At 39.4% G+C, this 142,247-nt stretch overlaps 1 protein-coding gene, 1 long non-coding RNA gene and 1 pseudogene across 7 annotated transcripts; 2 read left to right on the forward strand and 1 right to left on the reverse strand.

Annotated features, from left to right (window-relative positions):
- Positions 1 to 1,664: 1,664 nt before the first annotated feature.
- FERMT2 (FERM domain containing kindlin 2) lies at positions 1,665 to 92,214 on the reverse strand. Of its 6 annotated transcripts, XM_059182117.1 has the most exons (18): positions 91,892 to 92,214; positions 91,312 to 91,477; positions 57,659 to 57,892; positions 29,586 to 29,720; positions 23,401 to 23,433; positions 22,844 to 23,069; positions 22,403 to 22,505; positions 20,852 to 20,959; positions 17,521 to 17,655; positions 16,757 to 16,806; positions 15,426 to 15,550; positions 8,653 to 8,759; positions 8,295 to 8,516; positions 6,293 to 6,316; positions 5,750 to 5,770; positions 4,823 to 4,947; positions 4,376 to 4,517; positions 1,665 to 2,940 (listed from the first exon to the last, which is right to left on the reverse strand). In XM_059182117.1, the coding sequence occupies exons 2-18, from the start codon at positions 91,466 to 91,468 to the stop codon at positions 2,767 to 2,769; spliced, it is 2,121 nt and encodes a 706-aa protein (XP_059038100.1). In that variant the 5' UTR covers positions 91,469 to 91,477; positions 91,892 to 92,214; the 3' UTR covers positions 1,665 to 2,766. The 6 variants fall into 6 exon arrangements, with proteins under 6 accessions (XP_059038100.1, XP_059038101.1, XP_059038102.1 ...); XM_059182118.1 differs by lacking the exon at positions 6,293 to 6,316; XM_059182119.1 differs by lacking the exon at positions 23,401 to 23,433 and having other exon boundaries at positions 91,892 to 92,212.
- Positions 92,215 to 92,251: 37 nt separating this feature from the next.
- Positions 92,252 to 115,365, forward strand: LOC131836576 (uncharacterized). The gene is made up of 3 exons (XR_009355678.1): positions 92,252 to 92,479; positions 95,205 to 95,357; positions 115,161 to 115,365. It is a non-coding gene; the product is annotated as an uncharacterized LOC131836576 (long non-coding RNA).
- A 12,956-nt stretch (positions 115,366 to 128,321) lies between these two features.
- LOC131837239 (60S ribosomal protein L37a-like) lies at positions 128,322 to 128,722 on the forward strand (annotated as a pseudogene).
- The last annotated feature ends 13,525 nt before the right edge of the window (positions 128,723 to 142,247 follow it).

Here is a 142,247-nt window from a genome sequence, read left to right on the forward strand (position 1 = left end):
TGTTTAGTTTGAACAGGTCACTTGGTCTGAGTCTAAAAAATGAGGATGGATTGATTGTATGAATTTTTAGAAGAGGTCACGTATATGAAAGCACCCAGCACACCTCTCAGTGCATAGCTGGTGTGCAAAAACCATGTCTGTTTCCTCCCTATTAAACTATGCTTTGATTGTAAAAATTCTAATTTGTAATTAATTCCTTGATTTCTAAAATAGCCATGTTCAATGAACAAATATGTGTTAAGTGATCCCAGGTAGAGACCATGAGGCTCAGATCTTGTCCTCAAGGGAATAATAAATTATTTCAGACAATAACCGTTAAGGATGATTGTTCTTAAGTTCCCAAAAGACTAAATTTAGTAGCTGTTCACTGGAATAGAAATTTGGGGGCTATGAGGAAGCTTGGAAGTATTCATAAAAGAAAGAACCCTTGAGCTCTTTGTAAAATTTCTAAAACGCCAGAAAGCTGGGATTTGGGACAGGTGGGAGATTGGAAGAAAGTCTACAGAATATCATGGTGGTAGGCGAGGTGCAAACCGCATCTGGAGAATGTGGACCGCCCAGTTTGAGAAGTAAGGAGAATGCAGGCTGGCATCCGGACCAGAGACCTCTTAGCTCCTGCCTGGGGACTTTGGCTGTTCTGTTGTAGTCAACCAGGGTCACCAGAGCTGACATAAAGCCAGTGATATGCTGGGGCTGAATTAATTACCAAAATCGCCAGTACAGCAAGTGGGGCAAAACACCAAGAAATCAGCAGAGTGGCTATGAGACTCTACAGGACTTGAGTATGCCTTCATCTAAATATATTTTAGAGCTGAGGTGCCTGGATGGATCAGTTGGTTAGGTGTCTGCCCTTGGCTCAGTTCATGATCTGGGGATCCTGGAATGGAACCCCACATTGGGCTCCCTGCTCAGCAGAGTCTGCTTCTCCTTCTGCTCCTTCCCCCACTCATGCTCTCTCTCAAATACATAAAATCTTAAACATAAATAAATATGTTTTCGGGCTCTGTGTAAGTGGGTAACCTGTATTTAAAGTGAGGAAAGGGAATATATTGTTTAGTTTTTATTTATTTATTAGTGGGAAGAAGCCCTTATATTTTGGAGTGAGGTTTGTTAGGACTTGACCTTAGAGTACAAAGATAAGCCATGGAGAATGTGATCTGCTTTGTGTTCAGAGGCTGTGGCATCATGGCAGGCACAGGACAAGAACCTGAATTCAGGTATCAGTGACAGCAATGACAAAAGTTTGCCTGAGGGAAAAATCAAGAAGACCTGGCTTGATTAAATGCCAGAGCTAAAGGGGGAAATGTCCAGGACTGAAGTTTGGCAACAGAATGAGGATGTAATAGTACTAACAGGGAGTAAATTCATACATGTGAGTTGTGTCTTTTTAGACCAGGAGTCAGTTTGCAGTTTTAAACAAATTCGGTCCAAGGCAATAGTGTCTGTTCAATGTCCTATTTCTGCTTATATTTCTAATATTTAAATATGAAAAGTGAGGGGGAGGGTGGAAAAATCGATCCTAGAGATTAAGTGTCACTCTCTGGTGATACTCTGGAATACCAGCAAGCTGTCTTCCAACAAAAGGTACAGGCAAAATGTATCCAAAAGGCCAAAGTTCATCAGTTAATTCTATGTAAACAGTAAAGACAAGAAGTACAAAAAGAAACTTAAATAAAAGATTTTGCTTTTATTTAAAATAAAATGCATTTATACAGTCTTTAAACCATGGATTATTGGACAATACTGGTAATCCACCCCTCCTGGCACCCTTTTGGGTTGTGTGAGCTAGGAATTTTCTGACTAGCACCAATGGGGACTGTAACAGCGCGGCGGACGAGAACATGGCCAGTCCAGGCATCAGAGTTAAGGACACTGTGGCAAATCATGACTATAACGAAGTCATTCTTAATTTAGCAGGTATGAAAACTGCACATTATACTTTTAAAAGCATTTAATTAATGCAAAGATGCTACATCTAAGCCATTTGCTAGTTGTGAGTTTTTTTAAAAAACTGTACAATTTTATAAAATTTGTGTTTGTACATTAGTTACACAAAATGCATACTTCATAGACCTTTTCTTCATATTGTAATGCAAAAGTTGCATATTTTAGGCAGACGTGAATATGCTGGTGAATACAGGTGTTGTAATACAATAGGGTGTAAAAATAAAATCACAAGACATTATACATACATGCTTATTCAAGGACAAAAATGAACCAAGCCTAACGCACTGATAGCATTTTCCTTCAAAGTCGAACAATGACATCATTATTAAGTATCAGGCATCTTTTGTAGGCCTGATTTATTTGGGGATGAGTGGGAGATGGAGCATCAAAGGCTACCAGAAGTTGGTATTTTTAAAACACAAGATCAAATTAAACATACATTAAAACACATGCATTAAACATGATAAATAGACTTCATGTAGTTTAAGCCCTGGATAGCTTTAAAGTATATGGCTTGAGTTTCTTGGTTTGGCTAGCTTAAATTAAATCAGTGATGTTTTATTCCTGACTTGTCCACTACTTTAGTTTTCAATTCCTGGCCCTAAGGAATGTGTGCCACATTCAAGTCCACATATTGTATCATGATAGCAGATTAATAGTCGTGCTTGTTAGTGCACTTATTAACTGGTCTGGTAAGGCAAAAAAGTTTTCATGATAAAATGATAAATTTCAAGCTTACTTTATTAAGCAGCATATAACAACAGCTTTCAAAGTTAAATATTGTTACGGCCATGGAGTTTCATTACACAGTAGCTCTATTCACACCCAACCACTAGTGAGTTTGTAGAACATCTCTTCATCTAAACTCTCATTTTGGTCTTTTGCACGTGTTGAGAGAAATATGTAGCCACCGATGAATTCATGAACCACTTTGCAATCTACTTCAGTACAAATGAAGGACAATCGTACTTCATCTGCAAACTCTACCGTGACCTGGAAACAAAGACCAAGAACTGTCAGTCCCAGGAAAACTGTATATGGTTGGGTACAAGCGAAGCTAATGTGCTATTAATGTGCTATTAATGTCTGCCCTCTCACAAAGTACTTGCTGATCCTCAAATTTTTAAAAAAATCCTAAATCGTGCCTTCGATTCCAGAAGATTAAGTTTATTAGCCCCTCCACCACTCCTTTTTAGTTTTTCATTCTGAAAAGACTGAATGCAAGGGGTTTAAGTCATTATGTTCTCAATGGTCTCTGGTGATTCAGTTAGTGAGAAGGTCTCTCTTCAAGGCCTGGGAGAAAACCCACTTCCTGCATTTAAGTTACATTTAAGTTCATACTTGCTCAAGACATTTAACCTTTAGGTATTATGTTTGAATACAGGAGCCCCCAGCCCCATATCCATGGGAAATCTCTGGAACCCCAGTGGATGCCTGAAACCATGGGTAGTACTGAACTTTGTATGTGCTCTGCTTTTTTCCCTTTACATACATACAGATGATAAGCTTTACCAATTAGAAACTGGAAGAGATTAACAATAGAATTATAACAGTATATTATAATCAAAGTTATGTGAATATGGTCTCTCTCAACATATCTTATTGTACTGCACTCACCCCTGTGATAATGGGAAATAAAATGCCAGCAAGACAGGATGAAGGTAAAGGACACAGCAGGCACTGTGACATAGCGTTAGGCCACTATGGACCTTCTAACAACAGGTCAGGAGGAGAATGCATCTTCTGCTTCTAGACTGTGGTTAACCACAGATAAGGAGGGACACTACTGTATTTCAGAAAAATGAGATTCTACGCAGTAATAGGAACCGAAACAACAAACCTGAAGATCCTAAAACACATGGCTTATCAGTAAAAGACTGTTTATTTTAAATGATATTCACTGTACTTCAAGGCTAGGGACAGCATGATATATAGTAGGAGCTGTGCCAGCTTTTACAGCCCTGAGCATCGGAGTTTGAATCCTGATCCCATTACCAAGTGTGTGGTCATGGTAATCATGGCCATCAGGTCTCTAAATGTGAGTGTCCTCATTTGTAAAGCAGGGACAATCCAACCACCCACAAGGCTGTGGTGAGATTAGAAGCACGGTACGAATATAGAAACATCTAGCCATCATGACAGGCACAGAGTAGGCATTCAATAAACAGTAGCTGCTACAGTGACAGACAGGGATGTACCAGTTCCAGAAAACCACCTTCTAAGCAGATTGTGTGCTTAGAGTTCAATAACTGGGTTAGTCATGAAATAGGAAAGTTTAAGTGTGAAATGAATAACCAACCAGGTTTTATACTGTAAGAGGTGATGGTACAAATAATCTAAGACATTTATCTCCCTTTTTATTCTTAATTTACTGATTCTTAGCAGAAATTAGTGCTCTACACGCACTCAAAGTTAACACTGAGCTTACCATTTTTATTTCCCAGTTCACGTTCCACTGTTTCATGTTACTGAAACGCCATGTTTTAATTGCGTCTCCTGTGCTGGCATCCATCCGAATCAGTCTGTTGTATGCAATTCCAATAAGTTCTTCTTTTTTTCCTCCCTGGAACCTAGAGTATTAAAAACATAAAAAATGTTTAAAAACATGTTGGGGATAGGAGGACATGTTGCTCTGGTTTTAAGACGTGCTCTTTAACTCATGAGAGTAATATTTTCACATAAGTAAAAATAGAAATCATTTTTAATTTTTAATGTAAAAATTACGAGTATAGAAAATACATTAAAATATTCTTTACATGTTACTGTAAAATTGCTTGAAGCATCTCAGCAGGTATTTTAAATATTTAATTGAAGTAGATTAAGTAAAAAAGCACAGATTAATATTTATACACAGGTATTTAGGAGAACCACTGACCTTGCAATAAAGTGTGTGATGCCAAATTCTGGTAAGGACTGCCAAGCTTGAATAAATCTCATCTTGGCTTCAATTAGACTCATCTGAGCTACATTTTGATGGGCCTCCAAGATTCTTGCTGTTATCTAAACATGATTAAACAATACCTTTACCATCAAACAACAGTCTTTCATGGGAGGATCAAGACAAAAAGGAAAAAATTAAACTATGTGCCCCACCCCACAATCATATGTCATAAGAGTTGGAATTGGGAAATTTCTGCAGCTACATTTGGGTATTTTAGTGAAATGATGACTCTTCAAAATAACCCTTGGTAGGGGCGCCTGGGTGGCTCAGTGGGCTCGGGTCATGATCCTAGGGTCCTGGGACTGAGCCCCGCATCAGGCTCTCTGCTCAGCGGGGAGCCTACTCCCCCACCCCCACCTGCCTCTCTGTCTACTTGTGATCTCAGTCAAATAAATAAATAAATAAATAAATAAATAAATAAATAAAATCTTTTAAAAAATAAATAAATAACCCTTAGTGTATTTCTTCTTCATTTCAGTTTCCATATATCCAGAAACAACAAGTACTATTAGGAGCACATAACTGCCACTCTTGAGATATATTCCAAGTATACACATATATGTCACTGCTTTTTATACAAGGGCACGTTCTAATCCTATACATGAGTTTTTAAATTAGCACCAAGACACAATATCAGAATGAGCACCTGGAATATAAATTTCTAGCAGGAGTATTTATCACCTTTAAAGTACTTGAAACAACCATAATAATTTAATAATTTTTTCTAAAGGAATCATAGAAAAGTTAACTTTTAAATTATACTCCCACTAAGAGTGGAAGGAAATTAATCTGTAAGAGGGGACTGTGTCCAAAGCTTTAAATATTTTTCTTTTCTTTTTTTGGTTAATATGGAGAACTTACCAAATCTCTTATATAGCCTGGCTGTAGATGGCAATGCGAAGAAAGAAAAAGGAAGCAGAAAGAAAAAAAAAGGCAATCAGAAAAAATGGCAATGAAGCAAAGAAAAAGTTGCGGTAACCTGCAAACCAAAATTCCAGCCAAAAACCATGCAAAAAAAATTACTTTAGGTGGAAACCAAGCAAAGTAATGCAAGCATGAAAATGAAAACAAGGAAGCAGCGATTACTTTCCATTTAGAATACTGAGAAACACTTCATTATTTTAGACTGTTACGTGTTACTAAAATTATGATAGAAATTTGTAGGGGAAAACAAAGAGCAAATAATGTTTCCCTGCTCATTTACCAGTTCTTACTGGTTAGGGTAGGCCTAATGATTTTAGTAGCAAAATCAGAATTAATGTTCAAAAAAAACTTTAATATTTTGAGATCGAGTCCAATAATATGACCCATGCACCACTTTTCAGAAATAAGTTGAACGTATAAGGTAAGTGCAGTGACCATACTGTTTCTTTATTTACACAAGAAAAGCAAATCCTCAATTACCATCTGTTTTTTGCATCCTTTTTCCTGGAAGGGAAAATGAAGAGATGCTATACACTACACTAGGAATGGCAGCTGTACACATTAGTCTATCTCAATTTGTATTCACATGGATAAAGCAGAGAACAACTCTTTTCTCTAAAATGTAAAAAACTAGTTTGGGAGTTACAGTCATGTTAAGATATATATATAGTAAGTTTGAATAACATATGGCTTTGGGGATTTAAAGTAGATTAAATGTAACAAAATGTGTATTGATGGGTCCTGATAGGAATGAAAGAGCCCATGGCCCACCTCTGTTCCTAGTGGACTCCTGAATGCCACTATATTAGATAGTTTAACAATTACTGAGCACTACATCCAATGACCAGTACAGCACCTGACACACAATAGCAACTATACTTCTGCCTATCAGCACTTCCTAGGTGTCAGGGCAATCTGCGGTCTCTATGTCCTGGGAACAACTCATAAATCTAGTCAGGGAAGGCAAGATTAAGAAAGAATATGCTTTTGATAAGATGTCAACATGGAGGACAAGGCTGGAAGAATCCTTAGATTCTGTTATCCTGCCAGTCAAATATTCACTGTTTCTGTCCGCAAGAGAATTTTCACTTGACAATCTAGCTGAGAAATGAGGGATAGAAAACTCTTTTTTAAAAGTGAAAACTACCATTTGAAAGGCTTCTGAGAAAACAACTCAGGACCTCTGACAACTAAACCAACATTTGGCAATCTTCAGTTAGATTTTAAGATCTTTTTTTCCTGATACCTGAAAGTGAAATGATAGCTTGCTAATGTTTGAAATTGTTCCTTGCCTTTGAAGGCAAATGAATCCACTTTTGGAAACAAGTTTTTTCCTTTAACAATTTCTAAATGAAATAACTAAGAATTAAAAAAAATTTAAATTAGTACTTGATTCACTTTCCCTTTTTAACTTACAATCTACATTCCATAAAGCTCCCCAGGGCAGCATTTCCTCCATTCCTTACCACTCCCACATCATAGGACTGTGGATAAACAGTTTCTACGTAGAGAAATTGTGTAGCGCTTACACAATCTCTGAAACTTAAAGACAAATACTTGGCAATTAAAACTTCTGAACATCTATTTCTAGCTAAGTGATTTCAGACCCATATGATAAACATTATATTTAAAGTTAAGAATTAATAAGCATTCTAGGTATTTCACTGGGCCCTTTCAGTAATGCTTCAAAATTATTCTTTAACAGAGATAAAAATGAAACTAGATAGAAATAAAATATTTATTTGAAAAGTCTTCTTCATCCCCCACCTCAGACTGAAGCCTTTGCCTTTTATGGCATGTTTGGTGTAGCAAATACTGGGGGCTATCCCAAGTGAAATTCCCCTGCAAAGAACCTTTCATGTTGTACCGAAGAACCATTTTCCTAAATAGCAATCCTTTTATGGTATTAATTTCCAGGAAAGGAATTCTAAACAGAGTGAAGAAAAGCAGTGAGTGTCAATGAAAATTTACCAAACTCTGTCACATCATGCAAAATTTTGGTTTAGGTTTTTTACTGTTAAGAAAAAAACAATGCTGAACTGTAGACTATTTCTACCCTCATAAAGTTTATTTCCAAAGCTGGAAAAGTCAATTTCAGCAGCAGGGAGAGCTGTTAGAGATTTTGTTGGGAAATGCTGGCTGTGCTTTATACCACAATTATAAAAGAAATGAAACCCAAAGCATCCACACCATATTCAATTCCCTGAAAGAACACCTCATTCATAGGGTGATTTCCTTACGTTGTTGTGAGTAAATGCTCCCAACTATTTCACCTCATTATCTGTCCTATTAAAATGAGAAACATTTTTTTAAATGACCTATTTTCAAATGGACTAAAGGCTATCTGCAGCTTATTTTATACTCTGACCACCAGATAAGAATTTATGACTAAAAGTTTTATTTAAGAGGGGAAACTAAATTTAAAGTATGTACAAAATCATAAAACCAGGGGAAAACAGATGAAGTAAAATGAATCAAATACCTGCTTGTTCTTGTACTTTTTTAGATAGCGAGGGGATACCAAACATTCAGGATTTATATCCGTTGTGATCTGCTCTGGTATTAACTGAGGATCTGGGTTTAAATGCTGCATCTTCAGAAAGGAAAGAATATTTTGAACTTCTAAGTTATACGAACTGTCTGCCATGGTCTTGCCTTTGGAGGCTAATCTGCAGGCTGCCATCCAGTGCGCATACTGTTTTTCCTGTTGAAAAAAAATACTGAAATATGAAATGTATCACATGATGGGTCCTAGGAGTATAAAATGTAAGGATGGCTGGTCTACTCACTAAGGAATCAAAGAAAAAATTGAGGTTTATATTTTTAAATGGAAAACTTACATTGTCACAACGAAGCCAGATTTCATTCATGCCTTCTGCAACTGGAATCAGGAGTTTAATATTGAATTTCTGCCCTGAAATGTTTACATCTGGGGTAACTTCACATCCTAGAATAAAAAAAATATTATAACGGTCAAATTTACTTTTAAGAAATCCCAAGCCAATACAGACAGCCCTCATTTTATGTTAACATGCTGAATTTTGCTGTTTTGTAATCGATTAATTGGGAAGAAATTTTTCTGCCCAATAACTCTGAGGCACAGCAAAGAGTCACATCTAATACAATTTGGGGCCTTCATAAAACTTAATTGAAAAGAGAAGGAAAGGGTCCTATTAAAAAGGATATTACCCCAAAACACCATCCCACAAATTTGATATTGTGGGTTTCTGGTTTTGTTTTTTAAAGATTTATTTGAGAGAGAGAGAGAAAGAAAGAGCCTGCACCACAACCCTGAGATCATGACCCAACCTGAAACTGAGTTGGATGCTCAACTGACTGAGCTGGGCAGGTGCCCTGATATTCTTGAAATATCATTCAGTTCCTTGAACCTTAAATTATCTGGGGTTTTTAAGTTTTTAGATGTATAGGGATATTAAAGTGTCTTTCTGTAATTCATGTTTTGATAAGAATAAGTGACTTTTTTTTTTTTTTTTTTTTTTTTAAAGTAATCCCTCCACCCAACATGGGGCTTGAACTCATGACCCCATCAGAGTCACATGCTCTACTGGCCAGATATCCTAAGAATAAATGACTTATAATGCCTTTAAAAAAAAAGAAAGAAAGAAAGAAAAGGCATTGTGTCCATGGGATTCCTATTTGAGCTGGAGTCCTATACAGGATTCTCCTCAAGGCCCTCCTATCCTCCATGGCAGGAAGAAACCTAATGGCAGGGAGAAGAAAAACAGAGGCTCTCAGGATCCAACTAAACACTACTGGGCATGTGCCTCTTTCCAAAATTCCAGAGTGCTGAAACACTTAAATATTCACACTTATAATAACTTCAATTCAGAGGGTAAGCATCTGCACAAAAATGGTTTCTTTAAAACTACAGTTTCTTCATAGATTTGACTCAATTCACAAGTTAACTTTACGTGCAGTACTTTAGAAGCACATCTACTATAGAAGGTAATCTACACTTACATACTGGGGAAGTCAGTATGAAAATAACTGGTATTAGAATTTCACTCCCCTGGTTTTCAGCAACACACAGATATGGGCTACAAAAAGCCACATTATCAACTCAGTTAAGCATTAGCTCGTAGCTTCACAGTAGAGAACACAGTTGGACTGAACATGGCGGGAGAACGGCTGTCATAAACAAGCAGTAACCAGAGTAATGCAGTGCAGTGCAGCTCTGCCATCTGATTTAGGCTTCACACCTTTCTCTGTCACTTCATAATTACTGCCAATTTATTTAACATCTCCCCCCAAAATTTCCTGACCATAAACTCTACCTCACTGGAATGCTGTAAGGACAAATAAGATAATGTACCATGTCAGGCTCTTTAAAGGGTATTCCAATTGTCACCCTCAATAGGTCTTAAGACCATCAAGTAGGCTTGTAAACTGTTAGGGTCTGTGGTTGTTTTGCTCTTTGTACTGGAGCAACTTCTCTCTGCACAGAGAGTATAAGGACAAGATAATAAATGTCTATATATCCACCATATAATAAGGACAGATGTTAAAATTGAAGTATTATATTAAGAGAAAAAGAACATTTTAGATAAATGGGAGGTCCTCTTCTCTCTAGAAGCAACTCCTATCATGAATTCGGTAGACTTTCTCCCCTTTGCTTTCTTTAAAAAATATTAGCTACAGGGGCGCCTGGGTGGCTCAGTTGGTTAAGCAGCTGCCTTTGGCTTAGGTCATGATCTCAGGGTCCTGGATGGAGTCCAGAGTCCTGGATCAGGCTCCCTCCTCAGCGGGGAGCCTGCTTCTCCTTCTCAGCCTGTACTCTCTCACTCTCTGTTAAATAAATAAATAAAATCTTAAAAAAAAAAAATTAGCTACAGCATTTAACTCTTTCTGTGCAAGGGTTACAAACTATCAGGAAGTTGTGTGGCAATGCATTTAATCTGCAAAGTTAAAATGAGATGTTTGAAGATATATGATCTTTTATGGACTTCATTAATCATTCAAATGGATTTAATGTGTACAATCCATAATAATTAGGCCTCTTTAAAAAAAAAAAAAATACTGGGGCACCTGACTGACTCAACTGCAGGAATGTGTGACTCTTGATCTCAGGATCATGAGTTTGAGCTCAATGTTGGGTGAGAAGATTGTTTAAATAAACTTAAAAAAAAAAAAAAAGTAAAGTAAAACCAAAAAAACCCTAAAAAGCTCAGAGAGGCAAAGTGAGTGGGTAACTCAGGTGCTAGTGTAGGTGGCAGAGGCACTTACTAGTCCACATCTCAGGCCATATTCACTCCATGCCACCTGGGCTGCCTACTTCAATGGCAATATGCCATACTTCACTGTAACCCAATTACAGTTCCTTTGAAATGTTCAATGTAAACAGCCCATTCTAATCACAACCTTCAGTCCTCTCTTCAAACCATCTGAGGGACCCTTTTTGCAGCCCCACAACTTTCTCCCCATCAGCAATATGTTCTCACCTCTTTCTTTTCCTGAGTTCAGCCTGCACACCATTAACCAGGTATCAACCTCCAATTCCCTAGATTAACTGTCTTTCCACTATACTCATTTACCAAAACCTTAACCAGGGATCAATCCAATCATCTATCTTTTACTTGCCTATATTAGGCTGCTGAGCCTTCCCTAGGAGAGGGAAGAAAAAAAGATATCACAAAACCAAGCAGATAGATCTCACTAGAAATTCACAGATTCCCAACTTCAACTGAGCCCATGACACTTGCAGTCTCTCTGTGTTTTCAGACATTCTCAACAACGTTTATTTCAATCTTCTCAGGCTTCTGATGCCATCCCCTCTCAGTGGACAACTTCATCTCTTTTTTCCAAAAAAGCCATGAGTCACAGAGCTTCCTGCTACCATAACTGATAAAGCTAGCTCCCCTCGACTTCTACAGTGGGAGAGGGATCTCTCCTCTTAAGGCTCTCCTATCCAGGCGAGCTGAGTTTTCTGCCATCCCAGGAGCCTTGCTCCATTAAAAAGATCTTCCTTCCTCTCCTGGATACTAGATTTCTTTCTTCCTTTCTATTTCTATTGTGATGTTTCCATCAGCATTTAACTTCCTTGAGTTTCTTCCATCTTAAACCACAAAGTGCCTTTCTCCTCCACCTTATAGCTCTCTCTGCTATTACTGCCCTCTTTCCTCCTTCCTTGTCACAGTAAGGTTAACAAAAAGCTATCTTTGTTTCCTATTTACTTCTCAGTGACGGTACTTTGGCTCCCATATTCAAAAGGCCACTGGTATCTGCTGAATCTGTTCTTCATCAAGGCCACTAAACACCTCCAATGGGGCTAAATGCTATGGAGGCTTAACACTCTTTATTTTTCTATAGTACCTGACGCTGTTGACTACTGTCTTTTTAGAAACAACTTTTACCTTGGCTCCCACCATACCTCACTTCCATGGTCTTCATAAGCATTTGCTGTTTCCCTTGCAAGCTCCTCTTCCTCTCATCTGCCCTGTACCTCAAACATGGGTGTCCTACAGGGTTCTATTCTTAGCCTTTTCATATTACAGACAACTGTTCTTAGGCTGCATTTACTATTAATCCTGAAACAGCTACCATCATTATCAGCAGTGCGGATCTCCCATGATCCAATGGCCTATAGAGTATCTTCCACAGAAATCCCACAGGTACCTCACCTTTAAAATAACCCAAAATTAAACTCATCATCTTTCTCCCTAAACTCAGCTCTTCTACATTCTCAACCCTATTCACCCAACTGCACAAGCCAGAAATAAGTCCCTCCCCATTATCCTCTCCCAAGTTAATCACCCAGGCTGCTGACTGTGCTTCCTCAGGGCCCTCTGAATAGGTACCCTTTTCCCTACCTATATTGACCTCCTTAATCTGGATCACAGTTTAGAGTCATCTAAATTACTCCTCTATACCATAGCCAATATAAATAGGATAGATCCTGTCATTTTCATGTTAATAATCTTAGTGGCACTTCATTGCTGCCAGTGGAAAAAACAATCTCCTTATTATTTTTATCCTCTTACTTCCTGCCAATTTCTTCTGCTATTATCATTCATCTTAGTAAGAATCAGATTCAACACCCACTACAGAAGTATTCATCCTCCCCCTTGAACTCTACATTCCAGCAGCACAAACCCCGTTTGCTCATGCTTTTCTTCAGGCTTTTCTCCACAACAGTCTCTGCCTGGACTCACCTTCCTTCCATGGACCTCGAGTTAGAGCTTGGATCTAACTCTGGCATTACTTCCCTCACAAAGTCTATCCTAATTCTCTCCATAGTCACTGAACACTGACAGAGCAAGCACCCTTACCCACTTTGCTCTTCCTTAGACATATCATTTACTTTTTAAAGTACTATTGTCCAAATTGTAACTCTCTATCTCCCCCAACATACTCTAAACCCCTTGAGGGGTGGGACTGTCATCTGTTCTTGCTCAAGTCTCTAGTATCCAGCACAGTTCACAGCACAGGAATTCACTCAGTATTTGCTGAACTGAATTTTTTACAACTTTGCATTTTAGATGTCCAAAGGCCATAGAGAACATCTAGTCCGACACTCTCATTTTTTAGGGGAAGTTACTGAGGTCCAACAGCTTAGAAATCATAGGGCTTATTTAATAGCAGAGCAAAAGTGCTCTTTTGGGAGGACGTGAAAGAGGCGGCACATCACAAGCCATTCTCCATACCAGGACTTGACTTCTCAGTCACAAGAGAGAAGGTTAAGGATGTAATAGGGACAGACAGGAAAGACAGGGCCCAGAAGACAGATCTAGTCTATAGATCAAGAGTAGATAACCTGGGCTGGTCCTGGACAACTTAAAAGAGAAGCAAGAACAAAGCTGCAATGGATTCTAACAGTAACCGATAATGAGAGAGCTCCAAAATTAAACCCATGGGTCTTATGAAAGAAAGGCAGTGAACCCAATTGAAATTTTTAGGAAAATTACAGAATTCTAACACATGGGCATATTAATCTTCTACCCAGGACAGAGATTTCCCATTTTTTAAAACAACAATTCAGAGGACTACTGGGCAGAATACAGATTTGGACATTTTGTTGAAATACACTAAAAATATCCTAATGTACTATGTAGAAAGGAGAATTAAATAGATCAAGGAAAGCATCCCTGTATTTTAAGCAAGAAATTAAATTATTTTGGGAATCATTTTTGTGAATGAATCAGGGGTCCCCTTTTTGGGTACTTTTGTTTAAATAGGGATATTTTTAGTTAGAAAGACATATTGCTTTACATATAATCATAAATGTACATGCAAAATGTAACCCAAAGGAGAAAAGGGCTGGGCCGATAGGAATTAACTCCCTGAACACCACCCTCATGCCTGGCCTGCCAAAGGAAGTGCAAACCTCGCTACCACGGAGAGGCTGGGAAACCCAGAGGCTGCCGCTGCAGCTCCAGAGCCCAGAAGCGCCTTGTTCCTTTCTCAATTCTGTCTCTCCAGCCCCTTAACTTAATCAGGATTCAAGTCTCAACATGAACGTTTATCTGATTGGAATCAAAATCTCACTGGAAATCAGTCCAGAAAATGTATTTTCGTTTCTGGTCTTTGCTGTAAAGAGTGTGAACAGTGAGATGCCAATCTACTGCATCCTCCATCTAGCATGCTGGTGCCAAGAGTGTAGGGAGTGTACTTCTCACTGCAAGTGAGCCATGTGCTTCTAGTGAATATGCCCACAAGTGAAGGGCTCATCAACACTCTGCAAGACCCTGTAGAAAAACTGCGGCAGGAAGCAGCAAGATGTCCTTTAGCTGAAGAACCAGACCAACCTGGACAGAAAATTCTCCCTCTGCCTGAACCACTCCATCAATCAGATAAAGGACGTGAAGGAGCAGTGTGAAGAACCAATGAAGTCACCCAAATGGCAAATGAAATGGGGAAACAATAAAAGACCAGAGCCAGTAGCTCTGAGGCCCTTGCCACAGCCCAGGCCACAGGGAGCAAGTTTGCCATAAGGGAGTGGAAATGTGCCCCTAGTGACAGCTCTAGATTTGAAGAGACAAGAGGAAACCAATGACATTCAGGTTGTCAGCTAGGAGGAGCCTCCGAGGGGCATCCTGGGGCTACCGCAGAGGCCAGACCAAGAGCTGAATGTTGAACAATAACGTGCAGGGAAGAGTTATTGCGGGAGAGGAAGAACTTAGCCAAACCCCACAGGTACCTGCTACCCTAGTGTTGAACCAAAAAAGAGGCTGGGGAACATGAGAGGGACCAGTTTGTCATCAGGGAAAGTCAGAAAGTCAGAAAGAGTAGGATGCTGATGAGGAAGGGAGAAGCCAGGAAAAACAGAGGAAAGGATACAACACGGGTGAGATTGAAGAAAACATGAATGTCCCAATGCTGAAGATGAGAAAAGAGAACCATAAATTTACCTGAAAGAAAAGTGGTATCACTTCAAATGAGGATGCCACAAAGACATTACAACAAAATATTCATGTGAAATTAATATTCAAATTTATGACAAAAAAGAGAAAAGTGAAGAATCTAGACTGAAAATAGTAACTGAAGAAGTAATGACTCTGCTGAAAAACTACCCCCCCGCCCAGCAAAATGAAGTTTATTGACTATTAGCCAAGAGAAATTTCTCCATCAACACTAGTAATTCCAAGGCTTTCCTTACCTCTTAGGTTCATCTGATGAGCTGGTGTGCCACTGGATTCTTCTTTGCTTTTATAGCAAGAAATAGATGTATCTTTAAAGGTGCACCAATATTGCTTGTAGCCTTTTAGAGTCAGCTTTTTTGGTCTACGTGTCAAACAGAATTAACAGAAAAAACTTTTGAAATAGCTTTATCAATAGTATCAGCAGCGAAGTTTCACATCATTAAGTCTATGGCCAAGTTGTACGTATGCTGAACTCAGTTCCCTGGGGCCACCATATTACACTCAACATTGCTGTTACTGGATTTGCCTCTTCGTGATCAATCTACTCAGGAATCTCTCACAAAGAATGAGTGGGCCGAGGACAAAGACAGGAGGGCCAAGCCAGCATTCTAGTATTTCTGTCAGTGGCAGCCATCTCTATCACTAGCAGGTCAAAAGGAAAGGACAAGAAAGGTGAAGTAAATATCACCTAGGAAAGCTCCTAGGTCCTATAATCACCAGCAGGTTTTTGGGTGTGTGCAGGGCTGTCTTTGGGGCCTCTCTGGACAGGCAGGTGCACCTAGCATAACTAAAGTGTGCAAAGTGCTTTTTTGTCTCGGGTATATCTGAATGGTGCTTCATCTTGCCACCCCGATGCCAAACAAAGAAAACAGGGCAGTCATAATGGAGAGCAGGTAAGGAAACGTATGTAATGGGAGGAGAAAGTGGTAGGGAGCTGCATCTGAAATCTTGCCCCTATCTCAGAAATGGTCTGTATGGGGAGCTGTTCTAGGTTTAGCTACCGTGTATGGTTTATTCCATAATGGCTTTTCATCTTATACTCCAAGTCACCTCCTCTCCTTTTTGCCCTCTCTGCTTTAATGCCTAGTTCTCGACTGGATTATGCCTAGATTGATAAAAGTCAAGATAAGATACACTGGAACCTTATTATAATATGTCCCATGAACAAATGAATAAAATGCAACAGAATCTGGGGCTCTGAACAAGGAAATAACCAATGGCAATAACAGTTCATTATGTCCTGCTTTCATTCACCCAGAGGGGATGAAAGCCCCTGAAATGCCACTGTACAACTCAATGTACACAATGCAATCTAGGCTACACAGTCTTTGTTTTACCCTTTAAGAAAACTGTTTATCAGATAAAAATAAGTTCGTGAATACTGCAGTTTTAATTTGGTAAAGATCGTTGTTTTCTCTTACAATTTAGTGTTTCTCTAACTGGTAAATGCTTTTACAGATGCATTTCCTAAATTTACAATAAATTTCAATAATGTGAATAAGATTATAAAATTGATATTTATCATTCATTAATATTTGGAATCCCTCCCTCCGCATTTTGTACTTACTTAAAAACTTTAATATAGTCAGCAAGTTCAGGAATAGAAGTGATGTCACCCTAGGGAAAGAATTAAATCAGTTTTTCCTGATTTTTCTTGAAATTCGAAACTCTAATGTTTAATATCTAATACCAAGTATCAGCTTATTCAATAAGCAAAATTATATAAAACAGATTATGAAGGTTTTAAAGTTATAATCATATGGTCATAAATTGCAAAGCATTTTCAAATGGCTAAAAAAACTAATAAAAGATGTGATCAAAATGGCAGTTCATATAACCTTTAAGAACATATTGATTCTAATTCAGCTAAAACTGTTTATATCTGCTTATGGAAACTCTGCAAAATCCTAACAGCCCTGAGGTGTTTCCTCTGTAATAACTAATTCCTAAGCTTTAAAACCAAACTTAGTAATCAAAATTTTTCCTGAGATCTATTTTTCTTTTCTTTCTATAATATTTCAAATATGCAGCTCACTAAATCAATTTTACTATGACTTGAAACTACCTTTCCCTCTGCAGAAATGTTTTCCCACTGCACACTGAGAGAATGGGTACATATCACAAGCTCTAACTTTACTATATTGGAAGCACTGGAGACTAGAACAGTACTAATTTTACAATTCTCCCTGAAAAGTTTCTGAAAAGTCAATACCTGTATTCCCTAAAGCATGAAATATTTCTCCATATCCACACAAAATTTATGAGAACCTAAATCCACAAAAAGATAAGCATCAATTCCAACTAAATTAGTAGGAATTAGATTTACCCTACCAAAATTGTTGATGTTTTCCCCCCTTCCAAAGTGATCTCCAGGTCTGAAAGGGCAGCATCAACTTCGTCCACTTCTTTGTCACTGTTGTTCAAATGATTCTCTGATGTCATGATTGACAGCTTATTGATGTGATACTGAAAACAGAAATGGTATTTTATTTAAATGACTGTTCTAACTTTAGTAAACCTATAAAATGAGATTACTACCTACATCTATACTGAATGCTTTCCATCACCTAACTTGAGAAGATGAAAGAACTAGAAATGATAGGAAAGAACTAAAATGATAGGAAAATAAATGGCATCTGAAATCAGTGTCCTAAATATCCTAATAAATATTTCTACAAAGAAGTAGGTCTTTGGACGTATAAAACTGAATTTAGTTTGGGAAGCCCTAGAACTTAAGAGTTAACATGTCCTCCACCAAGCTCCACACAAGCAGAGACTCTTTTTATTGGTCCCTTCCTGGCCCCATACAGCATTCCCTGTGTCTAAAGCAAGTCCTAAAAGCAATGAATACTGACTGAATTAACAGAATATGCATAAGGTCTTTTGTAAAAATGGATTAACACTGATTACCTTATATTAATTACTACTACTACCCAGGAGAGGAAAATTAGTTTTTAGTGTTAGGCTAAAGCTCCCCTCTCCACCACCCCCCGTCCCCACCTCAATTCAATGCTGAAAACATAACCAGAGGAAGATATTTATATTCTCAGTTACATAAGAATAAAACTGATTACATTTATATGTGAATATATACACTTATATATTTACATGTCTATGTATACATGATGAGTAATGATAAACACTCCTACATGCAGATAGAAAAAATCTTTGCATATAGAATAATGATTTTAAATATACTTAGTTTAAAGTCACTTAGAACAAATACTAATAATTAGAGTTTGATGCTAAACCTTACAGAGGTTTCATACAAAGGTAAGCAGAACTTTTAAAATCACTTAATCAGTTACCTTTCAAAGCATTAAACAGCATTCCAAGTTTCTGAAGTATTCATTCACTGAATACAGTCTATTCATGGGGAACACTGAATCAACTAATCTGGGGCCAACTGTCAGCGTTCCTCTGTACTTTAAGACTTAGTGAACTGGTAATGAATAGTCTCTAGCTAAACCTTCAGTTGTGTTAAAGTAAGTGACAGAAACTTCCATGTTCACAAATCATGGAGAATGAGGTAGGCTGAGACCCTTAGTGGCCTCACATGTCAGAGTAATAACATTAAGAATCATGAAGAGAGGGACGCCTCAGTGGCTCAGTGGGTTAAAGTCTCTGCTTTTGGCTTGGGTCATGATCTCAGGGTCCCAGAGAGCCTGCCTCTCTGCCTGCTTGTGATCTTTGTCAAGTAAATAAATAAAATCTTTAAAAAAAGAAAAGAAAAGAATCATGAAGAGAGTTGTTTAAAATACAGATTCTTGGGACGCCTGGGTGGCTCAGTTGGTTGGACAACTGCCTTTGGCTCAGGTCATGATCCCGGAGTCCTGGGATCGAGTCCCGCATAGGGCTCCCAGCTCCACAGGGAGTCTGCTTCTCTCTCTGACCTTCTCCTCACTCATGTTCTCTCCCACTATCTCTCTCTCAAATAAATAAATAAAATCTTTAAAAATAAACTAAAATAAAATACAGGTTCTTAGGTTCATCTCCCGAGATTTTGATTCAGTACATCTGAGGTCTAGCCCACAGTCTGCATTTTTATTAAGTGACTCAGGTGATTGTGATGCAAAGTCCTTAGAAGTTATCCAGGAAAAACCTGTCTATGAATGGGACTGGTCTTAAAATCCAGCTCTGCTTTCAGAGGTGCATGGGACATCTATGAAATGTTACAATACAGACTTAGACGTAACTGCTTTAAAAAGTGTTCTTAACCTATTTTTTTATCCATACCTTCTTACTTTTAATTATTTGTTTCTTTTTACTATTGTAGATTTATGTCACACAAGGAAACAGAAGCCCCAAGGAGAAAATAATTCAGTGTAGGTTATGCCAGAGATAAAAATACCAGGCTTTTCCATGCCATCTTTTCAAACTCCCCCACCCCCCACCCCTTATGGTACTAGATGGATTTCTAGAGCCTTCAGGTCAGTCTCTCGGAAGGCTTCTAAGAACTCAGGGGATTAGTTCAGAATTCTCTCACTAAATCTAGATTCTAAAATGGTTCGGTAAAAAGTTATGTTTTGGGACATTCAGTTTCCACAGATTAAAATACATGGTTTCTGAGGCATTTTCTACTGTCCTAAAATGGAATACCTACAATACACTGGGTGGGGGAAAGCTACAAAATAATCCATTTCTGTAAAAATACAATGATGTGTATATTTGACCCTTGGACAAGATGGGGGTTAGGGGCGCTGACTCTCCTAAAACTTTACTAATTGCCTGCTCTTGACTAGAAACCTATGTTATTTTACTAGAGGGGACAGCAGTAATGAAGTGGACAATTTTTTTTTAAGATTTTATTTATTCATTTGAGCCAAAGGCAGCCCCTTAACCGGCTGGGCCACCCAGGATCCCCAACAGTAAAAGCCTTTCATAACTGGCAACTCTGCTTTCTGTACTTAACACCAATTTTGTTAGGACTTTAGGCAAAACTAGAATTCTACCATAATCTGAGAACATTCACTAAAGTCTCACTAAACAAGAATGACTGTTGTAGTGGTCAGCTGCATGCATCACAGTGTCTCTAAAAATGCAGACTTGTGGGCGCCACCCTATGTTATTTTACTAAAGGGGACAGCAATAATGAAATGACAGTCTTTTAATAACCACTACTGTTATTCTGGAAAAGCTGATATGCAAGAATCACTTCTGGGATAACACTGGTTTACTGTAAGGAAAACATTAGCTACCAACTTCTTAAGGATTATTCTAAAAATCTGTTTAGTTTCAGTAAACTTAAAATTTTATCACCTTTAAAATGTATTATTTTTGTTATAGCCATTTAAAAAATATTATCATCCACAGCTACTTAGGAAATTATGCAATTAAAAGCTTCATTTTAGAAATCTGACTTGCAATAAAGATCTTTATTTCAAAGGGAAAACTGGGTAGTTTTAAGCTAATACATATCTGGGGATGGGAGGATTTTTTCTGCTATAGGATACAGAAAAATAACTATCAAGTATACCACTAAACTCTTAGATTAAAAAAAAAATTCATGTACTTATTTTGTCTTCTAAATGTATTCAATTTCTACAAAGCAAAAAAGTAAACACTATCAAAATGCTCCTGAAATTACAGTGCTACTTTACTATTTAGAAATAATCCCCTACCCTTTCCCTTGAAAAGTCCCATTTACCAATACTCTTACTACCTGCAAGGCTGCAAACATCATCATTTCTTCTTCTGTGCACTCAATTTCTTCTAGGAGAATAGCCCATTTGGCCTGTTCATAAAGCTGATTGATTCTGATTGCATCATACTGCAGCAAAAGAGACACAATCCTTTTGTAATACATAACCTTTAACATAAGGTTTGAAAACTGAATACTCACTTTCAAAGCCTGACAAAGTTCTAATATACATTTTTTCTGGGATTTTTATTCAGTATCAAATACTCAATAATAAAGATACCTACAGGGTTAGGTATATGTATATATACCCACATCTAATTTTCCATTAATAATGACAGTTAAAACTGAATTATTATTATTCAGTATTAGAAAGAAGATTCTGTATGTTATTTTACAGGAAAATAATCATTAGATATTACAGAGCTTGTAACAAAATGAAACATGAAAGACATTTAAAATAAGGAAAGAGTGACTGCTTTTCAGTTTCTTATTGCAACCTGTCACACTAAAATGTTATGATCAGAGAGTTAATTATTTCAGGGAACATCTTGCCCCCCCATGGAAAAACATACTACCAAGAGTTAGATCCCTGGAAACAGTAATTATTTTAAGAATCTGAAATACGAAGTACATATATATGTACTTGTGGTAAAGATTTATTTATATGTTACTGAATTATCCATTTAGTTATTAATAAAAATTAATAGTAATGTCTTAACAATACTATTTTAGACTGTTAACAAAACATACAGCATCTCCCTTCCCCAGCAAATGTAACTATGTTCCCAAACCAGCACTGGTTTTACTAAAATGAGACATGATATGGCCTGAAAGGTATTAAGATTATTTTCTGTAGTTCTAAATTACACATTTTACTGTTACAAAAAGAATAACCTAAGTACGTAATAAAAATGTTAAGTATATACATCAAAATCTAGACTATAATCTAGACATGAAAAGGGTAAGAATCAGTTGAGAGGTTTACCCCCCAAGGATGATAAATATGGAAGCAAAAGATCGAAATCTCTGTGCCATGTGTTTTCTAGGGAATATACTCTATTTCATAGCAAATTTAATTCTTCTCAGAAAAGCACAGATGATGCAGTCATTTGATAAAAACATAATGTTTGCCTATTAAATATGAAGAAACGTAGACTTAGAAGAATTTTTCTTTGAAGCCACATCTGATTTATAATTAGAAATGTGAAAGTCATCGAAAAGGTACTATTTCATAGAACTCTTCTTTTACCAAAAACACAGCTAAAGAGAGGTTTTAAGAAATTGCTAAAACTAACTTTACCAATTCTATAGTACCAAGCTAGTGCATTTAAAATACAAATCAACCAAAAATTCAATTATTTTAACACAAAAGAAGATGGTTTAATTATGCTTTCAACCTATTAACACAATAGACTTATTTCAAATACAGATGCCTTTGTCTAAAGCTTGGGGTTTTAATATTATTCAGACTTGCTATGTACAAATGATTCCTTATCCCAACTCCAGATAACAACATCCAAATGAACAAAACAAAAAGGAAAAAAAGAAGAGATCCCTCTAAACCCTCGGTACCTTTGGATTCAAATCAAAAAAGCTGTAATACTTGAATCGGAGAAGGAGGGCCTCATTTTCCTTCACATCTTGTTCCATAAGAGATCTTGAGGAATCAAGCCACCTAGACAAATTAACAAGAGCAGTGGAACAACGCAAGAAAAAAATTAATAAAATATTTCGACCTCTAGTTGGGGAAAGAAATTCTTCAATGCATCTGTATTTTATCTTTTTAAGATTTATTTATTTATTGAGAGACAGAGCACATACACAAGCAGGGGGAGGGGCAGAGGACCAGGGGGAGAGCATCTCAAGCAGACTCGGCACTGAGCACAGTGTCCAACCAGGGGCTTGATCCCACAACTGAAGAGATCCTGACCCAAGCCAAACTCAAAACTCAGACACTTAACCAACTGAACCACACCCAGGTACCCCTCAATGTATCTCTATTTTAAAACTTACCCCTGGTTGATTTTCGCTTTGTCAAGAAGTGCCTGAGGCTTGAACATTTTCGCCAAAATTTCCGGTGATGTGATTGGCTGACTGACAGCAAGTATACCAGGGTTGCCTTCTGACAAAGCACTGTCACCGAACCAAGCAGAAGTTGGTGACAAGGGGCTTCCATCATGAGCATCGTAAGTGGGGGTCATTGTTTTACTATAAAGTCCTGGGCTTGAATATATACTTCCTAATAAATAATATAAAAAATGGGTAGTAAGTATGAATAAAGTACAGAATCTTGGTTTTCAAAAATACATGCTATATAAAGCAAATTGTGAAACAAAAGCTTCATTCTGGAAGGAAAGCTTTAGTACATTATTTTACCTCTCTTGAAAACATGTAAAATTAACTTTAACTCTATTTGTATAACATTAGAACATATAATAACAAGGTCAAAAGAATATAAGTTGGCAGAAATTCTGGGGGGGGAAATCAGTTCAAGGGAATTAGAAGATAAGTTAAGGATATAGCTGAAGCAGACAGACCAAGTTTTTGGTTTTAATTGTGGCAAGGCTCACCTTTCAGAGGGCCAATGTAAAGAACATCAGTGCCTATAGGAAAGGAGAGAAAGGAATTCAGAAGGTAAAGGAAAGGTAACAATAGAAGATAGAAACAAAAGAATGAAAAGGAAAAGGAAATGGAAAAAGAAAAAAAAAAGGACTTTTCCTAATGTGCATCATAAACTTAAGTAAATATTTCAAGTGAACTTGAGTAAAGAATCTTAGAAACCGTAAACTAAACTTTTTTTGTTCAATTCAAAAGAAAAAAGTTGTGCTCTAGTCAAATGTCCAGTGAAAGATACATCCACATTTATCACCCTTTGAAATCCATACCGTTTTAAGACAGCTCAATGTAACTGAATAAATGCACATAAGTTGAGAACAATTTTACATTGTTTTCTCAGTGAATAGCTAAACTGGTTCCAACAGATTTACAAATAAAGTATTAAAGCAAATGGGTAGATAAAATTTTGCTAACAAAGATATATCTTATAATTAAGCCCCTGAAGGGAGGGATATCTTCTCTTCCAATTCCCCAGTGTTCAACAGAGCTAGACATATAATAGAGGCACATAAATAAACACTTGTTGACTTAGTCAACTGAAAATACATCCCCCATCATTTAAACTACAAAAAATTGGTTTAAATTAAGACTTAGAAGTTCAGAATAATGTTAAGTAAAAGCACCTCCCCTAGAAGTCCTAACTCTGTTAATTGTATTTTGTCTTCAGTCATAATTTTTTTCTTTTCTTTTTTTTTTTTTAAAGATTTTATTTATTTATTTGACAGAGAGAGATCACAAGTAGGCAGAGAGGCAGGCAGAGAGAGAGGAAGGGAAGCAGGCTCCCTGCTGAGCAAAGAGCCCGATGTGGGACTTGATCCCAGGACCCTGAGATCATGACCCGAGCCAAAGGCAGCGGCTTAACCCACTGAGCCACCCAGGCACCCCTTCAGTCACAATTTTTAAAAAGAAAATGAGTAAATGGGCATCACACTGTTAACGGATGATGGGAAAAGAATGGCTGTTTCCCTTACCTAATTAAGGAATATGCTTAGGAATTTCCTTTTCACTCTAACAACCCCTTCCCCACCACCTCACTCAATGCAATGACAGAATATTAACCTATGAGAAAGTGGTGATAGTACTAGAGATTTTTGTAGTTGTCATGATCTAGTCTAGGAAGAAAACACAAAGTAAAAAACAACAAAACTTGCTAGCCACAGGGTATCTGATTTGATGTTCTTAGTATGTATCTTCCAGTGTTAGTAACTAAAGCAATACGCAGTATCTAACGTTGTTAAATAAGCAACAAAGAAAGCTGTTAGTTCAAAGAAAGGAAAATTAAGGAGTTGATCCCATTTATAATTGCACCCCAAACCACAAGATACCTAGGAATAAATCTAACCAAAGATGCAAAGAATCTATACTCAGAGAATACTCATGAAAGAAATCGAGGAAGACACAAAGAAATGGGAAAATGTTCCATGCTCATGGACTGGAAGAACAAATACTGTGGAAAATCTCTATGCTATTTAGAGCAATCCCTATCAAAATAATGCAATCCCTATCAAAATACCATCAACTTTTTTCACAGAAATGGAACAAATAATCCTAAATTTATATAGAACCAGGAAAGACTCCGAATAACCAGAAGAATGTTGAAAAAGAACAACAAAGCTGGTGGCATCACAATTGCGGACTGCAAGCTCTATTACAAAGCTGTAATCATCAAGACATTATGGTACTGGTACAAAAACAGACACCTAGATCAAATGGAACAGAATAGAGAGCCCAGAAATGGACCATCAAAACTCTGTGGTCAACTAATCTTTGACAAAGCAGGAAAGAATGTCCAATGGAAAAAAGTCTTTTCAACAAATGGTGTTGGAAAACTGGACAGCCAACATGCAGAAGAATGAAACTGGATCATTTCTTTACACTATGCACAAAAATAGACTCAAAATGGATGAAAGACCTCAATGTGAGACAGAAATCCATCAAAATCCTTGAGAAGAAAACAGGCAGCAATCTCTTCCTCGCAACAATGCCAAATCAAGAGAAGCAAGGGCAAAAATAAACTATAGGGACTTCATCAAAAAAGCTTTTGCGTAGCAAAGGGAACAGTAAACAAAACTACAAGACAGAATGGGAGAAGGTATTAGCAAATGATTTATCAGATAAAGGGCTACTATCCAAAATCTATAGAGAACTTACCAAATTCAATACCCAAAGAACAAACAGTCCAATCAAGAAATGGGCAGAAGACATGAACAGACCTTTCTGCAAAGATGACATCCACATAGTCAAAGACACAGTGCTCGCTATCACTCAGCATCAGGGAAATATATATCAAAGCCTCAATGAGATACCACCTCACATCAGTCAGAATGGCTGAAATTAACAAGTCAGAAATGACATATGTTGACAAGGAAACAGAGAAAGAGGAATCCTCCTGCATTGTTTGTGGAAATGCAAGCTGGTGTAGCCACTCTGGAAAACAGTATGGAGGTTCCTCAAAAAGTTGAAAAGAGAGCTACCCTACAACAATCCAGCAACTGCACTACTGGGTATTTACCCTAAAGATACAAAGGTAGTGATCTGAAGGGATACCTGCACCCCAATGTTTATAGCAGCAGTGTCCACAATAGCCAAACTATGGAAAGAGTCTAGATGTCCATCAACAGATGAATGGATAAAGAAGATATGGTATACATATACAATGGAATATTATGCAGCCATCAAAAAATTGAAATTTTGCTATTTGCAAGGACGTGGATGGAACTAGAGGGTATTCTGCTAAGTGAAATAAGTCAATTAGAGAAAGACAACTATCATACGATCTCACTAATATGAGGGATTTGAGAAACAAGATCATAGGGAAGCGAAGGGAAAAATGAAACGGGGCGAAACCAGAGAGGGAGACAAACTGTAAGAGACTCTTGATCTCAGAAGACAAACTGAGGGTTGCTGGAGTGGAGAGTGGGTGAGAGAGATGGGGTGGCTGGGGGGTGGACACTGGGGAGGGTATGCGCTATGGTGAGCACTGTGGAGTGTGTTAAGATTGATGAATCACAGACCTGTACCCCTGAAACTATAATACATTATACGTTAAATAAATAAATAAATAGCTGTCAGTTCTCCTTTTTTAGCTTTAAAGGGTATTGTGATAGTCAGTGATATCCTTAAAAGCTAGAACTTTAAAATTACAAAGGCATTTTTGTGAAAGGGTTACTTGGGCACCCTGTAGTAATTAAAAGGGCTGAAAACATTACTCCAGCTCAGGTGGGCAAAGAAGAATCCTGCTATAGAGAATACATATGTAAATGAGGGACAGAAAAACATTATCTTCTGGGCAAAATCTTCTCATTGTGTATTTCAAAGATCTAGCAAACAAGTCTTTTACTAGGAACGTCAGAATATTGAAATTTTGTTCCTAGTATGATGGACTATAATTACTACTCAGAATTAAATGCAGTTAGAACTGACAATTTTCTTTATGAAGTTTCTAAAACATATTCCCCTAAATTACACAACATTTAATAGAATCAGCTACCCGATCACTTCTCTGCCCTCTCAATTTCCTCTAATCTGTATATTCTACACTTCATTGTTTCTATTCTTATTTTGTTAGGTGCTCCACAGTAGTAACTTAGTGTTTCCAACAATCCTATTATTCTCATTTTAGAGAAGAAAACCAAGGGGTCTAAGTAAGTTGTCCAGTGCCAAAAGCTATTACATTTCAGAGCCAAGCTATAGATCAGCCATTCTGACTGAAGCTACTACACACACCACCTTCTGGGTACCATAACTTATTTAAGCCATTCCCGATTCGTGTGCATTCATTTGTTTAGAATTTTGTGGACTTCACTGCTGCTGCAAATACGCCTTCCACCAGGTATGTTTGTATGTATTTCCTAACGTACGTACTTCCACCGTATGCTGCAGCAAATGCCTTCCACCAGGTATGTTTGTATGTATTTCCTAATTCCAGCAGCACTGCCGGAACGGAGGGTGTGTACATTTTACATTCCTTCCAAGTCTCAGTTCAGTGACAATCCCAACTACCTTGTATTCCTGGTTGCCAAATTTACAACATATTTAAAGTAGAAAGTAGGTACGATGAAGTAACATACAGGAGCTCGCTCAACTATACAGAACAATAACAAAAACTGTTAAGGAGGAGAAAGAGAATTCAACAAGTACTACAGTCTTGAACCACCTACTACAAATATTAAAAACCTCATGTAACTTTACAATCTGCCTGATAACCTGGATACTATAGTCTCATACATTCTTTTTTTAAAAGAGCGCTCAAGGGGCGCCTGGGTGGCTCAGAGGGCTAAAGCCTCTACCTTCGGCTCAGGTCATGATCCCAGGGTCCTGGGATCGAGCCCCGCATCAGGCTCTCTGCTCAGCAGGGAGCCTGCTTCCCTTCCTCTCTCTCTGCCTGCCTCTCGGCCTACTTGTGATCTCTGTCTGTAAAATAAATAAATAAACTCTTTTAAAAAATAAATAAATAAAAAATAAAAGAGTGCTCAAGTATTTAATACATTTCAGAAAATTTCCCACCAAAATATCACCTCATACCATACTTAATAAACAAATTTCAGGTGAATTAAAAATAATAAATGTTAATATTACAGATGAGTTAAAGTATGTAAATATGAAATAATTATAGAAAAGTGTAAAAAGGAAATATAGAATAATTTTACTAATATTTGTGAAGATTTTCTTAACCAAGGATGAAGGCCCAAAACTATAAATAATGGATTTGACTACATAAAAACATAAAATTTTCATACAGTAAAAAAGACCACAAAATTAAAAACAAAATGCCAGTACAGGGAAAGTATCCAACTTATCAGAAGAGGAGTTTATTGCTAAAACATTGGAACTTTTTGAATGCTTAATTCACAAACTCAACTCCCCAAACTATAAAATAAATATACCCTGTTTGGAATTGTTTTGTCTTCCGAATTCCTGGAACATTACTTTCTATAATTTTCATTTAGCATTTATATAGTATAAACATACTTTATAAATAAAGTAACTGTTTTTCAATTAGCCTAAAAACTTCTTATGAGCTAGGATTGTCTTATTTTTTGGTATTTCCCAAGTCCAATCAGTACATGAGTAAGGGTATAAAAGTTACAAGGTATGAGCCGTTAGATGTTCCTAACCTTACTGTGCCATTTCAAACTTAAAAGGAGTATAATAACATAATCTGCAATGGGCTGTAGTGAGAATTAAGTGATTTCCACAAGTAAAATATGCTAAAGTGAATTTCCATGAGTATAATGTGTAAAATGGGTATACAGTAAGCACTAAACTGTTTCCATTATCATCATTACCCCAGAATGTAAAAAACCAAGAACAAACTGAATTAGTTAAATTAGTTTACTTACTGACTGAGGAACCTATTTCCTAAGAAATGGATTTATAAATGTGTGGCTGAGACACATGGAAACTGTAACGTCCAGTCCCTGTGTATGCCCAGGACAAAATAACCATGTCATCTAATTAATCATCTAGCTACCCAAAAGACACTGCCTATGCTCCTGCTGGATGCCACATGCTAAGTCAGGTTCTGGTTAACAAAAATGTAAGAGACAGTTTCATCACTCCAGGACCTCACAATTTATTAGGTAAGAACATGCAATATAATGTAACACAGAGAAGTCTGGTGACTTAAGATAGAAGGATACCCAATTCAGGTTGGGGAGGTATTGGAAGGAAATGTGAGGAAGCTTCTTTAAGGGGCAAAACCTTGAAGGAAAAAGGTGAAAAGGGACCAGTATACACAAAGCAGAGATTTTAAGTAACCCACAGAAGTAATCATGTCTTAACTAAGTAATTGTGGTTTTCACAGAATACAGAAAAAAGGAACTAAATACTAAGAAAACTGCCCAATTTTTGCAATGCAAAAAACGGAGCCCAGTTAAAGTATTGATTGCCCCTTTCTGACTCTTCCTGAGCAGAGAACCAGCCTTCCTTTTTTACTGATGCAGCTATTAACACCTGACACAATGCTTTGTACATGACAGACCATAGTGGTGATTTCATGATGACTGAGGGGAAAAAGTGCTGAAAGAGAGTTTTTTAAAGTTGATCACTCTCTGGACCTATGTATACCATTTGTCAAAAAAACACAAACACAGAGACACATCCACGGTTAGGACACTATGCCTCTGCAAAGTCTTACCTGATCCAGGAGTGATAAGAGGCCCCTCTAATTCAAGGGCCTCATCTTCAGACTGGTCATCTAGCTTTTTCTTTTTTTTCTTAGTTGGATCTCTGGGTTTTTTCAAGAGAGAAAGTTCTTCAGGGTGTCTGATATCTGTTAAAATAAGAAGAAAGATTATTTTAGTAGCATAATGGAAAATTTAAGCACTTAACATCTGGAAAATTCATCTATTAATCCATTCCAATGCAAGAATTCATAGTTTTCTTCTATATATGTATGTGTATGTGTTTGTTTTGCCAGACGTTAATGCCATGCAAAAGAATGAAGTATGGCACTTCTACAAATAATCTCCTGAAGTATTCAATACCATCTAATGAATGTAGTAGCCTTGAAGTAGAGAGAGAACAATCTGCTAGGGTACAGAGAGAAAATATTAGAACTCATTTATATATTTGTTTAACTAAAACCATAAAAAAGTTAAGATTTATATCTTAGCCACAGCAACTAAGCAAGAAAAAGAAATAAAAACATACCAATTAGAAAGGAAGAAGTAAAACCGTCACTATTTGCAGATGACATGATACGATATATAGAAACTTAACTACTCCCTTCAAATACCACTGGAACTAATAAACCAGTAAAACTCAGTGAAGTTGGAAGGTAAAAACAAATCACTATACAAAACCTGTTGTGTTCTTTTTGGGGCATGTGGGTGGCTCAGTCAGTTAAGCATCTGCCTTCGGCTCAGGTCATGATATCCCTATCCCCCACTCATGTTCTCTCTCGCTCTCTCTCAAAAAAATAAAATCTTAAAAAAAAAACCCACCTGTTATGTTTTTATACATAATAAACTATGCAAAACAGAAGTTGAGAAAACCAACCCCATTTACAGCTACATCAAAAAAGTAAAATACCCAGGAATACATTTTTTTTAAACTTTTTTATTTAAGATTTTTCAAATTTATTTGACAGGGAGAGACGGCCAAAGAGGGAACACAAGCAGGGGGAGTGGGAAAGGGAGAAGCAGACTCTCCACCAAGCAGGGAGCCTGATGCAGGGCTCGATCCCAGGACCCCAGAATCATGACCTGAGCCAAAGGTAGATGCTTAACGACTGAGCCACCCAAGGGCCCCTGTTTTTTTTTAAACTGTTTTAAAAAGACTTATTTATTTATAAGAGAGAGAGAGCGAGAGAGAGCGCGCGTGTATGCATGTGTGGGAGCATGAGCATGGGGAAGGGCAGAGGGAGGAGGAAGAAGGACAAGCAGACTCTGCGATGAGCACAGAGCCCATTGTGGGGCTGGATCTCAAGACCCTGAGATCATGACCTAAGCCAAAACCAAGAGTCAGATGTTCTACTGAGCTACCAAGGAACCCTTCTAAGAATAAATTTAACCGAGGAAGTAAAAGACCTGTACTGTACACTGAACACTATATGGAGTTGATGGAAAAAAAAAAGACAGAAATAAATGAAAGATATTCTGTGTTTCCGGTTTGAAAGAACAAATATTAATAAAATGACCATATTACCCAAAGCAATCTACAAATTTAATGCAATCCCTATTGAAATTCTAATAATTCGGGCACCTGGGTGGCTCAGTGGGTTAAGCCGCTGCCTTCGGCTCAGGTCATGATCTCAGGGTCCTGGGATTGAGTCCCGCATCGGGCTCTCTGCTCAGCAGGGAGCCTGTTTCCTCCTCTCTCTGCCTGCCTCTCTGCCTACTTGTGATCTCTCTCTCTGTCAAATAAATAAATAAATAAACTTTTTAAAAAAAAGAAGAAATTCTAATAATTCTAATGATATTTTTCACAGAACTAGAACAAATAATTCTAAAATTTGTATGGAACCAAAGAAGACCCTGAGCAGCCAAAACAATCCTGATAAAGAACAAAGTTGAAGGTATACACCGCTTGATTTTAAACTAAACTACAAAGCTGTAGTAATCAAAACTGTACAGTATTTGCAAAAAAACACATACAAATCAATGGAAGAGAATAAAGAGCCTGAGAGTTCACATATACCTATGTGGTCAATTTATGACAAAGGAGCTAAAAATATACAATGGGAAAAGGATGGTCTCCTCAGTAAATGATGCTGAGAAAACTGGAGAGATGTATTCAAAAGAATGAATCTGGACCATATACAAACTGACTCAAAATGAATTAAAGACTTGAATCTAAGACCTGAAAGCATAAAACCCCTAGAAGAAAACATGTGGTAAGTTCTTTGACATCAGTTTTAGACAAAAAAAATTTTTTTTGGATCTGATTCCAATGACAAGGGAAACAAAATAAACAAATAAGACCACATCAAACTAAAAAGCTTCTACACAGCAAAGAAAACCAACAGAATCAAAAGGCAACCCACTGAATAGAAGGTATGTGCAAATCATATAACCAGTAACAGGTTAATATCCAAAATAAGTAAACAATTCATAGAACTCAGTAACAGGAAAGTAAACAATCCAATTAGAGGATCTGAAGACATTTTCCCAAAGAAGACACAAAGAAGGCCAACAAACACATGAAGACGGTTCCAAATCACTAATCACCAGGGAAATGCAAATCAAAACCACAATGAAATTATCATCTTACACCTGTCAGAATGACTATTATAAAAAAAAAATAGTGTTAGAATATGGAGAAAAGGGATATCTTTTTTTTTTTTTAAGGTTTTATTTAAACCTTTAAATAAAGGTTTAAATAACCTCAGAGAAAGAGAGAGAGAGAGCGTGAGCAAGCAAGTGCACAATTAGGCAGAGCAGAAGGCAAAGGAAGAAGGAGAAGCAGGCTTTCCGCTGAGCAGGGAGCCCGATGTGGGGCTTGATCCCAGAACCCTGGGATCACGACCTGAGCTGAAGGTAGACACTTAACAACTGAGCCACCCAGGCTCCCCAGAAAAGGGAAATTATGTGCACTGTTTAGCAATGTAAACTGGTGCATCCACTATGGAAAACAGTATGGAGATCGCTCAAAAACTTAAAACTAGAACTAAGATTATGATCTAACAGTTCCATTACTGGACATCTATCCAAAGGTAACAAAAACACTAATCCAAAAAGGCATATGTTTGTTGAAGCATTATTTGCAATAGCCAAGATACGGAAGCAACCTCAGGATGCCCTGATAGATGAATGGATAAAGAAGATGGAGTGTGCGCCTGGGTGACTCAGTGGGTTAAGCCTTGGCCTTCGGCTCAGGTCATGATCCCAGGGTGCTGGGATCGACCCCGCATCGGGCTCTCTGCTCAGCAGGGAGCCTGCTTCCTCTCTCTGCCTGCCTCTCTGCCTGCTTATGATTTCTCTGTCCAATAAATAAATAAAATCTTAAAAAAAAAAAAGAGATGTAGTGTGTATACACACACACACACACTATTCAGCCACAAAAAAAGAATGAATTCTTGCCATCCGCAGCAACATGGATGGACCCAGAGAATATAATGCTAAGTGAAATGAGTCAGAGAAAGACAAGTACCACAATTTTATTTGTGGAATGTTTAAAAAAAACAAAAACAAAAACAAAAACAAAAACATGAGGCATAGATACACAGAACAAACTGGTGTTCGCAAGCAGAGAAGGGAGTTGTGAGGAGGCAGGTGCAATGGTTAGAGGGGGATCAAGAAGTACAAGTTCCGGGGCACCTGGGTGGCTCAGTGAGTTAAAGCCTCTGCCTTTGGCTCAGGTCACGATCCCAGGATCCTGGGATCAAGCCCCACATTGGGCTCTCTGCTCAGTGGGGAGCCTGCTTCCTCCTCTCTCTGCCTGCCTCTCTGCCTACTTGTAATCTCTGTCTGTCCCCCCCAAAAAAATCTGTTAAAAAAAAAAGAAACCAGCAAATGTTTAAAAAAAGAAAAGAAGAAGAAGAAGAAGAAGAAGAAGAAGAAGAAGAAGTACAAGTTCCGCATGCCTGGGTGGCTCTGCCTTTGGCTAAGGTCATGATTCCAGGGACCTGGGATGGAGTTCCACACAGGGCTTCCTTGCTTTTCCCTCTGCCTGTGGCTCCCCCTACTTGTGCGCATGCACACTTTTTCTGTGTCTGACAAAAACCTTACAAAAAAATTTTTTTTAAGTAAAAGTTCCCAGTTACAAAATAGATAAGCCACAGGGATGTGATATGCAACCATGGGGAATATAGTCAATAATACTGTATTAATTCTGTATGGTGACAGACAGTAAGCAGAATGAATATGGTGGTCATTTTGCAATGTATATTAAGTATTGATTCACTATGCTATACACTTTATACTATTATATGTCATTTATACCTCAATTTTTTAAAAAAAGCTTTAGACTATTCGGTATCCCTCATTCAACCTGTATGTTGTAAGTTACACATGATACATGAAGTAAATGTAAGTACTTTCATAACATTATCAAATCTCCAAGTTTTAATTGATTCAATCTCTTCTGTTTTATATAAAACGACAAGTTTCTGTGTTTATCTTAATCATTTACATATGGAGAATCTGGTAAGAGGCAAAAATGTTAAGTAAAAGTAACAAAAAGAATGAACAATGACCTATATGAATAGCTATATAACATATTTAAATTACATACCATGTCCATGAATTGCAATAATTGTTAAGAAGTCAGTTTTTCCCTAAATTGAGCTAAAGATTCAATAGAATCCAAGTTAAAATTCCAGCTTGCTCTTTTATACAAGATGACAAGCTGATTGTAAAATTCATGTGGAATGAAAACAAACCTAGAATAGTCCAAGCAATTTTTTAAAAGACGGCTGAAGTTGGAGGACTTAGACTACTTGACATCACGTATATAGCTATAGCAATCGAGACAGTGCAATTAGGGGTGCCTGAGTGGCTCAGGTCATGATCTCAGGGTCCTGGGATCGAGCCCCACCTCGGGCTCTCTGCTCAGCAAGGAGCCTGGTTCCCCTCTCTCTGTCTGCCTCCCTACTTGTGATCTCTGTCTGACAAATAAATAAATAAAATCTTAAGAAAAAAGTGCAATTATTAGCTAAATGGTAAGACATATATATATGACAGAGGACCTAGAAGCAGACCCAAATATAGGTGGTCAATTATTCTGGACAAAGGTGCCATGGCAATTCAAGAGGAAAGGAAAATCTTACCAATAAATGGTGCTAAATGAGAGATTCATAGATTTTTTAAAAACACATTAGCTCTTATGTAACATAATATACAAAAAATAATTCTAAATGGATCATAGACCTAAAAGAAAGTATAAGTAGACAAAGATTTTTTACATAAAACACACTCCACAAAAAAACTATCCTTTATTAAAAAACAAATTAACAGGGACGCCTGGCTTAGTGGGTTAAGCATCAGGGAAATGCAAGTTAAAACTATGAGAAAGTATTACGTACTCAGAGTAGCCAACATCAGTAGGACTGATAACAGCTGATGTTGGTGAGGACGTGGAGGAGGAAATGGAACTCTCATACCCAGCCAGTGGAAATGGGAAATGAGACAGTTTTTGAAAAGTTTGGCAGTTTCTTATAAAGTTAAACATACAACTTCACCATTGTACTTCTACTTAATTTACTCAAGAAAATGAACAGCACCTAAGTAAAGAGCGTTACTCACAGAAGCCAAAACTAGAAATAACCCAAACTGATAAACCAAATGTGGTATTTTCATATCAGTGGAATACTAATCACGATGGAACACAAGTCATCAGTAAATAGAAACTGATACATACAATAATGTGAATTTATCACAAAATCATTACGTTAAGTGGAATTAGAAAAGCATATTAAAAAAATAAAATAGAAAAAGAAAAGCGTATACACTATATAATTCTGTTCAAAAATTCCAGAAAATGACAAATCTGTAGTGTTCTGTAATGACAGAACAAATAAATATGGTTGTCTGACTAAAGTTTGAGGGCTGAAAATTACTAGATCAGAGGGAGTTTTACAAGGAGCAGTTTGTGTCTTCAGAAGCTCACAGTTTCCCCTAGATTCAATCTAGTATTACAAACGCAGGAAACTTTTTGTTTGTAGAGGACCTGAAAGCAGGACGGAGCAGACTGCTGTAGAGCTGCTGAGACCCGTTCTGAGGCTGAAGCACACAGTCAAACCAGCTGCAATTCAGATCACACAGCTCCACTACTTAGTAACTGGGAGTCTGGACAAGCTACTCTGCATGCCAGCGTCTGAGTTTTCTCATCTGTAAAATGAGAATAATAGTACCTCAGGAGTTTGTTGTGAGAATTAAATGATTAATATGGGTACTGTTCTCTAAACAAGGCCTGGCATGTAATAAGTACTCCATTAAGTACTAGGTATTAATGTTTTTCTCTAATTAAAAAAATATGTGATTATGGTATAAATTTAGAAACTACAAAAGTATAAATAGTTAAGTCATTTAAAACCCATTCTTGAAAAATGGAATACGGCTATGTAAATAAGGGATTATGTTAATAGATGTACAAATAGATGTACTGGGGGGGCAACTAAGTGGCTCAGTGGCTCACTGGGTTAAGCCTCTGCCTTTGGCTCAGGTCATGGTCTCAGGGTTCTGGGATGGAGCCCTGCATCGGGCTCTCTGCTCAGCAGGGAGCCGGCTTCCCCCTCTACCTCTGCCTGCCTCTCTGCCTACTTGTGATCTCTGTCAAATAAATAAATAAAATCTTTAAAAAATAAATAAAATTCTGTGTAAATATAGCATAATTTAACCATTCTTCTAATACTGAACCCATTATAATGATTTTACAAACATCCATCCATGCACATATTTTTCCACATTTCATTTCTTCAAGAATTCACTGGAGTGGAATTACTAGATCAAAGGTCATAATAATTTTTAGACAAAAGTGGAGCAAGTTGGGCACATGTGTTTTTTAAAGCTTCACTTACTTGAAAAACAGTATGTTTATTTTCTTTAATTTACATTTCTTTATTTACTAGTGATGTACATCTCAAAAGTTTTTAGACATTCATATTTCCTTCACTAATTTTTCTATTGGGTTTCTTCTTTTTTTTTTTCTTATTAGGTTTCAAGTCAAAGTTAATTTTCACGCAGAGTGCATGGTAGCAATCACTGCAAACCACACTTGAGTTTCTTTAAAAAAAAAAAAAAATTATCTTAGGGGCAGCTGGGTGGCTAGTCTGTTAAGCATCTTCCTTGGGTTCAGGTCGTGATCCCAGGGTCCTGGGATGGAAGCCCTGTGCCTGTCTCCCCACTCAGCAAGCAGTCTGCTTCTCCCTCCCCCTCTGCCCTTACCCCTACTCATGCTCTTCCTCTCTTGCATCTGTCTCTTGAATACAATCTTCTTTTAAAAACCTATTTTATGTACACCTCAGCCCACGTTTAAAAAATAAGTCCAAAAAACCTTTTAATAACCGTATTTTTTTTCTGTTTTTCTGTTGGTTATTTGAATTTTACTACTATGAACACTCCGGTACAAGTCAGTTTTTTATTTTGTCCCGTATTCTACAGGCTATTTTCTGGGGAATGTTTTTCTGAAATGCAAAAATGGAATTACCAGAAAAACTGTCCTGAAGAGACATGTTAACAGAGGACAGGTGATATAACTGCTCTTTAATTATTAATAAATTTGAGGTATGTATATTTTAAGTACTAAGCAGCAGAAATCGCGTTAGAAATAAAATTCTTGCTCCTTAAATGGTCACTTTCTTAAAAAGCTTCCAGGGATGTCTGATATTTTTAAAAAAAAATTTTTAAAGATTTATATATTTATCTGAGAGAGAGAGAGAAAACGAGCAGGGGGAGGGGTGCAGCAGAGGGAGACCAGGAGAAAATCCTAGGCAGACTCCACGGTAAACCCAGAGCCCAATGCAGGGCTCAATCCCAGAACCCTGAGATCATGACCTGAGCCAAAATCAATAGCTGGACACTTAACCAACTAAGACACCCAGGCACCCCTTGATTTCTTTTTAAAGTTAAAAATAGTATAGCCTATTCTTTAACTAAAGTTCCCTAATTAAATCAAAGATTCTCTTCATTCTTGTATATTCTAGGTAAAAAGAAGTTAATCAACTTATCCTCAAATGTAATTTTTGAAGTTTAATTCATTAGGATTAACTGCTTTATGTAGATTAACGAAGTGTATTTTTTTGACCCATATTTAATTAGTAGAAGTGAGCCATTATTTCCCAGTGTACTTTTTTTTTTTTTTAAAGAAATTATTTATTTATTTGACAGAGAGATGGGGGGAAGCAGGCTCCTTGCTGAACAGAGAGCCCAATGCGGGGTCGATCCCAGGACCCTGAGATCATGACCTGAGCCGAAAGCAGAGGCTTAACCACTCAGCTACCCAGGCACCCCTTTCCCAGTGTACTTTAAAAATAAACAAGATTTAACATTCTAAGAGACCTAATCACTTATGAGTTAAACTTTCAATGCTCAGTATACCCTGGCCTTTAAATGCCAATTACTACCAGGTTGGGAGATCCAAAAGGCATTATAAAATCCCAAGCTTTTGAATAATCACTACTTCAGTATCAAGTGTCAGGTAGGGTGGTGGTAGTAGTCTATCTCTCCTCTGTTCAAACTATAGCATGTACTGGTACAGGGTGAAAAATCTAAACAAGTATAAAAGGACATATAATGAATCACGCCTGAGATATAGGACATGCTTCTATCACAGTTCATCATAGGCAGGTTTAGTGGGAGAGGGGAAAGAAAGCATGTTTAATTTGAAAATCCATCCCAAATGTTTCTGGCATGTCCCTTCTGCTTGAGAATCACTATACTACATGATTCATCCTTTTGAGATTTTTGTTCCTCGGTCATTTCCTGTCCAGCTCACAAACCAGCTATTAATGTTATTACAAGAATGGATATTGCTATGTGTAACTAGCTTTTGGGTCAGTCATAAGCATATAAAAAAGTTCTTAACCATAAGTGTCCAAGAGAATTGCTTGTGAAGTTAAAAATACTACTAAAAATATATACTTCAGTCATACCCCCATATACTCTGACTCAGGGCTTCCAGCAGCTTGTTTTTATAAAAGCTCTAGTGATGGACGTTAACTAGATTTACTGTAGTGAACATTTCATAATGTATACATATATAAAATCATTATTTTATATACCTGAAACTAATATGTCAATTATATCTCAAAAAAAAAAAAAAGCTTCATAGGTAATTCTGATTCCAACTTCTTATTGATAACTAGTAGCTTAAGGAAAGGGTAAGGGGCGTGGGGCGAGGGGAAGAATGACATCTTATTTCTCAAATGATAGGCAGTTCTACATTGGAACAGGGTAGCCACTGACTATACATGAAGCCCGTGAATAAGTTTTCATTTTATTACAACCAAAAAGTAAAGTAAACCTACACCTCCACAAAAGACACTGATTATTTCATTCATACAGGAATTTAGGACTTATTTACTTATTGTGTTTTGTATCAAGAAAGAATTACACGGTGAATTTAGAAATCTGAATCAAATATAAAAGTGGGCCTGGTGAAGAGCAAAAATAATTAAAATTTATACTTAACTAAAATACACCTGGGCAACTATTTTTAAATGGATTTACCAAAATGCAGTGCTGTCTTTCATTCATACTAAATTTTATACTTCCTCTCTGTCAAATAAATAAAATATATTTTTTTAAAGATTTTATTTATTTATTTGACACAGAGAGAGAGAGCAAAAGTAGGCAGAGAGGCAGGCAGAGAGAGAGAGGAGGAAGCAGGCTCTCTGCTGAGCAGAGAGCCCGATGCGGGACTCAATCCCAGGACCCTGAGCCAAAGGCAGAGGCTTAACCCACTGAGCCATCCAGGCGCCCCTAAATAAAATATTTTTAAAAATAAATAAATTCTGTCTAGAGAATTTCTTATTAAACATGTACACTGAACTTGTGCATTTATTTTCAATCCTCCCCAGAATGATACTAAATAAAGAAAAGAAAAAAAAATAGGAGAAAATATCACATTAAAAAAAGGCAGAAAAATTTTGGGAGACAGAAGCCAGATTGGGAGAGTAGTAAATGACTTAACAAGAGAAAAATAAAATCAAGGTGTTTGCAAAAGGAAATACCAATGGGAAACACACTGACTCATAGTGCCAAACATCAAGCATGACCAAGCACTGAAAATTGACAAAACAAAACAAAACAAAAACAAATCCTGTCCCATACTGGATTAAACCCATCCCTTAGATGCATGCCCTTTAGGATCTCTTAGAGGACAATCTGAACAGGCCTAGGGAACAATCTTTTAGATACAGACATTTGATAAAGCTCACTTAATGTCTAAATACCCCAGAGAAGGATGACAAGTTAATATCATTTAATGTAGGACTTCCTATTGGTATTTGTAATGCCCCATTATTAAATATATGAACAGACAGACAGTGACTGACAGACATTTGAGAAAGGACTCTATGGCAGGGCTATAGTTCCAGAGGTAACACCTTAAAATTTCTGTCCCTGATTATACAATTATACACTAATCTAGGGACTGCTGTGAAAAGACTTTGCAAATGGAATTAAAGCTACTAATGATGTGATTTAAGGGAGATCTCTCTCCCCTGACTCTCTCCATGGGTCCAATGTAATCATATGAGGCCTGCCAAACAGAAGACAGGAGAGGTCAGTATAGGAAAGATGAGACAGAAGGAGAGGTTAGACAGATGTGAAGAGTAGGAAGGACTAGACTTGCTACTGCTGTTTTTGAAGATGGAGGAAGGAATTTAGGAGGCCTCTAGAAACTAAGAATGACCTCTGGTAGACAAGCTAGGAGAAACCCTGGTCCTACAGCCATATGCAATCAAATTCTACCATGAAGAATTCTTTCTCAGAGCCTTCAGAAGGAATACAGCCTTGCTGACACCTTACTTTCAGCTTTGTAAGACTAACTAGAACACCCATCTGAGCCACACTGTGCCCACTTTTAAACTACATGAACAGTGACATAACAAATTTGTGTTGTTTTAAGCTGCTAAATTTATGGTAAAATCTGCTATGGCAGCAATGGAATGAACGCACAGAGTTTCTAACATGAAAAAGAAAAACGACGTGGGGAGCCAGCAATACTACAAGAAACAGAAGAACAAAAAACAAAACCATCTTAAATACAATTCTCAGAAAGATGATGACATCTATGACAGATGAATAGGATGTTATAAAGAATAACCAGAGATTAACAAAGAGATCTTTGGAGATACAGTGGAAACAGTTCTAAGGAATGCCTGGCTCAGTTGGTAAAGCACATGACTCTTGATCTTGGGTTCTAAGTTCAAGACCCACACTGGGTGTGGAGATTACTTAGAAACTTTTTTTTTTAAAAAAACCTTAAACAAAGCAAAACAAAACAAAACAAAACAGGGGCGCCTGGGCTCAGGTCATGATCCCAATGTCCTGGGATCGAGCCCTGCATCAGGCTCCCTAGCCTGCTTCCCCTCCTCGCCCTCTCTGTCTGCCTCTCTGCCTGCTTGTGTGATCTCTCTGTGTCAAATAAATAAATAAAATAAAAAATCTTTAAAAAAAATCTTTAAATTAAACAAAACAAAAACAGTTCTTGGGCCACCTGGGTGGCTCAGTTGTTGGGCATCTTGCCTTCAACTCAGGTCACGATTCCAGTGTCCTAGGATCAAGCCCCATGTTGTTGTATCATCAGGCTCCCTGCTGATCAGGGAGCTTCTCCTCGCTTCCCCCTCACCAGTTCTCCCCTACTTGTGTTCCCTGTCTTTCTCTGTCAAATACATAAAATCTTAAAAAAAAAAAAAAAGTTCTAAGAGGGAAATATACAGTATTATATAGGCCTACATCAAGGAACAAAAAAGGTCAAAGGAACAAGTTAATCTCATACATAAAGGAACTAGAAAAAGAATGAAGCCCAAGGTAAATACAAAGGGGAAAATAATAAAAGTTAGAGCAGAAATAACTGACATAGAGACCAAAAAAACCAAAACAGAACAAAGATAAAAGAAATGAAGAGGTAGTTCTATGAAAAGACAAACAAAATTGATAAACACTTAGAAAGACTCATCACCAAAAAAAAAAAAAAAAAAAAAAAGAGAGAGAGAGAAAGGACCCAAATAAAGGAAATCAGAAACGAAAGAGAAGTAAAAACTGACCTCACGGAAATAAAGGATTCAAGAGAATACTATGAAAAATGATTATTAACAAACTGAACAACCTAGAAAAAAGCAAATTTCTAGAAAAATATTATCTTCTAAAACTGAATCAGGAATAGAAAATCTGAGCAGACTACTCATAACTAAATAGGTAATCAAAAACTTACCAAAGTCCAGGACCAGATGGATTCATGAGTGAATTCTATATTTAGAGTTCACACCTATTTTCCTCCAAGTATTCCAAAAAAACAGAGAAAGGAAAGGTTCCAAACATGTATCATGAGACCAGCATTATCCAGCTACAAAAACCAGAAAAAGATACAACAAAAAGAAGAAAACTACAAACTAACATCTCTGATGAATGGATGCAAAAATCCTGAAGAAAATCTTAGTAAATCACTTTCAACAATACATTAAAAACATCATTCACCACAATCAAGTGGGATTTATTCTGGGATGCAAGGATGGTTCAACATTCACAAATCAACACGATACACCTTATCAACAAAATGAAGGATAAAAGTTACATAATCATTTCAATTGATGCAGAAAAAACATTTGATAAAATTCAACACCGATTCCTGAAAGATTCTCAAAAAAGTGGGTGTAGACAGAACATACCCCAACATAATAAAGGCCAACTATGAAAAACCCATAACTAATAGTATACTCGGTGGTAAAAAACTGAGAGCTTTGCTTCTAAGATCAGGAACAAGATATTCAACATAGTACTGCAAGTACTAGAAACAACAATCACAAATAAGAGGCATCCATATTGGTAAAGAAAAAGTTAAACTGTCACTATTTGCAGATGACATGATTCTATAAATAAAAAATCCTAATGACTTTGCCAAATAACTACTAGAAGCAGATAGTAAAATTACAGGATATAAAATAACCAGATTCAGTAGCATTTCTATATACTAGTAACAAAGTAACAGAAAGAGAAACAATGGACAGTTATTAAGAAAACTCTGCTTATAATTGCACCAAAAAGAACAAAATACCCAAGAATAAACTTATGAGGAAAAAGACCTGTACTATAAAACAGATGAAAGAAACTGAAGACACAAACAAATGGAAAGATATTCCATGCTCATGGATTAGAAGTTATACTGCTAAAATGCCCATACTACCCAAAGCAAACTACGGATTCAATGCAATCTCTATCAAAATACCAACATCATTTCCACAAAAATGGGACAAATAATACTAAAATTTTTATTTAACTACAAAAGACCCTGAATAGCCAAAGCAATCTTGAGAAAGGAAAACAAAGCTAAAGGAATCACAATTCCTCAGTTCAAAATATACTATTATAAAGCTCTAGTAATCAAAACATAAAGATAGCATAAAAATGGCATAAAAATAGAGGCATTGGCATAAAAATAGATGCACTGATTAATGGAACAAATAGAGCTCAGAAATAAACCCATGCTTATATGGTCAATTAATTTTGACAATGGAAGCAAAAAAATATAAACAAAAATAAATGTATATGGAAAAGACAGTCCCTTCAATAAATGGGCCAGGAAAACTGGACAGCTACATGAAAAAAATAATGAAACTGGATTACTTTCTAACACCGTATACAAAAATGAACTCAAAATGGATTAAAGACTTAAACATAAGACCTGAAACCATAAAAACTCTAGAAGAGATCACAGGCATTCTCTAACAGTGACCATAGCAACATTTTTCTATGTCTCCTGAGGCAAGGGAGACAAAAGCAAAAATAAACTAAGACTATACCATAATAAAAAGAAACTGCATAGCAAAGAAAACCATCAACAAAAGGCCACCTACAGAATGGAAGAAGATATTTGCAAATGATATATCCAATAAGGGGTTAATATCCAATATATATAAAGAACTCATACAACTCAACATCAAAAAACAATCCAATTAAAAAATGGAGAGAGAACCCTAACAGATATTTTCCCAAAATTCAGATAGCCAAAGACACATGGAAAGATGCTCAATACCACTAATTTCAGGGAAATGAAAATCAAAATCACAGTGAGATACCACCTAACATCTGGTCAGAACAGCTAAAATCAAAAAGACAAATAAGTGTTAGCAAGGCTGTGGAGAACAAGGAATCCTCGTGTACTTTTGGTCGGAATGTAAATCAGTACACCCATTACAGAAATCAGTATGGCGTTTCCTTAAAAAATAACAGAACTACCATATGATCCAGTAATTCCACTACTGGGTACTTACCCAAAGAAAATGAAAACATAAATTCAAAAAGATACATGCACCACTGTTTATTAGGAGCATTATTTACAATAGCCAAGATATGGAAGCAATCGGTTTCCAGTGATAGATGAATGGATAGGAAATGTGGAGTGTGCACGGGTGCACACATATACAAATGTTATGCAGCCATAAAAAGGAAGAAATCTTCTATTTGCAATAACATGGATGGACCTAGAGGGTACTATGCTCAGTGAAATGAGACTGAGAAAGACAAAAACTATATAATATCACTCATATGTGGAATCTAAAAAGAAAAAAAAAAAAGAATTAACAAAAGGCAGAATCCGATCTATAAATACAAAGAACTGATGGTTGTTGGAGGTGAGGGGTTTGGGGGGGGGGTGGGCAAAACGGGTGAAAAGGAGTAGGAGATACAGGCTTCCAGTTATGTGGATGAATACTAAGTCGTGGGAATAAAAGGCAGTGTAGAAATATAGTCAATGATAATGAAATAGCATGTATGGTAACATATGGTAGCTACTCTTGTGGTGATCACAACATGATGTATAAACTTGTTATATCTCTAAGTTGTACACCTGAAACTAATGTAATATTGTATCGACTATAATAATAATTAAAAAAAAGATCTTGGATATTAACAATGGGGAGAGAGGGTCTTTTTTTTTTTTTTAAGATTTTATTTATTTGAGAAGGAGAGAGAGAATGAGCAGGGGGAGGGGCAGAGGGAGAAGCAGGCTCTCTGTTGAGCAGGGAGTCCGCCATGAGACTCAATCCCAGGACCCTGGGATCATGATCTGAACCAAAGGCAGATGCCACCTAGGCACTCCCCTCCAATCCCCCTTTTTGAAGAATTTATTTATGTATTAAAGAGAGAGAGAAAGAAGGGTCCTTTTTCTTCAATTTCTTTTTTTCTTTTTGGTTGAGGTTTGAATTTATATAAAATCCACAAATATCAAATGTATGCATCAATACTTGGGTAACAAACCTCCAGATAAAAATACAGAACGATGGAAATTTAAATTTGATAACCACAATAAAAAAATCCAATGGAGACATTAAGTCAGGTAAAAGGACCAATCCAACCACAACATCTGACTAATTACTAGTTATGGAGAGAACAGAGAAAACAGAAGGGAAGAATTAGGGCATATTACCATGAAATTTCAACATGGTAGGGAAAAGAAAAGATCCTGAAACTAATTTTCAAAGGAAAAAAGCAGCCTACAAAAGGATGAAAACAAAATTAACAACACTATCAGGGGGCGCCTGGGTGGCTCAGTCATTGAGCCTCTGCCTTTGGCTTGGGTCCTGATCCCAGAATCCTGGGATTGAACCCCACACCAGGCTCTCTGCTCAGTGGGAGGCCTGCTTCTCCCTCCCCCACTCCCTCTGCTTGGTTCCCTATGTCTTCGTCAAATAAATAAAATCTTAAAAAAAAAATAAAAAAAAACACAACACTATCAGGACTATTCATAGCAATGCTGGAAGCAAAAACGCTATGTAACAATGACTTCCCAATTTTGAGGAAAAATAATTTTCAACCCAACAATTCTATCAAAGGACAAAATGGTAACACCTCAAAAATTTCTATCTCATTCACCTTTTTCCTACTATGCTGATGAAGGATCTAGTCCACCAAAATAAGTGAGCAAATCAATACTGGAAAATGCAAGGATCAAATAGGAGACAGGAGAAGATATTTTGCTTAGACAATAATGAAGGGCTGTCCTGGAGCTACAACTATACAGCTTAGCCTAGAAAGCATCCACTTCAGACTGGAGCAGGAGGATGGAGGGGCTTCAGACTGTCTAGGAATACAAAAAGGGGGCAGGGAGGAGATTACTACAGAGAATGCAGAAGAACCAGCCCTGGATATAGGTTGAAAACTAAGTAAATGATAAACAATTATGCATATGAGATGATAAAGTATAAATCTTGGTTCACCAAGTAAAAAGATAAACTTTATTGAAATAATGTAAACAATAATTATTTAGTCAAATATTTTAATAATTATAAGAAGAGGGAAAAGAAACATTTGGGTAAAAAGCAATGAGCACATATCTAAAACTAATAAATAAAAGTACATTATTTGGAATTCTGGAAATAAAAGTCAAACAAAATAGTGGGAAATGGAACTAATGTGATTAGGAGCTGGGGAGAAAGAGGGCAGAAAAGTGGTTTTTTAATGTTTTAGGTCCCTCTTTTTTTCAAGTTTTAAATTCCAGTTACTTAACATGAGGTGTAATAGTTTCAGGTGTAGAATTTAGAGATTCATCACTTACATACAACACCCAGTGCTCGTCACAAGTGCCCTCCTTGATCCCATCACCTATTTAACTCCCCCCACACCCTATGTCATAAGCTGCGCTCCCTTTTTAAAGATCTGTTTATTTAATAGAGAGAGTACATGAGAGCAAGGTGGGAGGAGAGGGGCAGAGGTAGGAGAGAGAGAATCTCAAGCAGATTCCCCACTGAACATGGAGCCCGATGCAGGGCTCGATTCCACAACCCTGAGATCATGGCCAAAATCAAGAGGTGGGCATTTAACCAACTGAGCCACTCAGGCACCACCCCGTCTTTTTAAAAGATTTTATTTATCTGAGGGACACCTGGGTGGCTCAGTTAAGCATCTGCCTGTGGTCATGATCTAAGACTGGGGATTGAGCCCCAGATTGTGCATCCTGTTCAGCAGGGAGCCTGCTTCTCTCTCTCCCTCTGCTGCTTCCCCTGCTTGTGCTCTCTGTCAGGTAAATAAATAAAACCTTTAAAAAAAAAAAAAAACAACCAAAAAAGAAAGATTTTATTTGAGAGAGAGCATGCACAAGTGGGGGTGGAGGAAGGGGAGAGGGACAAGCAGACTCCTGCTGAGCATGGACCTCCCCACCCCCACCGCAGGGCTTGATCCTGGGATCCCGAGATCTTGACCTGAGCCAAAGAAGTTAGATGCTCAACCAACTAAGCCACCCAGGTGCCCCTGTCATAAGCCCTTTTAACTCTGCATCTGCTGCTCTGATTTTTAAAAAATTCAAAATCTTGGTGCTTACTCTATAAAGTATGTATTGTAAGGAACAAGATGAATAGAAGAAGCTGCTGAACAGTCTAGGGGAGAGATGGTAGTGATGTGGTCTATTACAGTAGTGGGGATGGCAGATACAGAAAGATGTGCAAAGATTTAAGATCTGTCCAAGAGCCAAAATAACACTTCTAGGTGATGAGATGAGATGAGTAGGTGAGAAAGACAGTGGTGCTAAGGATGAATGACGCCCAAGTTTCTGGTATGTTTATCTGGGATAGTGGTGTTTTTTACTACTGTGGAGACTTCTGAGGGTCAGTGTGGAGAAGTACAGAGATTTCAGAAGGAATAGCATTAGCTCAGTTCTGAACATACTTAAAATTTCTGTGGGAGGAAATTTTTATTAAATACAATGAGCAAATGATGGCTTTCTAGAGAGGTATAATGCTGGAAGAAAATAAAAAATGAAAGGTCTCAAATAAAATGGGAGTAAAAGGAACTTTATTTACCCTCCTGCTTTATTTAAACAGTAAGGAGGGGGAAAATCACTTTTCAGACATTAGACAACAAGGAGCACAGGACAGAAGAGAAAAAACAAAACAACACAAAACAAAACCAGGATGAGTCCTTGCAGTACACCAGCTCGCTCCTTAGCAGTAATTCAGGGCAGGGAAGGGGCACACAGAGCCAGAAATTCAGGGAGGCCAAGACACATAATTTGTGAGTCAGAATACTAAAGAAAAGGGAAAACCAGGGAGAGAACACTGAAGAGCTGCTGTTACCCACTGAAGTCTGTCTGAATACTGATCTGTGTATTTATATGGGGGAAAGGCCTCCTGAAACACAGGGTATTGAAAAGAATCCTCAGAAGAGGTCCAGAGCTAATGGTGGCTCTGGACCTACCCTAAATAAGGTTAAAAGTATCAAAAGGGCCCAAACGATTCCAAGTAATTTAACTTTTTTTAAAAAAAGATTTTATTTATTTATTTGACAGAGAGAGAGATCACAAGTAGGCAGAGAGGCAGGGAGAGAGAGGGGGAGGCAGGCTCCCAGCTGAGCAGAGAGCCCAATGCAGGGCTCGCTCCTAGGACCCTGAAACCATGACCTGAGTCAAAGGAAGAGGCCTAACTCACTGAGCCACCCAGGCGCCCCAGTAGTTTAACTATTGACTCCCCCTCTCAAAAAAGAAAGCAAGCCAACACTACTTAAAAGGAATACAAAAAGATACCCAGCCACCAAAATATACAATTTTGGCATTTGATCAAACATTATTAGATATAAAAGAGGCAGGAAAATACAACCCGTTACCAACATTAAGGGGAAAAAATAAAGTAACTATCTATGTATCTAAAGTAACTATCTATGATGATAGAATCAGTAATCAAAGATATTAAAACAGCTATCAGAAATATATTCTATATAATAGAGGAAAGCATAAACATAATGAGAAAAATGAAAGATTTCTAGATTTTTTTTAAGATTTTTTTTTTTTTTTTTTGACAGAGAGAAATCACAAGTAGATGGAGAGGCAGGCAGAGAAAGAGAGAGAGAGGGAAGCAGGCTCCCTGCTGAGCAGAGAGCCCGATGCGGGACTTGATCCCAGGACCCTGAGATCACGACCCGAGCCGAAGGCAGCGGCTTAACCCACTGAGCCACCCAGGAGCCCCGATTTCTAGATTTTTTTTAAGGCCAAAATCAAACTTCTGGTCATGAAAATACATATGAAATGAAAACTACACTGGATGAGGTTGACACCAGATTAGCAAGGTATCAGTGAACATGAAGATAAAAATGGGCACTATCCAAAATGAAAATACAGAGAATGAAGACTCGGAAAAAAGGAATAAACAATAATAATCACCCTAAAATACATGAAACTAGAGGATGGGAAACAAAGGATGGGAGTTGTGGGAACGGACACTAAAAATTATTTGAAGAACTGATAAACTATCCACGTTTGGGGCACCCTGGGTGGCTAAGTCCGTTAAGCATCCAACTCTTGATCTCAGCGTCATGAGTTTCAAGCACCATGTCAGGCTCCAATTGGATATGGCGCCTACTAAAAAAAATAATAATAATAAAATAAAAAAAAGAAAGAAAGAAACATTAAACTATCCAAGTTTGATGAAAACCATAAACCCATAGATCTAAGAAATGCAATGAACCTAGAATAAAACAAACCTAAAGAAAATTATGCCAGGACCATAAAATTAAATTGCTAAAAACAACAACAACAACAAAAAAAAAAACAAAAAAAACTGAGTAAGAATAAATTCCTGAAAGACTAACAGAGAAAGCACACAGAAGAAAAAATAAAATAATAATAAAAGACTTCTCAGAAATTACATGAACAAGAAGACAACAGAAAGACATGTGAAAATTACTGGAGGGGAACAAATTTAGGATTTTTTACCCAGCTGCAATATCTTATAAAAATAAAGACAAAAATCGAGACTTCTGTAGACAAAGAAAAGGTGAAAAGTATCACCAGCAGACCTGAACTATAATTGGGTTATATAAAGTTTTTCAGATAGAAGAAAAAGGATACCAAATGAAAAGTATTCTCAAAGACCATTAAAAAATGGTAAATGTGTGAGCAATTAAAAAGACCACTTTTCTGGGGCACACATCCAACTCTTGGTTTTGGCTCAGGTCATGAGACTGAGCCTCAAGTCAGGCTTTGCACTCAGCATGGAGTCAATCTGAGATTCTTTCCCTCTTTCTCTGCCCCTCCCCTTCTGCTTGCACATGCACACATTCTGTCAAATAAAATCTTTAAAAAAATTTCCTTACTTTCTACTACTTTGAAAAGACAATTATTGCTTCACAGGAAAAGAACAATATATGGTGACTTTCACAATATGTGGAAGTAAAATATATGATAGTACCAAAAAGGAAAGGAAAGGGGATATAGAACTTATTACTGAAAGATTATACGTTGTACATGTAATGCTATACTATTTGAGCATTTGTTGTGGTTAAGTTAGTCATATACTATAAATTCTAGAATATTAAAAGGCAAAAAAAAAAAAGGCAGTAAAATCTACTTAAGTCATGGGTAGAAATAAATATAACTTTAACAAACCCCTGTCCATCAAAACAAAACAAAAAAATAAAACATGTAGAAATTTAAAAATAAAATACTGTAAGTAAAACAAATACACGTGGCAGACCTAAACCTAACCACAGTGATAATCACATTAAATATAAATGGCCTAAAGAGTTTATAAAAGGGCAGGGATTGTCAGAATAAATGGAAAAAGCAAGTTCTAGCTATACGTTGTTTACAAGAAACCTAATTTAAAGCCATAAATTAAAAGAAACAGGATAATAAAAAATACTAATACCAACCATAAGATAGCTGCAGCACTTTTAAATACAGACAAGGTATATTTCAAAGCGAATATTATCAGAAATACAGGTCATTTCATTGTTAACAGAGAATATTCATAAAGAAGACAAAACAATTTTAAATGTGTGCGTATACTAATACCTTTTTCCATTTGTTATTTGTTTTTGTTTTTAAATATTTTATTTATTTATTTGACAGAGATCACAAGTAGGCAGAGAGGCAGGCAGAGAAAGAGGGGGAAAGCAGGCTCCCTGCTGAGCAGAGAGCCCGATGCGGGGCTCGATCCCAGGACCCTGAGATCAAGACCTGTGCTGAAGGCAGAGGCTCCACCCACTGAGCCATCCAGGTGCCCCAACTAATACTACTTTGATAAAACTGACAGATGTGAAAGGAGCAAGAACAAACCAACTATTATAGATGAAGACTGTAACATCCCTTTGTTTTTCAACCAACTTTGCCTGTCATTTTATAAAGCATCGCCACCCAATGATAATATACATTCTTTCCACATGCACACAGAAAGTTTCCTGTTTGGGGATAAGCATCACTTGACAATGATGTGTTAATCTTTTATTACTAGGCCCGATTTAAAATTTTGTTAATGATTTTTATGTCTATGAATAAAAATCATAAAAGAGATCATAAACTTGTCGTTCTTCATCAAAATTAAAATTTATGTTCTTCAAAAAAACTTAAAAATTAAAAAATAAACCACAGTGATAAAGTACTTGCAAAACATAAATCCAATAAATTTTCTATATCCAGAATATCTTAAAAAGTGCTTACAGTTCAGTAAGATGACAACATAATTTTTTTCTTTTAAAAAGGGAGGCAAAGGATTTAAACAGATACTTTACCAAAAAAATACATATGAGTAATCATGTAAAAAGATCCTCAACATCACTAGTCTTTAGCATAATGCAAATTAAAGTCACCAGCACTTACTACTCTACATCCACTGGAACAGCTAAAACTAGAAAATGCTGCTGGAAGTTTTAAGCAATTCTTCATTTCTTTTTCACCTTTGTCATTATAGAAAAAGTAATCATCATTACTCCTAAAACAAGCCCTTGCATTAGAATCTCTATGTATAAATTAGGCTACCAAAATGAAATTACTCAAATTTTTAAAAAAATGTTTTTAAACACAACTGAATTTGAGTTAGAGTTCTGTTCCACTACTACAGTCTACTACTATCCACTACTACTATCCCTACCAAATAGAGAACTTTGTTAGAACAGAAAGGAAAAAGTATGAACGAATTAGTATTGGTCAAGACTCAAATTGTTTATGTACTGATGATATGAAATGGCAGCATAGTGCCTCTATGTAATTATCAGTTAAACTTTGGGAGAATGTTCATTTCTTCTTAATAAGGCTCTACAAATGTAGAGCCTACACCCTCCAAACACATGTTACATCAAAGAGCTTAAAGTACTTGTGCCTAGCCAAAAGTGGTTCTTTCAAAAAAAAAAAAAGAGGAAGTATAACTAAAAACCTCACTTAATCATTACATAAAAGTATTTTCTTAAGCTAAATTTTAAAAGAAAGCCAATATAATTTTTACTAAATAAAACACTTGAAAGCCAATCTGCCAAAACTCACATAAGAAATAATCTGAAGAGACCTCTATTAATGAAATTGAATCAATAATTAATAACCTTGCAAAACAGAAAGCACTAGGGCCAGAGGTTTACTGGTGAATTCTACCAAACACCTTTCTGGTTCTATTGAGATACTGAGATACCTTTATACAATTAAGATATATAGCATAGTAACTTGACTTATGTACACTGTGAAGTAACCACCACAGTAAGGTAACAACCACTCTTTAATATAAGTAAACACACACATGCGCACACACAATATCTTTGTGACTAGAACTCTTAACTTTCCAAGATGCCATACCAGCATTAACTATAGTCTTCATGACATTCATCACATTCCCAGTACTTACTTATCTTACAACGGAAGTGTGTGTACCTTTGACCACTTACATCCAATTCCCCCCACTCTCCATCTTCTGCCTCTGGTAACCACAAAAATGATCTTTTAGCTTTTTTGTTTTTGTTTTGGGTTCCACATATAACCAAGATTATACAGTATTTTTCTCAGACTTTTCTTCATTTAGCATAATGCCTTCAAGGTCCATAGTGTTTTCACAAATAGCAGGATTTCCTTCTTTTTTATGGTTGAATAATATCTGTGTGTGTGTATCACAACTTTTTTATCCATTCATCCGTCAGTGAATACTTACACTTTTCCTTGTCTTGGCCATTGCAAATAATGCTGTGATGAACACGGGGATGCAGATATCTCTTCACAACAGTGGTTTCATTTCCTTCAGTTATATTCCAAAAGTAGAATTGCTGGGTTGTATGGTAGTTCTATTTTTAATTTTCTAAGGAATTTCTATTCGGTTTCCATTGTGGCTGGGTTCCTTTTTCTCCATATCCTTGCCAGTATTTATCTGTCTTTTTGACAACAGCCATTCTAACAGGTATGAGGTGACACTGTGGTTTTGGTTTGTATTACTCTAATGATTAGTGATATTGAACACTTTTTCATGTATCTGTTGACTATTTGTATATCTTCTTTGGGAAAATGTCTATTCAGGTCCTTTACCCATTTTTAATTGGATTTTTGTTTGTTTGTTTTTTCTACTAAATTGTATGAGGTCTTTCTATATTTTAGATATTTACCCCTTCTCAGTTACAGGATTTGTAAGTATTTTTCCTTATCCAGAGATTTTCATTCTGCTGACTCTTCCTTTGCTGTGCAGAAATTTCTTGGTTTGATACAATCCTACTTATTTATATTTGCTTGTGTTTTATGTGGTATAACCAAAACACATAAAACACACATGGGTCAGGACCCATGTCAAGGAGCTTTTTTCCTATCTAACAAACACTTAAGGAAGAAATTATATTAATTCTCTAAAATCTCTTTTGGAAGATAAAGTGGAGGGAATACTTCCTAATTCATTCCATGAAGCCAGCATTACTCTAATACCAAAATCAAAACCTTTATAAAAAAAACTACAGACCAATATTATGCAAAATCTTCAAAGTATTAGCAAATAGACTTCAACAATGCATAAAAAGAATCACACACCGTGACCAAGTGAGATTTATGACAACTATACAAGGGTGGTTCAAGATCCAAAAATCAACATAATCCATCTCATCAAAAGACTAAACAAAAAAGACTAAAGAAAACTCACATGATCACATCAAAAGATATAAATAAAGCATGACAAAATCCAATTTCAAGTTCATGATTAAGAACTCAGTAAGCTGGGGCACCTGGGTGGCTCAGTGGTTTGGGCTGCTGCCTTCGGCTCGGGTCATGATCTCAGGGTCCTGGGATCGAGCCCCGCATCGGGCTCCCTGCTCCGCAGGAAGCCTGCTTCCCTCTCTCTCTCTCTCTCTGCCTGCCTCTCTGTCTACTTGTGATCTCTGTCTTTCAAATAAATAAATAAAATCTTAAAAAAAAAAAAGAACTCAGTAAGCTAGAAAGCATTCTCAGCTTGATAAAAAATACAAACACCCCCACCAAAAACCCTACAAAACCCTTTAGCAAAGGACATACTTAACAATGATAAACTTGAAGCTTTCCCACTAAGATCAAGAACAACACAAGGATGTCCTCTCTTACCACGACTATTCAACATCTTACTCCAACTACTAGCTAATGCAGTAAGACAAGAAAAGAAAAAAAAAGTATATAGATTGGGAAGGAAGAAGATGGTCTTCATTCACAAATATACTCATCATTCCTACAGAAAATTCAGAAGAATCAACAAAAACTCCCCTAACAAATAATTATAGGAAGGTTGCAGGATACATAGTAAATTTATAAAAGTATATTACTTTCTAATATTCCAGCAATGAACAAGTGGAATTTGAAATATAATACACAATACTGCTTCCATTAACACATAAAAAGAAATACTTAAATATAAATCTAACAAATATGTATTAAGATCTTAATGAGGAAAACTATAAAACTGTGAAGAAAGAATCAAAAAATAAATGCAGAGATGTTCCACATTCAAGTATATGAAAATTCAATATTCTTAAAGATATCGGTTCTTCTCAATTTAATCTACAGATTCAATGTAATCAAAATCCCAGCAAGTTATTTTATGGATACCAACAAACTGATTCTAAGGTTTATATGGAAAGGTAAAAGACCCAGAATAGCCAAATCATACTGAAGGAGAAAATCAAAGTTGAAGGACTGATGATACATGACCTCAAGACTTATATAAGCTATCAAAATCAAGACAGGGTGCTACTGGAAAAAAAACAAAAACAAAAACAAACAGATCAATGGAACAGAATGTAGTACCCAGAAATAAACCAATATAAGTGCAGTCAAGTGATCTTTGACAAAAGAACAAAGACAATATAACAAAAGATAATTTTTAAATATATGATGCTAGAACAACTGCACATCCCATGCAAAAAAAGCAATCTAGACCCAGGCCTTACAAGCTTCACAAAAATGAACTCAAAATGGATCACAGACCTAAATGTAAAACACAAAATGATAAAACCCCCAGATAACACAGAAAAAAAAAATCATGATGATCTTGATTTAGTGATGGCATTTTAGATATGACAATAAAGATGTGATCCACAAAAGAAGTAACTGATAAGCTAGACTTCATTAAAATAAAAACTTTCTGCTCTCTGAAATTGTCAGAGAATGAAAAGACAAGCCAGACACTGGAATAAAATATTTGCTAAAGGAATATCTAATATAGCACTATTTTCCAAAACACTATACTAGGAACTCTAAAAATTTGACAGTAAGAAAACAAACAACCTGGTTAACAAAATGGGCCAAAAGGGACACCTGGATGGCTCAGTTGGCTAAGCATCTGACTCTTGATCTCAGTGTATAAGTTCAAGTTCCCACACTGAGCTCCACCTTGTGCATTAGAGCCTACTTAAAAAAAAAAAAAAAAGACTGAAGACCTTAACAGACACCTCCATAAAAAAGATGTACAGATAGCAAATGACCATATGAAAAGATGCTCCACATCCTATGTGATCCAAGAAATACAAATTAAAGTAACAATGAAATGTCATAGCGCATTTATTAGAATGGCCACAATCCAGAACATAACAGCATCAAATGCTGGTGAGGATTCAGAGCAAGAACTCTCATTCACTGCCAGTATGAATGCCAAATGGCACGGCTACTTCGGAAGACAGTTTGGCAGTTTCTTAAAGAATTAAACATATTTTTTTCCTATGTTCAACAATCACACTCCTTAGTATTTACCTAAAGGAACTGAAAACATATGCCCATACAAAAGCCTCCACACAGATGTTTATAGTAGCTTTACTTGTTACTGCAAAACTTGGAAAAAACTAGCGATGTAGGTTCTGCAGCTATGTAGGATAAACAAACTGGTACATCCAGACAATGGGATATTATTCAGTGCTAAAGTGAACTGAACTATCAAGCCATGTGAAGACATGAAAGAAACTTATATGCATATTACTGTGCAAAAGAAACCATTGGAAGAGACTACATACTGTATGACTCCAATTGTACAATATTCTGGAAAAGCCAAAACTACAGAGACAGTAAAGAGATCAGTGATTGCCAGGAGGTAGGGGAGAGGGAAGACCACAGATTTTTAGGGCAGTGAAACTGCTCTATATGATACTATAATGATGGATACATGTCATGTCTTTGTCCAAACCCACAGACTATTAGTGGGACTTTCTGTACTTTCTATTCAATTTTGTTTATAAAGTTTATGAACTTAAGAAACAGATAAATGATATAAACGGGTAAGTAAAAAAAAACCACAAAAACCTTAAATGACTAAGAGATACAGAAATATACTTACCTTTATGAGCTAAAATAAAATACTGTATTTTTTCACTCAAAAAAGTAAACACTAAAAACTGACAATATTCAAATGTTAGTGATGATTTGGGACAATGAGTTTTCATATGTTGCTGCCCGTAATGTAAATTGGTACAGCAGTCCCCATTAACCCATTATTTAATTTTCCATGGTTTCAGTTAATTGTGATCTAGAAGCAGATGATCCTTCCTCTGATGTACCATCCAGCCTAATGCTGTGTAGCAGTGCCTATATCCTTCACCTCACTTCATTTCATCCCGTAGGCATTTTATCATCTCATATCATTACAAGATAAAGAAGTCTGAGTCAGTATAAGAGGATATTTTGAGGAACAGACCACATTCACATGACTTTTATCATAGTGTATTATTATAATTGACCTATTTTGTTTATTATTGTTAATCTCTTATTACACCTGATTTGTAAATTAAACTTTATCATAGATATGTATGTATAGGAAAAAAAACAGTAGATATAGGGGTGCTATCTGTGGTTTCAACATCTACCAGGGGTCTTGGAACATATCCCTCACAGAGAAGTAGGGGACTATTGTATAACCACTTGAGAAACTCCCGCATACAAATACAAACTGCAAAAAGAAAAATACCCAAAGAGTTATGGCAGCATACTGTTTATGGATATCTAAACACACAAATATGAAGAAATGCATGTACATATGTGTGTGCTGATGTATTTTTAAAAGTACTAGAAGGATATACACACTGCCTTATGACAGTGGTTGCTTTGTGAAGGGAAATTATAAGAGTGTGACTCAAGAACTTTATTATTGTGACTTTAAAAAAGTTTTGCAAAATATCAGTTATTAATTCTAAGCTAACAGGAATTAGGTAATTTTCATATAATTCCTTCTACTTTTCTGTAACTTTATTTTTTCCTAAAAACCCCATTAAGCATAAAAAAAACCACTATAATTTCAGTCATTAGATCAAAACAGTAATGTTCTACATCTCCCCTAAATCTATGGTATAAAAGAATTATGTACTAGTGATAATGGCAATAGTTCATTTTCTCTGATAGTTGAATACTTCCTGTCATATGACATAACTAGGTCAGCCAAAAGTAGTCCACATTTCATTTCAGAAAGCATAAACAGAATCACTACAAGAGCATTCAAGTTGTAGGTGAACTTCAAGTTCAAGTTGCTTAAGGAAGATAACACTCATGGTCATTTCCTTAGGAGCTATGTCAGGCCTTCAGTGAAGGAAGTGACACTATGTGCCTGAATCACCAAAATCAAATAGTGATTTATGTGAAGGAAACATTGCAAAACCTATATCCTGAAAATAATGCCTTTTTTCTTTTCCTTCCCAAGAAATAAAAATTAAGTCATCAGAATGAAGTATTACATAACACTTCTAGTAAGGAAAGAATCCTGTTCGATCTTACCTCAATATTTCTTTATCTTAAAGTAATAAAAAAACTTTCAAGAATAAAGTGAAAAACTGACATATAGATACAGACATAGCTCACCCCAACCTACTCTTTGAAATAAGCTGTTAATCATCAGTCATATATACATCACACCACTAATACTTTCATGAAGAATTTGATACTTACTAAAAGTCTTACAGATGTCAGAAACAGCTTTGAAGACTCTATCAGAGAAATTCACTTTCACCTTCACATACTTCATGTTGGGAAGCTGCAGGCGGAGCAGTTTGTGCTGGGGGGTGAACTGAAGCTTAGCATCTGCCTGAATGCCATACTTATCCAAGGTCCAATGTGTTTTAAGAAGCCAAGTTCTCTTCTTTTCCCACCAGAGAGCATGGTCAGACCAATCCTTTTTTACATCTATTAAAAAACAAGCAATAAACAAAACACTTAAAAATCACTAAGATTACCTAGAGAGAAATTCTAAGAAGAAAGCTAAATTGGGTATTTAATACAAGCAACTAATTAAAATACGAAGTGTCTGTTATGTGATAGATAAAAAAAGAAATCCTCAAGAGCTGAGAAAACACTGTGCCCTTGAAAGCTATACATAACGTAGCTGAGGCAGAGTACACAGTGTAACTAATCATCAGGTACAATATAGGGCACAAGGATGAAAAGAGAATATACTGTAGTCACTCAGAAAACAAAGGGAAAACCCTGGGAACTAAACTTGGAAAAATTAATAACGAAGTGGAGTCAGTGGGTTCTAAGCCCAGCCTTAAGGAAAAGACAATATTCTGATAAAGCTGGTGAGAAGGCTGAGGTTTGTTTATAAGGCTGCAGATGTTGTGAGGTGTACAAGGAGTAGTGAAGACGAAGATGGGGAATTCAAGTGAACAAAAACCAATATCCTAGGTGAAGAGTGTGGAGAAAAACGTTCACGAGTAAGAGAAACAAAACAAAACAAAACAAAACAAAACACTACATCCCAAATATACAAGCTATCCCAAATACATTTCCAGAGAAGTAACTTACAAGTTACATCAACCCAACTTTTCCCCCAACATATTCTGATACAAGTGTAAAAGAAAATGTCATTACCTGTTAAACTATTTGACAGCCTTATGCAATTAAATTAAATGAAACCAAATAAAAGAATAAACACAAGATCTGGCTTACCTCAGTAAACAGATCATAACAAACATGCAAAATAAAATCCAACTTCAGCTATTTTTTTAAAATAGCAATAAAAGTTAAGACTTTTTAGATAAGTATGCATTAAACTAAGAACCAAAAAAGGAGATACGATATTTCAAAAAAAGAATAGGCAGGGTGGGGCACCTGGGTGGCTCAGTCATTAAGCGTCTGCCTTCCGCTCAGGTCATGATCCCAGGGTCCTGGGATCAGGGTCTGGGATCTGGGGTCCCAGAACCCCACACCGGGCTCCCTGCGCTGCAGAAAGCCTGCTTCCCACTCTCCCATTCCCTGTGCTTCTGTTCCCTCTCTTGCGGTCTCTCTCTAATAAATAAAATCTTAAAAAAAGGAAAAGAAAAGAAAAGAAAAGAAAGAAAGAAAGAAAAGGGCACCCAGGTAGCTCAACTGGTTGAGTGACCGACTCTTGGTTTCAGCTCAGGTCATGATCTCAGGGTACTGGGATTGAGCCTGGAGTGGGACTATGAACTCAGCTCTGAGTCCTGCTGGAGGATTCTCTCTCTCTCTGACCCTCCTTCCACTTTCCTCTAAACATACTCTCTAAAATAAATAAATCTTTAAAACAAAAGATTGGCCAAAGCCTTCCAGGGAAAGGGAAAAACAAACAAACAAACCTGGAAAATAGCATTCTTACAAATAAAAAAAACCAATTATCATGATTCTGATAAAAAGCTAATTTTAATACAGATTTTTTTTTTTTAAGATTATTTATTTATTTATTTGTCAGAGAGAGAGAGGGAGAGAGAGTTAGCACAAGCAGAAAGAATGGCAGGCAGAGGCAGAGGGAGAAGCAGGTTCCCTGCCGAGCAAAGAGCCCTATGTGGGACTCAATCCCAGGGCGCTGGGATCATGACCTGAGCCAAAGGCAGCTGCTTAACCAACTGAGCCACCCAGGTGTCCCAATTTTAATAAAGATTTAAAAAGCACTGGTCAACTTTCAGAAAATGAGCTCAAAAGCATATGCTAATATGAAATTTTTTTAAAACACAACTTGTATACCTGAAAGCCTCATATAGTAAAAAGTAAAACTTTTGCGCTGATTATGTGCCTGGAAACCCCTCTCTAATGGTGAAACTTACATCATACGATTTGAACTTCTCATTGTAGAAGAAACACATCACAAGTGGAAAAACACTTTCAATTCCCCAGCCGTTAAAAGAAATTTAATCAGTAAGTATTTTTTTCTTTTTAGATTTTATTTATTTTAGAGAGAGAGAGACAGAGACAGAGCACAAGCAGAGGGAGCCGTAGGCAGAGGGAGAAGCAGGCTCCCTGTTGACCAAGGAGCCTGATGCCTGACTCGATCCCAGGACCCTGGGATCATGACCTGAGCCAAATGCTTAACAACTGAGCCAACCAGGCATTCCTAATCAGTAAGTACTTTAATAGGAGAACTGTAGTTACTTGTGATTACACTGTCATTTTGAAATTTTATTATTTGTTTCGGGAAAACCCAGTCAATCATGTTATTTGAAGTTTGGCTGTAGAAATACATATAACTACTATTTTATAACTACTCACTTCATTCTGTGACACAATGTGTATAGTGCCCTGAATCTTAAGTTAATTTTCAGCACAGAAAATGTCAATTAACTTTTAAACACAGAAAATCTAATCTTGCTCACAGAAAAACAAAGTTGGGACCTTTTCATTTATTCTGAGGTAAATGGTCACACAAGTTAGGTGATTTACTTTTTTCTTCATGACTAGAAAACCCAAGACAGAAAAAGACTGGTACAAAGAATGTACCAATTTGAGTAAGGCTGAGCTGAACTGAATTAATGGCAGGTAGGCATAAAATACTTTCTTCCCCATTCCTCAGTCCATTCACTCTGCTGTACTCTCGTGCCAGGGTCAATCACTAAGGAAGCTATATCTCTCCAGTGGGGGGAGAAGGGAAGAAAAAGCTGTATACTACAACTACTACTACCACCACCAAAAGTCTGTCAACCAACTATCATTTGAATTCCTTCAAGGGTAAACCTGAAATAAGAACTTTGAGGGGAAACATACTTGAGGGGATTAGGGACAGTGAGATGGACTGCTGTTCATAACTGGAGTTCAGTCCTGCTAAAGACCCTCTAGACTAATTATGTGGAACATGCCTAACACTTGGCCCACCTAAGGAAAGAGAAGCTATCCACTTCCTTGGTTAAAGGTTGTCCCCAAGGCCATTAAATTCCTACTGCTTTCTGGATGTCATGCATGTAGTTGACCACCCTTCACTCAGGCAGAGGAAACTCACAAAGTCCCAAGTATTTGTATCAGGACATTTACAGAAAAACTTTGTGGGCCCCTGACAAATGACAATCTCAACTTCACATCAATTAGACTTCAAATTCTAACCTGAAACAAGCACCTCACCTGATTTTCCTTTTTAAAAATCTGACCCTCCCCATCAATTCCACTTCCCTTTCTCACAACAAAGGAGCAGCACACCTGTATCCAGCAAGAATAAACGGGAGTGCAGCCCCACGCAGGGCCTTATCCTAGAAACCTGAGCCGTAACCAAGAGTTGGGACACTTAACCGACTGAGCCACCCAGAGGTCCTTTTTTTAAGTAGGCTCTCTGCCCAGCCTGAACTCATGACCCTGAAATCAAAACCCCAGCTGAGATCAAGTCAGATGCTTAACCAACTGAGCCACTCAGGTGTCCCTACAATATCAATTAAACAGTGACTGGAATGATTCTATAAAGCTCAAAACACATTTATAGTAATTACTCTTTAATCTGCTTTTCAGCAGAATCATTGTGTCACAGTTTCACTTCAAAACTTTTTAGAGACTTGATTGAGCTCTCTTAAATACGCAAAACAATGTTTTCTTGGTTTCTAGGAAATCTTCCTCTGGTGCTACTTTGAAACTAATACTTACACATGAAGACCCACAACTGGCTTCACCCAGGTTCTCATAAGAATATAGTTGTTCTATTCAGATGCAGCAAAAGCTTATTTTAAACACTGATCAAAATCCCAAGAAAAATGATGGTGTATCAATTGAGAATCAATTCACCGAGGCAAGCACAAGAACCAACTGTACATCAAAAATGCTTAATGAATTTTGTGTGTAAATGTGTAAAGCAGTATATTTTAATGTAATGACTCTTGGTACTTAAGTTATCTAGTACACTACAGTGCAGCTTGTCTCTACAGTGCAACTGTAACTGGTATAAACAACGTACAAATCTACAAGAGTAGATTTCCGATATCAACATATATATTTACATATTCCTCCCATTAAAAACTGAATAGAGGCATAAAAAACTTTGATTTTAAAAGTAAAATGGTCAGGGCACCTGGGTGGCTCAGCTCTTAAGCGTCTGCCTTCAGCTCAGGTCATGATCCCAGGGTTCTGGGATCAAGCCCCACATTGGGCTCCCTGTTCAGTGAGGAGCCTGCTTCTCCCTCTTCCACTCCCCCTGTTTGTGTTCCCTCTCTCACTGTGTCTCTGTCAAATAAATAAATAAAATCTCTAAAATAAATAAAAGTAATGGCCATCTATAAAATAATTATGAATAAATGAAAAGCAAATGAAAATGCTACTTATTTGTAAAACAATGGTTTATTTTTCTTTTTGTATTTCTTTTAAAATAATGGTTTATAAATCGTAAGAGGATTTATAAAGTTACTGAAATTCCCTACATTTGCATAATCAAAAAGCTCTGGAACAACTTTCCATGTATTTAACTCCCTTCCACATCAAAATCTGAGCCCTACACCATGTTCTAATAAACAAACATTTCTCATTCTTCAGAATGGTAGTCTTGGTGCTCCAAACGTAGCACTGGACAACTGAATGCAACACACACACACTCTCACTCATAAGAATAACTGGCCTAGAGTGCCTGGGTGGCTTATTGGGTTAAGCCTCTGCCTTCAGCTCAGGTCATGATCTCAGGGTCCTGGGATCGAACCCCGCATCAGGCTCTCTGCTCAGCAGGGAGCCTGCTCCCCGCCCCCATCTCTCTCTGCCTACTTGTGATCTTTCTCTCTGTCAAATAAATGAATAAAATCTTAAAAAAAAAAAAAAAAAGACTTGACTCTCAATTTCATTTCAGGTCAGGATTTCAGGGTCATGAGACTGAACCAGATGTCAGGCTCTTCACTGGCTATGGAGCCTGGTTAAGATTGCTTAAGATTCTCTCTCTCTCTACCTGCCTCCCCACTCTCTCAAAATAGTAACAACAACAATAATAATAACAACAACAATAATCACCCTGCCACTTGCTATGGTAGAACTTATTAGCAAGCATCAGCAAGGGGACTTGCTCCATCAATATCATATAACCATTTAAGGGATAGATCATGCTCAACATGTTTTGATAGTTTGTCCAATGTCAGGATTTCAGTTGTGCTCCAGGTACAGTGTAACCACCTTCTTGTATTTGGTATACTGTGACGTTAAAATCTTGTATCCAGATTTTTAAGAAGCAACGTACCATAAACACAAATCTTCTCAGAAAGGAACCTAAGGGGGAAAATGTACTACTATGAAGTCATGGTTTTCTTTCTCATAAATTTAGCCTTTTTTAGTAACTTTTTAGAAGTCAAGAATTATTTAGATTATGGTTCCATATACCCAATAAAAGTTATAATAAGTTTCAGTAATATGTGTAAATTTCTCAAAACATTTGCCAACACTGAGTAATGTGTATAATTGTTGAATCACTATTTTGTACACCTGAGACTAATATAACACTATGTTAATTATGCTGGAATTTATAAATTAACTTTTAAAATTAATTTTTAAAAATATGCCAGAATTCTGGAAAGAATTATTCCTGTGTTCCTCCCGTATTTAATACACCCAATTATGTTGTGCTCTGTTCCACATAAAACTACTACTACCTGACAGACACTCAAATTCATATCATTAAAATTTCAAATGGCTAAAACATTAACTGTATCAATAAAAGTCTTCTCATTTGACTATAATAGAATGCTCTTCAAATTCAAAAAGTAGTAGAGTATTTACCCTCAAAGACACCAAGTGTGTATTTTAAGGAACAGAAGGCTTAGGACTTTCATTATTGGGAGGCTGAGTACACAAACATTGCTTATTCTACCAAATGGCTTTTGGAGCATACACCCGTTCCATCAGTCACAAAAGAATCAAGTATTTCAAAAAGCTTCCTGCTAAGGCAAATACTATGTCCATCTTTATGCAAGGACAGCTACCTTAGACTCTAGAAAATATGAGCACAGAGAAAGGAGATAGACTATTAACACCCTATTTAATCTTTTCCTTATAGGGCCACGATTCCTTCTTGACCGTTTTGATATGCAATTGATATGCATTTTGATATGCAATTCTAAAATGCAGTTATTTACTTCCATTTTTAAACAATCTTAATTGCTTAAAAAGTAAAAAAAAAAAAAAAAAAAAAGAAATAGTTAACTGAATTAACTTAAGTACCCACATTTCAAAAATAAGTAACTTATTAATAACAATTTGAAATAAACAGGAAACAAAATGTTACTTTAAAGTGGCTTAGATTTGTTTGCGTATTTAAGAAATAATAGTCATTCAGGAAGGAAATACAGAATTTGTTTAGCATTCTCGTAACTTCCATAAACCAAAAGCAAAGTTTATATTAGAAAATCTTTGACAAGTCAAAATTTTATTTTATTTTTAAATTTATTTATTTGACAGAGAGAGGTAGAGAGCACAAGCAGGCAGTCTAACAGGCAGAGAGAGGGAGAAGCAGGCTCCCCTCTGAACAAGGAGCCTGCTGTGGGGCTGGACCTCAGATCAGGACCTGAGTTAAAGGCAGTCACTAAACCAACTGAGCCACCCAGGTGCCCCAACATTTTATTTTAAATTTTAAGTATACAAATACCTTTTGGGCACATGCCTTATTTTTGTACATAGATTTTTCTGTTGTGTTTCCTCTGTTTCCTTTTAGATTCCTCTTAAAACCCCAAATTAGGTAGTATATAACTATTACATGTCAAGAATTTACCCTCTCTTTAATGACAGCAAAAAACTTCAGTCCTAGTAAGCTATTAACAAAGCTACTAAGCAAATAGTTCTGACACCACTGTGAGCAAGCCAGGCAAACTGACCAGACATCATAAGACAGTGTCCCCTTGACCTCCAAAATAAGACCTCCAAAACAAGACGCCCCCATCACACCATTTACTTATACCACCTAGTCACCTATCTACCAAATTTAAAAGAGGATTTTCCCTCATTCATTTCACAACCGGATTGAAACAATTACAGGCATACCTCTTTTTATTGTACTTCGCAGATACTGTGGGGGTTTTTTGTTTACAAATTGAAGGGTTCGTAGCAACCCAGCTTTGAGCAAGTGTGCTGGTGCCATTTTCCAACGGCATTTGCTCACGTCATATTTCTGTCACATTTTGGTAATTCTTGCAATATTTTGAACTTTATTATTATTTTTTATGGTGATCTGTGATCACTCATATGACTTGCTAAAAGCTCAGATAATAGCATTTTTTAGCAATAAAATATTTTTTTTTTTTTTTTAATTTGACAGAGAGAGAGAGGGATGACAAGTAGGCAGAGAGACAGAGGGGAAAGCAGGCTCCCTGCTTCTGAGCAGAGAGCCTGATGCAGGACTCGATCCCAGGACCCTGAGATCATGACCCGATCCGAAGGCAGAGGCTTAACCCACTGAGCCACTCAGGCGTCCTAGCAATAAAATATTTTTAAAGGGCTGCCTGGGTGGCTCAGTCGTTAGCATCTGCCTTTGGCTCACGTCATGACTGAGCCCCCACATCAGGCCCTGCTCAGTGGGGAGCCTGCTTCTCTCTCTGCTGCTCCCCTTGCTTGTGCTCGCTCTGTCAAATAAATAAAATCTTTAAAAAAATGTTTTAAAATTAAGGTATGTGTATTGTTTTTTAGACAATGCTATTGCCACCTAAGACTACAGTGTAAATGTAATGTTTATATGTACTACAAAACCAAAATTTCATTTGACGTATTTTACTGGGACGTTCATTTTATGGTGGTTGGGAACTAAATTCAAAGTATCTCCGGGGGCACCTGGGTGGCTCAGTGGGTTAAAGCCTCTGCCTTCGGCTCAGGTCATGACCTCAGGGTCCTGGGATGGAGCCCTGCATCGGGTTCTCTGCTCAGCAGGGAGCCTGCTTCCTCCTCTCTCTCTGCCTGCCTCTCTGCCTACTTGTGATCTCTCTCTCTGTGTCAAGTAAATAAATAAATAAATAAAATCTTAAAAAAAAAAAAAAAAAAGTATCTCTGAAGTATGCCTGCACTATAAATTTTATAATCAACATGGTCTGAGATACCACTGGGCAAGTCTGTTTCTTTAGTCCACCACTGTATTTCAAACTTCATAGCCATCCTCAAATTGCTGACTCTACTTCAGAAAATACAGAGGCTATCAGATTGGAACTATTTCACCTACATGCCAACCAAATTTATAAAACTTTCTTGTATTTATTCTACCTGTATGGGTCTCCTGCCTTTGAGTTATGATAAAATAACTGTCTATTTATCTCAAACCAATCCTGTTAACTATGCTGTGCTGCCCTTCTCATCTTCTAGGAACCACACACTTGTTACATTGACTCCCTAGGGATCTCATCCATTTTCATGGCTTTAAAAGGCATCTATATAATCACATTGCTAAGCTTTATCTTCAGCCCAACCTTCTGCTTAGAGCACCTGCTTACATATCCTACTGCCTATCCCACATCTCCATCTAGATATCTCTCAGGCATCTCAAACTTAATATATCCAAAACTTAACCCAATTTTCTATCTCAACTATTACTAAATAGCACTAACCATCAACCCAGTTGGCCAAACCTGAATCTAGAAGTAATGGATTCTTCTCCTCCCATCATTCCCCACATCTATCAGCAACCTCTCTATGTAACTTCCAAAAATCTCCAATTTCCACTGGCATGAGCCCATACTGTTCAGGTCACCAGCACCTCTTCCGCTGATTACTCCAACAGCCCCCTGACAAGTCTACTGATTCCGTTCAGCACTTTACAAACAACATCCCAAGGTGATCTACTCAAAGTTGACTCTTGTCATTTCCCTGATGAAAATACTTTAACAGCTTCCAAATGCACTCAAAATAAAATCCAAATGCCTTATCATAGTCTACAAAACCCCACACACTATGGCCCATCCACTCCTCTGAATTTATCTTACGCTACTCTTCCTCTGCCTCAACCATACTTTTTCCTTCTCTTTATTCCAGGAACTAATATATATAAGTAAGTTCTTTCCTGCCTTAGTGGCTTTGAACATGCTATTCCACTCTGAATGTCGAGTTCCCTCTTTCTCAAATTCTAGTTTAAATTTCATGCTCCCAGGGAAGTCTTTTCAATCACCCTAAGATAAACCTTCCAATGTCCTGTGTCCCTTCATTATTCTCTATTCCAGTACACTGTGGTATTGCTCAAAATTTGTATTCATTGTTGTTCATGCGTGGGGTAAATGTCTTTCTTCCCTACTGGACAATACTCTCTAAAACAAACACAAGTTCTATTTCAATCACCATTATATTGCTAGCACAGTGGCTGCATACAGTAACTGATAAATGAATAAATCCTCATATTGAAAAATTTAATGTTCATTACTATCCCAAGAAAATATTATCCCGGACAAGGATTAATTTTAGATACAGGTTTTAAAAAATCTACTTTGTTTTCAACTTCAGAATTAAAACATGCTTCCATACTAACCAGAAGCACAACAGAGATTTCCCTAGATGTGGGGAAATCAAACTGAAATGATTTCCTCTTCCTGCTCGCAACTTCTAAAAAGGACAAATTACTTTGTCTAAGACAAACCCTATAATATGAAATGATTATATTCCAAAAATTCATTTTTAGGTCTTAGAATTCAGGTTTGCCACAAAGAAATAGTATAAATAATAGGTAGGTTCCAAATCAGATTTTTGCCCAAATCTAAAATAACCCAAAGCATATTAACAGTATTATACCACACTAAACATATATCACAAGATTTTTTGCAAAATATAGGGTCAATGCTTCAATTTGAGAAAGAATGAAAAGTGCTAGCAGTGGCACCTGTAGAGTCTGGGTTAGAGAGGGAAGAAAGAACACTGCTGGTAAGTTGTCAGTGAGACAAGGGCTTCCCTGCTGAGCAGAGAGCCAAGGCAGGGCTCCATTCCAGGAGCTTGGGATCATGACCTGAGCTGAAGAGAGAGGCTTTAACCCACTGAGCCACCCAGGCTCCTGTTTTTCCATTTCTTTGTGTCTTCCTCATTTTCTTTCATCAGTATTACATAGTTTCCGGAGTACAAATTCTTCTTGTTGGTGTATAGAAATGCAACTGATTTCTGTGCACTGTTTTTATATCCTGCCACTTTACTGAATTCTTGTACTAGTTCTAGCAGTTTTGGAGTGGAGGCTTTTGGATTTTCCACATAAAGTATCATATCATCTGCAAAGAATGAGGGTTTGACTTCTTTGTCAATTCGGATTCCTTTTATTTCTCTTTGTTGTCTGATCAGAAACAACCAATTTTAATGTAAAAGCGGAATTAGGCTCTGAAGAAGAGATGGTATTTTATCTGATTTTTTAAAAAAGATTTTATTTATTTATTGGACAGAGAGAGATCACAAGTAGGCAGAGAGGCAGGCAGAGAGAGAGAGGGGGAAGCAGGCTCCCCGCTGAGCAGAGAGCCCAATGTGGGGCTCGATCCCAGGACCCTGAGATCATGACCTGAGCTAAAGGCAGAGGCTTAACCACTGAGCCACCCAGGCACCACCCCCCCCCCCATTTTAAAGATTTTTACCTGATTAAGAGATATGGGATTTCCAACATGTGCTCAGAGGAACTATCCTATAGACAAAGGAGTCTCTAAATCAGATTTTTTAATGAAGATAATTATGATGGAATTATGGAGAATAAATCAGGAAAAGGAAGTGCCTGATAGCAAGAAATTTACTGCAACATTCTGGAAAAAGGACCTGACCTAAGGCAGAAGCTGAAGAGAAGGAGCCAAATACAAGGAATATGTCTAGGAATCACAGGTCTTAATGATACTGACTATAGATGAGAGAAGACAGCTGTAGGTGAAATGGAAAGCTAGAAATCTCCTAGCTTGAAAATTAAATGGAGAGCAACAAGAGCACTAAGATCTGGGGCACCTGAGCCTTTAGCTCAGGTCATGATTGCAGAATCCTGGGATGGAACCCCACAGTGGAGTCCCTGCGCAGTAGGGAGTCTGCTTCTCCCTTTACTCCTCCCCCTTCTTGTGATCTAGCTCTCTCTCTCAAATAAATAAAAATATTTTTAAAAATTAAAAACAAAACAAAACAAAACAAAAAACAACCCAGAGTGGAAATACTAGGTCTTGCCAGAGGGAGCAATGAGAAGTGAGATATGCTTTCACATGAAGATTTTATTTCCTCCCTTCCCTTCCTTAGCACCTGCCTTTCCTACCTCAAAGCTAAGTGACCTGCACTGGTAAGAGCACTGTTATGTGGTAGATTTCAAGAAATCTTTGTTGTTGTTGTTTTTAAAGGCTCTATGCCAAAGGTGAGGTGTCATTCAACTCACAACCCTGAGATCCAGAGTTGCAAGCTCCATCGTTTGAGCCAGTCAGGTGCCCCAATTTCAAGAAATCTCAAAGGCAAAAGGCTGCAGCAGAGACTAATATTCTGGTAAGAGTTTCAACAAACTTTCCATTGAATCTGACTTCACCAGATCTTAGTGCAACTTGCTTAGTCTGTGCACATCCGACCATAGAGGGATGCTATGAAGGCTGTGTGACCTGGGACCTGAAAATATACTTAGAAATCAACCCAATGTAAATTCTTCCTCTAGATAAGGAATCCAGGTCCAGTGGGGCTAGTGATTTGCTTGAGCCCCCACAGTGCCTCAGTGGCAGAGGTGAGATCAGAATTAAGTTCGCACAGATATCTGTCGACTAAGTAAGTGACCAGCACAAAAAAATGGGTTCACAGACTGTATTTATATTCATCCAGCTTTGCCCAAAATAAACCCTGTTTGGCAAGCACAGAGAAATCTTGTCACCAGACTGCAATTTCATTTGGGTCTCCAAGACCTATGCTGAAACAGTCATTCAAACAATTCCATTTCTTTGCTCCAATATTATCCATATACTGGAATATCAATTTATTAATATAAAATGGACTCCATCTCCTACCACACATTTACCAGTTCATCACTAAGCTAATCAATTAAAGACGTATACTAAGAAAGATAAATTACACCAGAAATTTATTAACTACACCATGGAAACCATAATTCAAGTGAGGGAGGAGCTCATCTTAAGAGGCCCTGCCTAGAACCAGCCAAAACTACATGTCTCTCTCATCAGGTCACTCTCCAAACACCAAACGTGAATGAAGGAATATTTAAAATATGCATGTCTTTAACGGATTTAATAATAGCAACTACAAGCATACCTCATTTTATTGTACTTTGCTTTACAGCTCTTTGCAGACACTGCATTTTTTTTTTTTTTTTTACAGGTTGAAGTTTGTGGTTTTTTGGTTTTTTTGTTTGTTTGTTTAGATTTTATTTATTTATTTGATAGAGAGAGAGGGATCACAAGTAGGCAGAGAGGCAGGCGGAGAGAGAGGGGGAAGCAGGCTCCCCGCTGAGCAGAGAGCCCAATGCAGGGCTCGATCCCAGGACTCTGAGATCATGACCTGAGCCGAAGGCAGAGGCTTTAACCCGCTGAGCCACCCAGGCGCCCCCAGATTGAAGTTTTATGGTAACCTTGTATCAAGCAAGTCTATCTGCGTCATTTTTCCAATAGCACTTGCCCACTTTATGTCTCTGTGTCACATTTCAGTAAATTTCTGCAATATTTCAAAATTTCTCATTATATTTGTTACGGAGATCTGTGATCAGTGACCTCCTATGTTACTACTGTATAATTATTTTGGGATACCACAACAATGCCCATATGATGGCAAACTTGATTGATAAAGGTGGCTGGTATGTGTTCTGACTGCTCCACTGGCTGGCCATTTCCCCATCTCCTTCCTTCTCTGGCCTCCCTATTCCCTGAGACAAAATATTGAAATTAGGCCAATTAACCACCCTGTTATAGCCTCTAAGTATCCAAGTGAAAAAAGGAGTTGCACATCTCCCAGTTTACATCAAAAGCCTAGTGCTGAAAGCTGAGACAGGCTGAAAACTAGGCCTCTTGCACACACAGCCAACTTGTAACGCAGAGGAAAAGTTCTTGAAAGAAAAGTCCTACTCCAGTGAACACAGGAATGAATGAAGAGAAAGTGAAACAAGTTTACTGCTGATATGAAGAAAGTTTTAGTGGTCTAGATATAAGACCAAACCAACTGCAGCATTCCTTTAAGCCAAATCCTAATTCAGAGTAAAGCCCTAACTCTTTTATTCTAAGGCTGAAAGAGGTGAGGAAGCAGCAGAAAAGTTTAAGGCTAGCAGAGGTTAGTTCAAGAGGTTTAAGGAAAGAAGCCATCTCTAGAACATGAAAGTACAAAGTGAAGCAGCAAGTGCTGATATAGAAGCTGTAGCAAATTATCAAGAAGATCTAGGCAAGATCACTAATTAAGGTAGCTACACTAAACAAATTTTCAACATAGACAAAACAGCCTTATATTAGAAGATGCCTTCTAAAACTTCCATAGCTAGAGACAAGTCAATGCCTAGCTTCAAAGCTTCAAAGGACAGACAGACTTTCTTGTTAGGGGCTACATAATGTAACTGGTGACTTTTAGTGGAAGCCAGTGCTCATAGCCTACTCCAAAAATCCCTAGGGCTCTCAAGAATTACCCTAACTCCACTCTGCCTGTGCTCTATAAATGGAACAACAAAAGCCTGGACGACAGCACATCCATTTACAATATGGTTTAATGAATATTTTAAGCCCACTATTGAGACCTACTATTCAGAAAGAGATTCCTTTCAAAATATTACTGCTCAATGAAAATATACCTGGTCACCCAAGAGCTCTGATAGAGAAGTAGAATGAGATTAATGTTATTTTCAAACCTGTTAATACAACATCCACTCTGTAGTCCATGAATCACCGGAGGAGTAATTTTATCTCTCAAGTCTTATTATTTAACAAATACATCTCATAGGGCTAATGTTGCCACGGACAGTGATTCTTCTGATGGATGTAGACAAGGTTAACTGAAAATCTTCTAGAGAGAATTCATCATTCTGGATGCCATTAAGAACATTCCTGATTCATGGGAAGAAGTCAAAGTATAAACACGGAGTTTGGAAAAAGTGAATTCTAACCCTCACAGATGACTTTGAGGAGTTTAAGACTTCAGTGGAGGAAGTAACTGAAGATGTAGTGGAAACAGCAGGAGAATAGAATTAGAAGTGGAGCATGAAGATGGGACGGAGTTGCTGCAACCTTAGGATAAAACCTGAACAGAGGAGGAGTTATTTCTTATGCAGGAGCAAAGAAAGTGGTTTTCTGATGTGAAATTTACTCCTGAAGATGCTGTGAAGATGAAATGACAACAAGGTATTTAGAACATGAAATAAGCTCAGTTGATAAAGCAGCAGGAGGGTTTGAGAGGACAGACTCCAATTTTGAAAGCAGTTCTACTATGAATAAAATACTATCAAGTAGTATTTGCATGCTACAGAGAAATCGTTCATGAAAGGAAGGGTCAATCAATGAGGCAAACTTCATTGTCTTATATTAAGAAATTAAATGTGGCCACAACCACCCCAACCTTTAGCAATCATCACCTTGATCAGTCTGTAGCCATCAACATCAAGGCAAGACCCTCCCCCAGAAAAAAGATCATGACTTCCTGAAAGCTCAGATGATGGTTAGCATTTTTAGAAATAAAAGTATTTTTAAATTAAGGTATGTAGGGGTGCCTGGGTGGCTCAGTGGGTTAAAGCCTCTGCCTTTGGCTCGGGTTATGATCTCAGGGTCCTGGGATCAAGCCCCACACAGGGCTCTCTGCTCAGCAGGGAGCCTGCTTCCCCCTCTTTCTCTGCCTGCCTCTCTGCCTGCTTGTGATCTCTGTCTGTCAAATAAATAAATTTTTAAAAAATTAAGGTAAGTATATTGTTTTTTTAGACATAACGCTATTATTGCACACTTGGCTTCAGTATAATGTAAACATAAATTTTGTATGTGCTGGGAAACAAAAAAAATTTCATTTGACTTGCTTTATTGAAATATTTGCTTTATTGCAGTGGTCTGGAACCAGACCAGCAATTATCTTTGAGATATTCCTATAAAATTCAAAACAGTTACTGTTAGCAGCTATATAAATATTTCAAGAATGCATACACTAGTAAGGAAAATTAATATGAGCTTAAAGCAAGTAAAAAACACTAACATATAAACTGCAAAGAAACAATATAGAAAAATAATTTTTTTCATTTAAGAGATAACAAACGTGAGTGGGGGGGGGGCGGACAGAGGGAGGAGAGAGAGAATCTTAGGCAGTCTCCACATCCAGCATGGAGCCCAATTTGGGGCATGATGTTACAACCCCGTGATCATGACCTGAGCTGAATAGCTAGACACTTAACTGAGTCACCCAGGCGTCCCTAGAAAAATAATTTAACAACTTTTTGTTTCATATTTTAGATTTATATTACTATAAAATGAAGTCTATCATCTAAAAATAATTGGAATACCTTCTAAATCATTTCCTCTCTTAAGACTCAAGAGTCTAAATCATTCTTAATCTTATTTTAGAAGGATGACCCTCCCCACTACCAGAGCTAGCCTTTAACAACAGAATTCTGAGCAGTGCATTCTACAAATATACTACATCAACTAAGACTTACAAAAACTTCTATAATATAGGCATCATACATACTAGACAGAAGAATATTCCTGATTTTCCAAGCTATGAAAACCAGAAACAGACTGCTTAAAGAAAGTCCCAACACTGACTTAGCGAACATATTCTTTTCGTAATCAATAAAATGGAAAACAAAACAACAACCCACTGGCTATTTGAAGCACGCAAATATCTCATAATTCAGAAACTGTCCCTCAACCCACCCCACCCCATGCAGCAAATTAAGGGAAGACTACACTAAGATCATGTACATAAAAATTATATTGGCTTACCCTTTAAACCTTTGAAGTTGAATGTATCTCAAGTCCTATTCGGTTTCTTCCTCTCCAGTTTTTCTTGTAATTTACCTTTCAAGCAGCTGCTGAATTTGTCATTTCCTCTCCTTTTAACACTGCCTTACTTCATGTCCTTAACATCTCCTTCCTAGACTACTTGGCATTTTTGCAAAACTGAGTTATCTTTTAAAATGTAAATTTGGTGGGACCCCTAGGTGGCTCAGTCCCTTAAGCTTTAAAAAAAAAAAAAAAAAAAAAAAAAAAAAAGTTTAATCAAGAGTAGTTTAAATAGTGCTTACTTATGCCTCGGCAAGTTGTACTCCTAAGTGTGGGGTGACTCCCATTTTATCCTTTGCACTTTCGGTGTCATGAAGTATCCCTAAGGGTCTCTTCACAATTTCTTTTTTCTGGTATATATATATTTTTTTAAGATTTTATTTATTTATTTGACACAGAGAGAGAGAGAGAAAGACAGAGATCACAAGTAGGCAGAGAAGCAGGCAGAGAGAGGGGGGGAAGCAGGCTACCCACTGTGCAGAGGGCTGGATCCCAGGACCCTTGAGACCATGACCTGAGCCAAAGGCAGAGGCTTAACCCACTGAGCCACCCAGGCACCCCTCACTTTTTTGTTTTTAAGATTTTATTTATTTATTTGACAGAGAGAGCTATCACAAGTAGGCAGAGAGGCAAGCAGAGAAAAAGGGGGAAACAGGCTCCCCACTGAGCAGAGAGCCCAATGCGAGGCTCTATCCCAGGACCCTGAGATCATGACCTGAGCCCAAGGCAGAGGCTCAACCCACTGAACCACCCAGGCACCCCCTGGTATCACTTTCTGTGAGACATCTTCATCCTTTTTGTCACACCATTTTCCTCACTTATGTCAATAAATCTGCCTTTATTAAATCCTTTTGGCTGCATACCTAGTCTCTCCAATGACAACAGCCATAGTGAGTTATTTCTTCTGTAACTCCCCATCTATATTTGATTCAAATTTTACATTTGGTATTACCATTTTTTGTTTCTTTGCTGCACATTTATCTTTGTTGGCAATTTCCTCTTCCAATCATCTGTTTTTTATTTTATTTTTTTAAATAGCTCATGAGTTTATCAGCGGGAGACAGAGGCAACACAGCTACACTTTGTCTATGTATGAACTGTAACAAATACACAAGTGACAAATCATGGACAGACTCTGAAATAAGTGACATGCCTGGTCACTAGTCATGATGCACATCTGTAATTTACATAATGAACTAGGGACTGAAAGATGAGGTTTCACTTCATGCAATTATTCATCAAGTATGGTGGTAACTAAAATATAAATCCTATTGTTGGATGACTGATGCTACTTAACTAAACTGTGCTAACTGAAATGTGTATACTGAAAGTGTGCAAAGCACTGATGGTTTCCAAAAATCTATCTGGTATGTCATATTCTAAAAAAAATTTTTTAAAGATTTTATTTATTTATTTGACAGATATCACAAGTAGGCAGAGAGGCAGGCAGAGAGAGAGGAAGAAGCAGGCTCCCTGCCGAGCAGAGAGCCCAATGTGGGGCTCAATCCCAGGACCCTGAGATCACGACCTGAGCTGAAGGCAAAGGCTTTAACCCACTGAGCCACCCAGACACCCCCTTTTTAAAAATTTTTAATCTGGGCACCTGGGTGGCTCCGTCAGTTGAGCATCTACACCTTTGGCTCAGGTCATCTCAAGCCCTGCGTCGGGCTCTCTGCTCAACAGGGAGTCTGCTTCCCCCCCTTTTCTGTTCTCTTTCTCTCTCTCAAATAAATAAAATCTTTTAAAAAATAAACCTTTGGGGCGCCTGGGTGGCTCAGAGGATTAAGCCTCTGCCTTCAGCTCAGGTAATGGTCTCAGGGTCCTGGGATCGAGCCCCACATCGGGCTCTCTGCTCCGCAGGGAGCCTGCTTCTCCTCTCTCTGCCTGCCTCTCTGCCTACTTGTGATCTCTATCAAATAAGTAAATAAAATCTTTTAAAAAATAAATAAATAAACCCTTAAAAATATTTTTAATCTGTTAGCAGATGCTGTAAACTGCTTCAAAGTTTGTACATCATTCAAACTGCCATATATTTTGGAGCCCCTGGGTGGCTCAGTGGGTTAAAGCCTCTGCCTTCCGCTCAGGTCATGATCTCGGGGTCCTGGGATCAAGCCCCATGTCAGGCTCTCTGCTCAGCAGGGAGCCTGCTTCCCTTCCTCTTTCTCTGCCTGCCTCTCTGCCTACTTGTAATCTCTGTCAAATGGATAAATAATTTTTTTTTAATTGCCATAGATTTCAATTGAAGTACTCCATTCAATTTTTAACTTAAACAACTATTCTGACATTAAGGCTTCAATGACTGACTAAAGCAGATGGATTGAACGTTTATAGGAAACATTCAGAACCTAAACTGATAAAAAGTGACAAATTAGTGTATCTTTGATATAGCTCAATATTGAAAATTTAGGAATTCGTTCATCAAAACAAAACAAAATTGGGGCGCTCAGCTGGTTGAGCATCCAATTCTTGATTTCAGCTCAGGTCATGATCTCAGGGTAGTGAGATCAAGCCCGTTATGGGCTCCATGCTCAGTGGGAACTCCGCCTGAGTTTCTCTCTCTCCCTCACCTTCTGCCCGCCCCCTGCTTGTACATGTTCTAAAAAAACAATTAAATCTTTAAAAAAGAAAAAAAATCAATTAACTTACAAATCCCCTTATGAAGTTATTCACAAGATCAAAATAATATCTGTCAATTTCAATTTGTTATTTGATACTACAAAATAGACTAACCCAAAGTAGTTGATAAGCTTTATCAGATCACATAAACCATGCATTCGAATTATAGAATGCCCACACACAGAAGGTATGCCAATTATTCATTTCCAGAGGGTGGATAACTTTCTATCTAATCCAGGAGGCATAATACAAATTTGGTTCAAATTGGCTTAGTTCCTAGGAGATTGGACTGAGAAATCCATGAAATACCAAAAAGTAACATCAGGGATGAACTTACCAATTAGTATGTGACTCACAATAGTACTAAATGGATTTGTCTTTTAAAAGTGATCAGGGCATGTTGGTAAAGCAGTCAGTTAAGCTTCTGACTCTTGCTTTCAGCTCAGGTCTAATCTTAGGGTCATGAGATTGAACTCCATGTTGGGCTCCACAGTCAATGGGGGAGAATGGGGGAGTCTGCTTCAGATTCTCTCTCCCTCTTCCTCTACCCCCTCCCCCGCCCCATCCCATGCAGAAGCTCTTGCTTTCTCTGAAATAAATCTTTTAAAAAAAACCTACTGTATTGGTTTTGGCATGGTAAACTTATCTCAGAAAGTACTTATATATCTTAATACAGGACAGAAGAACAGACTACTGAAATAAATATTTCTTGGAATCCAAGAGGCTTATTATAACTTACATCTTATGTTACTGACTTATACATACTTGATGAGCTTCAAATTTGTAAAAATCTGATGTCTCTCCCTGTTTAAATATTTTATTGGTATCTGGTAGCTCTTAGTATATGTAATGCTAAATCTTTTAAACCTGGTTTATAAAGCATTTTAAGCACTTACTTCTTTTTTTTTTTTTTTTTCTTTTTGAGAGAGAGCATGAGAGAGGAGAAGGTCAGAGGGAGAAGCCGACTCCCCAAGGAGCTGGGAGCCCGATGCGGGACTAGATCCTGGAAGTCCAGGATCATAACCTGAGCCCAAGGGAGTTGCTCAACCAACTGAGCCACCCAGGTGCCCTTAAGCACTTACTTCTTAAGCTCATTTCTTAAGCCTAGCAAGCCACTGATTTCCTAGGACTGCTCTTCATTAGACTTCTTTCAGTTCCTTGAATGGCCACCCTCTCTTGCTCTACCTCTCAAGCTGGGGCTTCTCAATTTCTCCCAACCTGTTGTTCTTCCATCCCATGCCCTAATAAACTAGCATCCTTTGCCCAAGTCTGGCTAATTCCTACTCCACCTTGAACTCTCGCAAGTTTAAAGTAATTTCCTCCAAAAATCCTTCCCCATATACCAGGTCTCCTTCCCCAGGAGATACTTCTGTAACTATTTCAATTATGATACTCATCACATTATAGCAATTACATATTTAAAGACTGTCTTGTCCCTATGACTGTAAGATGAGAATAAGAAATGAATTTTGTTCACTTCCTGTCTCTCCCATTCATAGTACACTGTCTAGCATTCAGCAGTTTCTCATTTAAAAATACTAAGGGGGGGGGGGGTACCTGGGTGGTTCAGTCATTAAGCGCCTGCCTTCGGCTGGGGTCATAATCCCAGGGTCCTGGGATCTAGCCCCACATCAGCACCCTGCTCCACAGGAAGCCTGCTCCTCCCTCTCCCATAGTCCCTGCTTGTGTTCCCTCTCTCGCTAGGACTCTCTCTGTCAAATAAATAGATAAAAATCTTTTAAAAATTAAAAAAGAAAAATATTAAGTGGGTGAGTGAAGGAATAATAGAATATCATCTCCTCACTTACTGAACTTTCACCCTTCCTCTCTACAATCTTATCTTTTACTTCTCCAAGCTATTATCCAATGCACTATAAACAATGCAATTGCAATCTGGAATGTCTTTCTTCCTTTTCATCCTGGCCCTCTTCAAATAAGACCAGTCACTGCTCATTCTTCTAAATTTCCATCATCTTCCTACACTTTTCTTTGGCACTTCACAACTAGACCATTAACTCAAAGCAATCTTCCGTTTTTATTTTGGTACTAGAAAGCTGCTCGCATCTGAACAGGAACTATGCCCCATTACTTAATACAATGCTTGGCCCTCCATAAACATTTGCTGCTGCTGCTCTTGGTGAAATCAAGTCCATCTACCTTTTCTATCCCCATAGAAGTGTCCTGCTATATACCTCTATAACCTATCAAAAATACAGTGCGAGTATACAGAACTATTTTTATACAGGAATGTTTACACACAAATGTCCCATCTCACTCTAAAGTGTTTCTTTCCTAGTCTGACTTAAGGCATTTTATTTATTCTTCAAACCCATGAGATAAGATACTTAGTAGAGAGATATTCCAGAGGTCCATTAGGATCCTCAATAAAATAACATTATAACAACTAGTATGTGCTATAATTAGTACATGCCAAAAACTGTTCTAAGTACTTTACACATATACATCATTTAACCCTCAAACCCTTAAAGTAAATATATTATTACCCCCATTTTACTTGTAAGGAAACCAAGCCACAGCAGTGTTAAATAATTTGGCACACTGTCACAAAGCTTACAGGGAGTAAAGCTGGTATTCAAACCCAGGCAGTCTGGCTTCAGGTAATGTATTCAGAGAGTTTAGAACCATTCAACAAAATTTACAAAGGCAAGAAAATAAGAAGGGGTTTCTGGTTAAATACTACATAAATACAATGAAAACAAATTAGACTGCTTCATTCTACAATTCAAGTTTACATTTTATTTAGGTTTACATAGTATTTGAAGTATAACTGAAGATAACATTTTATTGAGCTCTTCCTAACCATTCTACTGATTACCAGGGATTCTGTTAATCCTCTTAACATCTTAGTTTTTATAATTAACTCCAAGAAACAGATAAATAGACTAAGGTTAAGTGACACTAAATAATCAGAAGTTAAAGAACTACCAAGATCACAACATAACCATAAGTAGCCATGTCTTAGACGAAGTTCTTAAACACTAACAAAATTTACCTTTTAAAGAAAGCATCTGCCTAAACCAGAAATTAAATTTACTGGAAATACCTTCACTGCAGCATAGTTTATCTATAATTTTGTATATATTAAAGCATAAAATCTACTGCTTCTAATACATTCTTGTCATAACTTTATAATATTACTACAGTGATACAAGGTAGCACAATAAAGTCAAAATACATTCCTAATACTATAGTGAATAAGTTAGTACTATTTGGCCTCCCTTTATAAAAGATACTTTCTCAATCTTTTATAAAATAGCCTTATTTCTCTAGTTCAGTAAAAGGGAAAATTTTACTCACCACTAAAATAGTCCAGACTATAATCATCATCAGTACATTTACAAAGGCTATTCTGAAACATTTCACATTTATCAACTAACTTAATCCTTTAATAATGCTATGATAAAGTTACTATTATTATCCCTAATTCAGAGCCAAGCAACCAGAGGTACAGACCAGGTAGGTCACCCAGCACAAGGCTGTACAACTAGAATAAAGTCAGGGCTATCACACCAATAGGCTGTTGTCCCCCATCCCAGTCATTCTCCCTAACAAGAGCATTCTCTCACAGCCACAGAATTCAACACCCTGCCTGAAACTGTAAATTGGTTAATAGCAATCATCTGCTTTTTAATTTCAAAAGTTAGGGAATTCAGGGACTATATAAGGAATATTAAGCTGGGAGGTACTTTTCCAATAGAAAGCTTCATCTATCATCAATAATGCTGGCCCTTTATTGGTGTTTTATTCACAATTCTGAGTGTTCCACTATGAAAAAGATATCTAAATCATCATTACACTGATGCTTTGAAATCACAATCTGATATAGTTTTTAGTTACAGCATAATATAAAAATAAGATAAGTATCTGAGAAAAGATTCACAAGAGATTCTAAAGCAGATTTCACCTCCTCTGTGCTGGAGGTTACCAGCTTCCTAATACTGAAAAGTGTATACACGTTGTCCAAGAAAATACTGAGGGTTGCTGGTTCTTATACAACTCGATAGTAGAAAATCAACTCCAAAAACATGAATCATGAAAGAAAATCCAAATGCAAACTTCACATTTTAGTCATTTACTGCTTTTCTTCTTCTTTTATTTATACTAATTCACTTATTCGTGAATTCGCATATATAAGAAGTATTGAAATGAGAGAAAATACCAGATGATTTAGTTTTCAAAACATTTTACCAGGTCACTCCAGGAGTGACTACAAATAAACAATATAATAGTCTCAGGGAAGGAAAGTAGACCATCCACAACAGAACTATCTTAGAATGTTGTATCATCTAGTTTGAAAAGTTACCACATTTAAAAAACAATGTTTGAAGAACTCTAATAAAATTACATAGAAAAGAAAACAAATTTAAAGGAAGACTTATTTTGTGTTTATCTATACTATACAGATAAGGAAACAGATTCTGAACACTGAAAACTCTGACTTAAAAAAAGAAAAGAAAAAAAAAAGATCACACAGCTACTCAGTGGTAGGGCAGGATTAGAACCCAGACCTAATTCTTTCTGTAACATTCCTGTAACATTAAACCCCAAAACTTGGGGCACTTGGGTGGCTCAGTACATTAAGTGTCTTCTTTTGGCTCAGATCATGATCCTGGGGTCCTGGGATGGAGCCCTCCATTAGGTTCCCTGCTCAGCGAGGAGCCTGTTTCTCCCTCTTCTTGCTATCTTGGTCTCTCTCTCTCAAATAAATAAAATCTTTTAGAAAATAAATAAAATAAACCCTGAAAATTTTCTTTTATTATTCAAATATGCTTCGTTATTGTCAATATTTACGACTAAAGGTCTAAAAATCTAAGTTTTTTAGAAGATCAGTAACAAATTGGTTTTCATTGGACATCTCAGATTAGGCAAGTTTCTTAATAAAAAGGGCAATCCAGAAGAAAAAAAATTGGTAAAATGGACTTCATCCTAATTAAGAACTTCTGTTCTTTGAAATACACTGTGTAAAGAAAATGAAATAACAAGCCATAAACTAGAAGTACTGCAAAATATGTATCCGATAAAAGACATATCTAAAACATATATAAAGAATACCCAAAACTCAGGTGCCTGGGTGGCTCAGTGGGTTAATAAGCCTCTGCCTTCAGCTCAGGTCATGATCCCAGGGTCCTGGGATTGAGCCCTGAATGAGCACAGAGCCCGCTTCCCCCTCTCTCTCTGCCTACCTCTCTGCCTACTTGTGATCTCTCTCTCTGTCAAATAAATAAATACAATCTTAAAAAAAAAAAAATACCCAAAACTCAGTAAGAAAGCAACACAGACTTAAAACAAAACAAAACAAAAAACAAGTAAAAGAGGTAGGGCGGGAAAGAAAGAAAAAAAAAAAAAACAGGCAAAATATATGAAGACATTTCACTAAAAGGATATACAGATGTCATACATACATGTGAAAAGCTCCCCATCACTAATCATTAAGAAAATGTGAATTAAAATCATAATGAGATACCTCTACAAACTTATTAGACTGACTAAAATTGAACAAAAATATAAACACGACCTGACAGTATCAATGTTGGGGAAGGACCCAGAACAACTGGACTCTCAAAAGTTTTTTTTTTCCAGTTCTCATACAACACTGACAGGCATGCAAAATAATGTGGCCACTTTGGAAAAGCTGACAGCTTCTTATAAATATAAGCATATACCTAGAATACTATCCAGGAATCCCAACTCCTCAATTGTTATCCAAGAGAAATGAAAATATTTACAGCAGCCCTACTCATAATCTCTCCAAGCTGGAAACACTACAAATGCCCTTCAACTGGTGAATAGATAAACTGATAAAATTCATACAATGACAACACAGCAACAGAAAAAACTACTTTTATATTCATGATACATAGATAAATCTAAATGTATTATGCTAAAAAAATTTTTTTCTAAATATATTATGCTAAGTGAAAGACACCAGACTCAAAGCTACAGACTCTATGGTTGCATTTAGAGGACATTCTAGTAAAGACTGACTATCAATGTTTTTCAAGAGGTGGGGTTAAGGGGATGGGCTGATTATAAAGGAACACAAACAAACTCTTCCAGGTGCTGGATAAGTTCTGTATCTTAATTATGGTAGGGTTTTTTTGTTCTTTTTTTTAACATTTCATTTATTTGACACAGCAGAGGGAGAGAGAAAGAAGCAGACTATCCACTGAGCAGAAAGCCTGATGAGGGGCTCTATGACCTGAGCCAAAAGCAGATGCTTAAACAACTGAGCCACCCAGACGCCCTTTAATTATGGTAGTTTAACATAATGGTATACATTTTTTAAAACTCTGCACCTAACAAGTGCCTGGATGGCTCAGTTGGTTGGGCAAGTGCCTTCAGCTCCCATTATAATCCTGGAGTCTGGGGATCAAGTCCCACAGCTGGCTCCCTACTCGGCAGGGAGTCTGCTTCTCCCTCTGCTCCCCACCCCCACCTTTTGTCTCTCAAATGAATAAATAAAACCTTAAAAAAAAAAAAACAACTCAGCACATTATACCAAGAAGGATGAATGTTAATGTACATAAATTGTATCTTAGTAAGCTAGGTATTAAGAAAAAAACTAGTCAAAAATACAATTACACAAATAATTTGTTGCAATGAATTATAATGGATATGAATTTGTAACCACAAATTCAAGTGTAGAACATCATCCCATCTCTATTAAAAATTTTTTAAATTTTCCTTCAGAATATTCATTTAACTCACACTAGGCATATATACCATTTTGTAACATATCATGTCATTAACATTAATTTTTATTTCACTAAAATAATCATTTATATAAAAATACCGCATACACTAACCACTTCCCTAGTTCCTACTTGGGCTCAATGTTTTCATGTGCCAAAAAAACAATTTTATATCACTCCTTTGTTATAACTGAAAAAACAAACCACTCTAATAAAAAGAATTAATTTACTACTAAAGCCTTCATGGTTATAAATTTTTCAAATCCCTTTAATACCATCATCCTCTTACTGGTTCATTCAACTTCAGAAATCCTGTGAATACAGCAGTTAAATAGCTTTTATTATGTTAAAGAGGTAGGTGTGTGTTTGGAAGTGAGAAAGCTGAAATGATAGCTATTTTTCTTGTTGTTTAGGGGGTGAGAACACAAAGCAGTCCCAAACTAAACCCCTTCTGACTCCCTTCTGAGTACATTTGTTTCAAAGGTGGAACCTATTAATGTTAAATAGTTGAGATAACATTTTAATTTCTTTTAAAAGCAGTTCTTTTATTTCCCCCCAGTACATTATACACAGGGACTCTCAATGCCACTGAGAAAACAGCCACTCTCATTTTTATAGCACTAACAGTTTATAAATATATTTTTACACATATTATCTCTTTTAATTCTCACCAAGACCTATGAGAAAGTGTGCTGTTGTTTTTAATTTCCATTTTGTAAATGCCAAAACCCATTCAGAAGGTTAGATTAGCTGTCCAAAGATCATACAAACCAGTTAAGTGTTAGAGACAGGATGTTGTTTCGTATTATTCTGTGTACCCATCAGCATCTACTACTAGTCTGAAGACAACATTAGGGGAAAGCTATACCTGACAATGTTTAAAAATATTAGCAATACTTGGTACCCATTATGTATATTAAAGGAGACTGAGTAAAGAGCAGTTTAGTGACAACTAAAAGTGGAATGGAATCCTGGAAGGAAAAAAAAATCAAAGGCCATTACTTGAACAAGTGGTAAATTTGAACACAGATGCATATTACACATACTACTGAAACGACGATTTCCTGAATTTGATAACTGTAATATAATATTTAAGAGAAAGTCCTCATTTTTAGGTAATACCTATTTTAAGTATACAGGGATGAAGGGTTATGATGTCTGCAACTTACTGAAAGTGGTTCAAAAAATTTATGTGTGTACAAAGAAATCAATGGCAAATGCTAACTGGTGACCTAGGTGAAAACTATACAGTGCTCAGTTACTTTTTTTTTTTTTTTGCTAAGATTTTATTTATTTGAGAGAGAGAGAAAAAGCATGAGCAGGGGGAGGGGCAGTGGGAGAAGCAGGCTCCCTGTTGAGCAGGGAGCCTGATGTGGGGCTTGACTGGAAGACCCTGGGATCATGACATGCACTGAAGGTAGACACTTAACTGACTGAGCCACCCAGGCACCCTTCATGGTTACTTTTATTACTGAATTTGTAAGACTGAAATTTCAAAAAATAGAGCTGAAGATAAAAAACATTAATTTTCTTTCACTTTTCTCCAAAGAGATCTTTTGTTAAGCAACTGAATAAAAGGGACACCTGGGTGTCTCAATCCCTTAAGCGTCTACCTTCAGGCTCAGGTCATGAACCCAGAGTCCTGGGATGGAGTCCCATGTCAGGCTTCTTGCTCAGTGGGGAGCTTGTTTCTCCTTCTGCCCACTGCCCCCCCCCCCAAGCTTATATGTGCACACATGCTCTAACAAATAAATAAGTGGTGGCGGAGCATCTGGGTGGCTCAGTCAGTTAAGCATCTGCCTTTGGCTCAGGTCCTGATCCCAGGGTCCTGGGATCAAGCCCCACATTGGGCTCCCTGGTCATCGGGGAGTCTGCCTCTCCTTCTCCCTCTGCCTGCCACTCCCCTTACTTGCGCTCTCTGTCAAATGAATAAGGAAAGAAATCTTTAAAAAAAAAAAAAAAGGAAAAGAAAAGAAATCGAATTTTATTTTATTTTTTTAAAGATTTTTATTTATTTAACAGAGAGAGAGAGAGAGATCACAAGTAGAACAGCAGGCAGAGCGAGAAGGAGAAATAGGCTTCCTGCTGAGCAGAGAGCCTGATGCAGGGTTGGATCCCAGGACCCTGAGATCATGACCGAAGCTGAAGGCAGAGGCTTAACCCACTGAGCCACCCAAGTATCTCTACTTTTTATTTTTTTTAAGATTTTATTTATTTGACAGAGAGACACACTGCGAGAGAGGGAACACAAGCAGGGAGAGTGGGAGGGAAAAGCAGGCTTCCCGCTGAACAGGGAGCCCTACACAGGGCTTGATTCTAGGACATTGGGATCATGACCTGAGCTAAAGGCAGACGCTTAACAAGCCATCCAGGTACCCCAAGAAACTGAATTTTAAAAGATATTCTTTATAGTGCCTATATTATTTTTTAGTGACTAACTTATTTAACACCAGTTATTTGTTGATTAAAAGAAAAAAAAAACAGGGTATAAAACATGACAGCAAACCATACATTAATATATCCAAGGAACAGCTCGAACTTTTTTAGTACTATGAGAATTTTAGTAAAATTTACATACTGCTCCTTATTTATTTGAGAGAGAGAGAGAGAAAGAGAGCGAGAGCACGCACGTGCATGCACACACAAGCAGGGTTAGCAGCAGGCAGGGGGAGAGGAAGAAGCAGGCTCCCCACGGATGAGGAGCCCAATGTAGGGCTCTATCCCAGGCCCCCAGGGATCATGACCTGAGCTGAAGGCAGACGCTTAACCCATAACCCACTGAGCCACCCAGACATCCCTACTGTCCCCTATTTTTTAAGAAGCTTAATATTTGCTAAGAGCACATAAAATCCAATGTCCAGTTCTTATGGATCATTAATAGGATATTAGAGTAAATCTCCTATCAGAAAGTACATACTTAACTAAATTCAACCCACTTTTTTAAAAGATTTTTTTGTTTATTTGACAAAGAGAGACAAAGCAAGAGAGGGAACACAAACAGGGGGAGTGGGAGAGGGAGCCCGATGCGGGGCTCAATCCCAGGACCCTGGGGATCATGACCTGAGCCAAAGGCAGGCGCTTAATGAGTTAGCCACCCAGGCGCCCCATCCCATTTTTATGACTTTACCACTGAATTTTTCTCCCATCCCACTCCAAAAGATTTAAAAAAACGTTTTTATAATCTTGATATATTTCAAAGTAAGTGCTGTGAATGTGCACCATGTAGATATTTCCATGAATTAAACCATAAGACTTCAGGAGAAAAAAAAAAACAGGATTTCAAGAGCACAGACACCATTTCACTAAATAAACATGACTTCCCCAAGGATCACTAAGCACCACTAGAAGGGAGCTATCCAGTTACACATGCTTTTCTCTGTGTTCATCTTGCCAAGCTTTATTCCTAGTATTTAAAGTATTTTTGTGCAACAAATCCCCCAACACAAGCCAACCTCTTCATGTGGTGCTCAACTAAAGAAATTGGTTTTTAAAGTTTCTGAAGCTATTTTGCACTCCTGGGAAATGGAATGAATGTATATTATAATTCATAAATACTTTAAGGGATTTTAGGGGGTTATTTTAACTAAAATCTACTTTTTTTTGTCATGTGTGCCAACCTCACAACCTAACTGCATCTGAACATGCAATTCCAACATAAATGTACTCTATTTCATTAGTTGTAGCAAGAACATAACACACTTCAATGCCAGAAGAATATCTTTATAAAAGCTACATTTAGAAACATTCCCTAAACTTTCTAGGTCAACTCCATACCTTTCTTTTTAGTTACTCCTGAATCCCCCAATTTGTACTTTTTCCTCTGGATTATTACTTAACCCAACTTCTATGCTCTTCCTACTCATAGACAGAGGTGAAAAGAAACTCAGAAATCAATCTATTCCTCTCTCCAAGCTTACAGAGAGCTACTGGCTGGAGACTCCAGTGAGTACCATGTAACAATAAATTCCTTATCCTCTAATATGAATTTCTACAGAAAGGGAATATTTAATTGTACACAGTTCAGAAAAGAAAAAAGAGAAACTTCAGAAAAGACATTTATAAAGCACAAAATGCAGTGAAACAAAGCATCTCCTTGGCATTTAGAATCCTCAATACTTAGTTCTGAATATTAGGTGATCTCCAGAACATAAGGGAATCCCATAAAATTGGGCCTCTTCCTTACAAAATTTTTGAATATACTTAGTTTATAATTTTATTCTCTAATGTCTTATTTTTATAATTTTTGTTAAAGACTTTATTTATTTGACAGAGATCACAAGCAGGCAGAAGGCAGGGGGGGTGGGGAGTGGGGGCGGAAGCAGGCTCCCTGCTAAGGAGAGCCTGATGCAGGGCTGATCTCAGGAGTCTGAGATCATGACCTGAGCAGAAGGCAGAGTTAGCTTAACTCACTGAGGCACCAAGGTGCCCCTTATTTTTATAATCTTTATCCCTGATGTTTTATATATTAACTCTTTACTTTGAAATAAAAAAGCACTAAACAAAAAACACTATACAGGTTTGGAAATTATTTTTAACAAAAACTACAATAAATTTTTCAAGTTTGATTTCAAGCTTTCAACTTGAATTTTTAAAAATAAAAAAGGTGAAAACAACTTTTCATTTTTTTTCAACTTTTCATTTTTAGAATGAGGTATAAACATTGAGGGAACAAATCTTGAGATAATGTCTAATATCAGCCTAAACTAAGTCACAAATGCAACAAGTTTTCTGTGACATCAGGATATAATTCCTTTAAGGCCCACTTCTTCATAGCATACACTCTTTATTTTCTTTCAAAAGGTTAGTGCAGAATGACATATGAATTTTACACTAAGATTTAAAGGAAACCTTTCAGATCTTTGACTCAAAGTCATGAATCAAAGAATTACTTAATGACCTTAACTGAAGGGCAAAAATTCTTTATAAAATTCTAACTAAATATAATAATGTTGCTGACACATACTAAGGAAGCATTATTTACTTTTTTAGCTTGCTTAAAGTGCCTACGTCTGATCTGACCGCTATACGCTTCACAGTAAGGGTGACCTTCAGGGGTCAAACCCACAGGCTGTGTCATAACCTTTTTCCTTTCTTTTCTTTCTTTCTTTCTTTTTTTTTTTTTTTTTTTAAATCACAGGCTTCTTTGAGAATCCAATGAAAGCTAAAAAGCCTCTTCTCAGAAAATCCCATATATGTACATACTTACAAAATTTTATTTATTTTTTAAATATTTACTTAAGTAATCTCTACACCCAGTGTGGAACTCTAAACTGAAGACACTGAGATCAAGAGTCATACACTCTTCTGATTGAAACAACTAAGTGCCCCCCATACAAAATTTTAATACAGTCTTGAAAGGAGGGGTCACCATAGAATCCATCAATCCCCAGAAAATAATTATCATCACTGATTACATAGGAAGAAAGCCTTAAAACTCAAACTCAGGGCTTTTGGTTTTCATAAGATTCTCATCAGAACAAGAAACCTGTGGTACCTTCTGTTCCACAGTTACCATAATTGTTCCAAGGCCATAGCTTCCATTCTGCCAATTCTGCCAATTGTCCATCCCTGCTCTGCAATCCCAAAACACAAGACCTTCTGCCATGGACACCTCCAATCCTCCAGATCCTGCAAACTATTCTGATCTACTGTAGTAGCTGACAAGCAGCCAGCCACCCAGTCCACGCTTTAATACCTTCAGTGACACAGCTCAGTGTTTCAAAAGGCAGGCCACTGCAGTTTTAGGCTACTCTCAAGAATTATAGGGGCGCCTGGGTGGCTCAGTGGGTTAAGCCGCTGCCTTCGGCTCAGGTCATGATCTCAGAGTCCTGGGATGGAGTCCTGCATCGGGCTCTCTGCTCAGCAGGAAGCCTGCTTTCTCCTCTCTCTCTCTCTGCCTACTTGTGATCTCTCTCTGTCAAATAAATAAATAAAATCTTTAAAAAAAAAAAGAATTATAAAGTTCCTGGGGTGCCTGGGTGGCTCAGTGTGTTAAGCCTCTGCCTTTGGCTTTGGTCACGATCTTAGGGTCCTGGGATTGAGTCCCCCTCTCCCTCTGCCTGCCTTTCTGCCTACTTGTGACCTGTGTCAAATAAATAAATAAAATCTTTAAGAAAAAAAAAAATTATAAAACTGCTTTCTAATTGGCCTACCTAAACTTTAAATGCTGCCCTACTGAATTTCTCCTCTTTTCACTTACCAATAGTTAAGAAAACAGCTTACCATTCAAAGTACCTAATCCTAAAATCAGAAGCAAAAAATCATTTAGCTCTCCTTGTACCAAACAGATAAATCAGAATAATGATGAAAAGCACTTTCGATTTGGAAGTCAAAATATAAGAGATCAGTACTGGTTCAGTTCAAGAAAAATGCAAGGTTTCCACGTACAGGGCTTGTGGGCTTCTTTCTCACTGCATAAAAAATTTAAAATGTTTCAACATTAAAAGATTCAGGTTATAGTCACTTAAAATTAACATCAGTTCTATCTGCAAATCGTTTATTCTCTTTATTTCTATTTATGCCTGTGATTCTGTAATAAACAGTTCTAATCAATGCAATATAAATATAGAAGTCATTACTTATTCATCAGATAAAGACTGGCTTTCAAGAACTGTTAAGATGTCTCGTTCACCTTCAACAGCTCCTTTCTCACAGTAAGACGTATCTCTTATTGAAACCAGTGTATTAATAAGGTCCATTCAGCATATATAAGTAACTTCTGATGCAAATGCTTGTTTCCTCTGAAAACAAAGGAAACATCAAAAATTTTATGTTATTTTCTTCCTTAATCCCACACTAGTGCTGGATAAAAAAGATTCACAGGTATTTTGCAGTGACTGATGTAGTCAAATCAGGTAAGAACAATGTTAACCAACAGTTAACTGGATTAACAATACGCAAAATCTCATTTTCAAAGGACTACTGGGGGGGGGGGGCTTGCTTTCCTGGGCCATGTCTCAGAGAGGCAAACAACACACAGACCAAAGAAGAGTCTACCTTGTAAGGAGCTTCTTTTTGGTCCTTCAATAATTAAACTTCCTGTAGAGATACAAAGATCTACCTAAATGAATTCTGCCTTATTTTGCAAATACCACTGGAACTCTAGTTTCATAGATTTACATGGCAGGTATACAACAATCCTATGGTTAAGGAATACGTTTCCTGATAAACACTTTTCTATTTTTCCACAGTAGTTTCAAGAATGAATGCTGTGTTTCAAATAAAAAGACCCCCTCCCAAAAAAAGGCAGTGCCACACATCACCTTACCAGAACTGCATGACATAAAAAAGGTATGTTAAGTCAGAAAGACAGAGCCCCGAGCATTTCACTTGGGATAAAATTATCTATATGATCATTTTAGTTGATTCTTAAAACTGCAAATTATTTAATGTATCAGAACCAAAATACGTACTGCAGAATTTTCTTACAGTCCATACTGTTGGATACCCTATTATTTAAAATTGAGTCAGTTTTAAATCAATGCAGTAGTATTTGTACCCAAGCAAATACTATGAATTTCGATTTAATTCTGCTTTTTTTTTAGCACAACATTCTTTCATGAGCTTAATATTATACAACGGAACACTCGAAATAGCGTATTTAAAGCACAGACTACAGATAGTCAAACACTGCCCCACCCCTCGTTAACAGAGGATGACTGGAACATTTTAATATGCTCCATCACATAGTAGTACAGCCTCAGAACCTGCATACTGGCGTCGCAAGTTGCACATTTTCCAGTGCAATTTATACTTTAAAAATTCTTTGCATCGTCCTCAATACCAGATGTCACCAACATTCAGGTATACTGAACTGACATAACCACAAGCCCTGTTAATTTTCCCCTCTCCACATAAACGCGCACTTTTCTCATTTCTTCTAACGTGAAGTCGCTGAAGGCGTTCTCGCCAGTCACTACACAATTAAGTTTATTAATTGGGAGGCTGGAACCACCACATTAAGAAAATTTCAAACAGTAACATAGCAAAACAAGATACAAATGTGCAAAAAAGTCTTTCGGCTTAAATACTGAAAGATCTTAAAATTTTGAGAAGTATTTGCGGGATGCCAAGCAAGATTTCCAAAAGCCTCCCCTCCCCCATCCTTAACCACCCCCCACTACCCGCCCGCCGCCTCGGTCTGGAGGTCGTTTATCTATCTAGACGCCGCTGGGATGCTACTCACCAAGTTTTTCCACCAACTTGAGCATCACCCCTCCAATGTGCACCTCCCCGGTCACTCTTAGGGTGACATCGCGGTTCAGGTCCGTCACATGAACACTCAGTTCCCACGTCCCATCCGCGTAGCAGCCATCTGGCATCCTTATCCCGTCCAGAGCCATGGCTCCTTCCTGCGAGCACGGAGGAAATGGCTCTCGTAAGCGTCACTCCCCCAAAGGAAGGCAAATCCCACCGAACTCGCAGAGTCCGCCGCGGAGCGGGAGAAGGTGGAAGACCCGAGGGTTTCCGCACGAATTCGGGAGAGCAGCGGTGGGGCGGGACCGCTGGCGGGATTCTGCGCCCCCGCGCCCTTCCCGGCGACCGCCCAGCACTCCCGCCCGCCGCAGCCCCCGGCGGACACGGCGCCGCCCGTCCGCCCCGCGCGGCCCCAGCCTAGCGGCCCTCGCCTAGCGGACCGCGGCGGGCTTCACCTGCCGGCCTGCAGACCGCACCCCGGCCCAAAGAGACGCAGCCTCGCGGGCTTCACATTCCTCCTCCCCGCCCGCGCTCCCTCTCAGGTTCCAGCCCGGATCCCGGCCCCTCACCGCTGGCTCCTCGTGCTCCCGGCCGGGGGTTCGCGCGGCAACAGGCGCGGGGGCGGCGGCGTCGGTCCCCCTCCTCAGCCGGCGAAGCGCTGCCTACCGGCTGGAGCGACTTAATGGAGTCCTGCCGTCGCGGCCCCTCGCCTCTCTCCCAGCGCTCCACCCCTCTCTCCCCGCCCCCTCAGTCGGAGTCCGGCTCTGGGAGGGCGCGCCGGCTCCCTCCTCCTCTGCCCCGCGGAGCCGCCCGGAGCGGGTCGGGCCGCCTCACCGACGTCCCACACTGTCCCCCGCGGCCGCGCTGTGGGCTGAGGGCCGCGCACACTCCTCGGGCTGGGGGCGGGGCGGGGCGGCGCGCGCGGCGGGGGTGGGAGCTTTGCGGGGGAGGCGGGGGGCGCCCGCGGCGCAGCAATCTCAGCCCCGCCGAGCCACTGCCCTTTTATGGAAATGAAGGACCGGGCGTAGGGATTGAATCCAACATCCGGGCTCTCGGCGGCGGGACCTGAGGAGGGGGAGCGAGGGGAAGGCGGGCGGCCTCCCGCGGGGGAGCTGCGTTCTGTGCTCGGGTCTCCGACTTTGCGGGAGCGCTCGGCGGTGGGTGTCTGTGCTTCCGGCGGGAGAAGGGGGCTTGTCCGTGAGAAATGGTCACAGGAAATTCCCAGGGCAAGGTCGTTTTCTGGGAACAAAGTCCCCCGCCCCCTCCCCACGCCTGGAGCAAGTCCAGAAGTCTCGGGGCAGGAAGAGGTGCCGCACTCCGGGAGCTGGAGAGAGGGGTCTGGGACGTAAAAACTTAAATAAATGCCCGGGCCAGCTCCATGAACATCCCACAAAAGAATGAGAAAACCCAGAGGGAGGTGAACCACAAAAATTGCTTTGCAAGCAATGTCCGGCACAACCGGCAACTCCTACTGCACTCCCAAGAGTTCGCTTGCGCTCTTAACCCGCTCGGAAGCTCCGACCCGCAGCGAGTCAAACACGCCCTACGATGCCCTTGTTTGAGGGGGGAGGAAATGCAGTAGAATGAGTTTTACTCAAAAACTGTTTTTCCAGCCGCTCCAACTCTTTGCGTATTTGTATATTTTTATATGCAGCTTAGAACTAACAGTCTACTAAGGCTTTCAGATGGCTAAACATCCTCTACCCCACCCTCAGCCACACCTTGAAAGAATTTTAATACCCCTGGAATGGTGCCAGCAGGTACAGAGAAGAGCTGAAGAACTCTGTTGAGACTAGTGATAGAAAATGGTCCTCCTGCTTCCCACCTGACTGCCACTTCACCTATTCCTGTGACACTCATTTCAGAAACAGCTAGCCAGGGAACCTGCCTCGCTGGCAAACGCATGACCCAAAAAGTTTAGGTCAGAAAGATCAAGATGTGTCGGGTCCCCTAAAAGACACCGGTTTTTAAACTGTGTCAATTACTTTCAAAAGGAACATACTGGGTAAATAACCCGTAGTTCATCAACGCACTTGGGAAATGAGGTTAGAGGCCTCAAGAAAGGGTGGGACCCATAAAAGAGCGAAAGGAGAGCAGCGAAATTCAGATGACAGAGGTCTGGCACCAAAAAAAAAAAAAAAAAAGGAAAACCACTACAGTATTTTCAGCTAGTCATCATGGAGAAACTGATGCCTCCAGTCTGTCATCTCTCTACTCTCCAATTACTTCTACTCATGAAGGTTCCAGATAGTTCTCTTGGAAGCAGTATGAATGTCCAGAGAGGAAAGGATATTTGTGTAAATTATAGTGCTGAAAATATACATGAAAACGGTCTTAATAAAATAGGGAATTGCTTGTTAGGGTAAAAAGCTGTTCAAAACTGTACATGTGGCTGTAACATCACAAGCTTATCCTCAAATATTCAGAGAAAAAGACTGGAAGGAAATACACCAAAATGATAAGAAGCTGTCTTTGTGTTGAGATCACGGGAGGTTTTGTTTTTTTTTTCCTTCATTTTCTTTCTTTTATTTTATTTTTAAAGATTTTATTTATTTATTTGACAGAGAGACACATAGCAAGAGAGGGAACTCAAGCAGGGGAAGTGTGAGAAGGAGAAGCAGGCTTCCTGCGGAGAAGGGAGTGGAATATGGGGCTCCAACCCTGGAGCCTGGCATCATGACCTGAACTGGAGGTAGATGCTCAATGACTGAGCCACCCAGGTGCCCCTCTTCTTTTGTACAAACTCCAAAGCTTTGGATTTAGGACTTTTCTGTCACCACCTTAAATCTCATCCAGCATCTCCATTTCTCTATGCATACCATTACATTCACAATAATGAACATAGCTGATGGAGAAGCTACCATCCTCCTTGGCAGGGTTTTCAAAAAGATTTGCGGCAATGTTTAAGGATGCATAGGCTATAAGATGACATACATTAAAAATGCCACAAAATTAGAAGCAGGGGGAGGCAGGAAGGGGCAGGCAGAGATTTAAAATGGAGCCCGGGGGTGCCTGGGTGGCTCAGCCAGTTACGCATCTGCTTTCTGCTTAGATTATGATCCCAAGGTCCCAGGATTGAGCCCCTTGTCCAGCTCCCTGCCCAGCGAGAAGTCTGCTTCTCCCTCTCACACTCCCCCTGCTTGTGTTCCCTCTCTTGCTGTTTCTCTCTCTCTGTGTCAAATAAATAAACTAAAATTCTTTAAATAAAATAAAATGGAGCCAGGAATGAGCATTGTACCTTAATGAATTTTGCAAGTGTTCCAGTAAGTTCCAAATAACTCCTGCTTCTCAAATATTCCTCTATAGAACCAAAAATATCCATGTCCTTTCTCAGTATTCCCTTTCTTCAGACAAATTTGTCGAAGCTAACTGTCATGTCTCAGAAACGCTTTTAACACTCAGTTTCCACATTTTCGTTATTTTCTCACCTCCCAGTGAGTACTTTCTGAACAACCTCCCATCACAGTGCCTACTGCTCTGACTACCTCACATGTTTATGAACTACCTCACATGTTTAGTGACAGAGGGGGATGGTTAATATTGTAAATAACAGCCCCATTTCTCAACTTTTGAAATAGCTTAGTTCTAGCGTGACGAGACTTTCCTATCTTTAGAAAATCAGCAGTTTATGTTTGAGCAGTATAGAGCACCGGAAGGCAATGACCCTCTGTTAAGTACCATTGGAGGAATAATTAGATTAGGATGGGCGCAGCTGGTCCCTTCGGGCCCTCTTTTTGAGTATTTCAAGCTGGTGCTTGTTGTCAAGATGAAAGGAGTCAGACTCCAATTGCTGAAACTGGGATATTTTTTTTTTTTCCAGTTTATCAAGTGAGGCTTTCAAGTGCATTTCTTAAATGTTTACTTCTACCTAATGTTTTCCAGTGTATTCAGATGTGAAATCTTATCTGAAATCCTCCACTAGAACCTTGAAGACAATGCAATACTTGTGGTACTGACATCATGCTGAAAAGTAGCCGAGAACTCCAGTGTTTGGAAGAACAGCCCGAGCACTGAAAGCAGCAATATCCAAATAAGGTACCAAGCTCTGGTCTTAGATTTAGACCAAATGATACCTCACAGATCTGCCATCAAATGCAACCCTTGGGCTGGCTAATCCACAGGTTGACTTCAGCTGTTTCTCTGAGCCTACCTAAACTGCGCTTTTATGTTTCTAAAAGGCGAGTACAGAGTATACCCACTGGGTTCAGAAGAAACAGATGCTGAGTGACAGGAAAAAATAAGAGAAGGTTTGTGTGAATGTGAATGTGTGTGGGGGGGGAAGGGGGTTAAAACTGCACTTAAAGCCAACATCTGAGGCCAGCAAGATGAAATGTAATCAATTACCTGTCAACTACCAGGTGAGCAGAATTCTTTGTCCCAGGGATTGCCAAAAATGGAACATACTGGTAAAGCTACTAAGGAGGTAGAAATCAAGGGGTAGTAATTAGATTAGGATGGATGCAGCTGGTCCCTTGGGGCTTTTTTTTTTTTTTTTTTTTTGAGTAGAAGTGGTAGTCACTGCAAACAACAAGAAAAGGACTGGCAAACCTAGAAACAGGGAAGATTTGCTGGGGGTGGGGATGTTTCAACACAGACCTAAAGAAGGATCTGGGAGAGCAATGAAATTTACTTCAAGGGGAAAGAAATACACTGCTTGTATTTACTGCTCCGGAGCATAGAAAATTTTTCGCAGGAAACCATGCTGGGGGATACTCTAAAAACTTTTTTTCTTTGGTTTAACTTTGAATGTCATGTCATCTTGTGAGATATTCTGTCCTTGACAAAAATATAAAGTGTTCACACATAGGCTCACACAAGCAAGGTAGCTAATTGTGTGCTCAGTACAGTGCAGGGCACTGAGAGTCATGTAGATGTGCAACACGTCACAAGGTCTTAAAGGAACATCTATCTAATGTAGGAGGCTTATATTTAAAACATCATAAAGAATGTCCACATTCATAAAGAATAAACTAAACCCCCACCCTACACTGTACACAAAAATTAACTCAAAATAGATCACAGACCTAGATTTAAGATCTAAACTATAGAATTCTCAGAGGAAAACATGTGACCTTGGATTAGGCAATAGCTTCTTAGATAAGACATCAAAGCAAAAGCAGCAAAAGAAAAACTAAATTGGATTTTATAAAAATAAAAAATACGTAAACTTCAAAAGACAGCATGAAAAATGTGCAAAAGGGGTGCTGGGTGGCTCAGTGGAGTAACACCTAGGCCTCTGCCTTTGGCTCAGGTCATGATCCCAGGGTCCTGGGATGAAGCTGGAAGCCTGCTTCCTCCTCTCTCTCTGCCTGCCTTTCTGCCTACTTGTGATCCCTGTCAAATAAATAAATAAAATCTTTAAAAAAAAAAAAAAAGGAAAATGTGAAAAAATAACCCACAGAATGGAAAAAAAATATTTGTAAATTGTATGTCTTTTAAGGGACTTATATCTAGAATATATAGCTATTATATATAATAGATAGCTATTATAAATCAACAACAAGACAACTCAATTAAAATGAACAAATAATCTGAGTAGGCAGTTCTCCAAAGAAGATATACAGTCAGCATATGAAAAAATGCTCAACATCATTAGGCATCAAGAAAATGTGAATCAAGACCACAATGAGATAACATTTCATATCCACTAGAATGATATAATAAAAAAGAGACAATAACAAGTGCTGACTAGGATGTAGAGAAATTGTAGCCCTCCTTCATTGCTGGTGGGAATGCAAAATAGGTCAGCTGTTTTGAAAAACAATTTGGCAATTCCTGAGGATATTAGAGAGCTACCACATAACCCAACAATACTGTTAGATAAATACCAGGAGAACTGAAAACATATATCCACACAAATACTTGTACACCAATTTTAATGCTAGCCTAAAGATGGAAACATCCCAAGTGTTTTTCAAGGGACAAATGAACAAAAGTTGGGTTGTTTCCATCTTTTAGCTAGCATTACTATTTGTGTGCATTTAATTAAAGAAATGATTCATTAAAATAAGAAGGAGAAAAACTATCACTCTAACATGTAAATGGTGAACTACAAACCCACTATGAGGATTATGATAACCTAACCTCTGAAAGAAGGTCATCAGAGAAGTCATGGAACTTATTTACAAAGAAGTTAACTCTAACTGGATCTGAAGTTTGGCCTGTCAAGAGGAGTAGTATGTGAAATCACAAGGCAGAAGTGAGTGTGACATGCTCACCACCAGGGAAAATAAAGGAAGAAATATCCAGGAGATGCTCTGGGGAAGAGTGGGTGTAGAGTGAGGCCAGAGTAGGTAGGACAGAAGTTTAGATTCTGAGACAGAAAATGGCGAGCCATTAAAAAGTTGGTACATGGTGGCAATTATCCTGAGAGTAACGTACAAGTGAGATTCACCCAGTAAAAATATGCATGATGGATCGGAAGAGCTAGGGACTAGAATACACAGAAGGCTGGTCTGGAATCTGCTTGTAACTTTGATGTAAGAAAAGTAATAGGGATTGGGGGGTGGAGGGCTGATAAGGTAAGTAACAGGGTTTGGGAGAGGGAGGGAATTTCAAAAGAGTTATTGTCAAAAACTTTTGAGCATTTTTGATGTTCTAAGTGCTGTGCAACACACTTTAAATGTTCCTCACAGCAACCCTGAGTTTTGGATTATCCTTATTTAATGTGAGTTACCTGATGGTCAAACAAAACCAAGGTTTGAAAAAAGAAGGTCATACATGCTTCAAAGTCTTTAAGTTTGGGTGACCAGGCAGGAAGAACAGTGGAGTTACTAAACTGGGAAACAGAAGTAGGGAGGAGTCGATGTTAGGGACCAAAGGGAAGACAGATGTTTTAAAAAAGAAATATTCAACTTGGGGTGAGAGCCTATATCCCAGTAGAAACATTTAGAGGGTAATTAGATAAATAAGCCTGCCTATCTTGTGAGACGATCAGATCACAGAGAGAAATCATTAACATAGAGGCAAGCCTGAAGAGAAAGCTCCACCCCTCAAAGGAGCCTGACCCAGGGGTAACTAATTGCTCCCCAAGGGCAGATGCAGGAAGAAGAGTCCTCTAAGGCAACAGAGGACAGGATCAGAGGTGAAAAAAAGATCAGGTTAGTCCAGTGTCAAGCTAGCCAAAAAAGGGAAGGAAGGGGGTGCCTGGGTGGCTCAGTGGGTTAAAGCCTCTGCCTTCAGCTCGGGTTATGATCTCAGGGTCCTGGGATCAAGCCCCACATCGGGCTCTCTGCTCAGCAGGGAACCTGCTTCCTCCTCTCTCTCTCTCTCTCTCTGCCTGCCTCTCTGCCTACTTGTGATCTCTGTCTGTCAAATAAATAAATAAAATTTAAAAAAAAAAGGGGGGGGGGAGGGAAGGAAAAAAAAAAAAGCAAGAGAAGAGAGGGGAAGAGAGAGAAGGAAGGAAGAAAGGTGGTCATCAGTATCGAATGATGCGGAGGAGTCCAAGAGAAGAGAGTCGTTGAAGAACACAAGGACTGGCAAAAATCATTGCTCACCCTGCAGGGGACAATTTTATAGCTGGAGGAGACAGATTTCAAGGAGTTGAAGAAGAGAAGGGATGTATATCAGTGAAAGGAAAGCAAGAACTAGAACGGTAATATGGAACTGCCACAGGAGCAAAGACGCTTTTTCAAAACAAAGGAAATGGGAGCAGGCAGAAAGACTATGGAAAATAGAAGGGGGAAATAGTTTGCTTAAACCTAAAACCAAGGTGCCTCTGAGATTTGGGGGTAATTCCAGATTCAGGGGCAATAGGAACAGTCCTTACCACAACAGAAGAAATACCCACCAGTTTGCAAGGATAGGATTGGGTTATTGAAGACTCTATCTTACACAAGTGGAAGCACACGGCAGGATACAGCAAATCGTGCATAAACATATTTCAATAAATGCTGTTCCTATTAGCCAACAAGAGGGTGGGGCTGGCTGGGTTATTGTGCCGGTCAGTGGACACCCTCCCAGGAGGTCAGATTGGGGTCCGGATGTAAGAAAGGAAGGATGTGATTAAGAGATTATTTCGGTACAACTAGGGCAGATTCCAAGGCCCGTAAAGGAGAACCAGTGGTGACAGCAGAGATGCCAACGGGCCCGACCCAGAGGTGCTGCTGGGGTCCACCGGCCTGACAGTATAGCCACCACTCACAGATGACTCCAAGGCCACAGGCCAAGAGGCCATTTCCCCAGCGCTGCCTTCATGCAGTCAGTTCCAACAATACACAAGAAACTCTGGCTTGTTCAAGTGTTTTCCCTGTTTCCGAGCATGCTAGTCTCCTCCCTGATTTTCAGAGTTATTTAGCATCTAGCTGGTTCCTCCCAATTTTTAGTTGCAGGTAAACTACTGACTCCTAACCCCCATTCTGGGAAATGATCCCTACTCTCTTTGTGCTTTGCGTCACAATGTCCTCTTTGCATGCATAAACCTTCTCTTCTTCCCAGAACAGGAGTTGCAGTTCCACTAAAAGAGCCAAACCAGAAAGTCACCTACAATTCCAGTTGCCCTAGGGCCAACCCAGTCCAACCGAGAAGGACAAAGTACCTGTTATCTACTTGTTCCTGAGAAGGTGCTCAGGTGACAGAGAATTGACTGCAGCTGAACATCACCATCTGGTGCCTGGGAGGTGCCACTGCAAAGCTTGTCTCTCCTTTGACCTGCATCCAACAAATAATTCATGAAGAACTTTAGGGAGTAAATGGAAACAGCGTCCCTGCACCTTTTTTTTTTTTTTTTTTTTTTTTAAGATTTTATTTGTTTGACAGAGAAAGACATAGCGAGAGAGGGAACACAAGCAGGGAGAGTGGGAGAGGGAGAAGCAGGCTTCCCGCTGAGTGGGGAGCCCAATGCGGGGCTGGATCCCAGGAGTCTGGGATCATGACCAGAGTCAAAGGCTTAATGACTGAGCCACCCAGGAGGCCCATCCCTGCACCTATTAAAAGATAAACTGTTCTGTTTCCACCACTCCCCTGGAACTGTTCTTGCCGTCACTAATGACCTCTGTGTTGCAAAACACATGGTGCTGTCTTTCTAAATGCTCGCTCCGCTTGGAGTTTGGAAGTTGCCACATCCTGGTTTTTCCTCTACCTCTCTTTTTCTTTTTCAGTCTCCCTTTCTGGCTCCTTCCCTTCAGCCCATGTCTAAATTCAGCACAGCAGGTGTGGACCCTGTCTGGGCACTCTTACCTTCTCGATATGCATTCTCTCTCCAGCTGATCTCCTCCTACCTCTAGATATAAAATATTGCCTCTACGATGATGATTCCCAAATATCCAGCCCATACCTGTCCTTGGGGCTCCCGAGTTGAAGATCCATGTGTAATAGGCATTTCCAGCTAGGGTGTGCAATGTGAGACTGGCTCTAGCCCAATATCTATTCCTGCTCCAGTATTTTCCATTTCAGTAAATAACACCACTATCCATCTATTAGCTCAGCCTAAAACCACCCCCCAAAAAAGAGGTTTCAGCTTTATCACTCCCCACCCCGTGACTAATTTAACACCTCCACCAGTGACTAATTTAATGCCAAGTCTGTCTCTGAAATCTGTCCAGCATTGATCCACTTCTCTGCATCTCCACCATCACCACCCTAGTCTTAGCCACTGTCTTCTCATTTGGATTATTTATTCAGTAGCCTCCTAAGTGGCCTCTCTACTCTCTCTCCATCCAGTCCATTTCCTACACAGTAGCTAGAGTTATCCCTTTAAATGTGCAAATCACAACATTTACTCTTCTTTTAGAAACATCAAGGGTTTCCGGTCAAGCCTAGGATAAAACCCAAACTCATTTCACAGCTCAAGAGGTAGCCCAGGATCTGGGTGAACCTACCTTGCTGAGCTCCTGCTCCCTGTCTCGGGTCCTAGAGGCCTCCTCCCTCTTCGCCTTAGCACTTGCCTTTCCCCCTGCAACCAGTCCTTGCCCTGCCTCTTCCCAAGACTGGGTCTTCCTCAGCCCCAAAAAGGCCTCTTCAAAAAGGCCACGCAGTTTATAGTAATCTTTGTCCCCACCTGCAAGTTACTTTCTATATCCTCATCTGCTTTTTTTTTTCCTTTCATAAATCTTATCCAAAACCTGAAATTATCTCGTGTGTTTTTTTTTGCTTGTCTCCATCCCACCCAGTCTTCCCCTCTGCCATTAGAATGTAAGCTCCTTGAAGGGAGGGAACTTCCAAGTGCATTGTGCTGACTAGCTCCATCAGTGTTGTAGTCCACGGGAATGGAGGTCCTTAGGGCAACCTGCCCTCATCTGCCTCATTCAGAGTCATATCCCCCAGCATCCAGCCCAGTGCCTGTCACATGGCAAGTGCTCAACAATTGTGAAATGAAAGAATGAAATGTAGCATGCCAGATGATCCCAGACGCACATCCCAGATCCATGCCTCCAAGAAACTTAAACTCTAGAAGATCATTAGAACCAAAAGTATAAACACCACATATAAATATTGGTGTGTTTCTCAGGGACACATGCATGTTGAGTAGCATGGTGTCTCTGATCTGTAAAGTATATCGATGTTTACAGGTACTGTCCTCATCTTCATACAAAAACAGCCCACTTGAGAAAATCAGTTTGAATTCAAGCCATGAGGTTGTTTTTCCCTTCCATTATTGAAAAACAAAAAAATCAGGGGCACTTGGGTGTCTCAGTCCATTAAGCGTCCAACTCTTGGTTTTGGCTCAGGTTGTGATCTCAGGGTCATAAGATCAAGCTCCCGCCTCATGCTCTGCACTGGGTGTGGAGCCTGCTTGGGATTCTCAGCCTCCCACCACACCTACCTCTCCTGCCAACCCCCACACCCCCCAAAAAATCATTCTCCAGTCTCCTCCACTGCCCTTGAATAGTCAACCTTAGCCCCTTCCAAACTAGACTCACTCCTCCCTCTCCCATGACTTCATCCCCTATTTCCATTGAACACTGAGGCCATCTGGGTAGAAACCCCTTGACTTGTGTTACTGAACCTTTAATCCTGCCTGTGTCTGCACAAGGTGCTCTCTCCTCCTTTGCTGCCATTAGGCAAAAGAAACACCCATGTTCTTATCAGAGGTTAATCCACCTGTGCCCTGAATTCCAGTTCCTCCTACTCTCAATTCATAAATTCTCAGTTATCCATGTCCAGTGTCTTCAGACTCTCTCGACCCAGAAACTTCCTATCAGCATTTAAATATGCTCCAGTCTTCCCCAACATTTGAAAGACTGGATGGAGGACAGGTAGGTCATGAAGTACACCCGGACTTCACTGTCATCTTAGTTGTTGCCTTTTCCTTTGTAGATACCAAAACTTCTCAAAAGTATTTTAAGCATTGTCTTTATACTCACTGTCTCCATTTCCATATCACTTTCTTTCTATGGAACAAATTTCATCCTTGTTTCTGCCTCCTGTTCCACTAAAGTGGCTCATGTTGGGCTCATGAATTACCTCCATCTCCCTAAAGTTGAAATGCATTTTAAACCCTCACCTTAAAAATGCATGCATGCATACATACATACATACATTAAAAGCCCTCACCTGATTTGATTTCTTGGCAGTTCTTAACCCTTTCATCTTTGTGACACTTGTCTCCTGTCATACCATATTTTCCTGGTCTTCCTTTGCTTCTTCTCAGACCCTTTTGCTGGCTCAAGTTCCTCATCATAACCATGATTTGTTGGAGTCCTTGAGGTTCTGTTTGAGCCTCCTTTTGCTCTCATGCAAAGATCTCTTTTTAGGGGGCTCACTCAGGGCTATGGATTGAATACCAGCTACATGTTAAGAACTCCCAAATTTAAATCACCAAAAACTTGCCTCTGTGATTTGGCGCAAAATATCACATGAAAACAGTTTGGGATAAAGAGGAACAATAGCTTCATTGCTTTGCCTGGCAAAGGAGGCCGCAGCAAGTTATGACCTTCAAAAAAACCTGCAAGTCTTCCCCAGAGGCAGGGACTGGGGAGGTGTGTGTGTAGGGGGTGTTTAATAGGGAAATGCAAGATCTAGCTGGTTTTTACAGGAATTAGCTGCTTGCTGCTGGCCTCCTTTGTTCTGTCTTCGGGGTGGTACTGGGTTCCTGAAACAAAAGGCTAAGAAGGGAAGAGGGAAGGTTTATGAAAGAGAGGAAGAAGGTTACTTTATTTATTTATTTAAAGAGTTTATTTATTTATTTGACAGACAGAGATCACAAGTAGGCAGAGAGGCAGGCAGAGAGAGAGAAGGAAGCAGGCTCCCTGCAGAGCAGAGAGTCCGATGCGGGGCTTGATCCAAGGACCCTAAGATCATGACCTGAGCCAAAGGCAGAGGCTTTAACCCGCTGAGCCACCCAGGTGCCCCGAAAAAGCTTACTTTAAAATTGAGCTTCACTGAAACATTAATGCAGCCATTTTGACTTTTAGTCAACTTTATGCTTTTAAGCAGTTCCATGAACTCTAGGGCTGTATACCTAATTGCTCACTTGCAAGCTAATTGCAGGTTTCCACTTAGGTGTCCCCCATGAGCCTCAGACTCAACGTGCACATAACTGAACCCTGGATCTCTCCTTGTAAGGTAGTTCTCAACCCGACTGAACAGACCAGATACTTAGGAGTCATCCGTGATACATTCTCACCTCTTTCCTCTTCTTAATTCATCATCAAGTCCTGTTGATTCTTTCTCCGATGTGTTTATGAGAACCATCTACTTCTCTCTATCTCCACTGCCACCGCTTTAGTGAAGGTCACTGTGGTCTCCTATCTGGCTTTGCAATGGAAACCTATGGGGGGTCTCCATACCTGTCTTGGCCCCTCCCAATGTTCTCAGTGCTGTAGCAGGAATGAACATGTATATACATGTATATATATTTAAAGATTTATTTACTTGAGAGATAGAGATCACAAGCAGGCAGAAAGACAGGCAGGGCGTGGGGGGGAAGCAGGCTCCCTGCTGAGCAGAGAGCTCGATGTGGGCAGAGAGCTTGATGTGGGCTCGATCCCAGGACCCTGAGATCATGACCTGAGCCGAAGGCAGAGGCTTAATCCACTGAGCCTCCCAGGTACCCCAGGAATGAACGTTTAAACAATGCAATCTGATCAGGTCACTGTCCTGTGTAAAACTATTCAATACCTTTGCCTTTCTATTAGGAAACAGATCCTAAACCCTTACCATGCCTCCAGGATCCTGACTGATCTCATCCCCATGCACTTGCTTTAATTTCTCTCTCTCTCTGTCTCATGCAGCACTACCTTGCAGTTCCTTTTATCCAGGCAGTCTCCCTCTAGCCTCAGGCCTTTATAGAGGGTTTCCTCTACCCAGACAGCTCTAGTTTCCCTCTGACCCTCTGTCTCCTTAATGACTATTATCCTTTAGATATTAGTATGTCACAGATACTATTGATGCTCTGGCCCAGAGCTGGCATAGAGCAGTGGTCTTCGAAGTGTCGTCCCTGAACCAACAGCATCAGCATCACTGGGGAATCTGTTAGAAATGCATTCTTCAACCTCACTTCAGACCTACGGAATCAGAAACTCTGGGATGGGGTCCTGCAATCTGGTTCCTCCAGATGATTCTGAAGATTTGGGAACCCCTGCCTTATAATGTTTATATAAATGTCCTTTTTCTCTCTGCCTGAGGGGAGGGTCAAGTGCTGGGAATTTAACACACCTGGAGTGACCCTTAACTATGGAGGAATGGGAGGTGCTGGATAAAAGGCCTAGCCCCATACTCCTTAGTAAGACATTCTAAGGGACATTCCACAACATCTCTCAGAAAGTCCCCAGTAGGACCAAGCTCCAGTTACCCACAGTGCTACCTCGTGCATTAATGATCTTCCTTCCTTCCTTTCCTTGTCTCACTTCCTTGCTCATCCATAGAGCTTTCTGGAACCAACTCTTCAACAGGTCGCTTGTGCCCAAATCCTTATCTTCAGATCTGCTTACGGGGAGACCCATACTGAGAGACACAGTGAGAATACTCCATGTGGAGGAAGCTTTCCGATGATCCAGGCTGGATCAGCTCACTCTGTTACCTGCTCTTTTTCACGCTTCTCTTTTGCATCACAGAATTTCCCCTAGAGCATCATCAATGCCTACCAATGCCTGGCACAAAAATAGACACACAGTAAATGTTTGTTGAATGAATAACAACAAATGGATAGTAAGTATCCTTTCATGCATAACTTGCTAAAGGGTTATCTGAGAAAGTCTCGGGTTTTCTGTCATCTACATATCAACATATTTTTCTTTATACTTCTTGTAGGTTTCTCCTCTTTCCCTTCATAAGGTTCTATTTTTTTTTTCCTTTCTTGTTTAGGATGATGGTATTCTCTACATAATGCTACTTTCTATTACTTTTGTTTCGATTTATCTTTTAAAATATTTCCTTTCTAACAAAAACATTTGTTGTTCTTTTTTTTTTTTTTAATTTTTTATTTTTTATAAACATATATTTTTTATATACATATATTTTTATCCCCAGGTCTGTGAATCACCAGGTTTACACACCTCACAGCACTCACCAAATCACATACCCTCCCCAATGTCCATAATCCCACCCCCTTCTCCCCAACCCCCTCCCCCCGGCAACCCTCAGTTTGTTTTGTGAGATTAAGAGTCACTTATGGTTTGTCTCCCTCCCAATCCCATCTTGTTTCATTTATTCTTCTACCCACTTAAGCCTCCATGTTGCATCACCACTTCCTCATATCAGGGAGATCATATGATAGTTGTCTTTCTCTGCTTGACTTATTTCGCTAAGCATGATACGCTCTAGTTCCATCCACGTTGTTGCAAATGGCAAGATTTCATTTCTTTTGATGGCTGCATAGTATTCCATTGTGTATATATACCACATCTTCTTGATCCATTCATCTGTTGATGGACATCTAGGTTCTTTCCATAGTTTGGCTATTGTGGACATTGCTGCTATAAACATTCGGGTGCATGTGTCCCTTTGGATCACTACATTTGTATCTTTAGGGTAAATACCCAATAGTGCAATTGCTGGGTCATAGGGCAGTTCTATTTTCAACATTTTGAGGAACCTCCATGCTGTTTTCCAGAGTGGCTGCACCAGCTTGCATTAACATTTGTTGTTCTATTCTAACTGTAGAAAAGACTCCATTTTAAGTAGGATTTTTAATTTTCAAATCACAAAATTCCTTACCATTCATTCCCTGAAGGCTTCCATCGGACTTCTCTCACTTCTAAAGGAGGTGAACATCTGAACACATATTAAATAATTTCGTATCTCTGAGATTGAATCAGCCCTCATAAATAATTTCATTTGGTCTGTGAAAAATTGGTGATGAGGACACGTGCCCTTTTTCGCCATACCTAAAGTCTTTACCCAATCTCTGTTGCCTTCATGCCTCAAGAGAGGAGTTTGTTTTGTAGTTTAGAGCCCAGTTTATTTGTCTGGACTGTTTTGTTAACAGGTAAGTTTACTGTACGTTAAAGTTTGCACCTATATACACTTTTTTTTTTTTTTTTTTTTTGTAGTAACTGTACCACACCTGGGGCAGGCTTCACACCTTTCTCTTTCATTCCTCGTGGCTTCCAGAGACTCAGGCCTCTACTATCTGGGGCAAAGAAATGACACCTCACCTAGACCTTCCACATAAGCTACATTCTTCAATCCAGCCAGAGACCTCTTCGCTCCTTGTAAGACTATGAAGTGCTTGCTCAGCTTTTAAGGAAGGAGAAGTCTGTTTTGCATTTGGCTCTTTCTTTTCACGTGGTCAAGCCAACTGAGTATGCTTGGTGGTGTAGGAGCTGGGCCATCTGCGTCTCTAGTTTAATACACTTGAAATGGCACCCAAACCTTACCTCCACTTGTTTCTTTGGGAACGCTGAACAACAATTTCTAGCTTCTGCCGGAAACTGAGCATATGGGTTATGTTTTTTGGCAGAATCTTTAAAATAAATAATAGAAAAGCCCCAATAAGCCTTCCAGTCTGTCTCCCCAAAACCAGACCAGGATCATTTCCTACATTAGGCCTGCCTAATGCTTTATCTGATTTAATTTTTAATATTTTCGATGATGACTTTCACAATTTCCCTGAGGAGACCATTTCATAATTTAATATTTATCTCTCAGACAGGGAGTGTTTCCAGTAATCAACCCAAATTTTAAATTTTCATCATTTTCTCTTGGAGATATTTCCTGTGACAAGTTAAAATTTTCAAATATGGTATTAGTATACTAATAATTTCCCAGTAGTCAATATTTAGTTCCTTCAAAGAAATTAATACCCCAAACCAGTTATTTATTTATTTTTATTTATTTTTTAAAAGATTTTATTTATTTATTTGTCAGAGAGAGAGAGCTCAAGCAGGCAGAGTTGCAGGCAGAGGCAGAGAGAGAGAAGCAGGTTCCCTGCTGAGCAAGGAGCCCCGACATGGGACTAATCCCAGGACCCTGGGATCATGATCTGAGCCAAAGGCAGTGGCTTAACCAACTGAGCCACCCAGGCTTTCCCCAAACCATTTATTTTTATTGTTTTTCTGAACACCTATATTTTTTATATCCTTATATTGTCTGTTTGAACTTATTTTCTACCTGTGGTCTCATTCTGTTTTTTGTTTTTTGTTTTTTTTTTGACTGAATATTTTTTTTTTAATAATGACTTGTGGTAAAATATATGTAACACAAAATTTACCATTTTAGCTATTTTTAAGTACAGTTTAGTATCATTAAGAACATTCCAATTGGGGGCGCCTGGGTGGCTCAGTGGGTTAAGCCGCTGCCTTCGGCTCAGGTCATGATCTCAGGGTCCTGGGATCGAGTCCTGCATGGGGCTCTCTGCTCAGCAGGGAGCCTGCTTCCTCCTCTCTCTCTCTCTCTGCCTGCCTCTCTGACTACTTGTGATTTCTCTCTGTCAAATAAATAAATAAAATCTTTAAAAAAAAAAAAAAAAGAACATTCCAATTGTTGTCCAACCCTCACCACCCTCTGTCTTTAGAACTTTTTCATCTTCCCAAACTGAAACTCTGTCTCCATTAAACACTAACTCGCCCTTCTCTCCAACCAAAGTCCCTGGTAACCACTGTTTTACTTTCTGCCTTTATGAATTTGACTATTTTAGGCACTTCATAGAAGTTCATTCTTGTTTTTTAAAGGAGGCAACACCTCTGAATTTCAAAATGCTGTGATTTTAAATGATCCCCCAAACAACAATAACCTTATTATAGCTATATTAATTCAAGGACGATATTCAAAATATTTAATGACTGACACAGCAGGGACTCAGGGCAACTAGAACAAAGGTCGGTCCAGTCAGAGTGGATGGATGGTGGATGCATGAAACAGCAGACCCTGACCAGTGCTTTGGCCTTGGAGGTATTTTACATTGTTTTATCTTATTACTTTTAGAGAGAGAGAAAGAGAGATCACAGGTGCAGGGTGGGAGAGGCAGAGGGAGAAAGAGAGAGAGAAAATCTTAAGCAGGCTCCATGCTCAGCGTCATGACCCTGAGATTGTGACCTGAGCCGAAATCAAGAGTCTGGTGCTTAATCAACTGAACCACCCAGGCGCCCTGAGGTTATCTTACTGACTAGATAAAAATCACTTCGATTTTCTACAAGGCACTATTTAACTTTCTCGAGTCTAGGTTCTAATCAACAGTAATAGTAAATGAAACATTATATTTCCTAGAGAATCGGACTTGTTAGGTAGTCTTGTTAGATAATGCCCTGGTATAATATCAAAAGGGCACACAGTACTTTGTTTCATTTGTAAGTTTTGGATGCTATCTCTTTACAGTGATGTGCAGAGAACATGGCTTCTCAAATCTCCCTACTATCCTTTGGAAGACATGTTTGGGTTGATGGAAAATTCTTCTTGCCTAGAATGAGGTCCAACAAGTTGGGGGAAAACCTTAGTGGAGGCTCACTGAGTTTTTCGTACCCCCTAATAAGGTTACCCTGAAACTGTGGCATTATGGCCTTAGATAGTTACAAATTCTGCCTTTAACAAGTCATGGCATCTCGTTTGTTTGCTTGTTTTTTAAATTTTATTTATCTATTTGACAGAGAGAGATCACAAGTAGACAGGGAGGCAAACAGAGAGGGAGAGGGAAGCAGGCTCCCTGCTGAGCAGAGAGCCTGATGTGGGGGCTCGATCCCAGGACCCTGAGACCATGACCTGAGCCAAAGACTGAGGATCAACCCACTAAGCCACCTAGACGCCCCACAACATCTAGTTGTAACATTTGGGTTCCAGGCACTATTTCTTACTGTGTCACCAGTGCCATAGGAAAATTCCAAGAACAATACTGCGAACACCCATAATCCTTTGCTTAGACTCACTACCTGTTAGCATTTGTAAGTTCGCTCTGTCTTTTTCCCTTTCTCATCCTCCCACAGATACTGCAATTCTTTGTCTAGGTCCCCTTCAGGGATGAAGAACTTATTCCCCGTATTTTAGCCATTGTTCTTCTCTGGAAATTATTTTGGTTGAAGAGACTCTGTAGCCCAAGGTCACACCTCCCCAGGGCCATCTGCATCCCATGATTGATTACTGTGGAGGCAGGAAGGCCTGGACTCCTTCCTATCCCAGGATAACTCAGAAGGGCCCTTCCAGCTTTAGCTCCCTAAGGGTTCATGTTGTTGAGACCACATATAGCAGCCGCAGCTTTCTCTCTGCCCATTTCTGCTTTATATTTTTCTCTTCCTATTCCCTTCTATAGGTATTTATTCCAAGAGCACTACCTAATAAAATTCCTGCATACTATTTTCCTATTTCAGTCGTCTTCCTAGGAACCTCAAACTCTTCGATGACAGAGGTCGGTTAGGAGAGCTGAAACTTGTATCAGTTTTAGTGACTCATTCCAGAATTTTATCCACATGACTGCAAACAAGTACTTTCTCATGTTCGATTTAAACTCTCCTGTTTCAACAGTCTCAAAGATAATTGAAAAAAGTAAAACACATGGGCGCCTGGGAGGCTCAGTCCTGAAGCATCTGCCTTCGGCTCAGGTTGTGATCCCAGGGTTCTGGGATCAAGCCCTGCATCGGGCTCCCTGCTCAGTGGAAAGTCTGCTTCTCCCTCTCCCACTCCCCCGGCTTGTATTCTCTCTCTCTCTATCAAATAAATAAATAAATAAAATCTTAAAAAAAAAAAAGACACAGAATGTTGTACATCATGTGCTTCCATTTGTGGAAAGAAAGTTGAATAACATATGTATGATTATATGTACACAGAACATCTTTGTAAGGTTGCCTCTAGGAAAGATCAGGTATCTGGGGATGGGAAGCTTACTTTTATTTTACTATAAACTCTTCGATACTGTACTAATTTCTACCATGCACTCTATGACTCTTTTTTTAAGTCTGGAAACAAAATAAGACAAAATGGTAATGGTTGCTAGTTTGGGGTAGAAGAAATACGGTTTTGTTGTATTGGGTGCAATTTTCTGAAGTTTTAAAAATTAAAATTTCTAAAACCAACCTCATCTGTTTATTTTTTCTTGTGGCCAGAGAGACCAGCCCACTTACTGAAATACTTCACTTATTGTAAGGCGTAATCTAAGAATTCCTTAGCCTTTTCTTCTACAAGTTAACAACCTGAATTAATTTAAACTTCCATTGCAGTAATTTATTATCTGTTGATTTTGATGATCATCTTTATCACTTTTCTTAGAACCCTAAGTGCATTCACTGCATTGTTTTCAAAGTATAATGATCAAAACCAGATATAATGCTTGTTTACTAAAGATCTCAGTAATGCAGAGGACAGAGCTGATTTTTTATTAATGGCCTAACCTTGTAGAGTCATGTTCAACTCATGCTCTATGAGATCTTTATTCATTGTGGGCATAATCTGACAGGCGGGGATACTCACCACTATACTAACGAGGAATGGCTCTAATGTGAGCATAATCTGAAATTTTGACTGATCTGTTGGAATTTTTAAGTTTTATTTAGTAGACTCTACATCCCGTGTGGTGATGCTTGACCTCATGACCCCGAGACCAAGAGTCACACGCTATCCCAACTAAGCCAGTGAGGAACCCCTAATCTGTTGCAATGTTTTTGAGTAAGAAAGCAAATGAGGTCCATGAAACTGTAAGCTTACCACACAAGGCAGAGCAATTGAGAATATATCCTTTCTGTGGACACGTAGAGGCATAAGAAGAGAGAAGTGGTTGAGGCAGGTGTGCGCATTGCCTTCAAAACTCATCGTCACACTGGTCAGGCCTCACCCTGTGGTGCAGAAAGATGAGGGTAGGGAGAATAGTAGTTTCTATCTCTGAGAGTTGCTATGGGGATTAAATGTATTAATACACTGCAAATATTAATATATGTTAAATTATTTTTATGTTTAATATATATTCTATAATTATAAAATATAACATAATGTTAAATTATATTAGAATGAGATAAACTATATTACATAAAATTAAATAGAGTAAATACTAATGTGTTTAATATTAATTAAATAAATGGATACAGTCAAAGCTCTTAAAAGAGAGCTATGCATATGGTATATGTTTGATTAATGTTAGATACATTTACTTCTTTCTGTATCTCCAGTACTTAGCACAGTGCCTACCACTAATTAGATGTGTAGTCTGTGTATGTTCACTCATTCATTCAGTCACATGTCCAGCCGGTTATTGACCTGGTAGGACATATTGCTTCTGATTCCCTCACTCTGATTTCTACGGGAAAGGATCTTCCCAGCACACTTGGCCTCTTCCCACATTCTTCATTCTGACCCGTGGAAGTAGCTTACGTGGATGGCAAATTTGGGAAAGGTTCTTGAGGGTGGTGGTGGGGCATAGTCTGCCCTCCTTCTTCCCCTCTTCTCTTGGATTCATATTCTGTTCTTCCTCTAGGAGGTAAGTTCTGAGAGGGGCTTTCCTATGGGCATGTGTGTACAGCAAAGACTAGGGGAGTGAGGCTGCCTGATTTGGGGTTTTGTGTTGGGGATATCAATGTTGCTGCTCACCTAAACCACATTTTTCAACCACTCTATTGATCATAAAACTGATATGTTGATCTCCATCTGATTGTTCCCTCCATATCTTGTCTCTCAACTGGCTCTCAGCCCAGGCAAGGAAAAAGGAAGCCTCACTTATGAATACCTCTCTTCGAGCTCCAGTATCATTTAACTAATATTTTTGGGATAAGCGATAGGGAAGAGACAGGCAAGCTCTGCAGGATGCCTGGTGGCTCAGTCCTGAAGCATCTGACTTCGGCTCAGGTCATGATCCCAGGGTTCTGGGATTGAGCCCCCCATCGGGCTCCCTGCTCAGCAGGAAGCCTGCTTCTCCCTCCCCCACTCTCCCTGCTTGTGTTCCTTCTCTCACTCTCTCTCTGTGTCAAATAAATAAATAAATAAAATCTTTTATTTTATTTTATTTATTTTATTTTTTTTAAAAGATTTTATTTATTTATATGACAGAGAGAGATGACAAGCAGGCAGAGAGGCAGGCAGAGAGAGAGAAAGGGAAGCAGGCTCCCTGCTGAGCAGAGAGCCCGATTTGGGGCTCGATCCCAGGACCCTGGGACCATGACCCGAGCCGAAGACAGTGGCTTAGCCCACTGAGCCACCCAGGCGTCCCATAAATAAAATCTTTTTTTAAAAAAGACTCAAGATCTGAAGCATGAATCGAAGTAAACTTCAAGATGTGGTCAGGATCCCCAGATTGAAGGACAAAGGCCCTATGGTAAGGGAGACGTACAGAGAAGAGAACTGAAAAGAAGGTTAGGGAACTAGTTGGAGAGAATGAAGGGGAATATAGGTCAAATGAGGGCTGATTTAAGTCGGCAGGGACACGTGTATCCTCAGAGCAGTGGAACCCTTTGAGAGCCATCTGGGAACCTTGCATTCCGAAGGCTCTCTTTGGCTGCTCTGTGGAAAATGGATTGTAAGAGACAAAAAGGGTTGGTCAGCAGGAGTCAAATTCAAGGATTTTTGCTCTCTGCAAGGATTGGAAAGATGAGAACAGAAAAGAAGAGGACAGATCTGAATGATATTTAGGAGGCAAATTTGCCAAAACTTGGTGCTGGACTGGCTATGGGCAATAAGAGAGATGGAAGTGTCAAAATAACGCCTGGATTTTCAGCTTGTATAACCACGTGAGTGAATGGGAAATGCCATCCCAAGATATCAGGGCCACGGACGATCAGATTTTAAGAGAGAGAATATGAAATCAGTTTTGACATGCTGAATCTGTGGTGCTTTTGACACATCCAAGGAGAGATGTTAAGAAGGCATTGAATATATGGATTTGGAGTCCAGAGGAGAGAGTGAGGCTGCAACTGTGCATCATGAGTCACTGTGCTGTATTTATACACCCTCTCTCTTCCTTCTCCTCTACCCATCTCTCAGTTTTGCTATGTAGTAATTCAAGTAATATATATATATACAGTAATTAAATGGACTCTTCCTGTCTTCCTCTTTCCCTCCCTCCTGCCTTTACTCCTACATATGTAGTAATTAATACATATATAGTAATTGAGTTAAAATTATATGTAGCAATTAAAGACAGTGTGTGGTGAGATCACCTAGGGAGAAAGTGTAGCTTGGATGGAGAAGAGAAGGTTGCTCAACACTCAGCCATGAACTCCAACAAATAGAGTTTAGACGGAGGGGTAGGAACCCACAAAATAGACTGAGAAAGCAGCCATAGAGTTGGGAAGGAAAGCAGGAGAGTGTGGAGTCAAGGAAGAGTCTAAAGAGAATGTGTGGACACTTTAAACATCGAAATGTTTGTGTAGATCTTCAGTTCAGTTCAGTTCAGAGCCTTCACTGAGGCTCTACAACACATGGCTATGCATAATTTATCCTGACTTTTATCAGGATAAATATCCCTTTTTATCCCTTTTTATCCAGATTCTCAGAGGTTGCTTTAACTTTCGCTCACTACGTGTGCTGGAAAATACCTTGCCTCTCACATTCTGTGTGCTCAATATTCACTGAACACCAACTCTGCCAAAATACCCTGGGGTGAAAGCCTGAGGCTCATAGGCAGGGCTTCTCAGGGCCAAGTAATGGATAGAAAACAAGCAAGCTCCAAGGTTGGAAACCCAATGGGCTACACCAAATGAACAGGATGGGAATGGAGAGAGAAAATGGTTTATAAATATTTTCTGTTATACATGTAAAAGCTTGAATTTTCTGGGGTAATCTTGCCCCCAGTGCTACAATACTTAGAGCCCTTGAGCACCTGCCCTCTGCATACGACCCAGGACAGCAGGATGACATCCTTAGGTGAAGACATGTAACAAGGAGGCAATGTTAGGGTGTGACAGAGGTCTGGAGTGAGTGGGCGGGTGGAATGTCATCATTTATGTCCTCTCAATATGTCAGGATGATGCTTGCTGGGAATATGAATAAGAATGGGGACTGAAGCCCCTTTCTTCCTTTTGCTCTTTTTTCAACCCAAGGATTTTTGCTCTTTCTGGGGGATGGTCAAAGTGTCAGCCATCGGGGCGCCTGGGTGGCTCAGTGGGTTAAGCCGCTGCCTTCGGCTCAGGTCATGATCTCAGGGTCCTGGGATCGAGCCCCGCATCGGGCTCTCTGCTCAGCAGGGAAGCCTGCTTCCTCCTCTCTCTCTGCCTGCCTCTCTGCCTACTTGTGATCTCTATCTGTCAAATAAATAAATAAATAAAAATCTTAAAAAAAAAGGTGTCAGCCATCAACATTCTCTTCTGTATATATCTGTGGTCATTAAAGCAAGAATTATAAAAGTAGGTGGTACAATTAGTCATAGGCTTCCTGAAAGCTGGAACCTTGTTTCGTTCACTGTTACAATCACAATGCCTGGTACAGCGTAGGGACTTCGTGAGTAACTTGTCTGTGAATGAGTGGATGGATGACTGGATGAGGGCGTAAGGGAGAGATCATTTTACCCGTTATTATACCAACAGGGAAATATGTTATCATCTGAAACAGGCCACAGAAGCCGGCCCTCTGGCAGGAACACAAATGTGATGGCATGAAACACCCGGTAAAGCTTGCTGGATCCTCTCCATTCTGCCTCCTCTTGGCCCAAGCTGTGCAGACGGCAGAGCCGGATTAGCACCGCCATGATGTCGCACTGACTCAGGAGAATGAAGATCGCCAAACCACAGAAAGGGAATATCCAGTACAAACTTCGCATTCAGTGGATTCTCAATAAACTTTTTTGAATCTCTCATCACTATTTGAATGCTTTCAGTGTGTTCAAATCTACAGGGGCTGATGTTTTGCCTCCTGGGAGAGATCATGGATCAGTTAAGGTCACTGTCAAGCTGCTTTGCTTGTGGCAGCTCCCAAGGACTAATACATTCTTGAAAACTGGAAAAAGTCCAACCTCATGTCTTTCTGAATGAAGGATGAAAGGGATGACCTTGAAAATTATTAAGCTATCAGCAATATCCTGAAAAGTAGTACAATAAATCAGTGAAATATCAATTTAGAAATGGTGAGAAGAGAATCAAGCATAAGGTATGGTTTTACAACAAACGATACTGTCTGACTCACCTAATTTCCTTCTAGGCACAGGGATAAGCCTGGTTGAAGGAGAGGGAACAATAAATTAAACAATTTTTCAACCTATCAAAAAATTTCATTTGTCTTACATAACAACGTAAAATGAAGAAACCATATGCAGGCAGATATGCTAGTAGGAGGATTAAACTCTGAGAAGAATCCTTGTCAACCATATAGCAACTGTGTTTCAAAGGCATTTCAAAGGACTCATGTAGATACTGGCTCTACATTCATTTATTGAAGACATAGTTATTGAACACTTGCTATTTTCTAGGCATTGTTCTAGATGCTGGGGATGCAACATTGAACAAAACAGGCTAAAATTCTTGCCCCATAGAATAGGGAGTGTGGGGGTGAAGAGTTACAATTTTAGATAAAATCACTATTGGAAGACTTAAAGTGTGAGAGAGAGTCATGCTGGTATTTGGGGACAAGCATTTTACATGGGAAATTTCATATATAATGTCCTGAGACAGAAGCAAACTTTGTGTTTTGCACTGAGGTTACAGTGGAATGAATAGGAGCTGAGGTCAGAGAGGTATGAGGGGCCAGATCAGGACAATTTCATACTTTTAGCAATGGCTGGATGTTCAGTACTGGGTAGCTCTTTGTATTTGTGGGGGACATTCCAACATGTAAGTCTAGGCAGGAGGCAGAATATTCTTAGCCCCAACCTGTAAAATGGAAGGGGCCCTCTTCCCCACTTCCTCGTCAAGGATGGAGCAAGCAGGGGCGCCTGGGTGGCTCAGTTGGTTAAGTGACTGACTTTGGCTCAGGTCCTGATCCTGGAGTCTTGGGATTGAGTCTAGCATCGGGCTCCCTGCTTGGCAGGGAGTCTGCTTCTCTCTCTGACCCTCTCTCCCTCTCATGCTCTCTCTCTCTCAAATAAAGAAATAAAATCTCTAAAAAAAAAAAAAAAAAAAAAAAAAAAAAGGATGGAGTAAGGAGAATTGGACAACTCGTTTTTCCTGTGCAGGACTTGGAACTGTAAGGGAAAAAATGAAAGCCTCACGCCCAGGCCCAGTGGCATTGACAGCCCCACAGCCTAATTGTGCGGTGTTAGCACTAGTGCTCCAAGCAGAGTGTCCTTGTGGGACCACTATGGGTATACTTTCCTACAAGTCTTCCTTAGGTTTTGTCCCTGTTCTGTATCTAGTTCTCCAAACTTTCTCTCTTCTGAAAACAACTCGATACCCAATGAAAATTCCCTTTCTGCTTAAGTGAGCCAGAGGTGCTTCTTGTGCCTTGGAACCGAACATACTGACTGATACACATGGAACTCAGGATTATAATTCAAAACATGTGCTCAAGCTAAAGTGCTGATTAATAAAAAGCAGATAGACATACAGGGAGAAAGAAAATTAGGAGCAGATTCATTACTACTGCCCAGAACTGAGACGTATAGCGGATTACCAGCTAACACAGAAGCTCTATAGTGTGTGGTAGCTCATGTTTCCAAGGACGCTGCAGTGGTACTCCCCCATCCTACATGCTCTTTTGCATTGTGATCTTGCCACTCCCCTCATATTTGGGGGGAAGAGGAGTATTCCTCTCCTCTTTTTCTGGGTAAAGAATTTATTTATTATTTTAGAGAGAGAGAGAGAGAGAGCATGAGCTAGGAGGGACAGAAGGAGAGGGAAAGAATCAAGCAGACTCCCCACTGAGCATGGAGCCCCATGCAGGCTTGATCTCACAACCCCGAGATCATGACCTAAGCTGAAATCAAGAGTTGGATGTTCAACCAACTGAACCACCCATGGATCCCTATTTCCTTTCCTCTTTAATCTGTGCTGGTTCTGGGACCTGTTTTGACCAATAAAATGTGACAGAAGTGATGCATAATTTCCAAGTCTGTGTCTCCATCTTGGAAGTCACATAAGAAGTCCCATAATTGCTGGATGGAGCCTGGAGGAGAGACACCTGAAGGCATCTTGAACAATCCAGCTCCAGTCAAACTCCGAGCTGAATGCAGCCATATCAGTGGGCCCAGGCACTATCATATGAAACTGAAGGACCACCCAGCTAAGCCCAGCCCCAATTCCTGAACCACAGAATCATGAGCAAATAAAACGGCTGCTGTTTCAAGCTGCTAACTTTGGGAGTGGTTTGTTACACAGCAATAGATAACTGAAACATATAAATATTGTCATAATAGAGATTTTTAATTAAGGACCAAATTGCATGTGGTTTTAGTCAGGAAGTTTACAAACAGAAGTGCATGTGTATGAGATCTCTACCCACCTGGGCTTTACTCTGGAGTAGATCTAACTCTCCCAAACAAAAGTAAGAAATTCAGACAATGCAAGAAAACTGTGGAAGCAAGACATGAGGAGTTATTACCATATTTAGATTAAACATAGGATAAAATAAGAATATGTGTGTGTGTCTGTGTGTGTTGGGGGAAGGTCAGGGAAATATCTAAGAAAATTGAAGAAGAAAGAAGAAAAGGGAAAACAGTCCATAAAAGAGCTCATCTTTCTCTCAGGACCATATTTGAACCCAAGAGGCACTGGAAATAAATGTATTAAATTGACCATTTTGGGGGCGCCTGGGTGGCTCAGTTGGTTAAGTACCTGCCTTCAGCTCAGGTCATGGTCTGGGATTGAGCCCTGCCTCAGGCTTTCTACTCAGCAAAGAGCCTGCTTCCCCCTCCCTCTCTCTGCCTGCTTCTCTGCCTACTTGTGATCAATGTCTGTCAAATAAATAAATAAAATCTTAAAGAAAAATAAATTGGCCCTCTTTAACTGTTGATCACCTAAACTCTTCATCTACCATTCTGTCCTTCAGTGTAGAGACATGATTTTGCTAGTTTTACTCACTGATGCATCCCCAAGTGATTGGAACTGGGCCTGCTTGGTAACTGCTCATTGGAAACTTCTGGCAGGAAATAAACAAACACACATGGAAATAGCAATATCATCTAAAATGTTTACCTAATAAATATCAGAAATATAACAGAGTAGTTCATCTGCATTGGGGGTTCCAAGCAGATGACTGGTGGGTTGGGAAGAGGTGGAGTGAGCTCAAGAGAGTTCCAGAAATCTGCAAAATAGATATGATTCCATTACCAGAAACTCAGAAAGAGTTATGAAGGCTAAAGTTCAAAACAAAGCTAGGGTTTGTGAAAACTCTCCAGAACAAGGCTGTAAACCTATATTCTTCAGCACTAGTTCCTTCTAATTTAGGCCTATAATTTTATCTCTGTCTTTTTCTTAGGGTTTATGTTCTTAAATCAGATCTCCCAACTGGAAAGGATAAAATATACATGTAGAGATAAAGGAGATAGAGCAGTTTGTTCCTCTAAGGGAGTTAGATCTTATTTGTGTCAGGCCCCACAAATAAGGCCTGGTGGAGGTTGGTGTGGCCTTGTGGAGTGTGCTCAGTTGGTTCTGCTTCAGAGGGCCTAGAGGTCCATCCTTCCTAAAGGGAGATAGATCTGGTCTTACAGGTTTGGTCTTAATCCCAGACATAATTTAGGCTGAGTAGCTTTATAAGACCCCACCCATAATGCTCCCACCCCCAGAGGAAATCAGCTCCTACCAGGCTTTGGCAGGTTCTAGCCTCATTCTGTAAGCCCTTCCCAACCCACCACCACCCTTCAGCCCACGTAGCACCTGGCACGCCTCAGGGCTCTCCTCATTAGGCAACCTTGACAACTAGGTTCAAGAAGGGCAGCTGGAAGCAATCTCCCTTTGACCAAATGGAGCACTAGCTTCTATAGCAGCAGGTACGTGCAGGGTTACCATAGAGAATCCCACACAGAATTCTGTTCTGTACTAGGGAGCAGTCAGAAAACCTTCAAATGACCTCTTAGCCTCTGGAACAAGCAGGGTCTTGACACCAATGTCTTATGCCTTCTTCCAGAGGCCTTTGGTGCTCTGGAGGCTGAGTCCTTCCCCATTTTTGTAAACCTCTGCTGAATACAATGCATTAGCTTACTGAATCATATTGAAGTATTACTGATCATCAAAAGTACCAAAATGATTGAACTTTTCCCCAAGGGGAACCCTGAATGCTGCTTTGTCCAAATGACCTTGGCAAAACCTGCAAAGCTTACACATACCCTGCCTGCTCTATTGAAATGAACTCATACTCTGCTATATCATCCAACATTCTTATGGATAAATGCCCAGAAGTGAACTCATAAAGTTAAATAACTTTTTCAGGTCATTGATCTATGGTCTAACCTTAGCTTATCCTTTAGCAAATGTCGTATATTAGCTGGCCCACAGATTAAACATTTTTTGAAGGGAAGTATAAAGTCAAAATGTTAAAAGAATTATACATTAAATCATATGGCATCATATCAAGATTAAATGCACATCATTTCAAGCACTGTTTGCAAAATAGCTTAGAAGCAACTCTAAAGTCTATCAATGAAGGCTTGGTTAAAGATACTATGATACATGCACATGCTAGAATACGAAGCAGATTTACAAAAGAAAGAGGAGGCAAGAACTGAACATGTAAGGAAAGGTCTCCAAAACATGGTAAGTAAAAAAACAAAACTGTTCAAAGAAATATGTCATGCTTTAGTAAAGAAGGGCAAAATATAAAAATGTATGTTTGTAATTTGCTTGCAGGTATACTAAACAACTCTGGAACCAAGTATATGTTAAAAAAGAAACATGCATGGAGTGTATGAACTGGGTTCATGGAGATGTGGGCTATGGTGGAGGGAGACATTTCACTGTGTAACTTTTTATGCATTTTGGTTTTGACCCACGACAATCTATTACCTATTTAGAAAACTAAATTTTAAAAAATTCAGTATGTCTAACAGCAAGACTTCAGTACTTCAGGTCCTATACATTGGGAATGTGTGCTGAGTGGAACATGTGAAAGTCAGGGGTGATGAGATGATCTCTTCATTTCTTGGGGAGATGGGGTTGTTGAGACCCTGGAAGGGAAACAAGATTCTTTTTCCAAGTCTCCAGCTCTTGTAGAGGAGCAATGGGAACAGAAGAGTGACATGCCCTGATCCTCATTCCAGCTTTATCCAGGTCCCTACAGGAATTTCAGTTCACGTGTAAGCTTTTAACAAAAGCCTAAAACTATTGGAGGCGTATGCATTCAACAAACATATGTCAAGGACGTACTGTGGGGATACAGATGTTGATAATCGTCAATTCTGGTCCTTAAGAGAATCACAATCCAGCAGTCACGGGGCAGGTAGGAAAGTGGTGTGATGTAGGCAGGTAGGCACAATGTGATAGGGCCATAGAGGAGTGCTCACTCCAGGCCAGGACGGTGTGTATGTGCATGGGCAGGTGGGGGAAGGAGTTGGGTGTAGATGTCAGGGAAAGAGGACAGAGGTGAAAGACTTCCTGCAGTTAAATAAGAAGGAAGAAGAGAGGCGATCCAGAGAGAGGGCTTGTGATGTACCGGGGGGGGGGGGGGGCCTGGAGTCACTGCGGAAGAATGCTGGAGTCACATGAGTCTCAGTAACCGCCTGGCTGCCAACACGGGCCTGGGTCTGTGATAGACTGTCTGCCTTCCCCCACCCCCAAATTCATGTATTGAAGCCTAATCCCTAACGTGATGGTATTAGGAGGACGTGGGAGGTAATTGGGTTTAGATAAGGTCATGCAGGGGTTGTCATGATGAGATCAGTGCGCTTATGAGAAGGAACCAAAGAACATTCTCGCCCTCATTCTCTCTCTCTCCCTCTTTCCCTCTCTCTAAGGACACAGCAGGAAGACAGCCATCTGCAAGCCGGGAAGAGGGCTTTCCCAGGAACCTGACCACGCTGGCACCCTGATCTTGGACTTCCCAACCTCTAGCACCGTGAGAAAGAAACTTCTGCTGTGTAAGCACCCAGTTTGTGGTATTTTGTCAGGGCACCCAAGCGGAGACAAAGGCGCATGGGCAAGGGCAGGGAACTGCTCTTTGAATCCAGAAGGACTGAGACCCTCTTGTAAACCGGCCAGATTAAGAGGAGCCATGAACTCCTGTGAGGACCTCACAGGGAGTGAGTCAGCACAGAAAATACCCTGACCTCCCCCTCCTCCCTCCCTGTCATCACCACACACTCAGAGGCCCGAGAGACCTACAGTGTAGGTCAGTCTTCATGGGCTAAAAGCAGGATACAGAAGGATAGAGGCTGAGTCTAAAGGGGCAAATGACAGAGGCCCAGCACAAACATTATAATTAGATTTCCCTGCACTTATCCGTTTTTGGTGTGTCTCCTCTCTCCTCAAAAAAGTAAAAGAGAAGAATTTAGCTAGGAGTTTAGAAAGGCTAACTGCTCTAAAAATGTATGATGGCTCAAATACCTTATTACCGCTTATTCCTTGCTCACATAACAGTGCTTGGGACTCCCCGCTGGTCATGGGGTGCCTCCTCTGGCACTGGAGCTGACAGAGGCTCCACTGTCTTTAACTGGTGACTTGCCTTGGGGGTCATCTGCCTTCCAGCCAGCTGCAAGGGGCAAAGGGCAAGATGGGTCAAGCATGTGAGGATTTGATGGGCCAGGTCTGGCAGTGGCACACAAGACTTCAGCTGGGGCTTAGTCACATGGCTGCTCCTCTCTGCAAGGAGGGCTGGGGCACGTGGACAGCCACATGTCCAAGAAGAGGAGAGATAAGAAGAGAGAGGTAAGAAGCAGCCAGCACCTCGGCCATAGCAAGGAAATAATGCCCTTTAGCAAAAATTGGTTTGTACTAACAGGTTAACTTTTTGATAGAACCATACTACTCCAAATAGATTTATGAAGTATTTGCCTAGCTCTTAATGTGAAATTTTGCAAAGGGTAGTGCATTGCATGAACTAAATCACTAAAGACCTGAATTAGCCAGGAATGTCACACTTTTTAAAAAAAGATTTTATTTATTTATTTGACAGAGAGAGAACGCATAAAAGCAGGGGGAGCTGCAGAGGGAATGGGAGAAGCAGACTCCCCACTGAGCAGGGAGCCCAATGTGGGGCTCGATCCCACCACCCTGGGATCATGATCTGAGCTGAAACCAGACGCTTAACCTACTGAGCCACCCAGGCGTCCCAAGAATGTCACATTTCAATTCAGAATTTATACCTTCTTTATTTTACTTTCCTTACAGGAAAACCTCTCTGCTTCCAATTTGTACCCCTTTTTGGATGGTGTCATCCTCTTCCAACATTGGCGAATGAGCCCAATCAGGTTTTTGAAAGCTGCTAAGAGCACATTGGGAGCATATGCTGCCAAGAATCACAGAAGTTGATCATGTAAGAGGGAAGAACGATTCTATTTAACAGGTTGGTGTTATAGTCATGCTGCTATAGTCCGTCATGGATCCCTTAACAAAATTGATCATCTACAGGACTTTTAAACTATCTTCTTGAAGCTCCCCAGTGTTCCCCTGCATGGCAATCCACTCCTCTCTTGTGGCCTACTGTGTACTATTTTTTGTGTCCATCATGGTGAATTATACATCCTCAGTTACAAGTCTGTCACTGTCTTGAGGGCAGATTGCCTGCCTTGTTGCTTTTATCCTCAGCCTCGAGTGCATCCTGGGACACAAGCAGGCAATACATTGGAATGAAAGAGAGAATAAATGAGGGGCGCCTGGGTGGCTCTGTGGGTTAAACCTCTGCCTTCGGCTGAGGCCATGATCTCAGGGTCCTGGGATCGAGCCCCGCATCGGGCTCTCTGCTCAGCAGGGAGCCTGTTCTCCCCCTCTCCCCGCCTGCCTCTCTGCCTACTTGTGATCTCTCTCTGTCAAATAAATAAATAAATCTTAAAAAAAAGAGAGAGAGAATAAATGAATATCAGCGAGTATAGTTTTATTTGGGGCCTCTGAAAATACTTTTTTTTCTTTGCTCTCCACCCCAAAATACTTTCTTATTGATGGATATAATAACTGTTATCCTTAAAGTTAACACATATGCCTGTCTTACCGTTCTATCTGGAAAAAAAAATAACCAAAAATGACCAGCGTTCAGGGGTCACTGTCTTTTAAAAAAATATTTATTTACTTATTTTAGAAGATGCAAACATACCCTACCCTAACAATCCAAAGTTGTAAAAAAAAAAAATTAAACAGGTAGAGGGAGACAAATCTCATTTGCAAATAGATTTCAAGCCCCCAAATCTCACAACTGTTTGCCAAACTGTTATTAGTAACCCTGTTGTTCTTTTCTGAAAATATTTGTAATTGAAGTATGATTGACCTACAGAAAAAGCTGTACATAATTAATGTATACTTCTCGATGAATTTGAAGTTAAGCATACACCCATGAAAACGTCCATCGCCTCTAAAAGTTTCCTCTCTCTCTCTTTTAATTATTTTTATTAACATACAATGTATTATTTGCCCCAGGGGTACAGGTCTGTGAATCCCCAGGTTTACACACTTCACAGCACTCACCCTAGCACATACCCTCCCCAATGTCCCTAACCCCGCCACCCTCTCCCTACCTCCCACCCCCCAGCAACTCTCAGTTTGTCTCTTTTTTTGACAAAAACATTTAATATAAGATCTGCCTCTTAAGAAGTTTCAGTTAACAGTTTCATAGATGTTTGATTTTGATTAAGTAATTATTGGCCCCGCCTTGGCCTGAACCCCTTGGGCCATGCCTGACCCAGGCACAGCACGATTCCCTATGCAGGCCCTGGTCTGCCCAGCCTCCATCCCTTGCGGTGTCCTCCCTACCTGCCTAGGCCGTTGTCTGTCCCCACTGCATGGGGGCCTGGAGGAGGCTTGCACAACAGGGCTGGCATCCTTTTCTATGAAATGTTGACTTTGTATAAACGTGCCCATGCCCAGCCCAGGTGGCCATGTCCACACCTCGATGCCCGGATGAGCCAGGTTCTGCCTGTGTCACAGCAGAGGGGTCATTTAGGGTTGGGCTCGCCCCAACTCCCTTTTTTTGGTTTCTTTTCTAATAAAGATGGAATAGTTAAAAAAAAAAAAAAAAGATACTTTTAACTCTGTGGAAACTACATCACAGTTTACTGAAGCAATAGGAATGCCATGCTGGGCACCTGAGTGTCTGCCTTCGGCTCTGGTCATGGTCTCGGCGTTCTGGGATCAGGCCCCGCATTGGACTCCCTGATCTGCAGGGAGACTGCTTCTCCCTCTCCTTCTGCCTGCTTCTCCCTCTGTTTGTGTTCTCTTTCTCTCTCTGTCAAATAAATAAATAAAATTTAGAAGAAAATGGAATGCCATGCTATTTTTTTCTTAAGTGTATGTGTGTGTATGTTCAAGAAAACAATGGCAATGTCTGTGTGTGTGTTTTAAAGAAAACAATGACACAAGATAAAATGCCAAGTAGCACAAAGGGGTATATACTTAAAAATATTCTCCTCCTATCTTCGTTCCCCCATCCTAGGGCCCTTCAAGTGATGCCTTTTCCTGAATATCCTGAGTTTAGACAGAATTCTAAGCATATATAAGAAAGTTGTTGGGGTGCCCCAGTGACTCAGTCAGTTAAGTGTCTGCTTTGGGCTCTGAAGTTTTAGGATTGAGAGTGTTGGGCTCTCTGCTCAGGTGGAGTCTGCTTCTCTTTCTGACCCTCTCCCTATCTTGTGCTTTATCTCTCTCACTCTTTCTCTCTCAAATAAATAAAATCTTTTAAAAAAAAGAAAGAAAGTTGTTTTAGAAATATTACATATGCAATTAACAAAATGAATTGAAAGGGCTTTTATTTGGCAAGTAAGATTATGAAAATTTATCTAAGTCATTACTTTTTTTTTTTTTAAGAGGGAGGAGGGGGCAGAGGGAGAGGGAAAGAGAGAATCTTAAGCAGGCTCCACGTCCAGTGTAGAGCCTGACGCCCAGTGTAGAGCCTGACTCGGGGCTTGATCTCACAACCCTGACATTATGACTTGAATGGAAATCAAGAGTCAGATGCCCATATGACTGAGTCACCTAGGTGACCTGAGATGATCCTTTTTAATAACATCTGTAAGGACCTTATTTTCAAATAATATCACTTTCATGGGTACTGGAGATTAGGACTTGAACCTATCTTTTTTGGGAACACAATTCAACCCTCTATAAATCCTCATATGTAGAAAAGACACAGATGCTGGGACACCTGGGTGGCTCAGTCAGTTAAGTGTCTGCCTTTGGCTCAGGTCATGATCCTACTGTCCTAGGATTGAATCCCATATCAGGCTCCATGCTCAAGTGGGGAAGTGGGGAACCTGCTTCTCCCTCTGCCTCTGCTGCTCCCTCTGCTTGTGTTTTTTTCTCTCTCTCTGAAAATAAATTTCAAAAAATCTTAAAAAATAAAAGGCCATACACAGGTGCCATCTGGTACCTGGGATTCCTGCAGATATCCAAGGGGCTAGGCCAGGTGAAATATACTCTAGACATGAACCAGGTTTCCATCTGGAAGACACTAAAGATGTGAATCCATATTTGGGGTTTCTTTCCCCACTCTCTCTCCTCTTTCCCAAAAAGTATTGAGTGCTTGCTGTATGTCAGTCATAATTCTAGAGTATTTGGGATTTAATTGTAAGTAAAACAAAGTTTCTATTTTTACCAAGCCAATATTCTAGTGGGAAGACAAATTATAAACAAATACAATTTAGTATGTCAGATGATAAGCACTAGGGGGAAAAAACACAAAGGGATAGAGAATGATGCTATTTCAGAGAGGAAGTTCATAAGAAGCCTCTCTGATGAGCAGAGACTTGAATTAGAGAAGGAGCCAGCCATGCAGGGAACCCTGTCAGAGGGAACAAGTGCAAAGGTCTTGTGATCATTTTAAAAATTGTATGTCCATGGGGGCACCCGGATGGCTCATTCGGTTAAGCATCTGCCTTCGGCTCAGGTCATGATCTCAGGGTCCTGGGATTGGGTCCCAGGTCAGGCTTTCTGCTCAGCAGGGAATCTGCTTTCCCCTCTTCCTCTGTGCATGTGTGCTCTTTCTCAAATAAATAAAATCTTAAAAAAACATGAATGTCCACTTTAAGAAGTGGAACTTAACTCCCGTGCCCTTGGGTGTGGGCTAAATTTGAAATAAATAGAATATGGAAGAACTGGTGGCATGTTACTTCTGCAATTAGGTTTTAAAGAGATTGCAGCTTCTATTCTGGGTGCCCATTTTCTCTCATATCACTCTCCCTAGGGGAAGCCAGATGCCAGGAGAGACGCTTTGTGCTCTCTAGAGAAGCCCATGTGGCAAGGAGCTGAGGAACTGGCCAATGTCTAGCCAGCATCCAGGAAGGAACTGAGGTCCTCAGTCCAAAAATCCATGAGGATCTGTGGCCTGCTAACAGCCCTGTGAGAGAGCAGAGAAGGGGACTGTCCCCTAGCTGAGTCTTCAGATGAGAACGCAGCCACAGCTAGAAGCCTCACTGCTCCGGGAAGGCAATCGGAACCACCCAGCTAAGCCACTCCCAGATTTCTACCCTCAAAAACCACGAGAAATAATAAAGCTTTGTAATTGAGAGCTTCATTATACATGAAGCAATGTATAATTATTTGGGCCCCGAGGCTGCTGCTTGCCTGCCAAGTTGGAGAAACAGCAAGGAACCTAAGGTGGTGAAATAGAGCCAGCAGGAGTGGGCACGGTAGGTAATGAGGTCAGAGAGCAAACGGGGGACCAGATCACGGAGAGTCCCCTGAGCGGCAGGGACGACTCCGGCTGCTAATCTGAAGGAGGAGAGAATCCAGACTACAGACTTATTTTTGTGTTTTGTTTCGTTTTGTTTTTTATTTTTTTTTTAATTTTTATTTTTTTAAATTAATTTCTTTTCAGTGTAACAGAATTCATTGTTTATGCACCACACCCAGTGCTCCATGCAGACTACAGACTTTTGAGTAGAGGGGTGACATGATAAAAGATGGACCTGATGGGACAGATGTTCGGGGAGTGCGGAATGTGGGAGATCAGTGGGGGGGCTGCTGTCCCAGGAGACTGCATGCAGTTAGCGAGGGGTGGTGATGGTGCTGAGGGCTGACTGGGCTCCAGTAGGCTCTGATGTGGGAGCCCCTCACAGAGGAAAGAATGGCACATTTCTAAAGAGGTGGACCTGTATGTGAGAATTAGGATAATTCCATGAAGCTTCAGGGAAAAAGATGAAGAGATAAAATTGGTTTCCAAAGCACCTGACAGCTCTCTTCTCTGGCCTTTGGGCTTCTTAGAGAGTCTCTTGTCCTCACCTGTTTCTTCATGTTCTTTTTCCTCTTCCCCTTTCTACCTATTAAAATCTCCTCTGAGGGAAGAATCTACGCAACTGGTTCCCAGTGAGGTATAAATAATTGATGAGATAAAAATCAATAGTATCTGTTTATACTAGCAATAAGCGACAAGAAAATATGTAATAGAAGAATAGGCTATCTTTCACACTGGCAACAAAAACTACAAGAGACTCTAGGAATTAAAGACTATACTTTGAGCTCTATAAGGAAAAATTTTAAACTGTGTTAAAGGCCATAAAAGGGGGTGCCTGGCTGGCTCAGACAGTGGAGAGTGTGACCCTTGATCTCAGGGATGTGAGTTCGAGCCCCACATTGGGTGTTGAGATTACTTAAAAATAAAATCTTTTGTTTTAAAAGGAGGACATAAAAGATCTGAATAAATGGGGGAGGTACTCCATGCTCATGAACTGAATAGCTTAATACTATGAAGATTCTCTCCAGGTTAATAGGCATGTACGCTGAGTCTCTTCCTCTCTGGGCTCGGACCGAATTTGGGGCAGACCTGGCTAAACACACCAAGAAGGTTGGAATTGTGGGTAAATATGAGACCTGTTATGGTGCCTCAGGAAAATGGTGAAGAAGACTGAAGTAAGCCAGCACTCCAAGTACACTTGCTCCTTCTGTGGCAAAACCAAGATGAAAAAATGAGCTGCAGGGATCAGATATTGTGGTTCTCACATGAAAACCATCTCCTGTGGCACCTGGACCTGCCACCTGACAGATGACATCACAGAAAAGTCTGCTACCGGAAGACCGAAGGAGTGGAAAGACCAGTAGAAGCTCCACCATTTGAAACATTGCTAGCCTATAATAAATGGGTTAATTTATGTAACAAAATTACTTTGGCTTGTTGTTAAATTTATTAATTAGATCTTCTAATTTGTGTTGTATTAATTTTGCTTTCTCAAAAGACTTGGAAATTAAAAATCCTTCTAGTTTAAAGAAACAAAACAAAAAACACCAACTCCCCCCAAATTACCCTATTATGTCAATCTTATCAAGTTGGCAGATTTTTGTTTTTGTTTTTTGAGAAATACTGAAAACTTCTAAAATTTGGAAAAACAAGCCCATGATTTAGCTAAGTTTCCTCTGAAAAAGAAAGTCATAGAGCTGATACTTACAGCATACTACTATTGCACGATCATTCAAACATGAAACTGCTTCAAGAACAGACAAAATGGATAATGGAACAGAATAATAGGAGGCTCAGAGACAGAGCTGTGTTTAGAGTAGAACTTGGTCCCCACATGTCAATGTGGGAAAGGATGCAGCTCGATGGGAAAACTGTGGGAAAGGTGTCTACCAGATGGGAGAACTGCTCTCTATATTGAGAAAAATAAAACTGAATCCCTACCTACTGCATAAACAGATGTTGGTTCCAAAAAGGCTAAAGATCTATTTTCAAAACTATCATGAAGTTAACAGAAAATATATAAATCATTGTGACCTGTGTGTGGGGAAGGACTTCTTCCAATGCAAAAGCACAAAGAGACGAAAACATTTGCCTGACATGAGGTTGCCCCTTCTGCCCCTGCTGCCACCATGGAGTGCGGTGCCTCCCAGGTCACCTGTCCAGACAGTTTTGTCTGGGCCAACTCAGTAGCTTTTCAGAGTGGTGCACTCTGCTGACAGGGAAATTCACTCCTAGAGACTCAGGCAGCCCTTACCAAGCTCTCCTCTGAGACTGTGCAAATGGGATTCCATCTTTGTCACCTGCAGAAAACCTGTCAACACTACCCCTTCCCAGCTACCCAGGCTTGGGGAAATGCTTAGTTCCAAGCTCGGTCTCTAACCAATCCTCCTTTGGACTTACTTGAATCAACCCTCCATGTAGGGCCTCAAGTGCAAAAATTCTTTACTTTTCCCTGGGAGAAAAATAGTAAGGACTCCCAACACACAACACATTAAGCGCATATAATACGATGAGTAATTTAAGGGGGAAAAAAAACCCCTTGATGTGACCTTTCCTTCTGCTCTCCATCATGAACAATGGGTTTTGAAAATTGAGCGAAGTGTTTACTCCATCCAGGTTCCCCATTCATTTATTTAGGGTACCATTCTGATTTCACTTTTTATACTTAATGCATCCTAAGGGCCTTTGGAATTACTCTGAGGTTTGGAAACGAAGAATGCTATGTTTAATGTCTGGCTCCCACAAGTTGCAAGGGCACATATATTAAGTTGTTGGACAAGGAGAACCAAAACCCTGCTTCAGGCATCCCATAACCCCCAGTGCTGGCTGACTGACGAAGAGACAAATGTGGCAGGACGTGGTGCAAATGTGATGTTGTGGGATGCCCCCTGCTTCCTTGAGCATAACAATTATTATCAGGCTGAGCTTTCCCTGGACAATACGGCTGTTCCGTGTTTTGAAGCTAATCATATTTTTGGATAGTTTAAAAATCCTATTTTAACTATCAGAACTATTAGAGCTCATTAGCCATTAGTAATTGGCACTACCAGTCAGTTTTGAACATCCTCAAAAATAAGTAATTATTATCGACTCAGTGTAGAAATTACAAAAAAAATGCACCCAAATAATAAAAAAGACATGAGATAATTTCCACCAAACTAGGCACTATCGTTAATTCTGTATAAATTAGGAAGCTTTTGATCTCAAGCAACAAGAAGTTTGACTCTGGCTGGCTTTAAAACTAGGGAAGTGTGCTAATTCATATAATAGGAACTCCAAAGATATGGCAGACTCAATAACACCATCAATCACCCAGATTTTTTCTGTCTCTCATCACTGTTGCCCACATGATTCATCAGAAGCCTGGTTCCTCTAGCGTTTCTAATACAGCTCCCCACAGCAATTTTGGCTACATTATTTTGCTCATATCCATTAGATGAGAGAGCAGGTAAAAATCTTGATGGACCAACTTAGTTCATATGCCCTCATCTGGTTCAGTAGCTGTCACCAAAGGGATTGCCCTGTGCTGTTTGGCTCGAACCTTGGTTCCAGAACCAAACTCTAATTTTTCCAAAGCAGGGAGGAGGAATTACTGAAACAGGTTTAGGTTAATCAGAGCACATTCCCTGAGCAAGAATAGAGGGCATAGAGTCATTTTCCCCTGAATCCCCTGGTCTCACTAGTTTCACAGGTCTACAGATGGGGAGGAATAGTGCCTCAGGAGCTGGATTTAATGAGCTGCACAGGAGGTGCCTTGACCACACCTGGCCTGGTTTAGATGTTGAGATTCCAGACTTTCAAGATATTGGATACCTCAAGAAGTTGGGATTATGTCAGGAAGGAGGGGAAAGGGAATGGATGTGGAGTGGGCAACCCAAAGTGACAACTTCAAGGCCTGATCTACAGTAAAGAGGAAGGGCGGCTGGATGTAGTGCGGATCAATGATGGCTGGCGAACACACCAGAAAGGATGCCTGCAGGGGGATCTCAGACAAAGCCCTCCACATGGTATGCTATGAGGTGGGAGTTCAACACTCCCTTGTAAGGAATGATGGGAACAGGGCACATCTGGGTCACTCAGTCAGTTGTGCATCTGATTCTTAGTTTTGGCTCCGGTTATGAACTCAGGTTGTGAGATCAAGCCAGCATGGGGCTCCTTCGTCAGTGCAGAGTCTGCTTGAGATTCTCTCCCTCTCCCTCAGCCCCTTCCCCATGTGCTCTCTCTCTAAAATTAATAAATCTTTTTTTTTGAAGGTTATTTATTTATTCATTTATTTGACAGAGAGAGAGAGAGAAAGATAGATCACAAGTAGGCAGAGAGGCAAGTGGTGGCTTGGGGAAGCAGGCTCCCTGCTGAGCAGAGAGCCTGATTCGGGGCTCGATCCTAGGACCCTGAGATCATGAACTGAGCCGAAGGCAGAGGCTCAACCCACTGAGCACCCAGGTACCCCTAAAATTAATAAATCTTAGAAGAAGAAGAAGAAGGAGGAGGAGGAGGAGGAGGAGGAGGAGGGGAAGAAGGGGAAAGAAACAATGGGAACAGGATGCTTAGGCTGGCTCTGAGAAGAAGCAGGAGAGGTGGGGTTAAATGAAGAAACACATACTGTTGCCATATTTACAGAAAGCTGTCAGTGAAGTAGGGAGGGTAGGGAAAAAATACCTATGAATTGTGAACAGCTCCAATACCTATGAATTGTGATCGCTGCTGACTGGGGAGTAGAAAGGGCTAAATCATCTCATACACGCGCACACACACAATTTTGTGTTATAAGGAACCAGGAAGAACGTTTGCCAGCTGAAAGCACCGGTTTAGTTCCTCCTTCACCCAAGCCTCCTACAAATTGTTCTTCCAGGAATACTTGCCCCATGTCTGGCTCTGTCACTTATTGGCAGTAGGACCTTGGAAACTTGTTTAACCTCTCTGTACTTCATTTTGCTCTTACGTAAAATTAGGATAATAATAGTACCTACCCTTCTAGGGCTGTTGTAGGGCTAAATAAGTTTATATATAAAGCACATAGAAAAGTTTTTGGAACTTAGTAAGCATAGTGTGTGTGTGTGTGTGTGTGTGTACCAACATATGTATGATATGGAAATTTTGAACAGACCGAAACCTGTGAATTGCTATGGACAATGACTCTTTTGTACCTCCCATTTTCTTCCTTTTTGAATGGGAGTGTTTCCAGCCTTTATCCTTTGCCAGTCCCACCACTGTCTGTCAGGTGCATGGGCAAGTGACAGGTTCCACTAGTTTCACAGGTCTACAGATGGGGAGGAATAGTACCTCAGGAGCTGGGTTTAATAAGCTCCACGGGAGGTGCCTTGACCACACCTGGCCTGGTTTAGATGATGAGATTCCAGACTTCCAAGTGATGCTGTAAGGGGATGAGACTTTTGGAGAACTTGAGAACGGGTTGGGTGCATTTTGCTTGTGAGAGAGACATGAATCATTGGGGCCAGAGGGCAGACAGACTCTAGGATGGCCCCCACCGAACAGCCCTATCCTAGTATTCACTCCCCTGTGTAATTCCCTTTCTCTGAGTGTGAGTGGGATGTGTGACTTGTTCTAACCAACAGAATGGGACAGAGATGGTAGAATGTCACTTCTGTACATTAGAAAAGACTAGATAAGACGATAACTTCCATCTTGCCAGCAGACTCTATTGACTCTCTCTTTGCTGACTTTGCTGAAGTGAGCTGTCATATAGGGAGGCAAGGAACTCAGAGTGGCCTCCAGCAGATACCAGCAAGAAGCCAGGCCCCCAGCCTAACAACCTACAGAGAACTGAATCCTGCCAACAGCCATGTGAGCTTGGCAGCATGTCCTCCAATCAAGCCTCAGATAAGACCTCAGCCCCAGCTGACCCTTTGCAGGTTTGTGAAAGGCCCTAACACAGAGGACCCATCTAACATGGGCCTGGATTCCTGATCCACAGAAACTACAGGGTAATAAAGGGGTATTATTTTTTGTCACTAAATTTAGGATGATTCGTTATGCAGCAATAAATTACTATACAAATTAACTTGAAAATTCAGGTTTTTTATAAAGGTAGCATTTCAGTGTAGTGAGGGGATGATTGGATTTTTCAGTAAATAGTGTTGAAACAACTGGATATCCATCTGGAGAAAGATACAGATGAAACCTAGATCCCACCTCTACAGTAAATTCTGCTGGATCACAAATTTAAAGGCTAAGGGCAAAATAATACATGTTATATAGAAAATATGGGGGGAAAATATCACAATTTCAGGGGAAATACTATCAAATGCTAAACTTTCTAGATGCCAGGAGTGAAAAGGTAACTTCAGCAGAAAAGTAAGAAGAGTTCTGTATGGAATAAACATTGTACGTATGGGGAGAAGAAAAATGAACCGGAAAATAATTTTCTCTATATGTAGATTGACAAAGAGCTCAATGAATCAGAACCAATAGTACAATAGAGAATGGGCAGAGAACATAGCCCACAGAACAGAAAATACTGGTGCATCTCAAACATGCATAAAGATTCTCAGCCTCACTTATAGTAAGAAACCATATTTGATAATGGTAAGATGCCGTATTTGAACCTATCAAGGGGCAAAGGTAAGAAAGTTAGATAATTCTGTGCTGAGGAATAAGGGAAGCAGAAACACTCATGCATGTGAATATACACTGGTATAAGCTCTATGAAGGACAATTTGACAAATTATCAAAATGTCATAATACAGGGCATCTATATTATGTATTATGGCCCAGTAGGTGGAGAGACTCTTGATGCTGGAGTTGTAAGTTCGATTCCCACGTCAGGCATAGAGATTAGTTAAAAATAAAATCTTAATGGGGTGCCTGGGTGGCTCAGTGGGTTAAAGCCTCTGGCTTTGGCTCAGGTCATGATCTCAGGGTCCTGGGATAGAGCCCCGCATCGGGCTCTCTGCTCAGCGGGGAGCCTGCTTCCTCCTCTCTCTCTCTGCCTGCCTCTCTGCCTACTTGTGATCTCTCTCTGTCAAATAAATAAATAAAATCTTAAAAAGCCAATAACAAAATGTCAAAACATAACATAGCAATCCTGGCTCTAGAAATTTGACATATATATGGACCTGCACATATATTCAAAGATATTCACTGGAGCACAGTTTGTATGGGCAAAGATTGAGAATAACTGGTGTTTGTTAACAGGGTACTGCTAAATATTTAGGGTACTGTTAAATGAACAAATAAACAAGGGAGTTCTATTTGTACTGATATGAAACTGTTTCCAAGGTTGTTAAAAACAAAGAATGAAACATTGTGTAATGTATGCTATTTGCACAGAAATTTACATAGATCAGACATGTTGGTACATGCAAAGAACACTTCTGGAAAAATACACAGTGGAGAAGTAGGTGGCCAGGGTGGGGCAAAGTGAGAGCCATGTAGTTCTTATATTTTTAAAAAATATTTTGAATAAATATTATGAATGTATCCTCTATTCACAGTTATTAATAAAATAGTTTAAAAGAGGTAATGTTTTGACACCCAAGTGCTCCGTCCAGAATTTAAAAGGGAGTAGTCCTTTCCGTCCACGGGAGCCAGTGAATGCCCCCTCTGTTGGCAAAAAGGAGAGAACGCCCACTGCATTTCTTAAAATAGTGTATTGCAAAGCTCAGTGGGCTCAGCTTTTTATGACTGTTGGTTAGAAGACGGTCGGGGATCATCTTCCAAAAACCAACTCTCTGTCCTTTCTATTCCAGAAGGCTTCCCCCCCACCCCTGTGGAAATGTCTGGACAATGAGAATGTGATTTAGAAGAGCTGGTGACTCCACATAAAGCAGGTGGGGAAGCTGCGGAGGAGCGGTCCCCAAGCACCCTTTCCCTGGTTGGTGTCTTTTCTCAATCCAGCCCTTTTCTCAAGCCAGCCAGTGCTGCCACTCCCCCCCCCCCCCCCCCCGGGCCTTCGACAGAAGCGCAGCTGCTTCGACTGACCATCCCCACCCACCCCCCTTCCAAGTCTGGAACAGCCCTTGCTGGCACCTCGGCAGCTGTGACTCACTGCAAATGCTTTGCATTCCGGGATATTCTGCAGGGTTTGGGTCTCCCCTGTGGCTGCAAGCATTAGGCAAGTTGAAAGTGAGGAGTAAAGCCCCCCCACCCCCACCCACCACAGCTGCCAAAACGTTGCAGGAAAGAGAGGGAGATTGTTAGGAAAACTGGAGAGGTTTTGTGCCGGCAGGACCGCAGCCAGCTGTTTGGGCCTGCTGGTAACTTGAGCGGGACTGGGAGATGAAGGGAGGCCTACTCAGGGGCTGGTCCAAGCCCCAGCGAGGCCCATTCACACATCCAGAAGCACTAGCCGCCATCTGGTGACCATCTCCATTTGTCTGGGAAGGACGGGGTTGAAGCCACTCTAGAAAGCAGATAACATGAGTCTCATCCAGAAGTGTTCGTTTCAAACACTAGGTCACCTTTAATTCACTGGCTTTATTTTGTTAGTTTATTCCCCTCCCCACCTGCTATAGAGCTGTATACAATTTATGGTCAGGTCAATTTGATGTGGTTTTAGAATACAGGTGAGGTTTGGTGGGGTGGAGTCCGGAGTGGACGACTCAGAAAGAATTCCTGAGAGATCTTCAGTGCAAAATGGTGATTTATTAAAGTCCCAGGACAGGACCCCAGGGCGGAAAGAGCTGCTGTCCCATGGTTGTGAGGGGTAGCTGATTATATAATATGGGGTTGGGGGAGGTAAGCAAAAAGGGAAGTTTCCAAAAGAACTTTCATAAGCTAAAGAGGACCTACAAGATACCTGAGGCTTTGTCATGGTCAAGTTAAGGTTTACCCCTCTAGTAAGGCATTAACATGAAAATAGTTGGAAACTTCCTTGAGGAACATTATACTCCGCCCACTTCAAGTGTCTGTTAATGGGCTGAGGGTTATAAGAGCATTTAATTGTATCTACATTTTCTTCTGGAAGCTAGGTTATTGATAGAAATACTTTGTTCTTGTAGATCATGAAGACATTTGTAAACTGAGGAAGACTCATGTCTTGCAGGATTGTGATTTCTGTAAGTTTAACTATTTGTTGTTCCTCTCCTTAGTCTTAGGGCAGCCAGGAGTGCATGAGAAATGTCACATACATAGATCCCATAGAGGGAGGCATTGTGGGGTGTCAGCTTCTGCTTTGTCCTCAGCTTGCCCTCTGTTCCCTCACCAAATTGACATCTATTTTTAAAATGGTAGTGTTCTTTTTCTTTTTCTTAAACTTTGGAACTCTATGCTGGAGACTTTATGTAAAGAAAGAAAGAAAAGAAAGGAAGGAAGGAAGGAAAGAAAATAAAATAAAGAGAAAGAAAAAGAAAAAAATAGAAAAAGAAAAAAGTGCCAACCTGCCCAGGTTAATTTAACAGAGATGAGTAGGAGTTGGGGAATGGAAAAGCCCTGCCCATTCACCTCCACCTTCATTTCTTCAAAAAAAAAAAAAAAAAAAAAAATTAAAAACGTTTTTCCTTTCTTTTTCCTTTCCTTTTCTTTCTTTCTTTCTTTCTTTCTTTCTTTCCTTCTTTCTTTCTTTCCTTCTTCCTTCTTTCTTCTTCTTCTTCTTCTTTTCTTCTTCTTCTTCTTCTTCTTCTTCTTCTTCTTCTTCTTCTTCTTCTTCTTCTTCTTCTTCTTCTTCTTCTTATCTTTATTTCATCCCTGCTTCTCTATGTGGACTCAAGGGGGCATAATTTTAAATAATCTTTATAACTTTAGCAACTTTATTGAGGTACATTTATTTACAATAAAATACACCCATTTTAAGTACACAGGTTGATGAATTTTGGCCATATCTATGTAAAGCATGAATTGAAACCACTGGCTTGGTAGATATGAACATAATGAAATAAATGCACATTTTTTAAGGGGGGGGAACATTTAATCTTCACTATATCGTCCTAACTGCCCAGGTATGCACCATCACATTATACTTCCTTTGCTGTCAGACAAATAATGATACTCAATTTAGTTCTACTTGGATTTCATAGAAGGAAACCACTTGGATTTAACACTAAACCAAACTGAAGCCAAGTGAAAGTATTGCTAATTTTTTAAAAAAGATTTTATTTATTCGACAGAGAGAGAGACAGACAGACAGACATCACAAGTAGGCAGAGGCAGGCAGAGAGAAGGGGAAGCAGGCTCCCTAGTGAGCAGAGAGCCCGATGGGGGGGCTGGATCCTGTAAGGACCTATTTAGAAACTGTCCCTGCTCCCCTTCCCTCAGGGGATTTACTTGGAGACAAGTCCCAGAAACCAGCTTCAGGTAACAAAGCCCAGATACAAAGGTGGGTCAGGCCAGGTGGAGACATCCATCAGTGGGGGGATGCATACCGTCTCCCTGGTTACCAAGGAGTATGGGCCCCGCCCTTTGGGAGCCTTTTGGGAGCCAATCCCAATCAAGGTGTAATAGGCTGGCTCAAATGTCTACTAGGGTAAATTGTAACTCAATTGGTCACCTAGCATCACTGTGGAGTTTCCTGTGTGTGTTACAATCTCATTGGCCACCTGTGCGTGGCCAGGCCCGACCGCATGGCCTTTGCCCTTAAAAGCTAGTCTGTGAAACAGAGAGGGGTCGCCCTCTCTTGTAAGAGGTGCGTCCCCAAACGCTTAGTTAGATTCTTGATGCTTGGTGTGAAATAAAGCTTTGCTTGACCTTCGCTTTATATCAGTCTTGCTCCTTTAATCACGGACCCATTATTGGAGCATAACAGATCCCAGGACCCTGAGCTCATGATCTGACCTGAAGGCAGAGGCTTAACCCACTGAGCCATCCAGACGCTTAGAAAGAATTGCTAAATTTTCAATAGTTTTCTTCTTTTGAGAAATACTAACCTCTAAAAGCTCTACTGTAGATTGTTCTGAACGTTGCATTTTTTTGAACACTGATCTCTGCTATAAAAGACAAAGATAATGTTCTCACCCCCATCCCTGTATCCCCTTCCTCTGACTTTTATGGTATTTTTATACTGACATGTTTGTGACATCAGCGTTATGACAGTCCACTGGTTTGTACTGGTCTATATTTAAATGGGTTTGGTTTTCACCCAGAGCCTCTTCCCCTTTCCCTCTTCCCCTCTTCTCCTGGCTTCTCTGTCCCTCTTTCCCCCCTTAAATTCCTGTCTTAATGGCCAGCCTATCATTATGATTTTTTATTTTTCTTTTTGAGAGAGGCTCATGGGTGCTGGGTTTCCTTTTCTTTTCATGTTTTGGAAAGTCTATCTCCTTGAGTGACAACTCCTTTTGTTAAGATATTCTTGGGTTACGTTTTGTCATTGCTCCTGCCTTTTGCCACTGTATTTTGAGGTCACTACGTCCCCTGCAGATAATTTGATATCATCAGTCTGAAGGCATGAAGAACTCTTTCTTTACTTTTGAACTTCAGTATATAGGCAAGATGGGCCTCAGGGTTGAGCAGTCCTTGTGGAAGTTCTCTGACATGCAATGTGTTCTTTAATACAGCAGATCTATTTTTATTTCAGGGACATTCTCTTGAGTAGTTTTAATTTGATGGGTTTAATACTTCAGGACACCATTTTTCATCACACGAGATCACTTTTATCCGGTCCCCACTATCTACCTCCATTCTACTAACTTTAATCTCTTAGTTCCTTTTTTTTTTTTTTTTAATCTGTGTTTACTGTGGTTATATCTAACTTTTTTTTTAACTTTTGCTATGTGTTGTAATTCAAGTTTTAGCTGTTCTGTTCCTTGCTGTTTTTACTTTATTCACTAGTTTTGTAATTATGTTGTTTTGTCTTTTTTTTTTTCAGCTCTACTTTTTCTTCTTTTATCACAGGGTATTTAAACTCATGTTCCATATAATTCATGTTCTTAAAATGTTTTGTGGTTTAAAGCTCTTGCAGGCAACCCCCTTACTTCTAGGGTTTTTCTAATTTGGAAGCTCCTGTTATCTATTACATTTATGTTATTTTGTTTTTGTTTTTTCTTTGAATTGTTAAATAGCAAGTATATTTGTGAAATAGTTCTCTAATTTTTTTTTCATTCTGCTCATATTCTATCTAGATTTTCTACTTTCTATTTGCTTTGAGTCAGGATTCTTTCTACTCTAGAAATATCCAAAACCAGTTTGTTCCAGTTTGTTTTCCTCTCTATACCACAATCTGAGGGCTGGAAATTTTGGGTCTTCACACTTTTCTGTGACTTGAGGTGATGGTAGGGGATGGAGGAGATATGCATCAACTAGACAATATGTAGTCTTAGAAGGTTTGTGCTCTGCTTTTCCGAAATTTTGTTAAATAGCCTGTATCAGTTCTCTTTCACCCTGTTGGAGTTTGTACCCTGTTCTTGGGGAGTGGTGGGAGGAATACCTTTAGTTTTATTTAACAACCAGGATTAATCATTTAAACTGGGATTAAATTATTAGTAGTGTGTATGGCTCAAGAGCCTTACTTGACAATTAGTTAGTGAAATTCATGGCATTTGGTGAAGCTCCCTCCCTGTTTGATTATCGTAGGTAAATATTTGTTTTACTCTTTTAAAAACTATGTGTTCATTTCATTCATTGGGTATTGGGGTATCATTTTTTTAAAAGATTTTATTTATTTATTTGACAGACAGAGATCACAAGTAGGCAGAGAGGCAGGCAGAGAGAGAGAGAGAGAGAGAGGAAGGGAAGCAGGCTCCCTGCTGACCAGAGAGCCCAAGCGGGGCTCGATCCCAGGACCCTGAGACCATGACCTGAGCCAAAGGCAGAGGCTTAACCCACTGAGCCACCCACGCACCCTGGGGTATCATTTTTTAACCTGGTTTTTCTAATAGCATCTGTGATATTTTTTAATGCTAATATCTATATTAAATAATTTCAAATTTACAGAAATATTATAAGAATAGCCCTCTAAGCCATGTGGGAAGAAAATGTCCTGGAGCTTACTTCCTGCTTTGGTAATAGAGTCCCCTTTAAACACAATCATTTTTTTTTTTTTAATGAAGATTTTATTTATTTATTTGACAGAGAGAGAGAATGAGATCACAAGTAGGCAGAGAGGCAGGCAGAGAGAGAGAAAGGGAAGCAGGCTCCCCGCTGAGCAGAGAGCCCAATGTGGGGCTCTATCCCAGGACCCTGAGATCATGACCTGAGCTGAAGGCAGAGGCTCAACCCTCTGAGCCACCCAGGCACCCCAAACACAATCACTTCCAATGAGATAGGAAAGCTGATTTCTTCTTTAATCATATTTGGTCACTGAGATTAGTAAAAAAAAATAAAAAGAGAAATACATAATTAGAGAAAAATACTACTGTGAAGTTAAAATTCAATAGCTCACTCTTTAATGCCTATTACCTTTGGGACATGAAGAATGGAAACTTTATGCTTTAAATCCTTGTCATCTGACCTTCTTGCCTCCATACCTCTGGTGGCTGCTGGACAGAACACATTAACTAACAAAACTGATAGGTTTAATAGATTGGTAGATAAGGATACTGGTAGAGATCTAGTGTGTCTAGATTTGAGCAAGGCATCTGATAAAACCTTTTAAAATAACGGTTATGTAAGTGCGAGCATGGGGGTGCCTGGGTGGCTTATTCATTAAGCATCTGCCTTTGGCTCAAGTCATGATCCCGGGGTCCTGGGATCGAGCCTGTATCAGGATCCCTGCTCTGCTGGAAGCCTATTCTCCCTGTCCCACTCCCCTTGCTTGTGTTCCCTCTCTCGCTGTGTTTCTATCAAATAAATAAGTAAAATCTTAAAAAAAAGAAAAAAGTGGCAGGATGAAGGTGTGTGTACCGGATGATGAGGCAAGTGGGAGGACTACAGCTGGAGATCAGTATGTGGTCCTCAAACCCTTCTGACGCTATCCTGTGCAAGCCTTGGAGTCTGAAGAAATACAAAAAGCGAGCTTAAAAATTCTGTAGAAGCAGCAGCAGCTTGGAAATGAAAACTAACTAGACAGAATCATTCCTTCAAAGTTCTTTGGAAAGGATGGACCCAAATTAACAAAATGAAAATTTATGCATGATAGGTATTTATAATTTGGGTTGCCCAGCATCTAAAAGCTCTTTTCGTTTTTGGGAGGAATCCTAAGATAATGATAAGGAAGCATCCCTCTCTTCCACCATGGAAACTAAAAGGGCAGCCATCCCCTTGGGACAAGATCTAAGACAGCTAATCAAATGCTGTCACCTGGGACTTTATATCCTAAAGGGTAATGACAAGGCTCAAGTTAATTAGGTGCTTCAGGATGGCTCTATGGGGGAAAGGTAGGGGTAGTCTGGAAGGATGGCTTGTCTAATGCCAGCAGAATGCAGCACAGGGATGGTAGGTGTCCAGTGGTAGTGAGGCCATTCTTGGGCAGTGAATACCCTACTAGCCTGTCCTGAGAAGCCTGCTCCTGTGGTGAAAATTCATCTGGGCCTTGCCTCCCTTGGCCTATCTGATTCATTTCTATCTTTCTTTGATTCTAGGAGCCACGATAATCAAAATACATTCCACTTCTGCTTAAGGAACCATAGTTGTTTTCTGTTATTTATAATCAAGAACCTTGTCAAATACAACATATCTGATTCAGGATCCAAAAATCAACTAAGAAGACCTGGGCTCTTGGCAATTCACGTGGAAGAGACATATTGAACAATGATGCAATGGGTGTCAATAAAATGGCATGACTGCCATAGAGCTACAACGGGCAGGACAAAGATGGTCAGAGGACATCTTATTCAATCTTCTGCTCTGGTTCACTACAACTAGAGTCTATTTTTCTGTTCAAAGTGTTTTCTAAGGCTGATGGGGACAGATTAAAATATGTACAGTGGAAGAGTGACCGGGAAGTTGATGAGTCTTTGTATGAGAAGCTAGAGAAATTTAACTTAGAAAAGCCGTAGGGAGGACGTCCTAGGATTCTTTCAAATTATGTGACTACTGAGATAATTTTATAAAAGTGTAATGATACAAAGGCAGATGCAAAATGACCTTAGAAATAAAACAATGTCCCCCACACCAATACTGAGCTCTGTGTGTATA

The sequence above is a fragment of the Mustela lutreola genome, chromosome 7, assembly GCF_030435805.1.
Source record: "Mustela lutreola isolate mMusLut2 chromosome 7, mMusLut2.pri, whole genome shotgun sequence".
NCBI classification, from domain to species: Eukaryota; Metazoa; Chordata; class Mammalia; order Carnivora; family Mustelidae; genus Mustela; species Mustela lutreola.

Bases quoted from the DNA above. Each gene is read 5' to 3' on its own strand.
- FERMT2 (XM_059182117.1), bottom strand. From the start codon at position 91,468: ATGGCTCTGGACGGGATAAGGATGCCAGATGGCTGCTACGCGGATGGG. The intron at 20,960-22,402 runs GTACCGAGGGTT...CTTTTGCTGCAG, and splicing joins TTTTTGATTTGAATCCAAAG to TATGATGCAATCAGAATCAA. The intron at 4,518-4,822 runs GTCAGTGGTTCT...TTAATACTCTAG, and splicing joins ATCACACACTTTATTGCAAG to GTTCCAGGGAGGAAAAAAAG.